This window comes from Opisthocomus hoazin, chromosome 11 (genome assembly GCF_030867145.1).
Source record: "Opisthocomus hoazin isolate bOpiHoa1 chromosome 11, bOpiHoa1.hap1, whole genome shotgun sequence".
NCBI classification, from domain to species: Eukaryota; Metazoa; Chordata; class Aves; order Opisthocomiformes; family Opisthocomidae; genus Opisthocomus; species Opisthocomus hoazin.
The window spans coordinates 12,174,579-12,298,748 of NC_134424.1; the positions used below are offsets into that span (position 1 = coordinate 12,174,579).

At 47.1% G+C, this 124,170-nt stretch overlaps 2 protein-coding genes across 13 annotated transcripts; one reads left to right on the forward strand and one right to left on the reverse strand.

The window, feature by feature from the left end:
- Positions 1–1,518: 1,518 nt before the first annotated feature.
- Positions 1,519–28,394, forward strand: SLC41A3 (solute carrier family 41 member 3). 7 transcript variants are annotated; one of them, XR_012765219.1, is made up of 12 exons: positions 2,354–2,462; positions 3,525–3,843; positions 14,360–14,467; positions 15,308–15,379; positions 16,186–16,330; positions 18,413–18,559; positions 21,107–21,251; positions 21,971–22,050; positions 23,791–23,925; positions 24,731–24,879; positions 25,441–25,648; positions 27,476–27,554. XR_012765219.1 is itself a non-coding variant. In XM_075432415.1 (11 exons), exons 2-11 carry the CDS (start codon positions 3,553–3,555, stop codon positions 27,659–27,661), a joined length of 1,458 nt encoding a protein of 485 aa, XP_075288530.1. In that variant the 5' UTR covers positions 1,519–1,648; positions 3,525–3,552; the 3' UTR covers positions 27,662–28,394. The 7 variants fall into 7 exon arrangements, 6 of the variants coding, with proteins under 6 accessions (XP_075288530.1, XP_075288532.1, XP_075288529.1 ...); XM_075432415.1 differs by lacking the exons at positions 2,354–2,462; positions 25,441–25,648 and adding an exon at positions 1,519–1,648 and having other exon boundaries at positions 27,476–28,394; XM_075432414.1 differs by lacking the exon at positions 25,441–25,648 and having other exon boundaries at positions 27,476–28,394.
- A 7,437-nt stretch (positions 28,395–35,831) lies between these two features.
- Positions 35,832–96,461, reverse strand: CHST13 (carbohydrate sulfotransferase 13). Of its 6 annotated transcripts, XM_075432822.1 has the most exons (9): positions 96,144–96,461; positions 95,132–95,216; positions 93,586–93,608; positions 86,780–86,871; positions 85,272–85,444; positions 83,530–83,669; positions 70,035–70,167; positions 41,770–41,852; positions 35,833–38,297 (listed from the first exon to the last, which is right to left on the reverse strand). In XM_075432822.1, exons 8-9 carry the CDS (start codon positions 41,833–41,835, stop codon positions 37,452–37,454), a joined length of 912 nt encoding a protein of 303 aa, XP_075288937.1. In that variant the 5' UTR covers positions 41,836–41,852; positions 70,035–70,167; positions 83,530–83,669; positions 85,272–85,444; positions 86,780–86,871; positions 93,586–93,608; positions 95,132–95,216; positions 96,144–96,461; the 3' UTR covers positions 35,833–37,451. The 6 variants fall into 6 exon arrangements, with proteins under 6 accessions (XP_075288934.1, XP_075288931.1, XP_075288936.1 ...); XM_075432823.1 differs by lacking the exons at positions 93,586–93,608; positions 95,132–95,216; positions 96,144–96,461 and adding an exon at positions 89,416–89,473 and having other exon boundaries at positions 86,780–86,903; XM_075432819.1 differs by lacking the exons at positions 70,035–70,167; positions 83,530–83,669; positions 85,272–85,444; ... (2 more) ...; positions 95,132–95,216; positions 96,144–96,461 and adding exons at positions 65,415–65,716; positions 68,008–68,096 and having other exon boundaries at positions 35,832–38,297; positions 41,770–41,849.
- Positions 96,462–124,170: the final 27,709 nt, after the last annotated feature.

Genomic DNA, 124,170 nt, shown 5'->3' on the forward strand with positions numbered 1-124,170 from the left:
TTAAAGGAAAAAGTGTCCTTGACCAACTCTAGGAGGTTCCTACTGTATTTTCTGTTTCTAAACCCCCAGATTTATAAGTATTCATCATGTATCAGTTTTGCACTCCTGTTTCTGTCTGCACACAGACCTCCAAGTAATACTTTCAAGCCACACTAGCTAATGCTGCCTCATGAAGGAGAAATGTTAGAGATTGCATATTTCTTTATGTATCCCTGCAATGCAGCTGCTGGGTGTCCAGAGCTGTGTCCCGTGATGGGACTGCAGCCCCGTGAGCCATGGAGCAGTCCCCAGCAGCCTTCATACAGCCCCGGTGGTGACAGGGGAGCTTGCATGGCCCAGCAGTCAAACGAAGTCTGTCACTGGGGCTAAGTGAAGTCATAAATCAAGCTTTATATTTGAGACACAGCTCCAGTAGTCCCTAGCCACCGAAGAAGTGCCATTTTGTAACAGGAAACCATGGGAAGAAAAAAAATGTCATGTCTCCAGACAGAACACTGGAAAAAGCTGCAAAATTCCCCTCTGCTTGGCTGAAGGAATAGTTGTTGCAAAGAGAGTCCATGAGCAAAGCAACATTGAGGAGAGGAAGGCAATAACAAACTTACTCTTATTTTCTTACTGTTTTTAAAAGCACTGTGGAGAGAAAGAGGAATGAGTGCAATGAGTCCTCAAATGCCCTTGTAACTGCTGGTACTACCTGCACATCTGTGGGAAAACAGAGAAAAGCAGCACACCTGAATTCTGGCTCAGTGCGGGGATAAAACATTTTAGCAGGAAGTTGCTCAGCTTTGTGCCAACCAGCACTTCCCAGACCGCAGGGCGCAGCTGAACTACCCTATCTAAAGAGTCCCAGGAGCTCTGTTTGCAATCAAGGTCCGGCCACCGTTCCCTTACGTCAAAGCCAGGATCTATCTAAACACTGCTGCTGCACTTCCGAGAAAGTGCAGCTTTGTGCCGCTGCTGAAAGTCAGCCTTCTCACATACTGGTGACAGCCCAGGGATTTAAGACTGGTACATGAGGACATGGTAGACAAGCCAGACAGTTATGTCTCCTTCTGCACACAGAATGAGATCTGGCAGGGTGCTGGGAGCTCCTGTTCTAGCTGATGGTTGGACCCAGGTGGGAGATCCTTGTGGAACGGTGACATTCCTGAGCTGGAACTATTACCAAAATGTCCTTGTCAATCAAGTTCCCTAGGAGACTTTCCACTTGCTCTAGATATTTTACTTTGAAGCTCATTGGTAAAGCGATAGCAGAATACATTTAACAGGTCTAAAAATGTCTTGGCAAGGTTGATATTTCTTTTAATCCGTGTCCTTTCCCCTCTTGTTTCTCATAGGAAAACTGTTTTCTGACCACTCTCAGGGAAGCATCAGTTGCAAAGCGAAGACATAAAATTACACCAAGTGAGCTGAAATTTAAGCCTCGCCATTACAGCAGTGACATTCACCAGTTAACGTGCACCCTCAACACGCAGCAGCTGCAGGGTTTCATTACTGTCACTTACAGAAACCTTCGACTGCCTTCGGTGTGCCCTGCTTTGAGCCAAATCTCGCAGGCCCACAGGCGCCATTTTGTCAGTAAGAGCCCTCTAGCATAGCGTGGCATCTGGGAGACTCCAGCAGGATATAAGGTTGCTCTGGTACTGAGGTATGATTTAACATCTGCAATTGTTCTGGGAATCTGAGCTGCATGATTCAGCAGACTTGCATGGCTGTGGTTACTTCAGTGCTTAATAGATTTACGTGCTTAAATGTGATGGGTGCTGTAATCACACTTCTAACATGCTGATTCAATACGGGAGGGGGACAAAAATCAAATCACCGGGAGTTTTGCTGTGGTTGTGGTGGAGGCAGGCTTTTGCACAGGAAGCTTGCAACAAGGGCTTTTGCAAATGTCAAAAGAAGACGAAAAAAAAAAAAGAAGAAAAATAAAAACCACGCAGAGGAAACGTCTTTCCTTGGCTCTTAATTGCAGGCTCCTGTTCGTTCTGCCCGCGCTGGCAGCCGTCAGCCCTTCCCTGCGGGAAAGGGGGAGGCCGGGGCAGGTACTCCGGGCATGCCGGCTGCCCCGAGCGCTTCCTCCCCGGGGGCGCTTTCCCAGCAGGAGCCGTCCTTGCGGGGAGTTCTCCAGCCCCCGACCCCGGGCTGTCCCCGCGGGCGGCTGGAGGACAGCAAGGGACATCACGGCAACAACGGCGCGGCGGGGCCCGCGGCAGCTGCCGGCCTGCAGAGCGCGGCGCCGGGGCCGGGCCGGCGGCTGTCACTCACGGCACCGCGCCGCCTCCGCCGCCGGGGGCCGGGCTCGAACCCGCGGCCCCGCGCAGGGCGGGTTCCAAGCCGCGCCGCCGCGCCCCAGATGTGGCGCGCGCCTCCCGCGTTTGCCTCGCCCCGGCCGTAGCCGCGGCCCCGCGGGCAGAGCCCCGCGGCCCGGCGGGCAGAGCCACGGGCAGGGCAAGGAGCCGGTAAGCGCCGGGGGGGGCCGGGGGCCGGGCTTCCTCCTCCCGCGGAGGGGGACTTCGTTTTGTCCATCCCTTCTCCCTCCCTTCCAGCTGTGACTGCGGCCTCCCAGCAGTTTCCTCTGCTCCCCAGATGTTGGGCAAGAGGAGGATTGATCCTACCTGGGTTAGTGCAGGGGCTTAGGGCGTTAGGGGCCCATCCTGAAAATGAGAGTATCAGAGAACATCTGCCAGCGGTTAACCCGGATGAGTGCTGGCAGGAGGTGATGGTGAAAGATTTGGGGCACTGCCTGGGCCAGCAGTGGAGCAGGCAGGATGAATGACAGTTATGTCACAAAATGAGATGCGATGGCAGGAAAAGGGTGACTATAAACAATTCTGCATGTGGTTTTTTTTCTTCTTAGATGCTGTGGGGTCATGGCAGCTTTTCTGTGGATAGATGAGTCACATAGTGCATGCGTGTCAACTAGGACGCAAAAGGAAGAAAAAGTGTCCAGTTTAGAAAGAAGATCAAAGAAATATCTTCTTGTTGAGGAGTGGTGGGCAGCCAGCTGTACTATGTTGGGTGCTAGATACTATGCGTAGTACATACTTGTGCTACTGTAGGAATGCTAGTCCTTGCTGGACTGCAGGATGCTAGGACGTGAACTGCTCCTATTTCATGGTTAGGGGTCAGGCCCCAAAAAGGGTTGGATTCTGCTGGGCTCCTCAGTTCTCTTGACTCCCAATGTGAACGCTGGTGGGTCCAGAATTCAGGCTGTGTGCAGCACCCACTGCATGCTTCCAGGCTTTCTCAGGGTGAGAGCCAGGATGCACAGCAAGCACTCAGGTGTGAACGTAGGCCTGGGAAGAGAGATGCAGTTACAGAAAGGGAGGTTGATTTGATGCTATACAAAGTTGAAGGTAAACTAAGTACTCATATTCAGGTCAGCAGAGCATCTAGGGTTTTGGGAGTAGGTGGTGGTTTGCCTTCAGGTTAGTGGAGTGGACAAAATATCAAAGGGTTTCCTGTCTCTGACCCATCTGATGCCTACTTTTGTTATCTCATTGCTTCTGACTTTTTTTCAGAAAAACTTTGTAATTCAAGAAAGTCACCATGAAAGGTGAGGAAGTTCGGCAGAGGAAAAAAGACAGCAGGACTAGGAATGGAGAGCGATCCAGACACAAAGCAAAGAGCAAGGGTAAACACAGAGAGAGCCGGCTTGGCAGCCAGGAGGCAGAGGATGTCTCTTTGGCTGCACAGCAGAAGCTTTTGGCTGAGGAGAAAGTGGCCATGGCAAAGTCACAGGAAGAATCAGCCATCGCAATTTGCCTGCAAGTGCTCCTGCCCTACATCCTAGCTGGGCTTGGCATGGTCTTGGCAGGCATGGTTTTGGATTATGTTCAGGTAAGGGAAAGGAACTGATCTGATGTACCTGAAATGGGATAGGTGGGGGACTTTGCTTCGGAGGCAGGGGATTTGCTCTGGGGATAGCAAAGTAAACGAAGATTTGCAGCAGTTCCACATGCCAAAGTCAGCTAGTATGTACTTTTGTGCAGCTCTCGGGAGGTAGCGTGTGTCGTTTTTCTGGCCTTTTTTCTCCTCTGGAGATAAAAGACAATGTGGTACTAAAGAGCACACAAAGGATCAGGGAAGGTGCAGCCCTGTGCAAAGATCTCGCCTTGGTCCTGGAAAGAGGGTGGCTGAACTGCAGCCCCAGGAGCTGTGGTGGCATAGCGCTCTCCTGCAGTAGATACAGCTGTATGACTCCTAGATATAGCTCTGGATAGTCCTGCATGCCCTGCTTCATTGTGCAAGGAGCCAGCCAGCCCAGCACTGTTAACGCTTCATACAACCAGCCCAGCCCAGCCTGCGCAACACATCCTTTTCTAAGGCATTGTAACAGATGACTCAAACCCTTGAGTCTTCTTCCAGTCTGATCTCTGATTCTGTGACAGTCAGGACCAGACCCTTCCTCCTATGGTGCAGCAGTACAGAGCTCTAAAGTAGTGGTGAGCACCTAATTTTAGACTGTTTAAAGCTGCAGTTAATTTGCAGATTATAAATTGCTATGTCTTTGCACTCTAAGTGTCTCTCACTGCTGCGTGCATTTTTGTTAACCCTTGTTATTTGGCTAGCTAGCTGTTGGGTCAGACTGCCCCAACCTATCCGATACAGTGACAGTGAAACTGCTGTGCTTGCATTGACAGCTTTCACCAATCTGGAACTGTGGTCTTTGCTATTAGCCCTGGGCTGATATCCCTAAGCTCGAAGAGCTATAAAGGCTTAAGAGTGACACAGTATCCTTAACTGACCTTAGCATGTACTCAGTACCCAGCAGAAAGTCTAGTCAGATCAGAAAACACCAAGACAAATCCAGAACCCAGTGGCAAACTACTTTTTGTCTCCTTAGATGTCATTTTGAGAGCTTGAGCCTTGAGCAGCCACTTTCATTTTTTTTTTCACACTGTTCAGACCTGCCCATTCCTACGGCTCTCTGATATTAAATGCATGTTACCTCCTATTGTGAGATATTAAAGCATGAAATAGGTTGCAGATGGGTTTGTGATGTTGGAGGAGTGTTTTTCTTTCAATGTTCTTCGCTTAGAGTATTTTTTTCTAGGAAGGACTGGGCCACTATTATGAACAGAATGTAAAGTAAAACTCATACTCCTCTGAAACTGCATAAGTCTGGTTTATGCAAATAAAGAGCCCACAAAAAGCTTTCATGTTAATGCTTAGAGCCTGGGAAATCAACCCATGCAACCTCTCATAGGAAAAGTAGACCTTTTGCAATTAGCACAGCAATTTCTTGTGCGTGATCATGGACTGCTTGAGCACGTCTCATCGTGGACTCGCTGCTGCTAGGAACCACCCTTCCCTTCTAAGCCAGTCCTGGCCTCTGCTGCTGCTGTTGTGTCTGTAGGGCAACAGGAGATGCTGCAAGGCTTTGGGGCCCCAGACACTCTCCATTTGCTTACTCTCAGTCTTTCCACATAAGCTCTCTTCTCCACCCTTTCCAAAAGTGGGGAAGAGAGGAGCAAGGTAAGAAACAAAAATACAGAGCCCGATCTGACAGAAAGGTAGCAGAATCAGGAGTGATAGTAGTCTGACAGCTGGGACATATGGTCTCTGAACAGCATCGTCCTTCCATGAATCTAAGGTGTCAGAATAGCGCTTTGTTACTAACTCCCTGTCCTTTCTTTGCAGGGATGATAAGGTATGTCTGAAACTGTGCTCTGTGGCACTTGTCATCTCTCTGTTCTTTGTTTGCACTGTGGCAGTGGATGGAGGCCCTAGATCAGGGTCAGGGCCCACCGAAGCGGCTGTTTCTGCTTTGGCACCTCCAGGGCAGTGCTACCTGTTGGCTAGTTTGCAAGCATAGAGACGTATTTGTGTGCAGAGAAGGGCAGCAGGATACCTCCCAGGTTTTGCATGATGAATGATGCAGCCATGAGGTCGTGGGGTATTTTTTTTCTGTACTAGTTACAATCTTTTTACCACTGTTCAGCAATGCTCTCTTTTTTCTCAAACCTGATGCGTCTCTTTGTGGACAAATATGGTATATCTCTTTGTCAGGAAAATGTGATGTATCTCTTTGCCTAAAAATATGGTTTGGATCTTTATCAGAGGTTCCTTAAATGCGTAATAAAATGACCCAGTGTACACACACAGGTCACCTGAACCAATTACTTTCTCTGCATACTGAATCATCAGTTGAAGACTTTTTATGGTTCTTGCTTAGAAACAGAGAGAGTTGAAGCACGATGAACTCGTAAACCCTGCCAGGCTGACGCTTTTGAGTACAGGATGTGTTGCTGCTGTGTTTTTTTAATGGCATTTTGAGTCATTCAGGCTCATTAATATTTTCTTTACATTAATGTTTCTGCCTGTCAGCAATCCTGTTGGCAGATACAGTTGACATATGGGACTAGATACGCACATTATCAGACCTTTGAAAACCTGTGGTAGTTGTCCAGAAGTTGTCTTCTATTTCCTTGAATCTTCTGAGAGTTTTTAACCAGAACTGGGCCTTCATGCTGTCACTTCTCAGTTCCTGGCTGTAAAGGGGTTGGGTCATGTGTGGTTATTAGAGGGTTTTTGTTAACCTCCCTCTTCCAGCTATTGTGGGCTTTTTTTCCAGCAAGATTAGCTGAAATGTACTCCCTTATTAGCTTTCAGCTAACCGGACCATTGTTAGGTGGAAGAGACACACACACACACCAAGCCAGGTGCGAGTGGAGAAGGCTTCAGGGGCTGTATGAAAATATCAGCCTAGAAAGCAGAACAAGACAGAGTCTCCCATCTGTAACTAGGGGTTGTTTTCCACCCTGCCATGCTTGCAGCGAGATCTGCTGTGACAACTCAGCCCATTAGGCTTTGTGCTTTGCTTTGTGTGATTTCAGACCAAAAGAAACACACCGTCCAAATGGCTGTAGAGCTTCCTCGGTTCTCTGTTCATGTTGTTCTGTCCAGCCCTGCCAATGCATTTAGCTCCAAGCTGGCAACCCTGTCACAAGGACAGAGTCCACAAGCCGTTAATCTTTATGTCTTTCTGCAGAGAGTGTCAGGGAATGGGTTGATTAGTACAAAAAATGTTAGTAAGGTAATGTAATTTAAACATTGAATTTGAACTGGACTGAGAAACCTGAATCTTTCATGTCTACCAATAAATACTTGCTTTCACTTGTTTGCCTTCACTGGGTCATGGCTGGATTTGAACCTGTGGTTAAATAGTGAAAAAGCTCAGCTGCCAATATGCTAAACCAATCCTATGCCCTTCCACACTAAATCATGCTTTTAAAGGTTTTCAATCCCCTGGTCCAATTAGTTTGCCCAAATTCTGCCTCAACAGAATACACTGACTCCCTTCATCACATGCATGACTTTGAGCTGAAGAATACACATCAGTCTTCACTGAGCAGGAAGCAAATTCTTTGGTGGTATGGGGCTATGATGCAGCTCTGGTTCTTGAGCTTGTGTCGGCTGTTTGACCATGGAGACTCTGGGATGAGACCCCCACTCTCACAGACAGTATCTGCCTGGGAGTATGCAAAAGCAGAGTGTTTCGCCGCAGGACTAGAAGGGAGAACAACTCACAGCATGCCATGGAAACATTCACCCTTTCTCCGCCTTGCCTGCAGTGTAGTGAGATTACGGAACTACCTTAAATAAGCTCTGGCTATGACTCTTATCTTGGCCTTTGCAAACTAGCAGAAAGTTGAAGTGATGACAGCAGATAAGGGTGTTCGCTTTTGAAGCTTATTGGCTGCTTCTCTGGATTTTTTTTTTTTTCCCCTGAAAGCCAGTCATTCAGAGGTATAGCTGGCATAGACCAATCGTTACATCCCGCGGAGACCGTGGAGGGGACAAGAGGCGCTGGGGTCTAGAAGGGCAGATCTTCTCTCACCAGCTGGCTTAGCTGTGTCACTTGCCTGGGGATGAGACCTGCATAATATCATTACCTGTGAGAAACGTGGACTCATATTTTCCTTGACCTTTTTTCACCTTGAAAGAGAGCAAAACGGATCCTGGTTGTGAAACTCCCCACCTCCTCGGCCTTGGGACAGTGAGGAAAGTTCATCATTGCTTATGGTGGGAGTGGGGAAACGGGGGCCGGTTCACAGCAGGCTTACATATTAAACCATCGTATCAAAGGCGAGCCGCGGCCTGACAAGAAATGTAACCTGAGGAGAAAGGACACTAGTGCGTTTGGGCATGCTGAGGGACTCTTGCATGACCTGTCACTCTTTCAGTGCTGTAGCCTGAGCAGGTCTTACTGGTTTTTACTGAGGTGGTAGGAGCTGAATGGGGTGTGGGCTCATTTCTATTCGTCCACAGACACCTCCGCAGTTTTCTTTTCTCTTTTTTAATCTCCCCCCCCCCCCCCCCCCGGATATAACTCAGAGAAATACTGTCCGTCAAGCTTGCTGCCATCTGGGCTTAACCCAGCTGAATCAATTTTGGAGGATACCCTTGCTGCAACCCTCTGGACGTGCTCCTAGGAGGAGAAGAAGCTAAAGCATTTTGGCATCATTGCTGTAGTTTGAGGAAAAACATTTCATTCGACTTTGGAGAGAGCTACGAGGAGGATCTGTGTGATGTCCTAATCTCCCCTCATTTGTCCTGCTGAGTATGGGGTAATGGTGTTTGACCATGGTGGTCACCCAGTTACAATTAGAACTGTGCTTCCATGGCAAGAAGCTGAGAGGTTTCACCTGCAAGTTGACCAGGTCAGCCAGTGGATTTCTTCCAGAGACTTCATTTTCCATTGCCTCCCAGATTTTTGTGCCGTTCCTTCTGGCTGGCTTGGGCATGGTAGCTGCTGGTCTCTTGATGGATGTTGTTCAAGTAGGTACATGTGGTAAGGCACTTTTGCAGTGAGGGGGTGGGCTACTTCACGTGCCTTGAGTGTTTGTGCATTTTTGTTTTTAACGTGTGTGGTCCTAGCAGCCAGTCAGCGGGTTGGCTGTAGGCTTTTCCTGTGCTAGAGAGACACTATCCATCTTCTTTAGACTGGTACACGGGCTCCTTGTAAAGTGGGATAGTGGCTTTCAGACATGCTGCCTGATGCTGCCCTTGGTGAGTTAGACTGGGTGCTCCCTTTACTGTATCTAGCTAAATACTTCAGTGATGACTGCTGTGAAGCAACTGGGATCAGACTGCGGCATATTCCCCTATTGCACTATATTATTTCTTTCCTTCAAAAATTGCTTATAAGGAGATGTAGGTCAGCATTGTTAACTATCTGTCTGACTTTAGAGGCAAGTTTATGCTTTCAGTTCTTTGCAAATAACCTAATGTAATCTTTGGTCTAGAAGGCATTTAGATACTGTGATGAAAGGCATGCCAGCATAAAAAGATTAGCATTGCCTACAGACTGAGTGCTGCTTGGCCAGATTCTGAAGTGGGTGTAAATTTGCAATAACTTCCATTGACTTCCAAGGAGTGCTGCTGGATTTACACCATTGTGCCCACAACCAGAATTTATCCCATCTGTCTCTCCTTTGTACCAGTGGCACAAATAGAAATGCAAAATTTGATCTAGTTTGGGCATCTCATGCCAGTGGATTTACAAATGAAAAGGCTGGCAGAGTTTCCCAAGGATATATCCTGCACTCTGAGCTCACTGGAGTACACTGGATTCTCTGGCATTAGTACCACAGCAGGAGCTAAATATGGATACTTAAGTGTTTGGAAAGACAATACCTTGCTGGTTTTTTTCTTGCACTGGAAGAAACAAAGGTGACAGAGAAGTTGAATTAAAGGGAATATGAGGAGTATCAGAGAAGGGTTAACTGGAGTGGCACATGCTGTTCCTATGCTGTGTTTGTGCTGTGCTTAGGTGCAGACCTGTCTTGCAGCATTACAGCAGTTCTCAAACTACCCAAGATGTTATGTTAATAGTTAGCAGTTATCTTTGGCCAGATATCTTGGAAGAAGGATAAAGACATAGTACATACTCGCTCTGTACCCTTGGCAGGTAAATAGGTCTTTGTCTATAAGAAATTGAACACACTTGCCAAAAACTGGGCTCTGTTCAAAATGTAACTGTGTCCAAACTGACGGAAAACATGGGCCACGTATACCTACATTGCATGTGTCCTTTAAATACCAGAGTGCAATCTACTTTGTGTATTTGTTCACTAGACTCTTAGAAATGGGGTTATACATGAAGCACAATAATAGGAAGTGTATTGAAATAGAAGCCATCAGTCAGTGGGTTCAGCTCCCAGAGGAGGGAGCTAGTGCATTGAGAGTCACAGCTGGCACAGGAGAGATGTTAGTGAGGTAAACTGCCACGAGATCGACAACTCTGTATTTAAAAACAAAACCAGTAGCTGGGAAAATCCAATGATCTTAGACTTTCAAGGTCTGGATTATTCTTCTGTGCCTTTTTGTCTTTGAGCTACTTATTTTCAGCTTTTCTTCCTACAAGCGCAAGAGCTAGAAACTCGCTGTCCTGTCCAACTAAAACCTGAGACTGAGTCTGTTTGCTTGAGGCCAGGTACCATAAGAGCCATATTGGTAATCATGAGGGCTCACACTGCTAAAACTACAGGTTTGTCTAGTCCAGCAGTCTGTGATTTGGACTTTTTTTCAGGGGATGGTCTGGCTGAGGAATGCTTTGCACTATTTGCATCTACTGCAAAACATTCTTAGGAAGCTCCATGTCTGCCTTTGACAGGGAGATATATAGGCAAGCTCAAGGATGGTGCCTAGAGCACATGCGTGAGTTTAATGGTGCTGCCCTTGTTTTGTCACATATAAAATATCTTTAAATAATCTGGTTCTGTGCTGGGAGTCCAGCTGGCTCTACTATTTGCAGGCCTGATGTTGTTGTAAAGAGGAGAACAAAGTGGAAATTGCTTGTCTGTGTCCTATCAAACTTTTTTTTTTAGCAGTTTCTGATCTGTCCTGGGATGAAACCAAGAACTGTTCATGTTACTGTTAAAAGAAAAAAAAAAAAACACCAACACAAAAAAAACCCCACAGCAATAGAGGTTTGTGTAGCCCGGTTGACTCCAAGGCTCAAACTTGGGTCTCTCATACTGTGGTAAAGGATGGTGAAAGAAATAGTTGTTTGCCATTTTCTCTTCTTGATTGTGCAGGTGATGCAGTCTGTGCAGGGCTGATAGCATGACAAGGGTCTTTTCTTGCTGGACATTTCTGCCTCTGCTGCATTGATCCTTGGCCAGCTGGTCAGTCCAGATTCTGGGCTGGCTGGCGTTGCTGGAGACCTTGCAGTGCCCTGCCAGTGTTCGGCCCACGCTTTTACAGTAAGGTAAAGAATCAGGTTGAAGCTGGATGATCAGATTTCAAACCAGAGAATTCAGGAGGAAAGCTTCCCTTTCATTGTCCCCTTCCACACCACTGCAGTGGGACACAGTCCAAATAAAAGTCATAGACATAAGATATCCCTGTCCTTTGTTGATAAAAGCCCATGAGATGATTAGCATTGAAAAGGATTTTGAAATGATTTATGTTTTGTAGTCCGGGATCTTTTGATCTTTCCGTTGACTTGTTCAGGGCAATGGAAAACCCCTGAGGTGTCTTAGCTGCTGCCGTGGGAGGACAGATGCCGTGGAGAGGTAACAGGACATGGTTGGGACTGTGAGGACAGTGTAAGGAGGGACAGCAGGGCCAGACTGCAGCTGGGGAGACCGTCTCAGTACATCATAGCCTCTCTTCCTCTGTGGGACCCCACGAGCAGATCCAGCTGGCATGGGGACCAGCTGCAGCGGATTGTGGGATGACCAAGTTCATTTAGAGCTGAGCTTTAGGGCTGTAACTCCATTATGGGGACATGAAGTGGGAAAGAGTCTCTTTCTGGCTCAGTGTCCCTGTGTGGGTTTGCGATGCTGTAGGGAATCTTTCTGCTCCTTCTAGGCTGGTTTTCATCTCAAAGGACAGAGATGCTTCCTAGACTTAATCCAGCTCTCTTCATTCAGGCAGCTCCTTGCCTTCACAGCTCTAACCTGCCACGTTCACCTGCTCCTCCAGCTGACAGTCCTGCAAGGTGGGACCATCTGTTTATTCTGTATTTCTGCAGTCTGTAACACAATGGAGTCTTGGCTACTGTGGTATAAATCAGTATGAATCTGTCCTCAGGCTCTTGATGAGTCACTAATGAGACTTGAATGGAGGCAATTAAATAAAGTGTTTTTATTAGTACAGTAGTGTGATTATTAATTGTTCAGAGCCTTTCAGTGTGATCATATGTAGGGCAGAGTCCCAAAAAATCATACCTCACATCCTGAACTTTTGTTATGATGGCTTGAGATCCACAGAATTCATCATGAATACAAAGACTGAAGCTTATGTTGATGTAACAAAGCCATATTTCCCAAAGGTGACCTGCACAGAAAATACGAACAGTTGAGTTTTTCTGTGGCCTTTTATTTATGTTTTTTTAATGTATAAAATATGCAAGGTGTTGAATATAAATGTCTGCACGCCTGTGTATTTTGAACGATTGGGTTTTTTTACATTGTGACTATGAAGTCTGTTTTTTCTCTTTCTTTTGAAGGTGTCAAAGATGTGTTTGGATCTTTATTCTTAATTAAAGAGAAAGGAGAGAGGGGGATTGGAATCTTTAAGAGGTGTCCGCCCCTAGCTTTTCTCAGGTATTGAAGTTCCATGTTAACAAATTCAAACAAAATTGCAGCGTGTTATATAAGGCGACTATTCTCATGCTGTCTGTTTTTCACTCAACAGCAACTTACCCTTAACAATTTGAAACATGCATGTTTCCAGGTCAGCACTGCCAGAAAATGCGCCTTTTTATATTGATAATCATGTTTTGTCTGTTATGTGCACCTCTGAGGGGCGTCTTGCACCACGTGCTCAGGGCTGGCTCAGTCCCAGTTTCATTCATCCTGACTCAGAAGGAAGCTGTAAGGTCTTCCCAGTAGACAACCACACCACTGGCTTCCCACACTTTCCCATGGCACAACCAGAGCAAAACACCGAGCCACTACACCCTGTATATGTTTCCCAACAGGCTGACAGCTGAATGTGTCGACATTTACCGAGTCTGTCCAGCCTCCTGGATTTTCAGGTTTAGAGAGTTCCAGTGGATGGGGAGAAGGTGGGCAGGGATCTGTTGTTCGTTTTATCCTCTAGTGCCAGAATTTGGGATTGTCATACGATACTAGCCAGTGACAAGCTAGAATTAATGAACAAGTTGATTCTTCACATGACATGTAGCTAAACTATGGAAATTTTTGCCACAGGATGGCACATGGGTTGGAGGGGGGAGATTGTATGAGTACTTGAAAGAGAAATTCTTTGAACACTGGTAAGTGTGCAGAAACACCCCCCTCCCAGCTCAGTCTCCTGTGGCAGATAATTGTAGGCTTGAAAATACACAGGAGAATTATTTCATCTACTTGTCATATTTGTAGATTTTTGTTTTATACATCTGAATTTGACTGCTGGTGGGGATAAAGATAGGTTAGATGGACCTTTGGTTTGACTTGTTGCAGCTGCTCTTTTTTTCTTGTAATCAGCTCTTGGATGTTAATCTGGTTGGTTTGACTTCATGGTGAGTTGCTGCGTTCTGTGATTTCATCCTGATGTGAGCCTCTCTGGCTACAGTGGGACTTTGCCAACAGGGGGTGAATGTATTATGGTCCAAGGCACTGTACGGTAGATAAATTAGAGAAGACACGTTAATCAACAGAGTTTCTTAAGGTTTCAAATCATTTCTAGTACTGCAGCTGATTCAAAATCTTTATACAGTTCAGCTTCAGAGGAGCAATGATAATCAAGATACTGGCCCAGCAGTCCAGACTTACGGGATATCTTAATTCAAAATCCTTTTTCCAGCTGTGCTGGGAGCATGCGTGGTAATAGGAAGATGTAGGAGCTGCCTTTGGAAAAAAGATACAAAAATCTCCTTCCCTCCCACCACTAGTCTTATCTGTTTAGTTAGAAGTTTGGTAAAAAATGACAGATGCAACGTTTTGTTGTTAGATTGTTTCCAGATCTTTGTGTTTGTTCTTATGAGTCTGGATAGCAATAGGCATTCCTGTATCTAGTGTCAGTACAAAGGATGGAGAGTATGCTGTATTTCATTTGGCTTGTGGACTCTAATTATTTTTGATGTTTTTCTTGGCTAATGCTAATGGCACGTTTTAATTTGTGTCTTTCCAAAATCTGCTGCTGCCCTCAGGAAGAAGGTTCCTTCCCTGTTAGGATAATGCTTTGTTGTGCAGGACATCAGAAAGAATATCACAAGCTAAAAGTTCCTTCCTTCACTCCCAAAATGCAATCAGCCCAGGGCAGTGTCTGCCCCCAAGTGCACAGCAGACACCTGTAAGGCAGGTGGCGAGATGGGAACCCCTCCCCTTTGAAGCAACAGCACTGGGCTGGTCAGCATGACAACATGAGGTTGTTGCCTTTGTTTTCTTCCTTCCAGCACTGGGATGTGTTTCGGACAATTACGGAAGTTTTCATCTTGGTTCCTGCCTTGGTTGGCCTGAAGGGTAATCTGGAGATGACACTGGCATCCAGGCTGTCTACTGCTGTGAGTGTTAACAAGGTGGGGGGGGAGAGGGGAGGGGGAGAGGGAGAGGGAGGGGATTAGCAGGAGATTCTGCTTTTATATAACCACACTGTCTGTATGAGACATGCCCTTTTCTGCTAAATAGAAACTAGTGGTGTGTGAGTGTTAAAATAATGTGTTTGCCCTCATTTTGTAACTAGAACAGATAATTTCCATCTGCGCTTTGAAGGTGAATTAGTCCCTGGGTGGCCAGTTGCTGATATTTGGGGCCCTGTGACACATGAAGGAGACAAAGCCAGGTCTCCACAGCTGTCAGCTTCAGTACTGGGTTGCTTTTCTGTGGGTACTGATCCGTGAGAGACCCAGGGCTTCCCAGCAATCCTGCCTTGGGCGGAGCAGACCGAGGCTTCTTGGGACCTGCAGTAGCTTTTGCTACTCTGGATATGGTCTCTCCTATCTCCCTAAGCAGTTTTGTGTACTTTGGGCTGTTTGCATTGCATGTCTCGGGAGAAACTGGAGTTTCACAGAGCAACTTAAGGGGAATGAAAGAAGAAAAATGGTTTAAGTTATTCAGCATTTTTTCTGTGTGGTATGTGGTGGATGTGCCCACTCCATCTTTAGCTGGGTGTCCTGCAATGCCTCGGCACCTCCATGTGAGCCTCTGATGCCCATGGGACACTGGACTGGAGCAAGAGGGGGATGTGTCAAGAAGGAAGTGCAGGGAAGGCTGAGAGATGCCAACCTGCAGTCGCCTCTGTCTGGCTTTAGCAGCCCCTTTCCCACAGGGACCAGGTGAAACTGCCTTCAGCAGCCACCTGTGCCACAGGAACAGGTGTTCAGGGTTTCTCTCTTGGCTTCTAGGCTAACACTGGACAGATGAATGATGCCCAGAAGCAATGGAAAATGGCGACCTGCAATTTAGCCCTTATCCAGGTGAGTCACTTCAGCTGGGAGAGGAAAAAGACCATTTTCTCTTTCTATGCTGCAGCCCAACAGCATCTGTTCCCAGCAATGCTGAATCTCGAGCCATTGATTTGGGGCAGGTATTCTCAACGAGTGAAGCAGAGCCCAGGACCTGACCTTCAATAAAGCTCTGTGTGGCCCCAGAGCTTGTAGTTTAGCTGCAAAACACATCTAGACATTTATTGCCTTTGTGGACAAAGCAAAATAATGAAAAACCTCCTTTTGCAGGGTGAGCTGCAGCACAATCCCTGTTTCACAACAGCCCCTAGATAAACCCTGTCGTTTACTAGCAGTGTCTGAGAATCAGCCTTGGGCAGGAGGGGAGAAATGGGAGAAATGTGCTTCTTGTAGCCCCTTCTGCTTGTTAAAATCCAGCAACCAGAGGTTGCACATGGCAAGGCCTCAGGGCTTGCAACATATGTCTCTGCTTTCCCTTATCTCCTTCCACAGCTTTCAGCTTGCTCGGAGTGCTTTGTTGATGGGGAGCCCATTTTTGTGTTGACCAGGGCTATTCCTTTGCTGATGGACTCAGTGTCCTTTGCTGAAATTTTATCTGCCCTTTACATGCCTCCAGAGTTTTTCTCCAGACTTTGTCAGGACTTTTTTTTTTTTAATCTAGTGGAGCCTTACAGGGATGCTACTTAAATACATAAGCAATCAGCATCTCTGCAAGGCTTTGCCCTTCTGGCTGTGTGGCAATGCTGCGGTCGCATGGAGCCAGGGCTGCCTGGGCGCAGATGCGGATGATTGCTCACCAGCTGTCTTTTGGCCCGCAGGTCCAGGCCACTGTGGTGGGACTTCTGGCTGCTGTTGCTGCTGTGATCCTGGGAGCCATCTCCAAGGGCTCTGTGGAGCTCAGCCAGGCTGCCGTGCTGTGTGCCAGCAGCGTGACCACGGCCTTCATAGCTGCACTTTCTCTTGGTGAGTCGTTTTGGTTCCTCAGATCAAACATGCAGAACTCAGGTGTGGAAAAAATTATCCCCTCTGCCAGGGAGGCCTAACAGACATCCCTGGCACAGTGAGGAGGGGTGCAGGGAGCATTAGTCCTATGTCTGCTACCTTCACCCACTCTGCATCCTGCCTTTGCTTTTTTTCCTCCCACGATCTGTTGTTCGCTGGGCTCTCAGCATCCACACAGCAATCAAAATGTCCCACTTCACCTGGCACGTGAAAAATGCTACATGGCTATGCGTGGGTATGCACACATGCGTGCACAGTCTCTCCATGTGTCTTGGGTGACACGTTAGCCATTTACACCGGCCCTTCCCTAGGGGAGAATGAACTAACACTATGCACAAATCAGGGTATTGAGAGTCTGTTAGTGGACATGGGTCACCAATACCCTGGGGAGGACTGTGCCCAGCCCTGGGGCTTGCTGCTGGGAGCTCTGACCCTCGCAGTCTGCTTCCCTGGCAATTCCCCTTGCAAGGGAAGCGTGGTGGGGTGGACGGGCAGAGCTGCTCCGTGTCGCCTGGAGATGCTCAGTTTGCAGGTCTGCCATGCGAGGGCAGCACGACACCCTGAATGGAGGGAGCTGGCAGAGCTGGACACAGCAAGTTTTCTAAATGAAAGGGACAAGTTAGAGCAAGTGCATATCCTGAAGCTGGAGTCAAAGGGTGACTGTAAGTGCCTTTGAAGAAAAACATGGGATGAGGCAGTTGTTAAAAGAGAAAAACAGCAGCCCAGCTTTCATTAGACTCTTCTCTTCGATCTCCCTGCTCGTTGTGATACAGAGAGGCTTTGCTGCCATACCATCGCAGGCTTTCAGCTAGCATTAGTTTCTTCCCTGGACATGGTCACAGGCAGTCTGTGTGTGGGTGTGCATGACGGGAAGCTGCTGTTTTTATGACCAGGGAGGGAAGCAGCATGAACTGTGCTGTGGGGAGGGGAGCATGGGTGTCTGTGAGGGCTTTTGTGGAGAATGCCATGTTGTGTGAGGATGTGTTTCTGTATCAGGGAAGGTGCGCATGTGGCATTTCTGCTGTGCAAGATGAAACTCCTGTGCACGCTCAGCTTTGGTGGGCCTGTGTGAACAGGCACAGAGAGATTGCGAGCTGGAGGGAACCACCATTTCTAGGCTTCCCTTGGTGCATCCTGTCAGCCATGGAAGGACTTTGAAGAGATGTCTTGTGTCTTGTCTCAAGGCTACCCTTGCTAGTCACACGGCAGTGGAGGCTGGCCAGGCAGGGTTTATCCCAGGTGGCTCCTCCACAGGCCTGTGAGGGATCTGCTGGCTGAGAGATTCGTATGTGTTCTTCAGGGTTTGGGGTTTGTGCTCATTAACGTACCTGGGCAAGAAAAACTTCCCTCTTCAACAATACTGAAAAGGAGCTGAATTTTCCAGGTGCAGCTAGAGGACAGAGGAAGAGAGGTGATGTGGGCCACCTCCATAACCCCTTGACGCTGGAACTACTCACAGCACCAGCATCCACCCAGTGCAAATCAAAGCAGCCCCAAAAACTCTGGGACATGAGGGCTCAGACTGATGGCCAGGCCAAAAGGCTCATTCAGGCTGCTGTAAGGAAGCTCGTTGCTCCTTGATGGTTCAAGCTAAGAGAAATTTTGGTCTAATATGGAAAATATATTTGTGCTGTGGAATCCAGAGCAGGGGATGGCACCAGGAGGTTGCCGCATGCCTGCTGTGTGCTTATCTATGTCTGCTTCGTGCCTGGTCCTGCTTCAAGGCAGCAAAGATTAGGCTGCTCAGGAGGGGAGCTTCTACATTTGGGCTGCCTGCTGGTATCTCCTTTGATCCCTGGAATTTGCTTGTGTGCCTGTGGGGCTTTGGTGCGGTTCATAAGGGCAGAGTCATGCCCTCTAGGTTGGTGAAAGCAAGAGGACAAATTCCTGGAGATGTCCAATCACCAGCTTTGTGATACTGCTACAGGCAATGTGCTTCTTGCTTTTCCTGGACCCCGCTCTCCCTCTGGGAAACAGAACAGCAGCTCTGGGGTGAAACGCAGCAGGATGCATTCTCTGATGCCTGCTCTGTGTATTCTCTAGGTCTGGTGATGATTGGCGTGATCATCGGAGCAAGGAAATTTGGGATCAATCCAGACAATGTCGCCACACCCATAGCAGCAAGCCTTGGAGACTTGATAACCCTTTCCCTGCTGGCAGGAATCAGCAGTACGCTCTTCAAATACATAGGTACAGTGTTTAGCAGGGATGTGCAACTCAGCAAGGAAGGGATGAATCCTTGTGAAATTATTGCAAGGTACTTACCCATTGCTGGGATGTTTCAGAATGGAGGCTGTTATGCCACTGGGGTAGAAAAATGACCAAAGAGGCTTTTTACAGGCTCTCTTTTAGTAGCAAACTGGAAGGCAGAGCCTAAGGAACACAACTGGGATTTGTCAAAGAAATGACCAACGTGTGTTGCATAGCTTTGGAACAGAAGGTTGATGACATATGTGACACTGACTCTGTTCCTGCATCTGTCGCTAGCCAAGCATAACTACTTTCTGTGCATGGGTAATAGCAGGTCCTTCCTCACAAAGCTATTTCAGGGTTTTGGCATTTGTAAAATATTCTTGTATCTTCTCACGTGGAGAGTCACAGATAAACAAGATGATATCAAATTGGAGGGAGGGAGGCAGTGCTGCATTGTCTTATGCTCACAGGACTCTAAATACGAGTTGTGGCTGTGGGGCTGGCTGGCAAAGACTTGGGCACCTGTTGACACTGAGAAGTTCATAATGTGTTTCAACTTGGTGATATAGGCCTAACTGTTGCTTGTAAAGTGCTAGGCTATCTACTGTGAGCCTAAACTAGAATACAAACAGGAAAATAAAAAGATCCAGCAAACTCAATGCTATTTGAAACCTAAAATGTTGCTTCAGACTGTGAGCAGAAGCAGCAAGGCGGCTGTTCTCAGTTTGCATAACTTGTTCCATATGTCGGCAGGTGAGGGAGCAAAGGAGCACAGGTTGCAGGGAGAAGCCCATGAATCGCTTCTGTCCAGCCCTCCTTGAGCTTCAGAGGTGCATTTTTTCAATAAGCTTTTTCTGTGACGCCATCACACCTGGCTCTGTAAGGCTAGTTTGTCTTTCAATCGCTACGCCTCTGATAATATCTCCCAGGGAGCACACGGCACAACAACATGATAACCCCTGCGGTTGTGACCAGAGAGCATATGTGGTGATTTCAGGGTTTAAACAGCCTCTTGAAGTGGAAAATACTCAGCACACAGACACCTAGTTATTTGTAACACGAAGTGAAGCAGGCAGGAGGAAGGCACTGTTGATGGTGGTTGAATAAATCCATTTCCCTCTCCAGTGTGTGGTCAGGGACAGGTCATGCTGTGAGAACTTCTGGGCCCTACCAAAATGTATCCTTCATAAATACCAGTGAGCCTGTAAAGTTTGGAGTACAATGTGCCATCTGATGCAGCACTGTCTGCTTCTGTGGGATACCCTTTTGCCAGTGAAGGTTTTCAGTTTTTAAAAACCTAACCCTGGCCTTTCCCAGTCCTGCATAATGGAGATACAAACTGTGTGGAGGCTGAAGTCTGTTCATCCTACCAGAAGTCTTTCTGTGGGATTTGATAAGGTTTCATACACTGCAGTGTTCTGTGTGTGCATTATTTAAGAAGGAATTAATTGCCCAAAACAACAAGGAAGATCCAGTACAGCAGCAAAGTCTGTCATACAACCCATCTGTCCTAAATGGTTCTAGGTAGTAAAGTGCACTGACAAAGCAGCAGCTGTTTACACCCCAGAAGTGGTTGCATTTTAGTGCCGACTAAAGACACGCATGGAGTGCACCTCTTTGTGTAAGAGCCGTTGATTCATGGAAGATATCATCACGTCAGTGCTGTCTCATCCCGGCAGCCCAAGGCCCTGGCAATGTCATTTTGAGAAATGCACACTTTGAGGCTGCTTTGTCTCCCAGATTACCTGCAAAATCTGTGTTACAGCCCGCTGGCTTTGGCCCCAACACAGAGACCAGATGGAGGGCTTTGTTGAAGAAGTATTTTTGTATCAAAAGGATTGGCATCATCCCCATCGCTTGAAGGTGTTTCTCATGCTTCAGAGTCATGTTTATTTTATTCTCATGCTGTACATCTACTTATTTTTTAATTCCTTCTAAAGTTCACTTCAAGGTTATGCCCCTACCAGATGGAAAAAGCACCTAATGGAAACACATGTAAGCTTGCATGAAAGCAACCCTGGATCCTCACTGGTTTATACATGCAAGAGAGCATTTGTTCCTATAGAGCAGACTCGCTGCTCAGCAATTCTGCTAGTTTGTCACTAAAAGTACCTATTACTGCTTGTTTTAGGTGAAGGCGTGAGGTGTCTGTCATAAGTGTGATACAGCTAGCACACAGGAGTTTCCCTCTTGCCCTGCTGTTTGGTTTATATCCTGAAGACAGAAATTTTGTAACTTTTTGTCTTGCGTAGCTGGAGATGGAATTGGAGACTTGTTCATCTTCAAATATAATGTGCTTTGAATCCTGCTGATTTTCAAATAACATCCTCTAGCAGTGAGTTTCGGGGGTTAATTATGGATTTCTGTAGTAGAATAAGGTGGTTGTGTGGGGACTATCTTGGTTCATGTGACTTTTTTTTTATCTGCTAACGTAAATCCTTCTAAGCAAGAGCCCTGCTACCTTTCTTCCAGAATTTGTGCAAAATGATTTTGGTAACCTGTGAAGTCAGGGGCATTTAATTCAAGATTTCTTTTCCTTGCCAGATATGAAATACCTTTCTCCTCTGATCTGTGCTGTCTTCATTGTCATGATCCCTCTCTGGGTTGCTATCGCCAAGCAAAGTCCTTCCCTTGCTGAAGTGCTGAAGTCTGGATGGCAGCCAGTCATTGTTGCAATGAGCATCAGCAGGTAAACTGAGGAACTGCTCCTGAGCCCACACGCATATGCACGCTGCAGAGAGACTCCATGCTCATTTAGAAAGCCATCAAAAGTGAAACTGGATGGGGCAGCAAAAGGGTATTTTTCCAGTGCTTCTCAGCTCCTAGTGGCCCTTCAACAGGCTGTGAGATAGCAGATAAAGAGCCCCCAGATGACTGGAAAAAGAAAGCCATCATTTGAAGTCTCACTCGCACATCCATGCACCATAGGGGTGCACACCAGGAAACCAAAAAGGGAGATGACGACCATCACAAATAGTCAGCCTTCAACCTCATTTTTATCTAGCTGTAAAGACAGAAGATTTGTGAATGGAGAGCCAGGTAGTTCATTCCACTGTGCCACATCTTTCAGACCCAGATGAGATCTGGGACAGAATTTTAAAAACAACCTGTGAAGACCAGTACAGAAGTGTAGCAAAACTTTTGGGAATGATGTAAAGCTTCCCTGGCTACTATCAGTTTTGCTCAAGGGTGGGCAAGGAGGTCTTCCTGATCTCATTATGCCATTAACAAAAACCGTAAGGTTATTTGTTGGTGAAAACTGAGCTGTAAAAGGAGTAAATGGGGAATGATCCAGCCCTGGCAATGGGGAAGAAGCTGTAACTCATCTCAGTGTGCTATTTTCACAGTGTAGGAATTGCCCTGCGAAGAGAGATTGTTCCACCCTCATTGCCTGTCCTTTTTTAACAGCATTGGTGGGCTCATCTTGGACAAAACTGTAACTGACCCAAACTTTGAAGGCATGGCAGTTTTCACACCTGTGATTAATGGTAGGTTGGGCAGGGGGGGTTGTATGCATGTATTTATTTATACCTCCCCCTGCTCCCCAAGCGTTACAGCATCCACTGTTACCCCTACACAGAGGTCCATATTCAAGTCCCTGCTCCCATCATGAGTGGAAGTGAAGCTGCTGGATCCCCAAGGTTAACAGCATCTGATAGTTGTCTCAGAGAGCTACGTTGACACCTTTACTTTCGTAACATCAAACCTACTAAAGGATGTCACAATAAATCCATTTTTCCTGTCTCTCTCCACTCAGCAATAAGAGCTGTGCAATCATCCCCTATACAGATTGTTGATAAAGATTAATATGTTGGGATAATATATGTGAATATATGTATATATAAAGGTTATATATATAGATTATATATAGGGATTTTTAACATATGTATATCAACATCTTTTGTGTGTATATTTACATTTGTTTGAAGCCTCACAGTATTTTCCTACACACACATACCAGTACAAACTGCTGGGGATCCAGGTGTCACTGAGGATCCACTGGGTTATTTTTCTGCAATTGTGATGTTCTTGCAGGCCAGGCCCGTTCCAGGGGAAAGCCACGTTTCTAGGGCAGGCTTGGCCTCATCCCACCCTCAAAGTGTGGTGTCCTCTTGCAGCGTCAGAGGGTGTCACCCAGCTGTCATCTTACTGGATCTGCATAGAAAGCCACCTTGCTGGCAAACTCTTTCCAGCATGGTTCGCCAAAAAGCCTGATTAGGAAAGTACGTCAAGAGTAATTTAGCTGAACAATGATTGACCCAGACATCGCTCTGTGGGGGCGGGTGACCTGTTTGGCAGAGCTGGTGGCAGTTATGCAGTGCTCCATGTCTTCGCACGAGTAGCTCTTCACTTTACATGTGCAGGGGACCTCTGCAAAGCATGGCAGTGCATGAATCAGAAAGCCCCCATCTTGAGCTATGTTGAGCTAGTCTTAGTATTTTCACTTTGATTCCGTTCTGGCAAATCTCACATTTAATGATGGAGCATTTCCTTCTTCAAGGAAGGGAAAACATGAGAAGCCTGTAGGATCTGGCTCACCGTTATCCTTTCTGTGGCATTCCTACCCTAAAAATAATCAGGGTGGTGGAGAATTGCTTCATAGATCATCGTACCTCTGTTTTCTGCTGGAAAACATAGCTGCTTTTTCATGTTTGCTAGAAGTAATCAGTCTGGAAGAAATTAATTGCCTTTTAATTACCTAACACATTTAGGCTCTGATTCATTCTCATATGATTCCTTCTCTTTTAATAAGTGTGCTAGATGCCTTCAAAATATAATCGCTCTCTGTGATGTTTGTTGTCTTTTAAACAATAATGGCTCTCTGGGTGAGTAAATCCAAGAAGTGGCCATGAGCAGCATCTGCCTTTGCCTGCGCTGCTTTCCCCAGGTGTTGCTCACAGACTGTGTCAAACCAGGTGCAATTACATCATCTTCAGAGGCCATGTGGCATTTACAGCTGGTGCCGGGAAGCAAAGGAAAATGTTTCCAATAAAGCAGTCAGAAGGAGATGGTCACTGGAGCCTTCCTGATTTTTAAGAGCTGTTCCTGCCAAGTGAATAGCGCAGCACCACCACGACATGTGAGATCAGGTTTTCTCTTTCTCTCACTGCTGCTTTCAGTGAGCTTGTAAGTGAATGCAGATTGACTCATCTTGGGCTAGGTTTTAGACTGATGTTTCCTGCTGCAGTAAAGATAGTTTACAAATTTACTGTGTTTTGTCCTCATAGGTGTTGGAGGGAACCTGGTCGCCATCCAGGCCAGCCGTATTTCCACATTCCTGCATTTCTGGAGCATGCCTGGTGTTTTGCCATACAAGATGAGGCAGAATTGGCCCAATCCCTGCACCACATTCTTCTCATCAGGTAGACCTTGAACCTTAGGTGTCTATGTCTCAAGGCGTGTCATCACAGATAGCTCCTTTGTCAAGCCGGGTTGGTGAAGGACTAGGAGGGTTTCAAAGGCAGAGCTCCCTTTCCTGCTTACAGGGAAGATACTCAGATTGGAGAGGAAGCATCTTTGCAGGGGGCAGCTTGAAAAAAAAAATGTGGTATACTTGCTCACTGGCATGCAAAGAAACTGGCCTTCAGGGAGCACTAAAGAAAGTAATTGAAAAAGAATCTCAGATTTTATGAAATACAATGCAATTTTAACCATGGCCAGCCTAGAGCCATCACCTGTGGACAGAGGGGTGAATAGAGCATAACTTTGCTGAAAATCAGTAACTCCTCCATCTTCAGAAATGGATAAACCTAAGCATCAGCAAAACTGGCTTTGGGTCTGTTGTCTTTTTAGATTGCAGGTTCCTCTTGATTTTCTCTGCTAGGTTGGGAGTTGCTGCTATTGCAGTTTGGGAAAGTGGGTTGCAGCAAGGCAGACCAGAAGCAGAGGGAGGCAGAGAGCAGCCAAGACAAGTACTCGGAAGAAGTGGAGTGGATCAGCATGGAGCACATCTTTGGCACATAGTTGCAGTGCTAGACAAAGCTGCTGGGCTGATAACTGCAGATGCTCCTGATCGCTGTGTGATCTAGAAGAGGTGTTGGCAACGTGGTTGGTGGGAGGAGACAGCCCCAAGTCTATGTACCAGCATTAAAATACACAACTACGCCCTCTCCTCCCCCCACTATCTGCAGCCACTGTCATCACTGTTTCTGTCTCTGACTTCCACAGAGGTGAATTCCAAGTCAGCCCGAGTCCTGTTCTTCCTGGTTATCCCAGGGCACCTTGTGTTCCTCTACACCATCCATCTGCTGCAGGGAGGCCACACGTCTCTGTCCTTCACCTTTGTGATGTTCTATCTGACTGCTGCTTTGCTACAGGTAAACCTCAACCTCAGCCAAAGGGAACCTCTCATACTGTGAAAACAAAACAGTGTCCAGGCTAAACAGGAGTCATGGTAAAACTTCCACTAGCAGCCCACATTTCCAGTCATTTCAGGTGTGCTTCCTACCAAGCATCATGTGTCTTCTGTGGATACAGTAATACTTCACCCAGACTGCCAGGGTTTGGTTTCCCCCATGAGCATGACTGCCTTTAAGAGTGAGTGAGGGGTCAGACAGGAGATGAAGAACAAGTTATCACCATCCACCGAGCTGCAGTAAGTGTGCAGGCACACACTTAGCAAGGGCGTACACCTCTTGCTGTAGGTGATAACTTGTTTTATCATGTTCACTCCTTGAGTCTCTGAGCCCCAAATATTTCTAGCCTGCCACTGGTTATCTCCATAAGGGTCAAGTGAGAGGCTGTGAACCCCACCCAGCAGGTTTCCCCACTCATTTTGGAAACCAGTTTCAGGTATCACAGAATCACAGAATGACAGAATGGTAGGGGTTGGAAGGGACCTCTGTGGGTCATCTAGTCCAACCCTCCTGCCGAAGCAGGGTCGCCTACAGCAGGCTGCACAGGACCTTGTCCAGGCGAGTCTTGAATATCTCCAGAGAAGAAGACTCCACAACCTCCATGGGCAGCCTGTTCCAGTGCTCCGATCATGGTGAAGACCTAGGGATGCCTCTCGGCAGTGCCATACATGTCAAAAGTGAAGGGAAAATCCAGGCCTGAGAAGTTCATCTTCAAAAGTAAAAGTTCTGAGTAGGTAATGGGTAGTTCACCCAATGTGTTCTGCCTGTTCCCTTTCGCTGTTTTGCCTGCCCTGTAAACTTTGTTCTCTCTCTCAGAAATGCATGTGGCCATTGCTTAAACTCACAGAGGCTCTGGCTTCGCTTGCCCTTTTAAATCAGTGATTCATTAATTTGCAGGGTTGAGGTAGCTGCCTTCTCACTTTCCCTTACAAGCAGCCTTGTGTCTGTGGGTGAATTCCTTGCGTGTGTAAACAATCAGTTTTTCTCGACCTTTGCACAACCCTAAGCCCAGCAGCACAGCCATAGTTGTAAAGGAAAATATTTATTCTTCTCTTTATGCATCGAGGTAACTCCTCAACCAGAGCCAAGCATGAAAATAAGCAGAATAAATGACAGCGTAAAGAGCAGAATCCTGGCAACGCCACTGACCCTGAAAGATTCCCATGGAGGCCAGCAGAGGAGAATATGCTTAGCCTGGTTCTTTCTTCCCCTCTGTTATACTTTACAAAGAAAGACAGAAAGAAAGAGAGGGGGAAGTTTGGGTCAGCTGGAGGAAGCCCAATAAGAAGGATCAGAGGCCTAGAAAACATGACCTTAGAGGAGCGATTGAATGGATTGGGGTTAGCTAGCCCAAAGAAGAAAGGCTTGAGAAAAATCTGGTTAACAGCCTTTAAACTACCAAGTCTCTGTAGGGAGGGACAGAATACCATTTTCTCTGTGGTCACTAGGGATGAAACATGAAATCATGGGTTTCAAATGGGAAAAAGGCAGATTTATGTTAGACCTTGGGAAAAACAAGAACAGGAAAAAAAAGCGCCATGGGACTGATTGCTTAGAGTGTGGCATCTCCAGCTTTGAGAGTTGTTTAGCACAGGTTAAATGAACGACCGTCAGGAAGGGTGTGGGCATATTTGATCCTGTATTGAGGCAGAGGAATGGTCTATATAAAACACTTGAGTTTCCATCCAACTTTAGTTTCTGTGATTCCGTTATTTAATTTGCTTCCCCCATCTCTCCTTCTCCCTCTCCCCCCAACCCAGCTTGCTGTTTTCACCTTTAGAAATGCTGCCTCTGTCTTTGGTACCTGTTGTGCTGCGGTCTCCCATGGAGGAACCATAGATGTGGGGTGCAAACTCTCTCTGCCTTCTTAAATCAATTAACTAGACAGTCTTTAATCTTTAACCGAAGTATTTTTTCCCTCCATGTGTTTATCAGAATTGGGAATGAAATAGGAATTAAAAGAAATCACAACAAAGATTTTAAAACTGTTGAGCTGGAAAAAAAGAAGTGGTTTTCTTTTTTTTAACACATCAGTGCTGCTTGGGATAACTTTGATGTAAAAACTGCCTCAAACTCCAGTTGTCCACTGAGACTTTTAGGAGAAACAAAGTAGACGCAATCTGAATTTCTAATAGAAAAAAGAAGGATGAAGAGAAAAAATCTGGCTACAAACTTATTCTTTGGGACTGCCTGCATATTTGCAGCAGCCCTGTTTCTCCTGGAATGAATGGGAGCACTCCCATTCATGGTGTGGGAAGTGGGAACGCTTTTGGTGTGGCCAGACTCCTGTTTTGGGCCACACGATGCTGGTGAGCAGTTCAGGGGTGGTCCTCACCCTTGTGGCCAGCAGCACCGTGCCATGGCACCATGGGCGATGCCCACCTACACCTGTCCTAGTGCAACTCTGTCCCGCAGAGAAACAGCGGTTCTCTGGGGAATGTGTCATCTCAGCGACGCCCGTGAGCTCTGGTACCTTGGCTGTGGCCACATCATTTTGGCTGTGAGCTGAGGGAAGCTGTGCATTACCTGCCTCACAGCAGGGCCTGTCTCTCCTCAGGTGGGAATCCTGCTCTACGTGGCTGACCTAATCGTGCGCCTGATGTGGAGGAAGGCGCTGGATCCCGATAATTTCTCCATCCCCTACCTCACTGCCCTGGGGGATCTTCTGGGCACTGGATTCCTGGCTGTCTGCTTCCGGCTGGTTTGGCTTGTCCATGGCGCAGACATGAATCTGGGGAACTGAGAGACCATGCGCTGCTCCGCATCACTCGTGCGACACGGTGCTTTCCTCTGGGACAACGAGTGCTTGGCGATGAGTGCTGGGTGCCCTGGCTGGATTGGGCCTCCCCTGCCACCCCGTCTCTCCTCCCCATCGTGCCTTACAGCTGGGCTCGCCCGCCCCGAGGAATCAGCACCCACAGACTTGCGCCCTCGCAAGGGAGCAAGCTGGTTTTAAGCGGCGCCCGTGGCTCACACCTGTGTCTGGCAAACAAGGCGTGAAGGAGCATTTGGGCCATTTGTCATGAATGAGAATTTTGATCCGTTGCAGTCCCTAGCACCGGCACAGCCCTCGAGGCTGCTCCAAAGCCTGCCGAGGTCACTGCATCCGATCCTGCAAGTGGATGTTGCAGCCTCTCTGTCGGACTCTCACTTTCCATAAAGGGAAATTCTTTATTTGCCTCTCTTTCCTCTCCCGTCCTATCCCTTGAGGAGGAGAGCAACCAGGTATTTAAGCTTGTCTCATCTCCATTGCTCAGACACTCAGGATCTGACGCAGTGAGCTCCTTGCTGGCTGGTGCCTAGCCAGAGGTTATCTAGGGATACCACCTACCTGCCCTGGCAGCGTCACTGTTGTCTGACCGACAAGCTGGATTGATTGCATTTTGGGGGTAGGAAGGTTTGTTTTTACGGTTTATGAAATGTCCAGTAGTTAAAATGTTTATAGAGATACACAAATAAAGTGATTAAAAAAGGTAGTGCTGTGGATTTGGGGATTGTTTTTTCTTGCTATGGCTCTGCCTATTTCTAGTTCAGACTTGTCAGGTAGAACTTCTTGCTTACTTCTTTCTCATCCATTCAGGGTTGGACAACACAACTGTAATAGGACTTCACGAAAATTGGCGTTTCCTAACCAAGTGCAGCCTTTTGCAGCCCACATGCTTCAGGTTAGAAGTAAAGCCCATTCCCTCTCCCACAGTTGCCATCCACTCCTTAACAATTACTCTGCAATGAGTCTGGAATCTGCGTGTGTGCAAATGGTCCATGTTGGGCTGGGTGAGGATTTGGCATGAGGATTTGGCAAATGACTCCTTAGGTCCTTACTCCAGGGTGCTCCCAGGAACATGACAGGGAGGCTTGTGGGGCTGAAAGCAGCCAGTTTTCACTGAAATTAAAGCAGCAGTAGGGTCCTCCAGATAATAAGATGCCCAAGAGTCAGGAGTTGAGGACATGGATCAAACCTTTGAAAAATGCCGTTAGGCCTCAACTTTAATAATAACCTGCCTTTGTATGGGTTGGAGGAGGGAAAGGGGGAGGTCAAGTATGCTGGCAGACAGATGCATTGTTCAAGGACCTGCCAGCTCTTAAACGCTTGCATTTGGGCTGCGTTGGGTGCCGACTGGCGCTGGGTGTTTCTTTGCTCCCAGTTCTGCTCTGATCTCCCAGAGCTGCTGCAAAGCTGAGGCCCCTGCACAGGATCAACACGTGGCTGAAGGTCTCTAACAGCTAAAGCTGTTCAGCTCTGGGCTGCCAGGCGTGGGGAAAAGCACTCCCTGAAAAAAAATAAGCTATTGCCTCCCCCCTCTCCAAGCCTCCTCCTCTTATTTTTATTATGAAGGATAAATTATCCCACGCTGGCTGAGCTGGAGAATATGTGCACACCAGCTTCATGGTGGGGGAGGTTTCAGCATTCGAGGCACACAGTCCCCCCGTCTTGGGCCTCACTGCTTTATCTCTCGCTGCAGCCTGTGCGCTGTCAGCTCTGCTCGGCTGCGTTGGCCCCGAGCACCCATGTGTGATAATTGCAGCACCGGTAGCTGAGGGGGCTTGCGGGAAAGGCAAAGCAAACATCTGATTGCCGGTCCCAGTTTGAGGGGACTGCATTAGGAGATACGTACATATATATTTTAATAACTTGAGCTTAGCATTTTATTTTTTAAACCTTTATTAGCTCCAGTTTGGCACTGGCTTGAGCAGTCCCGGCAAATAACTCCTCCTGCCTTAACACCGCGTTTTCTCCTCTTCGCTGCATGTCCCCACTGCCTTGGAGAGGTCCTTTTGGGACCTTCATGCTTTTGCTGCTGGCGTGAATCAGGTAAGGCTGATCCTAAGGCAAGGCTAGTCCCAAGGCTAAGCTTTTGAGGACACCCCAGCCCTCTGCAGGGACCCAGACATGTAAAACTGTTTCTTTTAATAGCATGGATTTGCCCCTGCTCCATCCAATCCCCCAAAAGCCCCAGACTGGAGCTTACGGCTGGTGCAGACTACAAGGGACACCGGTCACCCTCCTCCAGCATCAGTTCCCAGTGCCCAACACATGGCTGCTCCTCTGCCATGTGATTGCAACAAAGCCCTGGCACTGGTGCATCCCTTCATTGGGGGATTTCTGGGCTTGGCTTGTTCTGGTTGTTACTGTTGACAGAGGACATGGATGGGAACACGTAATGGATGCCATCTGTGTCCTACTTGTGGGACCCAGCTGGGCCGGGGTCACCTATGCTGCACCTTGCCCATGCTGGGCTTGGGGGTTCCACGCTTGGAGGAGATGTTGGGGCTAAGAGCTGATGGGGGAGGGTACAAAGGGCACAGCAAGACGTGCTGTTCTCCAGGGCATCCCTTGGTGGGCAGCCAAGCATCAGCCTCGTGCTCGTGCACTTAGTGCAGGGAATGCACTTAAGGCTGAAAATTGCTTCCAGCCTCAAGAGAAATGATATAACCAAAGGAAATGGTTTCAATAAAAGGGGATTTATTTTTTTTCCTTTTTTTTAAGGGCAGTGAAAGGCTAGTTATTTGGCTGTTCAGCCTGTTTACTCTTTCTCTTTCCTCCTTTTCTTTCTTTCCCTGTGCAAATGAGAAAGGGCCTTTGCTAACAGAGGTTATTTGTAACCCCGGAGCACTGCTTGGGCCAGCGTTCCTGTGACTCCATCTGAACCTGCCCCTCCAAGAAAGCCCCCCCAGCCCTTCCAGTGAGCGGGCAGCGCTGCTCCCTCCCCGTGGCATTGAGCAAAGCCCCTGTCCCAGCACGGTGAGAAGCCACGGAGTTGTCCAGGCACCATTCTCCTTCCTTCCCCTTAAAAGCAGAGATTTGGTGTTTAAATGCCTGCAGGATCCTCAGCTTTTAAGAGCTTTCAGTATGTCACAGCAGGCCCTACCTGGTTTTCTGCTCCCTGTGGTGTTACACTGGAGTGATTTTTCGAGGGAGGAGATTTGAGGGTGGGGGGGTTGCTTTCCTTCCTTTTCCTTCACAAAATTCACATGGTTTCAGAGCAAACCTGTGCGGTTAGCAGAGCCGAGACAGGGTGTGGACACAGAGATTTCTGTCTTTAACCCAGCAGGAAACTCCCTGCCAGCGGTGGGCCTGGCTTCTCTGGCTGTGTCTGTTCCATTACTGTGCCCAGGTTTTCACGGGGTTGTAGGCACCCTGCCACAGTCACCAGCACCTCTGTTTGAGCCCACAGTGACTTTTATTTGTATTTATTCCTCACAGCTCCTAAATAAGCAACTTAAAAAGGAGGAGGTGGGAGAAGAGAGCTCCTTTCTTGCTGCTCTTTAGTCCTTGGCTTGCAGCCCATTTGGGCTCAGCTCTTGACCTGGACTGAGCAACCCACCAAATGCTATGAAACCCCAGTCGAAGGCTCACCTTGTTTTAATCTCTAGGGGGAAATAAAGCAAATGTGGAGCATCGGCAGGAGAATCAGGCTGGCTGTTTTCGAATAAAGCAGAAATAAGTACTTCCCCCCCCCTGCTTTAGGCTGGATCCTCCAAGCCCTGTGCAGCCATCAGCCAGCTGATCCCGGTTGTAACAGGAGACAGTGAAAAAATGTAGAATTTATTTTTTTAATCTCCCCTGTTTTTCCTTCACGCTGTATTAGCAGCGAGGTTTAGACTCCGTCCTGAGATGAGCCACTAGCTGTCCCTGAACAAACTAAATCTTGGGTTCATGTCAGTGCTGTGGGATGAGGGGTGAGGAAAGGGTGGGAGTTTGGGAGGGGGTGGGTGCCTGCCCTGCACCACTGCAAGGCCGGGGTGCTGGGTGCTGGGGTGGCTGCTGGGACCTCGGGGAGATCCCAGGTGCACTGGGGAGGAATGTCGGTCAGGGGCTCCCTCATTCCTGATTGAAGAAGGGTTTTTCTCTGCAAGCAAAGAAGGGGCTGTCACCAGCCATAGAGAGAGGTGGGAGCAGGCGGTAGTTTTCAGGGACAGTCAAAGCATTTATTTTCCTCCTCCCAAAGCTTCCACTCATTGCCTCCATACTAACACAGTATTTTTCCAGAAACTCTACTTCGTGTGGGATGCAACATCTTTACCAGGGACAAGTGAAGTGCCAGCCAGCAAACACAAGCAAGTCTGAAAAGCCTTCTTCAAGCGTGACACTGCTTCCAAGACATACTTGAAAACACTTACATATCTTTTTTTCTCCCTCCAGTGGAAGTCTATTTAATCCACCAGCTGGTAAACAACCCAATCTGCGGTGCACAGCAAGCTCTGGAAGGAAACCTCCCTATCGCTGAAGCTCAGTTTTGTTCCACTGGAAGCAGAAACTCAACAGCTTCATATGGGCCACCAGGGATGGGGCCGGCGGCTCCACCGCATGAAATACCCACAGCACAGGCAAAGTGCCCGCCGTGCTCCGAAGGCTGGAGCGAGCAGAGCTGTCAGCGGCACTAGGAGGAAGGGTCAGCTCGCCATTAGCTGCTGAGCCACATGGGACTGTGGCAATGCTCAACATTGCAGGAAGGGGTATGTGTGAGTTTATATAATAAATATGACGTTGTACATGCACGGGTATGTAGACATACATAAACCAAAGGCTACTAAGTATTACAGTCACATACAGATATAATCACTCAACATAGAATATGTAAGTATAATCATAAATACTGTTTAGTTATTCTTGTAATACATACTTTATACACATATGCATATTACATATAATGCATGTATTATCACCTATAAATAATTCAATTGTTTGCAAGAATTCTATTATACCTTATAACATAATCATTATTTGCATTGTATATGCGTGCACACCTGAACATATCATAGTGAGGCTGTTCTTACTTGGGTTTTGCATCCCTGGTGCTCTGACAGCTCCCCAGCAGCTCCCAAGCCTCGGGCCGAACCCAAGGACCAGCCTGGCTCACTGGGAGCCGCTAGTCCCCAGGCTCTGCAGCCTGAGGCCAGGGTGGGACCCCCCATGGAAACAGCAGCCTTTAAGGAGGACGGGGTGTGTTGCTGCCGTGGTCGTTGCTGCAGCGAGGCCAGGGCTGGCACTGGCCCCCAAACATGTCAATGGTGCACTCACCCCATCTTGGCTGTGCGATTCAGAAGTCTGAATGCTACTTCATGTGGCAATAGCCATGCTTTGTTTCTTTCATTATTTATTTTTAATAGGCACTTGATGGGGGGGGGTGAGGAAGGGAGGGTTTAAATAGAGTTCACAAGGTTATTCCTTCCCTGAGGCTGAGCCGTGTGCAATCGTCATGCGTAACTTGAATTTTTCCATTTGTCTTTGGGCTCCTGTTGCCAGGCTGGAGTGACTTTGGCAGCGCTGGCCATGGCAGCTCTCCCTCAGCCACCCTGGTCCTCCTGCCCCAAGCCATCGCTGCCACAGTGGCACTGAGGACTCCAGCTTGGTCAGAAACTGGCGCTGCCCCAGTCAGTGGGGTGCAGCACCCGGCCCCACGAAACCACAGCAGATGAGCTCCTTGGTTATGGGATAGGCGGCTAAAGTGCCTCTGCTCCTTTTGGGAGGGTCAGTGCACTTAATGGTGCAGGAGGGACACCCCAGTGCTGTCACCTGGCTGCTTTGGCAGCCACCAGCACCCTTGGCTTTGCTGTGGGACATCCCTCCTCCCGGTCCCCCAGCCCAGCTGCTCCCAGCACACCCCAGGTACAGGAGCTCAGAGTGGGCCCGTGGAGGGTAACGGCCACACTTACCCCTGGGCACCAGCCCTGCAGGGCAGGTGTATTTCCCTGCAGAAATACCAGGTGGGGGGGGGGGGTTGGCAGTGTAAGGCTGGTATGTAAGGGCACCAAAAGAAGTCCTTGCACAGGTAGAAATGCCCTTGCTGTCTTTGGGATTCTCCCTTTGCTCTTTCTCCAGGTGACTGGAGAAGGAGATATTCTCATATCTCCTTCTCTGGAGATATTCAAGACCCGCCTGGACAAGGTCCTGTGCAGCCTGCTGTAGGTGACCCTGCTTCGGCAGGGGGGTTGGACTAGATGACCCACAGAGGTCCCTTCCAACCCCTACTATTCTGTGATTCTGTGATTCTGTGATTCTGTGATTCTGTGACAGCAGCTGAGCTCATTCCTCGTGGGATGGTTGGTCCTGTCCTTCACCTCGGTGGTTATGGGGCTGCCGGAGAAGAGTGTTCACCTCCGCTCATCATCACACCTTGGCCAAGCACAGCACAGTATGTGGTAAGTAGCCCCACAGCCCAGCCACACCAGAGCCCCACCGCCACTCACATAGACACATCACACAGGGCTGCATTTCTGTCCCGTTGGAGATCCTGACAGTGCATTGGGGCCCTCCATCACCAGACCACTGTCCTCCTCCTGGAAACACTCCCCGCTCGCAGCGGCAGGGCCGGGGGGATGACACCCTGCTTGGTCCTCCTGGGGGGCAGCACCCGACAATCTCCTCTCCTTGCATTTCAAGCCCTTGTTGCACATCAGGCAGCACCACATTCCCGGTCCCAAGCAGAGGAGAGAACCAAATCCAGTTACGCCTTAGAGGTGGCCTAGACTACCTCGGTATTTTCTCCTCTAGCAAGAGAAAGGGATGCAGTGAAACAGCTAAAAAAGTCACAGACAACTAGGAGCCCCTCAGAGAAATGGCTCCCAGCACCCGAAGTCGTACAGGAAATTAAAACGCTTGTAGTTGGGATCGCAGTCACACGGTGTCCTCCTAACCCCGTTCTGCTCCCGTCCTGCAGCGCTCGTCGGGCCGCCCGGCCCCGCACCCCTCGGGGCCCGCACCCCCCCCCCCCCCCGGCCCCGCACCCCCCCCCCCCGGGCCCCGGCCCGGTGGCTGCGGCTCGGCGTTGGCACGGGCAAAGCGTTTCCAGGCCCGCAAAGCTCCAGCCCGGGCTGAAGGCGGTTGCTTCAGAAATACAAAGTGGCCATTTTCTGTTTTCCATGGGCAGGTTTTGCTTTGGAAAGCGGTATTTAGGCAGGGGGAAAGCCAAGGATATGACCTAAATGGGTTGGATTGTGGCTGTTGGTTGTTTTTTTTTAAGGAAAAGCCCAAAGGTGGGTTATTTGCAGAGGTCCTACGTGAGCCGAAGGACGCCCAGTTAAGAACCAGATCTCAGCAGGGTATTGCCCTTGGCAGACCATGGCTGAGGCTGGAGGGCTGCGTTCACTCCATACTCGAGTGGCTTTGCTGCTGTTTGGGGCACTGGATCAGGTCCGATGGGGATGCTGGGTGACAGGCTGCCCATCAAATAGCCGTGACAAACGGGACTGTCTCCAAATGGCCACCACTGCAGGGAGGTTTAAAAAACAGCTGGCTAAAAGACAAGGCCCAGAGCATGCTGTTCCCTCACTTTCACTCCAAAGAGAGCCCAAAGCGGTTCCCAACCCGCCAGATGTTGCTTAAACACCCCCAGACAGCACAACAGGGAGAGAGGCTGTGTATCTGTCCTTGCCACTCACCATGCCATCAGCTTTTAAGAGTTACCTGCAGGGAACAGTGTTTAGGAAAAGAAAAAGAAAAGAAACCATCCAAAAATCCATTCCTTTGTGACTCCGAATCTGACCCCAAAGTATGATTCATGACCAAAAGCGATGAAAAGAGCTTGTGGTGACTTGAACAATGATTTTTCCAAGCAGAGGCAGTGCTAAGCAGGGAACGCGAGACTCCTGAGAAAGCAGGAGGAATGCCCTCCAAGCCTGAATGCTGTGGATGAAATTTGTTGCATCATATAATCTGGTTTTGTGCTTTGGGTTTCAGCTAGCTGGGGAGATACTCAGGTAGCATGAGAAAGGCCATTTCTGCGAGATCTCCAGCCCAGATTGGGAGAATCAGTCAGACTGCCAGGATCACCAGCAATTTTATTTACTTTCCTTTTTCATTGCTTTGCTAAACCCCATCTCCAAATAGAGCAACCAGGGAGGGAGTGTCAGCATATAGGTGCTGATCAGAGGCAGAGAGGGAAAAAGGTTAAGATCTAAGAGCTCAAAGTTGTTAGATGAAAACATTATTTTTTAAAAGAGCCCGAGAGCACTGGGCTTTTATAAAACCTCCCATTGTATTGCACTAATAAGTCAAGTGTTCACAGCCGAGCCAGCAGACACACTCTACAGCAAATTCTATTACCGGCATGTTTATTTACAAAGGCAGCCGTCAGCCCAAAGCCGAACAGAAAAGAGGAAAGACTGAAATATGTTTTTAAAGAAATACAGCTCCTTTGACTGGTTTTAATTTAAAATCCTAGGATTAGGTTTGTCATTTTCTTTTGTGTTTTGCCCCCTGTCCCCCCATTTCTTCTTCAAGGAAAGAATTGTCCACAGTCAGCCAGCCAAAAGGGAATTTTCCTCTAGATGTCTCTGTCCCCATTTTTATTCTCAGATTTTTTCTCATACACACACACATGCATGCACGTATACACACGTGTGTACACACACACTCTCTTCTTCTCTGGCCTTCACAGTCCAGCATCACCTTTTCCTTACCATAGTGAGTCCAGCATCACCTTTTCCTTACCATAGTGATCTCCACATCCCAGCACAGTGCTCCTCAGAGCTCCTGAGAACCCCAACCCGCCCCAGCACCTTTCTCTGTACCCCGGTGCAGTGTGGCCACCCCATGTGGGAGGCACCGGCTGTGCAGGGAGCAGCACATGGTGGCAGGGGATGAGAAGCCCAGCAGCGCCAGAGGCAGGACACTGTGGAGGACATGATTCCATCTCAGCAGACACCTGCACCCGTGCTGCACATGCGGCTTTGCAAAACAGTTATTACCTGCTCTTAAAAAAACAGGAGGTGTGAGGCCTGGATTTACTAGATTTGACCGGAAATCCAAGACACGCACACAGGCACTGACTGCTCTGCCATTGTGGTTCAGGAGAAAGCACGGTGTCTCTGTCGGCCCGTACCTTCTGCAAACCAGCTTCTCTCTCTCTTTGGAGCATGCATCCCAACCAAGAGCACGTGGAAGGAGAGGAACAAAAAATCCTTCCAGGCTTTGTCAGAGAGAAATGTGGGGTCACAATAACACACCACTGCCTTCCCCAGCAATGGGGGACGGCATGGGAAGCTGGAGGAGAAGGGAGGAGAACAAGGCGAAAAAGAAAAGGTGGGAGTAATTTTAATCGAAAGGAAAAACTTACATTAAATTATTGCTTTATTTCTGGTTCTATACAAGTCTCTGACATGCTCCACCCTACCCCTCGAGACGCCACGTCTGCCCCCAAACAGCGCAGTAAGGAGGAGAAAGACCTGAAGGGATCCTGCCCGAAAAAGGAGCCTTTCCAAGACTTGGATCTACAGAGGAGTCTCTTAGTTAAAAGAAAGTACCCAGCAAAGGCAAACCCTCCTGCCCAGCAGTGTCTGGTCCCACCACTATCCCCTGCAGATGCTGAAGAGTGGAAGAGAAAGGGAAGGAAAAACTCCAGCCCCAGTGTTTTGAGAGGTATCCTCCCTCCAGACCATGCATGAATGAGGCATGAGGATGTGGAGCAGACCAGAACGGAGAGGGCACGGGGGAGAACGCAACGAAGAGATGAGCACAGGGTGGGGGGAGAGGAATTGTAGCAAGATGAGAGTTACCCAGCTCTCCTTTGCCTCTCCCCCCAGCCCCTGCCTCATCGGATGCGGAGGTACGAGGGGATGGAGTAATTGAAGAGCAAGTAGTCCATTTTGTATAAATTAAAGAGTCTCCTTTGGTAGAAGGGGCTAATGTCCTGGAAGAACTGGGCCGTCATGTCGTCCGTTGTCCTGGTGGTCTTGGATGAAGATGGGAACTTCACGCTTGTGTCAGCCCCAACCAGCTGGAGAATGTAGTTGGCATCTTCAGCCAAGGTCTCATACTTGCCCACCACGTCGTAGTGGACGATGCAGGGGTGGCAGAGCGAGTGCACCCGCTCCCAGTGCTCATTGAAGGGCTCCTCCCGCTGCGTCCGTGGATCCAGCAGGTAGTAGACAAACTCCTCGAAGCGCACGTCATCCCCACGCTCCAGGGCCTTGTCACTGGGCTCTTGCCGGTGCCGCCGGATGATCTTGGTCCCGTAGCGCTTGTGGAAGGCTGTGTTGTAGCTGCGGGTGAACTTGTTGCGGTATGCTGAGACCAGGCGCTCGAAGGGCTCCCGCACGAAGATGAACTTGAGGTAGCTGCGCAGGCGGTGGTTGATCTCAGGGATGCTGTACTCGGAGAGGGTGCGCAGGTTGGACGAGACGTGGGCCTCATTGGCGGGGATTTCCAGTGGGTCCCGGTACTTGCCTTGCCCCGTCAGGACCATCATCACCCGCTTCCAGTTAGTGCAGGCCACTTTGGGTACGTAGCAGTAAAGCAGCCCATGCGTGTCATCCACCACCAAGTGCCGCAAGTCATCCGGCCGCAGGAGACGCCGCTTGCGGGTGTAACGGTTGCAGATGTTGCTCAACAGCTCCCGTCTCTGCTGGTGAACCGCCTGCAGTGATGACTGCTCAAACTGGGGAGGGAAAAAAAAAAGAGATGATCACCAGCTTGCCCATGTTGATCATGGCCTACACACAACACTTGTTGTACAACTGTCTCCATTCCCTCCCCTTTCCTGGATTTAGCAGTTGTCCATGTGGGATTTCTGGGTACAGCATTGACTTTGAACACAACTTGATTTGGTGCATTTAATTCTTGGACCTGCTGGGGGCAAAACACAGAACAAAAGATGATGATGAGCCAGATGAGATGTCAAGTGAAAGGGGGTAAGGGGAGAACAGGCTGTGTAGAGAGGGTCAATAACCAAATATTTATTATGGCACCCACACGCACCCTGGGCTAAAGCTCTCCCTTATGCCAGCCCGGGGGGGCATGCATGGCCCAACCCCTCCAGGGGCAAACAGCACAGCCCCTTTGCTGGCACAGGGCCCCGCACACCTCCCAGCTGCGATGGGCATCGCCGCGCCGGCGCCTGCACCCACGGCCTTGCTGCCAGCACTGCAGCCGAGAGGCAGGAACGTGGCACACGAGTGCAGGCATGCACGGTGAAAGGGTGCGCTGCCAAGGAAAGGCAAAGGAGACGGGTGGAGGATAATGGCCTTTAATGCTGATGGTCAAACCCGGGGAGCAGATAGGGAGCTGGAGGTGAGCTGGAGGTGGCAGGGCATGACGGAGAGGAGTGAGGTGGTGGTGGGGCCCTTCCCCAGGGCTTTGGGTTTCTTCTGAGGGACTTCTTCCACACAGGCCAGTGCAATGCCTCAGCTCTGGTCACAGTCTCCTTTGTCCACAGGGACGTGCTTTTTCTTTATCCCTACTGATCCTCGCATCAATGCCTGGCAGCCGCTGCATTGGCTTCCCAGGAGCCCCGAGTCCCCAACCCCTGCCCCAGCTGAAACTTCCCTCCAGATCTGGTGACATGACCTTTCCTGTCATGGTTTTCATCAGAAATCCCAAAATGTCATTAAAACATCTGCGGAAGGAAACTATTTCCAGGAACTCAGAAGGGGAAGGTCCCCTCCTCCTCCTGCCCACTCCCTCCCCGTTTTGCTCACAAGGGTTGGGAGGTTTTGCATTCAGCCCTGAGGTCATTGTTGGGAACCTCCAACAGCCTCATCCAGGACATGACCGCTAACGGCTTCAACCACCCGTTTGCTAACCCAGGGCAGCTCTGACCCTGCGGAGCTGTTGCTCTGATGCAATGCAATGACCTCCCATGTTGCAAGAAGATGGTGGGTTCCACTTTGGGGTTGTGAAGACAGTCCCACCGGCGTCACAGGGCGCCACGGCAAATATCTCTGCAGCCTGCAGAGATGTGGCAACCTCAAGATGCAGGGCAAGCGCAGGCCACCTCCTTGCTCCCTACGTCCTTGCTGCTGACAGCTGCCATCGCTCATGCATGCCAAAGGGCACACTTTGCCAAGCTTCAGGTGCACCCTCGGCTCTCCCTGGGGACCCAGAAGGGGTTCTGGCAGGCACTAGAGCCTGGGAGAGGCAGCCTTGTGGAGATGGGGCTTTGCAAAGCTCCTGCCAGGAACTGGGATCCTGAGACAAACTGCCCATCCCGTGGATGCTCTAGCAGACCCATCACCTTTAGAGGGGCACTAACACCTGGGCAAAACGCTCTTCCTGCAAGGGATGAACTACACTCAAACCCTTTTGGATCTCATTTCCACAAAAGAAACAACCTTGTCCAGGCCACTTTAGTGACCACTTTCTCCAGGAACCTGCATGGGCAGTAACCTGAGACAGGGGCAGGAGAAAGCACCCCATCCCTGCTCCTTCCAACAGGGAGATGATAAGGGAAAATGCTCAGATGGAGGAAATGCAGGTGAACAGACTCTAACTGCCACCAAGACTTTGACATTGTCGGCTACTTGGATATGAAAAAGATATAGCACCTAGGGAGGTGATAATCATAGCTGAAGAGGCATTCTCATGGTATACCTCCTTGCAACACAGCCAAACCTTTCAGTATAAATTTCTTTCGTTTGGAGGCTCTCCATCACCTTCTAAAACTGGAAAACCTTTTTGCAAGTGCTTAAAAAAAAAGAAGAGGTCTTTTAATAACGTGATTTTTTTTTCAGGTTTTTCCCTGCACTTGCATAATTCAAAACTATTGGACCAGAGAGACAGACAGACAGACAGGCAATGTCTGCAGGCATGGCAACAAATAAATGTGACTGCTTTTCAACAGCCGCCCACTGGAATAAGTGCATGTCTTGCAGTTACTTGAGAGCAAAATTATTTTCCTTCTCTTTAAAAGCCAGAGAAATTAAGTATCACTTCTAAGGCAGTAGCACCAGGACATTCCAGCAGCATTAGGGTTTGCTGGCATCCTGGCCAAGGAAGTCCACATTTGCCATTTTTCCCAGAGCAAATGTAATTTGGCTGCTTATGGATATAAAAGGATCAACCTAGACAGCAACACAAAGCGTTGCGTATGGAAAGGAGATCTGGCTCTGGCTGCAGCGGGCACTGCCGATAGGCAGTGGGGAGGCAGCGGGGATGGCAGCCAGCTGCAGGGACCACCAGCATTGCCATAGCCCTCTGCTTGTTGGGGGATGCAGAAGACGACTGCCCCGTGGACGTGGGGAGATACAGGTGGTGGGGCATGCGGCCATGGCCCAGCCCGTTGCACCGGTTAGAGCGTAGTTTCCTGCAAGGAAGTTGTGGGCCAGGATCCCTCTGCAAAGACAAGTCTGGCTGCATGGGGGTAAAACTCCCCTCCCAGGGAGGAAACGCAATAGAAGAAAGCAAGCACACCTTAGCAGCTTCACCCACGAACCCCCAAGCTCCCATTCAGCTGCTAAGGGCAAGCAGGACACCTTCCGTGATGCCAGGTCACTGATGCCGGTTGGGCTGCACGCATCGGGGCTGCTGAGGGCGAGTGCTCCCTATGTCATGTAGCGACCATGGCTTGTCCTGCTGCAGAACCTGCATGGCAGGGTCCCACTAAGCCCATGGAGAGGGGAGCACGTCCCTGCCCAGGCTGTGCCTGGCTGCCCCCTTCTCTGCACATGTGGCTGGCATGGCTCAGGGTGATGGAGAGGACTGAGAAGCCCTGGGATTATATACCCCTCATGGCTGCATCCAGCTTTATATATGTGTGTGGATACATATATAGCACCCAACACAGAAGCATCTATCAGTTATTAGCTCAGAAGGTGAAGCAATGATGCTCTTGCCCTGCTATGATTGCCCAGAGTTGGTTTCGAAATCCTCATATGGCGAAATCTCCTGTGTTTGCCCAGCCCACCGGTAACGGAACCATTTGCCCAAGTTCCAGCAAGGGCTATAAGCAGTTTTTTATCAACAATTACTTCCCAAAGTGGTGTGCTCTTTTCTTTTGGACACGGCCAGAAGTTCAGGCTTGAGGACCTTGGGGGTGGCTGGAGACTGTGCAGTGCCCCACACACCGGAGGGGTGGAAGAAGGTGTCAACCCTCATGGCCCTCCCCCCCCAGCTCCCTCTCTCTGTCACCTTACCTGGTCGCTCTCGTACAGGGCCTGGAGTGGGCTGCGACCGGCCTTCCCCTGCCAGGTAGATCTCATAACCCTGTCTTCTGCTGCTGGAAAAGGAGTGAGAAAAATCAGTGGTGTTGGGAAGGGCTGCTTCCCTCACCCCCTCTGGAGATGCCCAAGTTGGGATTAGGCAATGTCCCCCAAGAAAAGGCAAATCTCTTTTGGCCCTGGGAGAAGATCTCCCTTACTTTTTAACAAAACCTGCAGTTAAGGTTCAAAAGACCTAACTTTTAAACAAATAAAAGACCATAAATAATGACAACAGCTTGTTACAATTTCAAAAGCAGCTGGGAACAGTTTGATCCATGTCCATTTGGGAAATGCCACTGCGTGCAGGCTTCATTGGCGAGGGAATGACCGAGGAGGTGACAGGACCCTGACCAGCATTGCCGCGGCCCCGTGAGGGTGAGACAACATCGGTGCTTGGCAGACATAAGGGACAGAGCCAACACTGGCGGCTCTGTGCTGAGCCCCACGGGCTCGGAGTCTGCATTTCCAGGCTCACAGACACAGTCCTTAATAGACCAATTGGTCAGATGCTTCGTCTGACTGTTAGGTTGTCTTAAGTTCTTATTTGCTATTTTTTTTTTCTTCCCTTCTAAACCAGCAACATGTCCATGAGTGTTTGAAGCTGAAGACAGCCACCCAAGCAGTCCTCACCTCTCCCCTGCCATATGGATTGGATGGTTTGATTTTGAGGGTCTATTTGCAGCAGCACCAAACCCGAGGCTGGGTCTGGCCAGCAACGAATGCGGTGCCGGACACCCAGTTGGTGACAGACGCTGAAGTTCTCATGTTCATAAATTATGTAGGGATGCAACCACTTTCCAGGCTATGAAGCATCTGCTTTAGCTGCCGTCCCTCAGCCCTGGGGACCTGTTTCCAGCACAGCGTGGGCAGAACCACACAGACATCCCAAACCTAATGCATGGAGCCAGCCATGACAGCGACGCAGGCTCTCCCTTGCAGTAAGATCGCCGAGCAGCTGTCCCACCTCTCACCCACCCTCTGCTTCTTCTATCTGACCCTCTCTGTGGGCAGAGGATGCTACGACAGTTCTCCTATGAGAAGCAGCTTTCTAACCATCAGGTTGTGCAGCCCTGGGGTTGGCTTCCACAGAAGAAATTACACTGTGAATTTTAAAATGGAAGAGGAGTTTTTTTCTGAAGGGGAAGTTCTTCCAGTCCTCCAAGTTCGTGCTCCTACATGGATCTTCTAAACTCTCAGAGGGATGTATGTGGTGGAGGGAAAAGCATCTCACACAAACCATTCTTGGCAACGTGAAGGTTTCTAACACAAAGGCTTTTTGCATGACAGTTTGGGGCTCTGGATCTTTTCGTTCACTGACTGCCCCCAAACAAAAACAAATTTGTTGTACAAGACGCAGAAGGCATCTTTTTAACCAAAATAACCAGAAGGAAAAATCCAAATCCCATCTTCTTTTCCACATGTTTCTATTTTGCTGAAATGAAAACTGCTCCAAAGCACTTAGCAGGGTTTAAGCTAAACATTAATCACTCCTGGAGCTGCAATTAGGGGGAAATGACTGCCTGACCTCACAAGATATCATCAGCAGTGCCTGTACGCTTGCGTGTTCGTGGGAAATGACACTTCCTGCAGCACTGGATTGATCGAGCTGTGACTCAACGAGACGTTAGGGTTTCTTCCTCAACCCCCTGCACCAGTTACCCCACAGGAGGGGGAAACGGCATCTGTGCTAACGAGAGATAAGCGGAAGATCCAACACACACAGCGCTGGGCTGAGATGCTCGTCCCACAGGAGCCCCATTTTACTTTTCCAGGCTCAGCCCTCTGCAAATGACCGGGCATGAGACCAACCTTGAAAAACTTGACTCACTGCAGCTCAAACCTGCAAGCAGGGAGCATTAAACTCGAGTCCCTTTCCTGGTTGGGGCTGATAAAATCCTGTTCGATTTAAGAACATGACCCCGCTGTGGGCCGTCTGTGAGCACCCTGCACCGCAGCACTCATCCTATATTTAGTAAAAGCAATGTGGAGGCGTTTGTTTTCGAGATTAACACGTGCATCAACCAGAACCTTTCTTACACAGGACATAAGCAAACCCCAGGTGGCTGAGGCTGACCTGAAGCTGCTAGAAATGCAAATTGCTTGTGCTGCTGCTGTGCAGGGGCGTGTGGAAATGCTGTCCCAGGGACAGGCTTTGGTGCCCAGTGCAGGGTCAGGTCATGGCCCTGGAGGAGCGGGCTGGCTCGGCAGAAGGCTCTTTAGGATGAACAAAAGGCAGATCTGCAGTAAAGCGAGGAGTGAGCAGAGGTTGGGCAGGTCAGATCCCTGCTCTGCCCGCTCTGGGCTGCGCCCTTCCGTGCTGCTGCAGCAGAGGAACGAGCCTGGCCAGGGACTGCTGCACCTCGCATGATTCTTGCCAACAGCCCCAGAAGAAACGTTGCAAAATGGATTTCCTCCAGCTTTTCCCCAGCGCAAGATCTGGCAGAGAACAAGCCGGATAGCAGCAAACCCCTTAGGATCCCTGCTATGCTCATGCTGTACAGGGTTCCAGAAAAAAAGGGAAAGAGAAAATTAAAAAAAAGGAAAAAAAGCTGCCAGGCTGCTGCCGTGTGGCTGGAGGAGCCTGGGAGTGATGAGCTGGCAGGGGAAAGATGCCACCGCTCCACATGCACTGTGTCTTGACAGCTTCTGCTCTCCAAAGCGATGACACCATCCCCTGCCCGGGGCGCCCGCCAAGCCCTTCGGAGCAAATGTCTGGCCCGACAGCAGGTTTGTACAAAGCTCCAACTGCAGGAAGCCTCTCCCCTCAGAAACCATCTGCTCGTGCTACATGCAGCATCCCAAGGAGAAAAGCAAACGGGCTCCTGTCCGGGCCATGGGGATGACTGTTGAAGACAGTGTTAAACCCTGGAGCAGAGGTGGAAGATGCAGCAGCTGCAACCGTGTGCGGCTCGGCACAGGACCACACCGGCACCAGTGTGTGCGGGGCCAGCAGCCGAACCTTGTCCCCCGTGGGACCAAACCACCTGTCCTTTGCAGGGCTGGGGTCAGAGTGGCTGCAAATGCCTGTGGCCGGCAGTGTGGGCTTCAATGGAGGCCAGTCCTGGCCGCCTGTGCCCAAAGCATCCCCAAAACATCTGGGATCGCCCGGCACAGAAACATTGGCCGTCACAGTGGTAGGCAGGCCAGGGCTGCTACAACCTGCCTGAGCCAGTGGGAGGCTGTAGATGGTGATTTAACAGAGTCCAGCCTGCCTCAGACCAGGCTTTGCCACCTAGCACAGCTCTACCCCATGACCCCAACCTGTGGCCATCCCCCGTTCACCATCCATCAGCCCCAGCACCTGCAATGTCTCTGTTGATGCTCTCCTCTCCCAGTCCACCCCCGTCGTCAGACCCTGGGTATTCACCATGCAGCTCTGTGAACACAGCCCAGCCATCATTCCAACACAAAACTCCTCTTCCCTGGTTGCTCCGTCCCAACCACCGCACCACGCCATCCCACACCATGCTCCCATCCTGGAGGTCTCTCCCCATCCTGGTCCCTGATTGCTGTCCCCATCCCATCCTCGCCTTCACCACCTACCCCAAGCAGGCAATGGCTCACCTCAGGAAGGCTGAGCTCAAGGGGCTCCACAGCTGGCTGAACTGCACAGCTGGAGAGGAAACCAAACATGGAGGGGGAGCCGGGGAAAAGCTCGATTCTTGATCTGTGCCTGTTTCTTCCATCAGATCTGGGATGCTGCCTGGACTGTGAGGAGGAGGAGGGAGGAAGGGGACAGAAAGGCAATGGCCTTTACACATCCCTCTTCTTCCAGTTGTTCATGCTGAGAGCAAGTCAGTCACCCCATCCCCTGTACCATTGGCTTACCCATCCCTAGGACGCTCCTGGAACTCCAAGAAGTTTGGGAAGGCCAAGGAAATATATGACAGTGTTGAGGAGGCAGTATCATCAGAGTAAATTAATGGTTCGTACTGCATTTTGGCACCATGGCCCTGAGTACAGCAGGATCTTCCATCATGGGGGAGCTGCCAAGATCTTCACATCCTGGCTTTCCTCCTGACTTTATAGCTTGTTGCTGAGGTTCCCAGATTCCACCACATGCAGTGGTAATCCTCAGAAATTCAGCATCGCCACAATTGCACCCAAAAGCAGTGAAGTCACTTAGCCAAGGTATAGTGTTTCTAAAGGGGAGAAAACATCAACCCTCGGCAACTGCTGGATCGCTATTTGGATAACAAGTATCAAGACAGTGTATGCCCATGATCCAAATCCAAAATGTTTTTCACTGAGACGGGCAGAAGGAAATATCACATTTGTCCTTTGCTTCTTCAAAGGCTGAGGCAAGGGAATAGGAGTGGCACAGAGCAAAGGACCGAAAATCCCATGCTAAGGCAGTAACATTGACCATAAATCACTGAATGAGATGAGCCTGAAAGGGAGCCCAGGCACATTTTGGAGTCTCCTGTGCTACAAGTGCTTTCAGTCTTTCCTTCAGAGCTTAAAAAAGCAACACTGTCCCTCCCTCCTTTCCCCCTACAGCCCAGAATTTAATGCTGTCCCACCAAAACCGAAGCTATTCTCTTGCAGCGGTGTGACATCAATACTGCAGCAGGATCTGGGGTTTCAATGAATTGCCAGTTCTCTTTGGAAAAGGGAATAGATTTTTAAAGCTGTGGATATTTATGTGCACTAGTTGATTGTGAAGACAGCCAGACATGTGTGACATGAGGGAAAGACTGGATCATGCCCATTCCAGACTCCTGGAAGCACCAGTGAAAGAATTTGCTGGTTTTGCTGCAGAGACTCTTCATTATGGAGGGAGGTTCTCTGCAACCACAACAGCAAACCCAGTGCCTGAATTGAAGAGTTTGGCTAGAAGACAGGATTCAGGCAGCAACAAGCCTGCTAGGCTGACATCAGCATTACTAAGGCTTTAGAAAACTGTCTGAAGGAAAGAAAACAATTAAAAGATGTGGGTGCAACTGGACAGGGGAATAAAATAGACAAGGCATTCACTACTGATGCAACTTGGTCTGTCAGTACATTAAGTCATTTCTGTAGATCAAACATATGTGGTAGTTCTTCACCCAGATATATGTAACGCATGAGATGTATGACATACCACAGGAAATACATACTTCAAACAGAGAAGATGAAGTTTAAAAGGTAAACTGTAAGGGACACAAGCAACGGGATAGCAGGCGGCTTTTAAATTGGAAATACTGGGCAGAAGGCAGATTTCTAGCAAAATATCTCTAAGATTGGCATTGGAATCAATACTTCAGGAATAAAATGACATAAAAATAGAAAGATACTGATGACGGACAAAGCGCTGAGAAAGGCTGCTACGGCAGAGAGAGACTGAAACACCAAACAGGGAAACTAAAGCTTCGCCATGGACCAGGGGAGTGGAAATGCAACAGAATTTAATTTTGCAATATTGGAATTCAGCAGTTTCTGCTACTTTGCTGCTGGAAGTGGCAAGAGGTGCCAGATGCGTTAGTTCTGGGCTATCACCTGCCAGTGTGACAGTCATAAAAAAAGAAAATGAAATCCTGAAACATATCAGGTTAGATATTTCCCATAGCAGCAAAAAAAACCCCCAGCCTCAGAATACTGTTGTCCATAGCATTGGCAACCCTCACCTGCAGCACTGACAGTTCTGCTCTCCTGCCACCGAGGCACATCCAGGGCTGCGAGGTGACCAGGCAATCCCAGGACTTGCTGCCGCATGGGAGGCTGCAAGGGCTGGATGTGTGTACAAGCTGAGCCGGGATGTGATTGTGCCCTGGGAATGGGCCAGCAGAGAGGGTCAGGGGGTGTTTCACACGCAGGACATCTTCATGACAACTTGCTCTGGTGCCAAACAGGAAGAGATTTGGAAAGCCTGGATCAGTGGGAGTCTGGCTGAGATGCAGCAGGAGGAATCCCAGCTCCTTTGGGCTGGAGGATGGAGCTTTCAGGCAATTTCCAGGCTAGACCCTGAGACCACAAGGAGCCAAAAGCTCCAATACGAAACCCTGGAGAGGGTTAAAACCTGGAGGTTCATAGAATGGTAAGGGTTGGAAGGTTCAGTGGTCTCCAGCCAAGGGAAGGGAAGAGAGAGTATGCATGCTCGCACGTGAGTATGCACCCCAGAGGCCCCAAGGAACTAATCCTGACCCCAGCACTGTCTCCTCACTGCTGTCTTGCAGCCTCAGCTTCGCTTCCTGTTGTGTCTGAGCAAAAACCTAAAAAAAGAGAAAAAATACTCGTGGTGCCTGGCCACGCGAAATGATCAGTCTGAGTGTTAATTACAGCCTGTGACTCCCAGTGGGTGAGTGGGATAGGTGCTTGTTTGCACTGTAAGAAGAGCCAGCTCTCGGGGCAGCCCCTCCTGGAGCCGTCTGAGGGATGCTCTGTGTCAGACCAAAAAAAAGCTCTGAACTTGAGGGAATGGGGGTGTGAATCCATATTTGTGATGGATTCTGGGTCTGAACATAGGGAATGTTATTGGTGACATGAATTGACTGCCTGGCACCCATGGCACATGCACAGCCTATAAACTGTATTTATAGGACAAAGAAGAGTTTATGGTGGGAAGCAAAGAAGAACAATGTTACCACTTCATACTGAAAGGGGAAACAACATCCAGAGCTCGGTAGTATAAACGGATCAGCCCTTGCTCAAAGTCAGTCACTGGAAGAGCCAGAAATTAGGACCTGGATCTTTTTCTGGGCACAGCAATGAGCTTTTCCAAACTTTGCTGGTTTTGACTCTTCTCTGGAACCTCTCATGGGCGATAAACGACTGTTTCAGTCGTGCTGGTGACGGCTCACTCATCCCTGACTGTAGAAATGCTTTGTGAAGACAGGCTCCTTGCTATTAAAATAACTGCACCCAAGAGACAAGGAGAAGGATCCTAACATCTAATTTAAGCAAGGATATTGAGACTGCCTTATTCAAAGCCAAAAGCTAGCTGCAGCCACTGGCTGCTGAATATTTCCAATTTTCAACATCCAAGAAGGAAAAAAAAAAAAAAAAAAGAGAGCAATAAAGAAAATGGAGCTTGGCAGCAGCAATGATAGATCCAGACAGTTCCTGCAGTCCAAGCTCAACTTTCGCTCCTGGTTTGATAGCAAAGCCTGGGCCACACTGCCCAGCTGGCAGCTGGACACTTCGACTGTGTGAGGATGGCCCAGGGCATGGAAGCCAAGAAATCACACACAGAAGCAGAAGTTGAACCCTTGGGCAATGCCTGCGGTGTGCGTGAAGAGCTGCCCTGCCTGGAAGGATCAGAGCTATTGGGTTGAGCAGGGCTGGTCTCAAGGAATCTTCAGAGCTAAGGGAAGAGGAATTAAACTTCCTCTTGGAATGAAAACCAAACCCCATTTCTATTTTTATTCTTACAGGAAGGTCTTGATTTGGGAATGCAAATTTTTTGGCTGCAGCAAAGAGGCAAATCCAATCTATTTAGATTCCTGTGACTGCTCATTTTTACTCCATCTAAGAAGTTGGGCATATAGAAAACAGAGGCTGAATTAAAATGATAGAGAAGAAAGGAGAAGAAATCTAACAGAGCCACATGCTTGATTTGCTTAAATGCATCCTTCAGCTTTGTGAATTCAGACACAACCACCTCCGCTGGGGAACTGCAAGTGCAACATGCAGCCCGAGGTGTAACTGGCTGAGCTTCATTCAGGTGTTTGCTCCCAGAACCAGCCCAGAGACTCAATGAATTGCCCCAAAAAACTCCAGTCTGCTTGAGCATCCTCTCTGCCACGGCTGAAGATCCCCAGATGCCACGGTGATGTGGGGGGGGAGGGAGGGACACGGCTGCTGTGTGAGGCCACATGATGAGGGGGTGACCACAACGCAAGGGCGCAGCAGGACCTGTCCTCTTGCACGGCCCCGCAGTGCCTGCTTGAGTCGCGACCTGGCTGAGGCTGGGCAGGAGAGTGGCAGTGCGAGCGCGGGAGCTGTACCCCCCGGCCACGGAGAGCCAAGAGCATCTGTCACAGCTGAGAACATTGAGCCCTGAATCTGCAGGACATGACAGGCACTCAGTCTGCCCCCAAAAGTGAAATAATAACAACTGCGTACGGAGACCTCAAGCAAGTGCTTGTTCTGCAGCATGACCCCAACCACTGCCTTACTGGGCATGCAGCAGGTTGGGGAGAGAACCAGGGAGTGTCCGGGGCATTTCAGACTTGCCTGGCAGCCTCCAGACTTCTGCCAAGGGCCTGCAGAGCCACCGAGGCTCAGCTGATTTGGAAGGACATCTCTTACCAGGTAGTAGGACAACTTTTTTCCTATATCTCCAGAGCTGAGGTTTGTCCCCTAGACAGCTGATGAGTACCTCCACACCTTATTCACGTTCTGGTGGTAGGAGATTGTGCCCCTTGGGCATGCTGAGAGGTAGCGGGCAGCCTCCATGCCTCATTCTGGCAGGTACACGTGGTGGCACAGCACATATGGGACTAAGCATTTCAGGGAGATGGAGCATTTCAAGGTGAAAAGCAATATTCAGATGGACACAAGCAATGGCAGAAAGTAAGCAGCCCTATGGAGAACAACCAGAAGAGATGTTTCCTGATCTTTCTCCAGGCCTCTCCCATGCACAGCACTGCTCCCCAAGCCGTCACATTACAGAAAAAGGGAAGGCTCAGACACTGACCTGTGACAGCCCCAGCTGAGCCACCTCACACAGCTTCCACATGGCAGACAACAGATCCCTTTGGAGAGAACGCTGTATTTGACCTCTTTTGTTTATCCCAGGGCTGTGCCAGCAAGTGGTGAGCAGGAGGAGTGACGGAGGGGAGCTGGCATCAACTCGCAAAACTCTGTAGCTTTAATATTTACCATACAAACATGTATTTCTTGTTCCAGACCCACATCCTCCATAGCTCGGGAAATGCCCCTGTGGCCCTTCCCATCTTTGCTTCTCTGTTTTTCTTCCCAGTTATAGTTTGTTCTGTCTGTTCTGCCTTGTGGCAACGTCCCCTTGCAGGGGCTCAGAACAGACACAGGGGGCCATTCGTTCCCATCAGCAGGTGAGCAGCGAGTGACTGCTGTGCCGGAGGTTACGTGAACACGGGCAACAGGTTGTCACCCAGCGCAGCCCCGGGCAGTAGGGTCACAGGCACACCCACCGCCGTCCGCTGCCGATATTCCCCCTGCTGACGAACAAGCCGTTAATATATAACCCAGCCTAGCCCTGACAGCCTGCCTTCTGCTCTGCAGGCCAAGCCTCAGTAAAGGCGGGCTGGCTCTGCATTTCTCTCTGCTGAGGTAGAGGTGGCGTAGAGTCTGTCAGAGATGTCTGTCTCGGCTCACTTGTTAGGGAAAGGAAATGATCCTCCGTTCCCCATCAGACCTGCTCCTGCCAGCTCCTCTCCCATTGCCTGCAGCAGAGCAACAACCTGGAGCATCCTGGGAGCAGCAAGACCTTTCCATCCTTGCTCCAGAGCATTTTCAGACATTATAGCAGAGCCATGGGACAGGATACTGCTGAGCTGACTAGCTAGGGACAGCTGAAAGAACTGCACAGGGTGCCCACGCAGCCTCACCAAGACCCAACTAACGCCCCAGTCCCATACACCTCTCCCTGCAGGGATGGGCAACGGGAGCATTAGGAACAGGATCTCCAAAGCAAGCCCAAGGTCTATAGCTGGTTGTACCTCTGCAAGACCTTCCCAGATAACCCAGCCAGGCTAGTGTAGCATATCAGAAGGGCAGGATTAGAGCCACCATTGTGATCCCTCTTCCTTGAGCACGTCAGCAGGTAGGCACATCCCTGTCCCCTGCAAAACCAGCACATGATTTAATGGCATCTCTCCATGTCACCAGCTGAGCCACAACCCTCAGGCATTGGCATGGGACCTGGAAGCTCAGTTGTCCCTCTGGAAAACACGTACCTGCTCACTTTGGGACTGAGCAACAGATCATTGGTAGTTTTGGCTCCAGTGGTACAACACACCCTTGTTTAGAGATCCTGCTGACTCAGCCCAGTACAGGATCACCCCTGGAGAGACCCCCAGTACCAGCAGCTCAGCCTGCCGGGACTGCTCCCCACCGGAATGGAGAATGCTCCAGTCAATGGTTCATATGGTCCTGACTTAAAGCTGTTTCATTCAGCAGAAATTAAACTAACGAAGTGACTTGAACTTGGCTGGATCAGACAGAACCGAGTCCCAGCAGCACAGGGATGCTTGAAAGCTTAGCTCAGGCCTTTTTTTCCACCGATACACATTTTCTAAAATCCCCCTAGCCCTTTTGAAACAGCCAAACCAAACAATTATCCCCCCCCCAGCCCGCCTCACCTCCCAGCACTTAGAAACTGCAGAGGGCCAACCAGAGATGCATTGCAAGGAGGTTACCCACAAAGCTAAGGGAAAAACCACAAATAAAAGCAGCTTGGAGGCAAACGTGAGCAGGGCAAGACAGGGCGTGCACATGAGGATGTTTACACAGAGAACAGCCCACATACAACAGACACACCGAGCTGCAGCAGTGAAATACAGGTCTCCTCTCCCATCAGCTTGGACAGATGAACCTGCACCCATTCGCATACAGAAGGTGGTTTTGTAGCACCACAGGCACCAGGGTCACCTAGAAGTGCTGTGGTAGCTGCTGTGATAAAGTACCATTTCAGGGCATGATGAGAGAGGGGTGCAGAGGAGGGATGAAGACTGTGCAATGGTCCACCCTGTTCCTCTTCTCCAGTACCTGGCTAAAACATGTCCCATACCTATGGAGCCAATGGTCAGGTCCTACCAGCCAGTCTTACACAGACCCTCCTCGCCTGGAAATCTCCCATTTCTTCCCAAATGACTATTTTGGCTTTCTGGGAAGCTACTTACAGCCAACTCCAAACAGCCATAGATGGCTCTTGAAGGATGATGGGGCACCCCATCCCCAGCACCTCCTTCCCAGAAGAGGGACCACAGGCAGTGACCTCTGAGGTGACACTCTCCATTCTGAGGAGGCCCAGCTGTACAAACCTCCTAGACAAGAAGGAAAAGAGCATTTCCCAACCTCCTTCCACCAAATGCACATGCTCCACAGCTACTATCCCCCAGGACAAACCCTTCTACAGCATTTCCATCCTTAAACCACACAGTTACTACACACACAGAGATCTGAAGGTATTGAGGATCCCCGGACCGCACTGTTACAAGGTGTGCATGGGCTCTCCCCAATGCCCAAGATGACTTCCTCTAGGTAGGAGATGAAAAGAGGTGTCACCCCCTAAAAAAAATGCCCTGGTTTCCAGCAATCACCACCTTGCAGCTTCTCCAGAGCCCCAGGGCTGTGTGGCACAACTGGATGGCAACGGCAGCCAGGTTCCCTGGCACTAACGACAGTCTCCCTCTAGCCAAGAAACACACTTCAAGAGGGGACAATGAGTCACTGTTTTACATGGGATAATTTGATGGACCGCACCGCCTTGAACAGGAAAAGTCATCCACTCTTCTGGGGATGAGTCCTGCTGGCTGGAAGGCAGTGGTCTGTGGGCAAGAGAGCGACAAGTGGCTGCGATGCCTTCAGGAAATGTCAATTCAGGGTGTGGACGAAGGTCGTAAGCTGTTCTCTATGGAAAGTGATGGATGGGAAGAGCCATGCAGAGGGATGAGTACACGTCCTGCTCTCCTTCCAGCCAGACAGGGAACGTCCGAGCCTGCCAGAAGCAGCAGTGGTTGTGGTGATCGTCTGGGGGTGGAAACGCATGGCCTCAGGGAACTGAAGCGGGACCAAAAATCCAAGCACACCTACCTCCACCTGCGCATGAGATCCCTGATGTTTGTACACAGGCTGGGACCCTGTGCCTGGGGCTCATGGGACCAGAGTGCCTCTGCCATGTAGCATTGGAGGACGGAGCAGCAGCAGAACTGCAACACCTCTCTGATATCAGGGCCCTTGGACCATCCAGAAAGTGCAAATTACTGCCAGCACAAGGACCTCATGCACAGACTGTGCGTCTGAGGGCAGAGAGGCATAAGGACACCCCAGGAGCCCTAAGTGTATTAAATGTACTCACGTGGTTTCCAGCCTGCCAGGGAAAGGCAGATGCACGCTCCCTGCTTCCTTGGTGCGGGGTTGCAATGGCCCTTGTCCACGAGTGTCACCTACCCATAGACATTTCCATGCTGGATGCAACAGAACTGCAGACAGCAGACACGGGGTGCTCATTTGGCCTCCAGCGCAAAGTGCCACCAGCACTAAGTGCCACCAGACTTCAGGTTTCTCTGTCCGCATCCTGTTCAAGACAGACACTTTGACTTTCATAGGAAAATGCCTCAGCCCAGCCTTCCAAATGCTGTGGCAACCTTTGTAGGGCAGGCAATGCCACCGTGCCAAGGAACGACAGCAGACTCCTCCTGAAGGGCTGGCGAGACAGAGGCAGCAGCCTTGCAGCTGACCTGACCCCCTTCCCATCCTCCTGCTGACCATCCCCCTTGTCACCAACTTTTCAGTACCTTCCCTTCTAGTGCAAACATGTCCTGACCAAGATCCTGACCAAGAATCACACCTGAGCAGTGCTTTCTGATAGGTGACACACAGGGCTGGCACAGAAATGTGACAAAAAGACCTGTTTCATATCACCAACCCTGTCCTCCACCAAAATGATCCAGAAAGTACCTCTCCAATGGGCAGCTTCTGCACGCTGACTCCTTAGGATCTGCTGCCCCTTTGGCACAGCCCATGGCTGGACACACGATGATGGGTGAGATCCATCACTGCTGCACCACGGCCTGCGTGCCCCATTCAATGCCGCGTGGGGCGCGGGATGCAAGGGCGGCAGCGGTCCAGCTCTCTGAGCTATTTAGATTTTTCTCCAAACCACTACAGAAGAGGGGTCTCTACTGAAAGCGCTCAGAAGAAACACCGCAAGCACTGCTGCCAGTGTAATCTCTGCTGTCCATTTCTATTAATCCTCTCACAGATTTAGCAGGGACTGGAAGGCATGGCGCTGACTTTTCGCCATCCGAGGCATGCAAGGCTCCCCGCCGCTGCAAAGCCAGCGTGACCCTGGGTGCAGCCCCCGGCAGCACCCGTCAGAGGGGCACTGCCCAGCCGGCTGCTGCAGCACTTGCGTGTCAAAACAATGGACACGTGTGTGCGCTTGGCTTCTCGTGCCTGGACGACAAACCCAGCCCACAGAGCTTTGTATTTGCAGTGCAAACTCAGCACTCTGCAGTTAACTCTGGAGCTGAGAGACGATTTAGCATTAAAGTGTTTGCAGCCAACTCCGTCTCCCATATGCTGTACACAACTGCTCAGACAGCAGCCACAGAGGCAGCTAGGAGATCTGGGGGGGGGGGTCTCGTCAGATGCATGCATTTTTTTAAGCTGCTACAAAAACAACATTAAACTCCTGATATAAGATTGGGTCTGAACATGCAGTACTACCTCAGATTTCTACTACATATCACATACACTGGGCAGGAGAATAATTATCTTCCTATCCTTATTTTTTTCCCTTCCCCCCCCAACAGGAGACTTCCCAGCCTTTAACAACTGCCTGGAAGAGGCTCCTGAAACGTGAAATCCCTGCACTGTCCAGGCTTCAGCCAGATGATTCCTGTTTAGGGAGTGCTGGCCATACCCAAGCCAGCGCAGAGACCAGCAGTCACTGGTTCCAGAAGCGACTGTGATTCAGAGATCTGGCTGCTGGAGATGCTTTAAAACCACTCGAGCATTACTCTTGATGCTCAAGATCCTGGGAGGTTTACTGAGGAAGAAGTTGTTGCCATTGCCATTAGGAAGAAGATACTAAAATTACATATGGAAGCTCCTTGTTTTCTATAAAGCCTCATGAAAGCCCTTTCCTCTCTTGACTCCTGCTTTTTCACACAGCTTACTTTGCCTTTATGTTTCTGAAGGTGATTTTTCTTCATTTCTCACCAATGGCACCTTTTGGACCATCACAGTGTCACCAGCCATACCCAGGCACAGGGGTTGGCACAGATGGCCCTTGACTGTGTGGCTCTCTCCTCCCCAGAGACGGGGATGGCTTGGGCTCCATTTTGCAAGGAAGGCTTTGTTATTTCAGTTTGGTCAACTTGAGTCAAGGATCAGCCAGGGAAACTCTAATCAAGTGATGGAAAAGGGTGACAGCTATAGGATTAGCTCACAATAAATCATGCAGAGAGGGAAAGAAAGAATCCAGCTGATCCAGGGAACCTGCCAAATGCCACAGCATCATCTCTGGGGATCAGAGCAGGACCAGAGCCAACGGCAGCCGGTCTGGACACTCTGTCCCATTCAGTGGTTCTACCTAAACCCACATGTCTCCTCGGGGGCAGGAGGCTCTGGTCACCTGCTACCAGCCTGAGGCAGATGCCAGGAAGGTTTAATAGAAGGATCACAGGCATTTTAGGTGGGGGGATGTATTTCACTGGGGTGACGTACTTAGCTTTCTGCTGTCACAAGGAATGCGAATTCCTTTATAGGAAACAGAAAATTAACAATATCCAGCAGGAATATGGCCTCTGTGAGCAAATAAAGTATCTGTGCATGAGCACCACGCAACCTTCTGTCTTCAAATGGTTAATTCCTCCTACAAGCCAAGCAAGAAGCTTTCCAAGAGCAATTTCTCTTTCCCATTATGCCTGTCGCTCTCCTGGCCCTGGCTGGCTGCTTGCATATATAATACAAGCCTGAACTGCCAGCATTTCCATTCCTTGTCAATAAACCCCTCCTTTCCAGTCTGCTGCTCGACAGGAATTGCAGCAGCAGGGCTTGCGCTGGCAGTGCTGAGCCAGAGGTCCCTGCTGGGATGCACAGGGGCTGATTTCTGACTGGCAAGGCTGCACTAGAGACTCACTTCTCCCCTGCCCACCCGCACACCGCAGCAGTGTCCGTACCCTGACAGGTTCCCGTCGCCCGGGCAGGCTCAGGCAAGCTGCGGAAAGCTCTTGGGCTCGGCCAGCTGCACGGATCTACCAAGCCAAGAGCCCATCTGCACCAGCCTGCTGCCTTCTGCTCTACTACTGAGGCCACGGCAGGCCAGGGTGCCAGGGGATCAGGCTGGACTTGCTCAAAACCTACCTGCAGTCAGGTCTGGTTCAGGCAGATTCTGTTTATGCCCTCTGCACGTAGGCTACCTACACACATACAAGAAAAAATGAAGTCTCTCTAATGCCGTATGGCTAAACGACTTGCCTGCTGAATGTTTTTCAAGCCATCTTGTCAGCTCCGTGCATCTGGAATTGATGAAAGCCTCAACAAGCAGATCTTGGAAAAAAATGCACACTCAGCAAACCCTTCCCAACACACCACCTTGCACACAACCATTTCCTCCCCGTCTTTGTTTCACGGCTCTTGTCCCTCTGCTCTTGGTGGGTCTGTGTCCTGCCTTTCTACACCACAGCAGGTCATTAACCAGTGAGACTCACTGCCACAAGCTACAGAGCAAGAGGCTTTACAATGCACTGAAGAGATGCATGAGCTTGCAGAGAAGGACAGCAGCTAATTACAGCCTGCTGGAGGCTAGGGAGAACCATCTCCAGCACATAAGTTCTCATCACATACCTCCTTCTGCTGCATTTAGTAGTGGACATTGCCTGAGGCCACCAACGAGCGCTGTCTACCCAGCCAGCATGTTTAACAGAGGATACATACATCTCCAGTGTCATTGCAGCACCAAGACGCAACAGATCCAGCACCCCTGGTAGCAACTTGTCTGAGTGGTTGCTGGATTTATCTCCCTGTTGCTGGTCAAGCCCTGAGAATGGCTGTTAGCAGCAGGTGCTCCAAAGACATCTCTTTCTTTTTTACAGGGCATGAGCAAGGTCTAACGGACACCTGAGGAGGAAGGGAACCGGGAGTCTTGTATCTATGTCCCCCCAGCAGCGGCCGTTCATGGGCAGCTGAAGCAAAACTCCACCAGCACCAAGGCAGCCTTGTTTCAGAGTGCCTGTGTCTGCTGATCCTATTAAGCGAAAGGGAAATCAATCTCTCTGATGCTGCCAGGAGTAAACTTGGAAAAGACCCAGCTGTGAATATGCTACCCTGTACCCTTGCCAAAAGGAGCGGCCCGGGCCTGCAGATGTGTGCAGGACTGAACTCGCTGCCTTCCCATGCTGTGGAGAAACACAGCGTGCAGAGACACTCCCCGTGGCCACAGGAGCAGGCAGAGCCGCAGGGCATCACTGTAAGAATGGGGATGGGGAATTGCTGAGGAGCTTCTGACCTCCAATTAGTTTGTGCTAATTTCCTACGTCCCTGCCTCAAAGAAAGCCCTGTGGAGCAGGCGAGACAGCCCCAGAGACACCCGCACTCGGCAGCTCCAAACATCACCTTTGAACCTCATGTCAACATTACCCATCTCCCTGCAAGGTCAGTACTCCACAGCACAGTGAAGCAACATCTGGCCAGAAAGCAGGCTTGGATCAGGTTTCACATTAGCAGTGAGGTTGCAAATCCACAGCAAGAGCAGTGGGCCTGAGAGACCCCTCCAGGGGATGGATCAAAGCCGCTGCTCCCTCCCCAGCAGGGCTGGGAGAGCAGCCGGGAGATGGAGGGCTATTAAACTAGTGGCATTTATGAAGAGAAGAATAAGCTGTGAGCACTGTTGTGACAAGAATCCAGGATTCATGGCCTCAGCATCTGTCCGTACTACAGAGGTGACATGGGATGGGAAGGGACCCATGGGTCACACCATGCCCTGTGCACCACCATGCAGGTCCAAAACATTCACCAACTCATCCCCTCCATGCACACACATCATAAGTAGTGCTGCCAGCGCCTACTAAGGCTAGGGACTTGCTGATCTGCCACTTGAGCCACTGCAGAGACAGTGACACCTTCAGAAGAGACTTTCTGGGTAGAAAGCAGCTTCCTGCTCGATAATGTTCTGGGGGAATCTATGAAAATTAAGTCCCGTTATGAAAAAGCTGGGTCTCACCAGCATCAAGTGCTTCTTCAGGACAGCAGGTCTCAGCACCTGTGCTCAGTCAGGGTTTGTTTACATGGCCACGTAACAGGCTCATCCGAGCACGACACCAGACTGGGATCCAGGGCAGTGTGGTCTGCAGCATCTCCCAGCTGCAGAAACAGCTTCGCAGTGCGACACACCACCAGGAGGGCTCGGTGACGGCGATCAGGCAGAGCAGCACTGCTGGGAACCCTGAATGCACTTGTCTTTCATCGCTCCAATGCATCAGGGACAATCACTGATGAGGTGGAGAGAAACCAAGACGTGCTAACAGAGAGGGAGGCAAACAGGCTTGAAGGAGCCAGGCTGGGCTGTCCACCGGGCTGGGAACAGCTGGTGCTCGGAGAGTCCAGCTGCAGGAGAAGAAAGGTCTTGCTGCTGCGCAGGGAAGGACCAGAGACTGCATGGGACAGCCTATGTAAGTGGGACAGCAAAAGTAGGCAAACATTGAATCCACCTGCACTCACACCCTCAAAACCACTTCCTCAACCATTTTTAATACCAAATGGTGATTTTCATCTCAGCACAGAGCTGCCAAAGGATGTGGGTAGTGCGGCCAGGCTTTCCTTCACAGGTAGATGGTGAAGAGCCACCTCAGCTGTGGACATAGCTGCTGAACCCAAGGGTGACAGAGCTGCTGCAGTACTAACCAGCGGGGAGAAAAACTGCTTTCTCCTCCCAGGAAAGACCAACTCCCAACTCCTCCCAGCCAAATTCCCATCAGTCTGCCTGCCCATAAATTTACAACTGTTTTATCTAATCAAAGCTCATCCAAATACTAAGCGTTCATGGGCACTACGGGGAGAACAGGAGCAGCCAGACCAGCCAGCCTGTTACCCTGCCAGGCTGCAGGAACTCCCCTCTGCCTGGCTCAAGGCTGGACACCTCCATGCCCTAAACCTAGCCCTGCTCTGTGCCATCCCAGTAAGCTAAAGGGAATGGATTTGCATAAGTTGAACAGATTTTGAATTCCTTCTCCAAGCAAGGAATATTTGGTCTATCTAGAAACAAAATTCAGGTTTCTGCAGATCTTTGCCTCTGAGCCTTCAAAAGGTGGGAGCTAGAAAGGGTTACAAGGCAGGGATCTCCCCAAAGCATATTCAGCCCAGCTACCCCAGTAAGGGCTGCTGCAAAGGGCCTGGGAAAAATGAAACCTTCTCAATAGCATTCAAGAACTGTTGGGGAAGAGCTTAGCTTCCCTCACACTAACCTGTCTGCCAGCAACTTAAAGCTGTCCCCACATCCACAGGTCCTGCTAGGCTGGGTGGGTCAGCAGGACAGCCCCAGACAGATCTCCGATGGCATGGCTGGGGTCCAGATCCCACACGGTCCTCTTGCACAGTCGTTCACAAACTTTTCATACCAAAAGGCCATTTTTTAGGCAGCTGCCCAGGGCAAGTCACAGTAATGCCTGGGGCTGACACTGAGATGTATTTGCCAGCTGCAGGGGAGCGTGTGTGCACGGGGCAGTGTGGTGTTCACTTTTTGCAATCACAGTCCCATCTGCAGGGCTCAGACTGTAGGTCCAACAACATCCCCTGAAAGCACGCTTCAGGGCAATACCATATTCTGTCAGATTCAGCACAGCAAGAGGGTAACAGAAATCTGGGGCCTCTTAAATGGTTGAGTGGTGGTCAAGGACATTAACTGCTGCAGGTCCACCTGGCTATGAGGTCTCCTTGGCTTGCACAGCTCCATGCAGAGGGGGACAGGCACTGGTGGCTGCTGAAACCAGCCATGCTGCCTCCTGCAGAGTCTGCAGACGTCCCAGTGCCTGGCTGGTGCTGCTGCAGCCCCCGCTTGCTGACCAGCCAGCACACTGCGTCTCCTGACAGTACGAGGCTTGCAGTGCAGTTGGCACCAGGGAACGCTGGGCATCACTTCTGCATGGGACCTGAGTCGCACTGAGCCACTTCTCACACCGTGTCCTTTGGCTCCCCTTCCCTTCCCTGTTCTCATGCACACTGTGCACTCTCCTTCAGAGCATCAGGTTCTCCTTCCAACACAATAAATGAAACATTGGCTTTGCTCCCCGGCTCATTAAAACTACAAGAGAAAGAAAATCAAACCACGGGTCCTGGTGTTACCTCCTACACCGGGGGATCTCCTGTGCAGGACATGCAGAAAGAGGAGTTTAGCTGAGCAGTGGCCACCCAGCTCCTGGGGATACAGAGCAACTCTTTCTTCCCACCTTTACCCATGTAGGGCTTTGACTTGGACTGAGATTTTAGCTTCCCAGCAGAAGCCACAGGCAATTGAGAAATGGAGAACCCAGTGAGTCCAGGCTGCAGAGGAGACATTTGGGGGTTAAACCCTATTTATCAGAGCTCTACAACTAATTTTACTGGATAATTTACTGGAATTACATGGGGTGCAAAACTGCAACAGAGCAAAAACTGGGCTGGTCAGAATAAACCTCGACAGCCAGCAATGAAGCAAGGATGCTAGCACCCGGAGAAGAGCCTCAGGGAAGGGGGACATCCGCACAGGGCAGCAGTGTGTGTAGGACTTAGCAGTACCTCCCACCATCCAGCCCTGCTGGAAGGGTTTTACTGCCAAGGAGGCAGCTGGGTTTGAGGAAGGTAAAAATTAAAAGATCAATGTGAAATGGTGGAGAAATCACAGAGGGCTTGTAGCTGAATATAGGCCTGTCCCAAAGCTGCAGATCCAGACAGGAGGCAGAGCCAGGGTGTCCTGGTTTACAGCAGTGCAAGCTCCGCAGATTCAGGCACATGTATGGTAGAGAGCAGACTGGTCTGAACTGGACAGCAGAGGCTGGGAATATGCAGTTCAGCTCTCCATTGACACCAGGCTTTCCCTCCACTCATGGATGATTTTACTGGGTGGAAGAAAAATACCTTGAGCTCTTAGGGTAGCTCCTTGTCCCCAGCACCAGTGCAAGCCGTGCAGCCAAGACAGGACCTATGCATGGCGATGTTCACCCCAGGGCTTCCAGGCCAGCAGAGCTACTCGGCGAGATGTTCCCTCCCTTTCTGACCGCTGACAGCCTTTAATTGCCTTTTAACAAGGGAAGTTTTGGGCAATTGCCCAGCTGCATCCCAGACCCTCAGTGTGAAGCATCCCCCCCTTGGCCCCACAGAGGTATCTGTGCTCTGGATACTCAGCTCTGAGGGGGAGTAACAGGAGTTCAGCACCTAATGCCTTTGTAGTTTCTTGGCTCCTGATAGCGGGTCCTGGGAAAGACAGCTGTGTTTGCACTGGGATTAAGATGGAGGGTTTGTCATGGTTCCCATTCAGATGCTTGCGGGAAGCAAGGACCAAGAAAGAAAATCCAGCACGTAATAAATCCCAGCACCCCCAGGAGTGCCCTGGCCACTGCATGAGCACTTCTCTCCCAGCCTCAGACCTGACTGATGATCACCAGAAAGTCCTTCCTACACCAACACAAACAAAGGCCCTACTGCTCCCAGAAGATGTTTTTGTGGAGTCCTTTTTGCAGGATCAAAAGGAGTGCCGGGGTGTGGGGAGTGGGGACAAGGCAGCAAGCGCAGGTGCAATGTTCTGCCAGAGAGAAACAGCCGGGCTGGGATGCCAGAGGGATGCAGGGCCAGCGAAGGCTGGACCCACCTGGCAGAGCCACTGAGTCGCAAATCTCTCCTGCAGGCACAGAGTTAACTCCTGGCATGCTAAGCTCCCTCCTTCCCCTTCCCAAACCTCTCGCACGTATTAGAGATTCTCAGAAAACTGTAGAGAGCCAAGAAGGACTAGAGAAAGCATTCCTCATGAAAAGCCTGGCCCTTGGGAGCAGATGGGCTTCATTACTGCCCTGCTCTCAGCACTGGACCAGGCAGATTTTTCCACCAGGACAGGTCACAGCTACAGCATTTCACGTCTTCTTCAAACATGGCAGATCTGAGGGCTTTCCGGCCCATGTTGCCCAGCACCTTGACTGACAAACGTCGCTGTACTTTGAGCACCGCATTTGTGCGCTGGCTCCTTGAAGGGCAGCGGCTGCATCCTGAGCTTCACAGCACCGAGACAGGGAATCTGAGCCAGGCAAAACTGCCCCACGTCAAAAGCAAACAAAACAGAAAAACCAAGACCACCTCAGAGGGCGTCTTAGATTTCACACCCTTACCCCCGCTCACATCGTTAGTCAGGGCGAAGGCAGCGTAGCCCTCGTTATCTGGAAGGCTGAGGACATGTGTCAGCCAGCTGCAAACATGACCCAGACTCAGAAAGCCTTCGCTGGCCGAACCACGCTCATGTCCCAGGGCAGCGCCTGAATTTCAGCCTGAAAATACCTTTAAACAATGGGGAGGAACTGAAGTCTAAAATAGGCTCTTTCCTGTTCTGAAAAAAACATCCCTGGTTTGTAAGGGATATCATAATATCTAAGTGTGTAAGTATCTCTGTTCAGGCGAGGTATAGGTGCATTTGTAGTTTGGGGACTAGGGCTCTGGGGGACCTCCGTCAAATCACTTACAAACTCTATAATCTGTATAATAATGGCCCCTCCTGAAGGGACAAATCCTTAGGCAAAAGGATGGAGCTGACCGAGAGTTCACAAGAGCAACCACAGACTTTGTATGCATAGCTCAGAAAATTTGAAAGGCCATATTTGCAATGATCAGAAGCAAGAGCTTCTCCAGGACTTGCTGGTGTTGAGAGATGCGGGGCTGAGCAGCAGAAACCATCCCGAAGTTGGCAGAGTGTGGTGGCAATGTGCATCTTCCGTATCCACCTTGGCACATCAGAGGGCTGCTAACCACACAGAACGATGAGATCCTGCCTGTGATACGTGCTTCATGTGGTGGTGTGGCTTCTGGCATTGCTGCTCATCCTCCTGTAACACCCTAATCCTCCTCTCCCAGGCTGGTGAAGTGGTACCTCCACTTCAGGAGTGGCTGGAAGGGGCTCTGCTCTTTCAGTGCCTGGAGGAGATCCAACAGGTTGATGGAGGAGCAGATCATGATGGAGAGAGGGATGTTGCTGCTTCCCCACTTGCAGACCTTTCTGGAGCAGCATCACAGTCCTGGCGCTACTATGATCCTGGTTCTGGTATCTCTCGTTGTGACAAGAGTCAGACTGAAGGCTGAGTACATCTAACACACAAAGCCCCGTGGAAGTCCAACAACTCATGCCGATAGCAGGTGGTGAAAGAACATGGGGAGTGTAGAAACCAGCATTATGCAGGTGCTGCTAAAAAGACATAAGAAGCAACAGCTGGATGCTGCAGTCGGGCAGAACCAGAGCAGAAATAAAGCAGCATTTTGAGCTTGAGGGTTTTTCCTTCTTTCTTCTTGGAGAAGGTGATTCAGTGCTGGAACAAACTAGAAATAACAGGATGTGGAGCACCCCCCGTGCCGCTGGCTGCCTCTGTGCAAGGTCTGGTTTTGTCCCCCCCGTCACCTCCAGCATGCACAAGTCACTGGACTGGACACAGGAAGGATGGGGCTAGAACAGAATGGCCCGGCTCTTAAGCAAGGGTCTCTTGGGATCAGGCTGAAGAACCTCACTCTCCCTCCTTGCCTCAGGCTCCCAAAGGTGCCTCTTCCTGCAAAAACTTCTGAGATTGCATGGGGATTTTTTCTCAAATACCACTGGTCAGAGATAGAAGCCTTGAGAGGGGGAGGTTACATAAAATACTTCGTATAGCACCTAATCGCCTCTTATTAGGAAATATGTCCTTTCGGGATGGAGGAGCTGCTTATTAACTGCTTAGGAGACTGCAAGTTCACGCACACAACCCTCCGGCCCCTCACTAGCAGCCTGAACACTGCCAGCTCTCTGGATGTCAGTACATCTTGCCTACTCACAGTTCCCCCAAAAGACCTACCGCTGGGGTGGCCCCACAGCACTTTAAATTAAGGTCTGCAGAAACCGCAGACACAGAGGAACACAGAGCCTTACCACCTGCCACTCACCTCCTTCTGCCTCCTTCAGATGGTCTTCCTTCTCTCAGCCCCACATCTATACTAGCATAGTCATCCCCAGCTCCCCCACTGTTGCTAAAATCAGCACAGTTCCCCTGAGAACGGCGGTGACCAAAGCTTTGGCGTGGACAAGAATCAGCGTCCTCCAGCATTTACGGCTGTGCCAGTCTAGACATGCTACGACCGGAGACAGATGAAACAACGGTCCGAGAGCCCCACTGCTTATTCCCACCTTCTCTATGCAGCAAATGTACAGTGTGCAGAAGTCAGCGGAGCCACCACTAACGATGCACCATCCCTGGAGGAGGCAGCAGAGGAAGACCAACTCAGAAGACAGATGACAATCATGCTGAGGCCAGGCCAGGTCTTCTGGTTGGCTGCGGGGGTTGACACCAGTACAAACAAGTCCCCCTGATGGACCACGTCACTGCCAGCACCGAGCTGAGATCATGGAGGTTTGCCCAGGAGCTGAGCGTACCTGCGCACATCACAAGACCAGATGCAGGAGAGCCTGGGGATGCTGAGGATGACTGCTCCAGCCAAAGCCCGTAACCACCCACTGTGGCAGTCCTTGTAAACTCCACCTGCCAGCGTGCTCGGCACCACTTTAACACCTTGCTGCGATGCAGATATTCTGCCCCTGGCCATGTGTCTGTGAGCCTGGAGCGAGACAGCTGAAGGCCAACAGGACAGAGAGGTAGGTCATCACCAAGTTGAAGTGAGCAGGGGCCAGTCCATGGGTGCAGCTGCACCTCGCAGCCAGGGGAGAACAGGGACTGCAGCCTCCCATGACCACTCACCGGTACAGCCAGCGGCAAGGGAAGCCGACAGAAAACAGCCGGGGACATGAAGATACTGCATGCTCAAGCGCACAAACCCACACGCAGGTGTTCTCTCCGGCGAGCGCTGAGACTTCTCTCGCCTCTCCCGAGCGCCAGTGGGGTTGGCAAACACACCCGCGCCCATTTCTGCCTCCAGAACCTACAACGGCGGACGCTGCCACTGACTCCAGTACAAACAACTTCAGCCCAGCACCAAAATAACCAACTCAGTGGCATTTAGGAGCAGAGTTATTTCAGCACACGCTGGTGTGTGGGTGTTCCTAGGGCAGAACAAGAAAGCCTTAGTTCAGCACAGCCATCGAGTTCCGTGCAAACCGCTCCAGCGCACAACCGCCCGGATGGAGTTAGAAGTGGGAAATGCAGACGGAGGGTGTAATTCCTGCTCCCCGAGATGAGTGAGCCCTTAGCACTCTCAAACTTAGATGTTTCTGGTTGTATCGTCTTTCTTCGTTTGTTGTACTCCATGTCCTGGACACGGGACAGTTTGATGTCCATGTGCTGTTAGCAAGGATTAATTCAGCACATCACCCTAATGAACTGTGGGTGGCCCAGGAAAGGCGACCTGCTGAATCCCGCTGAAGATGGAGAAAAGGATCTGACTGCTCCCGGGGGAAACTCACCACACTGCTGCTTTTTCTAGCATTTTTCTTCATTATTGTACAGAAACCAAATGACACCAGATAACTAGCACTCCAAATAACCTCAAGGCAACCATCACTTTAAAGATGACATTTTTGTCTGCGAATTGTTTACCTATTATTGTAACTTGTGACTTCTAAAATTCAAGTAATTGGCCTTAGTTTGCTTTCCTTCGAGATAAAAAAAAAAAAGCAGGCAATTTTTAGCTTGCTTATTTTCTGCTTTTGGTAATGACCTTTCCTCTGCTACTGTGAATTTTTCAAAGAACTAAAGAGGAAAGGAAAAACTGTAAACTGAAAAATAATAAGGGAAAGAAATGGCACAAAAACGAAGGCGCTGGACCCAGGGAGAAAAACAGGTAGCTAGAAAATTACCAGATTTTAGAGAACATGAATATCACTTTAATTTACCTCTGTTGTGAACCTTAAGGGGCAAATCTGCCGAGGGCGTTTACCACCTCGCCTTCCACTGAGTGACAAACCCTGCTGGCTTCCCCAGGTCAGGATCCTACCCTAGACCTATCACCATCGACAGGACCTTTAAAAAATCACATTTGCCCCGTACCAAGGCAACAGATCTGCAGCTTATTAAGCGTGTTGCATTCCCCCAAGCCTTAGCTGGCCAGCGCCTCTCAAGGGACCGTTCCAGACCGAAATCCCCCAAACCCCTCATGAGATGCCATCACCATTACCATCATCTGGTTTGCTCTGACCTGACAGGAACCCTGCGTGAAACTGTGTTGAGATCATGCACGGGATCAAAGTCAAGTAAGCACAGAACGTTCTGCTGACTCAGACACGCAGAAATCTCCTTTTGAAAACCAGAGTCCTGAAAAGAGCCACATTTTCCAGTCAAATACTAGAAAGCGAATCCAGTCTAACACTTCCCTCTCTGCTAGGAGCCCTGGAGGTTAGAGCCAATGCAGTGCTGCACTTTTTACTGAACAGTCCTAACACTAAAATAAGATGCATATATCATTTACTTTTTAAAAAGTTACTAAGGAATACACTACTGATTGTGGTCTTCCGGGATTACTGAATTCATTTGACCGACTTCACATGCTCTTCTACAAATAACAAACGCTTGCCGAAACCTAACTCCTTTTCAATCTTATTCAGCCAACAAGTTAAGCCTTTTTTTATTTTTAGGAAGAAACACATTAAAGTGATGGAGCAGCCCCTGTAAAAGGCAAACCGCATTTCATTTAGTCCACACTGATAAAATTCCACCAACGTCTCAGTCAAATCAGCCTTCTGAATTTTAAGATGTAACTTTAAAGGCCCCATTGATGGATTGCTGCTGTAATCAGAAAACATTAGTACATTGTTAAAACTACATGAATTACCCAATAACGTCTCAGAGGAAAGAGGAGCTGATTTCCCCAAAAGAGCAAAAAGCAGACGGGGAAACAACTAACCCCTCCAGCACAAAACTGTTTATATTTTAGTTCCGAATTCCCCAGCGTGGCAGATGTTTCTAAGCGCACACGCTAAAGAAGTCCCTTGAGCAATTCCACCAGATCCCCCGGGAATTTCAGTGCCCGCGGGTGTGGAGCAGGCGCTTGCGGGACCCCCAGCCCAGCCCCGCCGTGATGCCGTGCCCCGCTCCCGCCGGACGCGGGGGCACCGAGCGGGACACGGCCCCCCCCAGCGCGGCTCCCTTTCAAAGCGAAAACACCGATTGCGGCGGCAAGCCGGGCACAGGCTGCGGGCAAACACCGCGGCGAAGTTCGGCGGTCCCAGCCCAGCAACACGCAACCCCCGGGCGAGCTCGCCGGCGGACCCCAACTTCAACCCCAACCCGACCGCCTCCCGCCCGCCCCGAAGTCACTCCGGGAGCCGGCACGGGGCTGACGGAGGTGCCCGGCGCCCCGCACCCTGCCCCCGCCACCCGCCCCGTCCCGCGGACCCACCTGGGCTGAGGCTGCTCTGCAAGTAGAGGACGGCCAGGAGGAGCGAGCCGAGGCCGGCGGCCAGCGCCAGCCGTGGCGCCCGGCCCCGCCGCATCCTCCGCCGCGCCTCGGCGGCGGCCGCTCACGCAGCGCCCCGCGGCCCCGCGCCCCGCCCCGCCCCGCTCCGCCGCCGGGGCCGGGGCCGCCTGGCCTCGCCTCGCCCCGCCGGCAGGAAGTGACACCGGCGCGGCCCGGCCGCGGGAAGGGGAACTCGCCCCCCCCCCCAGTGCCCCGCAGCGCCGGGGCTGCCGCTCGGCCCATCCAGCCCCGCCGAGCGGCGGGGGGGGGGGGGGGGGGGGGTTGGGGCCGGGGGGTTTCCTCGCCCGCTTCTCCCCGGCGGACCCCCGGGGCGGTTCTGGAGCTCCTCGCAGGGGAAGGGGGGGTTGCTGATGCGCTGGCAGGGCGCGGGGGGGGTCCTCACGGCTGCTCAGCACTTCGTAAGCATCACAAAGTTTCGTGGCCTTAAAATACACCTCTCGTTCTGGCTAAGCCGCTGGCCCTGCAGACCTTGGCTGAAAGCAATAACTTCTCTGACTAATTTTTAACTCGAGCAATAAAGTTATATAGAAGGAGGACATAGTTTAGCAAGAGCGCAGAGCTCTCTTGCCACGTCCTCTATCCTCCCGGCTTGGTAATTGCAGCCGAAACAAGCTCTGAGCTTCTCTTGCCCCAGTTTTCAAATAGCGGTAATGCTGTTGACCCACCTCTGTAAAACACTCAAGATCTACTCAAAGGCCACTTGACAAATTAAAAAGTCAAGCTGAGAGCTGGATTCCCACTGGCAACAGTCAATCACTGCTTCTCTCTTCATCCCCAAAACACTTGGCTTTAAGAAAAGGAGGACAGCGAAAGGAGGAGCCACTGAGAACGACAAAGCAAGGCCGGGTGTGTGCACATGCTGGGCTTCATTCTGCCCTTGTTTAGAGGACCGCAAACCAGGAGAAGGAATTCATTGCAATGAAGGAAGCTGGAATGAAAGAAGAACCTGAGCAGTGCCTTGCAGGCCAAGCTGAGCTATCGCTGTGGAATTACACAGCGCTTTAAAGTCTCTGTTGGATGGTCTAGAGAGGGGCAATAGAAATGAGACCACGGCTGAGACCCTAATATACTTGCACCTCCTTGCAAAGACACACCAGTGTCTGCAGCAGCCAGTTGTAAAGATGACCTCAGCTCCTGAGCCCTGTGCCTGTCCAATGTGTGCACGGAGGGACTGTAAGCCCTGCCACCGCGGAGCAAAGCAGACGGTGCCCGGGAGAGTTGGTGGCTGCTGGCTGGGCATGGCTCTGCAGATGCAGGCTGCGCTTTGTTGCAAGTGGTGCAGCAATTTTGGCCCCGTTGGCGAGTGTGCAAAGAGCTGGGATCTGCCTTACGTGCCAAGAGGGGCTGAGAGACCCCAGGGACAAAGGGACCAGCAGAGTCCAGGTGGGGAGGAGGGCCTGGTGCATGTGAGTACATTTTGATACCTGCTGACAGGCATTGCCCTTGTAATGGACATGCACAAGGTGAGACCTCCCTTTATTTTTATTTGTGAAGAGGTTTCCAACAACAGCAGGGGGAAGTAAAGACATAGGGGGTTTGTCAGCATTAGAGGAGACCAGAGTGGTTCTCTGGGTGTCCACCACAGCAAAAGTGACATCTGGCACTGCAGTCCTTGAACCTCTCAAGGGAAAAGGGTGAGGTTCAGAGACTGAAGGCATATCCAGCCTGTGTAGTGGGAGCCCCATCCCAGCAGCTTTTCAGGAGCTGGAAGGTGCACTCAGACAGTAGGTGAGCTTTTCACTATTTGCATCGCCCGGTACTGAAACACCAGAAAATCTGGACCAAGGGTCTCAGAAGCGCTAAGGAAAATAATCGCCCCTTTAGTCCAACTTCCCTGAGTTCAGCAGAAGAAATAAAAACAGTGCCAAGTGACCAAACTTCATCCATAGTTGGGCATTCCTTTACAAGAAAATACAGTAAAACATCCTGGTTGAAACTCAGACACTGACCTGTTGAGTCCTGCTGACTGCTGTCTGTATTTCATACCCGGAGGGCAGGGGCAGGGCCATCTCTGATCACATCAGATATGCAAGGCTGGTCTTCTGACAATCTGAGGCAATTGTGCTGTTCAGATCTGCAGGGCTAGACGAGGTAAGGGGAAGCATGCCATGAAGGTTTTGTAGGAATCCTACTTGGACTCAGCTGCAAATGTGATTGGTTCCAATGCTAAAACACCCTTTTTAGAAGGACAAACACATTTTCAAGGGGGAAGAGGCACATAATGGCAAGAGCTGTTGAGTGGCAATGACACCAGCTGCTGGAATGTCAGGGCTTTGCTTTTGCCTGTTGCTGCATGTCTGAGAAACCTCCTCGGTCCCACATGCTGATGTCTCACACTACCCCCCTTCCCCTGCACCCCCACCATACAGAACAGAAAGAACAACCCCAGCCCGTAAGGCAGACAGCAGTGATGGGTGCTTACCTGAGAGGAGAGGTCACCCCAGAAGCACTGAATGGCAGAGGATTAAGCCCAAGCTCTCAGGCTCCCAAATTATTATCCCAAGCTTATTTCTAAGGGAATTATCAGATTCAGTCTGCATTGGAGAAGCCTCCTCTCCCCCTCCCCAGGCCCCACTGGTGACTGGAGAATAACTGAGGCAATAAAGCACGCATGAAAATACAACTACTCAGCAGCACATATGAAATAAGTGTGGCAGTTTTCCGTGGGTGAGCTCTGAGCCTGACTCTCTTCATCTACCGCTTTGCCAGGTTAATTGGAAGAACTGAGAAACGGGTATTTGCTAGAGACTGGGAATGGCTCCTTCCCTGCCAGGCTGTGAAACCCCTGTGGGAGGGCCACCCTGCTCCCTGTCTGCACAGTGCCTCGCACCGTGGGGTTCAGGCAATGGCTGGAGCTATTTATGACTGTAAAGGCAATATTGATAACCAAGAATAATGGTCAAAAGGTACTAATAACATGGTGTGGAGGAAAATGGTTTGTTACTGCCGAGGCCTGGCATCTGACTTGTAGGTGAAGAGGGATTGCTTTTTGCCTGCACAGAGTTGCTGTGCCTTTGGTGCAGTGCATGCTTGATTCCCTCCCTGCTCATTAGCAGTGCTCGTTACTGTCTTCTCAGAGGTTTCTCACAAATGCCTTGCTGTTTCCCAGGACCTTGGTGCCACTGAGTGAGATTAACCCCAAACCTTGGTCTGATGACCATGTTGAATGGAAATTAAACATCAGCTAGATTCAGCTGGAAACTGAGGAATCTGTTGAACTGCTTTCCAAGTCCTGGTTTTCCAGCTAGAGTGAAAAGGAGCCTTTCTAGGGGCAATTTTGCTTTTGCGCCCAGTTATTTCATTCTGGAGCCTGAATGCCACGGAAATAGGTTACCCTGGCCTCATGCTGGTGAGCCCTCCATCTGCCGGTGGCCAGGCACCAGTGCACGCTGTGTTTGCTGCTGGAGACCCCAGATTCTCCCAAGCTAGCAAAGGCTTGGGCAGATATGTAGGGAATTACGTTGATGCAATACAGGCTTTCTTCAGAAACCAACATCTGGGGAGCCACTTAGAGAAATGGCTGTGGGTAATCTCGCTGTTTTCTAAGCCCTGCATTAGACCTCACCCTGTCTGCAGGATGTCTGCAAGACCCAGTGTGTCCTGACACTCAATGCTTTGTTTTAATTTTTATGGCATCGCTGTAATGTGTCAGCCGAGAGGGACCTTGCAAAGCTGCAACTCGTCCCCTACTTGAGCAGATGTGGGTGCAGCTTGTTCTGAAACTTTCCCAGAGGTGGACATCCTGTGATCTTGCCAAGCAATCCCTTCCAGCTCTACAAACCTTTCCAAGGTTTTCCTACCACCTGATCTGAACCATATCCTTGTCATAACTGGGAACCAATACATTTTACCCTGAAAGACAAGCAGGGCACGTGGTTCTGTCACATTTTTGTATTAACCAGGAAAAGAGAATTCAGCTAATATCACCAAGCTGGAATACTTGCTTTCTCAAGCAGTGCATAGATTTTCCACCATCTCCTGGAGACCTTTTCACCTGCAGAATGCACGTTTTTAAATATTATTTCATCAAAACACTAGACTTTATGCCCAATTTGAACAGATTTACAACAGCCTTAGTTCAAAGCAGCAGAGAATCACGCTGAGGTGGACTTTTCACCATTAACTGCTGGAGCAAAAGTTTGCAGGCTCAGTATATAAGAGAAACAGGTTGGATAAAAGGTAACATTTACATTAAATACCTCTGGAGAGGTAACTGGAGAGTTAAAAGCACGTATAGTAAAACAAGACCCTCGGCGGAGCTTTTAAATCTACAGCCAGATTTTTCCACCAGTTCACACAAAGTAGGGCTGCTGCCTTGAGAAATCTCCTTGGTCTCAGGGGGCCAGGGCAAGGAGTAAGCAGCCGATCCCAAAGACACTCCACACCCTGGGGAATCCTGCTGATTTGGTGGGTATGACAGCGTACGCTGCCTAAAGTTAAGCAGGTTCATATGCCTTTGTCAGAAAAAAAAGTACTCAGGGTTAGGATAGCACAAATAGCATCCAGTCCTGAGTAGTTAATATGGTAACCTGGCTAATTCCATAGCTTGCTGACCTTTCTGTTCCCCAACAAAATGCTAATCACTTCCCAGAGATCCTTTTGCAATTATCTCCTGATCTCCTGGGAAATCTTCCTAGGGACCAAGAAATAAAAAAACAGGCTCTCGCTTCTCATTGTGAAATGCTGGCCTCTGTCAAAATAGATTTCCAGAAATCATTCATTTAACTTTCTTGCTGCCACAATTAAAAAAAAAAAAAAGAAAAAAAAAAAGCAGCCGCTGTTTTCTTTTTAAAGCACCAGTGGTGATGGGAGCAAACCAAATTACAGGCTCTGAGGTCTACTCTCTGCCTTCAATGTTTGCATCTACTGGAAATGCCGTTTGTATGATGGAAACTCCCATCAACCATTTTATTCTCTGGTGGCAACTAGGGACCGTGTTTGCCTTTTGTACCGGGCATTTATATTTCATTAGTTTATAGGCTGTTACCAGCTGGGAGCTTGTTCTCTGCTGCTGTCTGATTTAGAGGCTCACGTGAGGAAGGGATGTGATTTATAGATACACACTGGAAAGCCAATTGCCCTTGATCTTAGCACAGCGTTGGGAACGGCAGTTACTTCCGACAGCAAGAGCAGCGAGCCTGTCAAGCCTCCCACTAGGAGTGCGAGACTCCTGTGCTCGGTGTTTGCTTCGTGCTCTGCTGTTTCTTGTACCTTCACAGCAGAAAGCCGCAGCCTCTCTCCTTGCTGCCCAAAGCACCAGCCGCAACCGGTCAACAATATCTGCCACCCCTGTAACAGCTACGTGCAGGTTATACAGAGAGAAGGGGATGCTGTAACGTTGCTGCGTGGCTGAGGTGGGAGCCAGCTAATGACCTTGCTGCTCAAGGGAACCCTGTCAAGCCCTGGAGCAAGCTACCACTACGGTCCTGCCCATCACACGTCAGTGCACAGCGGACAACTCAATATATAGCTTCCTGTGCATCGCAAGGAAACACAACTCAAGGAAGGAGATGGAGAGAAGCAGTTTTTCTATTGTCACAGAGATCTCCTGCGAGCAAGGCTTTGCACAGAGCAGGGACTTGTATACTCAGTGCTCTTTTTTACAGTCTGATTATGGTGGCTGGCAAAGAGGAGTCTGAGTATTATTTCAAGCACAAATAGGTCTTTCAAGAAAAACACATATTTCAAGTTTCCTTCTGGAAGTGGGAATTTCTCTCTCTCATTCCGTAAGATGTTGCTTCCTCCAAGGAAGAACTATATCTGCAACATCATGGGGGCTTTGAAGGGAAGGGTAAAAACTCCTGAGGTGGGACCCATAGAGTTTTACGTGGCTCACAAATACCTGAGTCAGAGCAGGTATACTGCCAGACTTTTCATAGGACTCAAAACTGCCTTCTCTTGAGCCTTCTTAGGATTAGTGGCCCCCGAATATTCACTGTTCAGTAAAAATATCCTCTGTCTCATTCATGTGATGCAAATCTCAACAAATAATACCAAATGCTACTGTGGGGCAAAAGAAATACAAATACTCCTGTAATTATATACCCAAATACCTCAGGGAAGGATGGGCTCTTAAGGGCCCAAGTCTGTAATTTTCTGAACAGACGGAAAAGCCTGACTGCAGCCTTTGCCTTGCTGCATCACCTCACGGTGCGGCACAGCAGTATTTAAGTCCCTGGGGGATCACGAGCACTGCCCCACTGCCTGAGTTTGGGATTAAAAACAAGTCATGGTCAGTCTTCCCCAAAGAAAACCAGCCCTTCTTGTGATGGCCAGATCCACGCCAGGACTGGGACATCTTCTCTGGGGATGTGGTTCTTCCGCTGGTGGAAATGGCGGCACTCAGACTGGTGAATAGAGATGCCACGTGCACACCAACATGTTTTGACTGGGTAGTCTGGTTGCACTAGTGCTGGACACCATCCATGTAAACAACAGCCAGGCAGCCTGCCTCTGGGAGCTGCTGTTAGCTTCTAGAAAAGCAGAGTATCTCTTCGTTTCGACTATTGTAGCATCGTGAACAAGATACCCACGGTACTCAAGTCAAGTAACAGGCAGTGGAGGAGCTGCCAGCTTCTGTTACACTGATGAACATCTAAAACCAGTAAAGGCCACAGGAGCACACCACCAAGCTCCCTTTCACTGCACTCATCAGTGTAACATCGTGATGCCTTCCAGCTGTGCACAAGGAGAAGTGACACTTCTATCCAAAATTTGTTTCAAAACCCCTTCATGAAACAAACACTCACTGTACACACTCTACTCTGTGGGGTGGAGAGAAGAGTGGTTTTCGTGCACAAGGATGCAGAGAGACCGATTTTGCAGGCACACTATCAGCAGTACAGTTTGCATTTGGAGCGGAGAATGAGAGAGGCTTGTGACAGCCTTCCTCTCCTATGGGGAGCTCCAGCCTTGGTCCCCAGGAACGCCTTTGCCCAGACAGAAATCCCCTGGGTGAGGCAGGCAAAGGGTAAGGAAGAGAAGAGGTTTATCTGGTGTAGTGGCTAACTCTCGAACACTTTGCAAAGCATCAAGACCCAGTGAGTTGAGTTTTACTACCTGCTCCCCTGAAGCTCTTCTAGAATGGGAGATACTAGCCTGCATCTTGGTTTCCTACCATCTACAGCTGTGGGGGGGACACAATGAAGAGTCTGCATTTCTGGATAACACCAAACCTCACAGTTATTTTTCGGTATTTGGGAGGCCAGTGCTTGTAGTCCTTGATCAGTTAAACCTCTGTCTGCATTCAAGGTCCTATTGGACTTCTGCAGCAGTGGCAGGTGAGATGGGCACAAGACCTGCACCATATGGTGACCTTGCTACTGTAGTTCCAGCATGTCAGAACAAGAACTCCTCTCGTTGGAGCCCGGGCACAGTTTGCATTCAGAAGATTCCCAAAATGGGGAAATGGGCTTGGAGATGCCATCAGAAGATCTCTCCATGTTTCGGGGCAGTTTGAGCACTGCGCTCTTTTAACCATATGGCTGAAGCTGGTGATAACTAAGAGGGAGGAAGTGTTTACCCACACAGGCACGGCGCCTTTGCTGGTATATTTGCAAGCCCAGAATTATTAGTTCGAAGCCTGTAATGAAAAGGCCAGATCTTTGGCTGCTGTAAGAATTTGCTCAGAGACTGTATTCATTTTTATCCCAGCCGAGGGACCACGTCCAGGAAGTCTATGCATACATTTGATAGAAAGAGATTTTTTAAGAGCATGCTTTTATACCTTCACAAAAGGTATAAAATAGATTATTCTAAGCTGGGCTTTATTTGCTTGATAGCCTGTCACTTAATAACCCAGACCAACCTGGTATCTTAGGAGCAGAGCAGGTAGCAAAGACTGCTCAGAAATTTCTGTGAGAAGTCCTGTTTCCTGGACTTCAATCTGTTTACACTGACTTGTTCATGACCAGAACCCCAGGTCCAATTGATCTGGTCTTGTTATTTTCTATATCCAACCAGCCAGCAGCCAAGATATAGCACAAGAGAGAGGCCCTAGTTGAAGTACCTCGTCTGGAAAGTCCCCTTTCTTAGCACAGCAGCAATGAGCTGTTTCATTCTCCCGCTCCCTATGTCTCAGCAAAGGCAAATTTGTCCCTGAGAGTGGAGTGAGGGGGTGTAGCATGGCAAGAAGTGCTCATGGCCAAAAGAAGCAGCTCCTCAGCCGAGCAGGGCATTGCGTGCCAGAGAGCGCTCGCTCCCTGCAACATTCAATTTGCTGCTATTATGCACACATCCATCTGCAGTGGCTCCAAATACAAAGGGAAGGAAAAAAAAAAAACCCAGCCTGTAAATAACAACATAAATTGCCACCAGTGATCGGAGCAGTGCTATAAAAGTTTCCTCAACCATAGGATGAGCATGCTGTGAAAGTTCCCTTTCTCCTTAAAACCTTATGTTACAGGCAGGGACAGAGGTCCCATAGGTTCTTCTTGCTGTTGCACTGGGGAAGCTTGGGCAGGTCTGTTCCTTCTCCCCTCGGCACCCCATATCCTGACAGCACAACAGCCCATTCAGAAATGCTGACATTGCTGAGCCTCCCTACAACAACGCAGCCTGGCCCTGGAGGAAGAGGAGAATGAAAGAAGACAATGAATAGAGCGGTGTTTCCAACGAAACCTATGTGACTTAGGTACTGCCCTCACTGACCACATTTAGATGAATCTTTAGGTTCATAATTCCCTTTTGTACTGCTGAAACATTCCCTCATGACTAAAACAGAGCTTCTTGTTTACTGAAGGGCTAGGATTGAAATAATCATCATCATCTTCTAAATACCATTTGTGAGGCTCTACCCTGCACATACTGCCACAAAGTCAAATCCAGCTTTGTTACTGCAATTTTGAGCATAGAGAACTAATTGCATATGCCTAGACATGACAGGGCTGGTCAAATCCAATCTAAACAGCTTCTATTTCATGAAAACCCCGTCTGAAAAAGTATATAAATATTCTTTGTCCAGCAATCGTCCACGAGACTCTGTGTTTTCGCTGTTCTGGGAAGACTGAGATACTATTTTTATTTAGACTAAAAATAATAAAGGCTTTTCTCCAATCCTCTGGGTGCCCTAATTGAATTATGTCTGCATTAGTAAACCCCAGCACTGCTAAAATCAGACAGCCACCTACCCAGAATGTCTAGGAGGCATATCTAGGAGGCATGGTGTCTGGCTGCTCCAGAAACTCTATCCAGAGGTGTCTTTTGCAAGCAGTTTAGTCCTGGAAAGTTACCAAATCAGCTTAGTGTGGAGTGTAGAAAGCACATTCCAAGTCTCTGAGCCACCACAGAGAAAACCCTGCCGGCTGGCTCCTCTCTTTTTATAAAGAAATCTTTCAAACAAGGACTTTGGTCCAGTGTTTGCACAGTCCATTGTAGACAGGAGGGGACAGGGCATTGGATTTGCAACAGGGGCGCTTATTACTACTGCAATTAATTCAGGAGAAAAACCCATGTAGCCCTGCAGACTGCAGCCCAGACAACTTAGATCAAAGGTTTACAAGTAGTGCCTTAGCCTCTTCTTGCAGATATTGACCACGGAGTGATGATTCATGAGTTTCTGTATCATGTGCTCCCAGAAACATAACTATTTGAGTCCCAGTCTTAGTTTCTGAATGCTTTTAGAATCAGAGAATTATTTAGGTTGGTCAAGACCTTTAAGATGATTGAATCAGTTGCAGTCCAGTGACAATATTCCTGTCCACCCTACCACAGGGAACCCTGGAGGAGGTACCAGGATCACCTACAAGGTGACCTCCTGTTTAAGCGCAGAGAGTCTGGCTGGCTGGGTCACTGATGCTCTGCACTGCTCAGGGCATGGCCAGACTTCTCTCAGAGCTCTTGGCTTGTAATATTAGCACTGCTGAAAATGTTAAAGCAGAGTCTGACTGCTACCAAATCTATATATTGATGGCAGCTAGCTCCTGCACTTTTTAAGCAGTTGCTGTATTTCCAGCTGGTTGCAATGAGAGAGGCTCTGCCCTCTTCGGTGTGGCTAAAATAATCCACCGAAAGACCCAGGAGCCTGACCTTCTCTGAAGCTTGCTTTCAGTGAGCGGGGGAGAGAAGCAGCTAATTCTTTGCTACAGATGTTCTCAGCAATACTGTGATTTCAGCAAAGCCAGGGAGAATTCAGATCTCTCTCAGCTGAGAAAGAAAGCACAGTCATATGCCTTCCCCAAACCTTCTTTCCAACTAATAGTGCAGCCAGTGTCATTGAAAAAAAAATAGAAAAAAAAAATGGAGCAGATAGTAGGGTTTGGTGGTTTGGGTTTTTTTGGCTGTTATTTCTGCGGTTAAAGCTACAGCTAAAAGCAGCAGTAGCAGGTTACAGCAGAAACTGAATACGCTGTGCAGAGGTTCAATTCAGTGAACTGGTCAGACTTAAAAAGAAATTGGTTTTTCAACTTCAGAAATGAATTTAAACAAAACACCATTATCTCTTTCAATGGGGGCATGTTCAGAAAACACCAGCCGCACACAGTACAAGACAGCTCAGTTGTGTGTTGCAGTGTTCAAAACCTGAAGCAATGCGCACTGCCCTGAAGGTTGCTCTGTTTTCCTTCCATGTGGCATCCCAGAGCCAAAGGAGTGGAGGAGCTTGAACAAAGCGCTTCAGTCCGCCTCTCTGTGGCTTATGCCCTGGAATGCCCCTGCCTGGCAATGCGGTGCTGCCACCCTCCAGTCCTTCAGAGGGTTCTCCCAAACATGAGATGGGGGATTAAAGCCACCCCCGGCCTCCTGGTTTTATCAAAGCAAGACTAGGAATACCTAATAACTAATGAGGAAATTATAAAGCACTGCTCGAATTGCAGGGGTGGCAGATAAGGACATGCTCTGAATGAAACACAAATGAGTACAGTACTGCAGCATGGCCCTCATCCAAGCTGGCATGGTGTGAGGAGGTTGAGGCCCCCCGTTCAGAGCTCCCCTTTGTACCATGAAGCTGGTGAGATCCAGTGGCTGCTGCTGTGCATCAGCCCTGTGCTGAAGGGGAATCACGTCCCCCCGGGCTGAAAGCACCGAGCTCGTGTTGCCTTTTAATGATGTCCACAGACCATGTGGAAAAGCTTCCTGCTGCCCAGCAAAGCAGCTGTAACTGAGCAGTAAGATAATCAATGAGAGGCAACCATGATTATACATTATCTAGAAATACGGCTGGCCCAGAATATAAACTCTGGCTCCATGCAAGGAAAAGATTAGGCATTGGGGAAAAAATGTAATAAAGCTGTGTTATTCTGACAGTTAATTCTCATCCACACCGCAGTGCAGTATATATGGCTTTACTGTCCTCTCCTATTCTACTCTCTTAGCTATGTTTCCTCTGGTAGTTGGTTTGTAGTCAACCAAACTATTCCTGCAGAGCCCAACAGAGATTCATGGTGCTAAACCAGCCAACCATGCAGTCAAGGCGCATGCTGGCTTTCCAGGACCTCCTCTCAAGATTTCGAAAGCTTGACAAAGTGGGCATGACTCCACGGATCTCGTGAGCCACTGTTTGACTACACAGGAATTTACAGTTACGCAGTTGCTACAGCTTTTGCTGAAGAAGGAATATACATTACTAGTTAGCATTTTCCAGTGAAATCTTAACTGGACTGTGCAGTGGCAAAGAAAAGAAAACCATTCTCAGCTGAAGTCTCTGAAATGTATTCTGCAGTCAGTCAGGACAAGTGCACCATAAAAAGCAACCTAACCCTAAATTGCACACTTTGTGAACAAGGCTAGGAATGGCAATGAATGACACAAAGCAAAATCTCCCCATTTCAAACACACTCTCTCAAACACCTGTCCTGAGTTCAAAGATACCAGATCTGCAGCTGCATGTTGGCATTTGTGAATGTGACAGTGGAAAGCAAAAAAGTGCTATGAGAAGATTATCAAGGAAAAGTTATCAATCAATAGCAACAAGAAACCACTTCATGTGCTTGCTTAATGTGTTAAATAATGGCTGAATAAAGTCAGAATATGTGACAGCTGAGTGAAATACTAGACTGCAGAGGAACACATGGCAGTGCTAAAAGTATCAGCTTTTCCCGCACAGAGAATTGGTGGTATTTCTATATGGACACAGCCAATAAAACTTTCCATCCACTCCAGCTTTTGAAACAATTAATCTCATGGAAACCAGTGGGGAAATCCTGCTGGGAACCAAATGCTTTAAAAATAGTACTTTGGTGAAAGTTCTAACGGCAGTGAAAGAAAATGCATTTGAATTTCTGGGCTGCACTCAGAGAAAGCCCCCTTCAGCTCCAGTGACAGATGTGAATACCTCTGTTCTCCTGTATCAAGCCTTTCTTGCCAACTATCAATCATATTAAGTGCAAAATGGGGGGGGGGGGGAATCCTTCCTTACCTAGCTTCAGAGATCTGTTTTCCTCCTTGTCCAAAAAGCCCTGCCACCTGCCTGCCCTCAAGAATATTGGCTGCAAAGTCAATCATCAGTCTGAAGAAACCCACTTAGCACAAGCATGTCCCAGCAGATCAGTGTCCAAACCCTCTCCAGATGCAGAAGGTGCCTTTTCTGACAGTGCAGGAGTTGGTACCAAATCAGCATCTGAATCACCCCAGTTCCCAGGAGCCCTACACGCACCTGGGCAGGGGCAGGTGCCAGAACAGTACTCTGAGACAAGAATGAACATGGCAGCCAGGGAATATATTCAGAAGATGGGAAAGGCAATGTCATCTCCCAATTTTGGTGGCTAACGCCAGAGGCATTGTGACAACTGGTAAACGTTCCAAATGCGATTGTCCAAACTCACAAAATCAACTAAAATCATCCCATTTGCCAGCTTCAGGGAGGGCAAAAAGGTACATCTGGCTGCATGGGATGCTCTTGTATCACTGTTCCCTGGTTCAGGAGCCAAGGACAGATTTGCAAGGATTCAGCCCTGCTGTACAGCGGGGAAGGGGAAATGAGACCCCACATAGATTTGGTGGAGAGAGAGAGAGGGGGCAGCAGTGAGCTACTCGGCTGGGATGGTGGGAGAGAGAACAGGAGCAGGGAAAGCAAGTTATCCAGGGGACAGACTGTAACAGGAGGCAACGAAATGGGCAGTGGTTTTACCATTTGTTTCATACTGGCTCTTAGGACAGCCCTGCCTGACACCAGAAAGCACATCCAAGACATGACAAGTTTCAAATCCAGTGCATGTGGATGGCAGAATTTCTTTTAGAAAGAGGAGAAAAACCTCTACCATAACCCAGTAAGTACTAAGAACAACATTTAATAACACATCTGCTTAGTCCTGCTCATAGGACAGAGCAAACATTTTTGCTGAAATTCAAAGCAAATTAATCAGCATGAAGCAGGCACTCTCTGGTTGGGAAGTTTCAACCCAAATGGTTGCAATCTGGCGAAACTGTAAGCAGTTGAAATGAGCTATTGTTGCTGGAAGTGCTAGTCTATTTTAACCATAGGTGGTGTACCTGCATCACTTACCGTATGCACAAAATCTAGTATTGCGAAGACAAAGACAGAAATGAAGGCTGGTAACTGTTAATCACTAACACCTAAAGCATTGTAAGGAAGTCAGTGAAAGCAGTTTTTCCTTGGAGTCGAGAGGTGGTAATTTCCCCCTCTCTTGCAGAGGAACCATTGGTCGCTGAATTTAAATTTTCACAGATCAAAAAAGAGCCCTCCAGGTGGTATCTAATCCATGCAGTTAACTGAGCCCATGAATTTTGAGACCCCCTCGGGCAGATGGCATCTCATTTTGCAAGCCTTTTTGAAAAGCCTAATAAAGATGAAATGAGCAACATTTTTCGTACCCATTTCAACACAGAGGCCAAGGAGTCAAAACATCAGGGGACACCGCTGGGTTGGTAGGCAGGTACTGTGGCTTCTCTGCATTGGAAACCTGAGGATGAAGGTGTGGGTATATTCTGTGTAAAGATGTAGGCAGATGTATGTCGGGGACTGAATTTAGAGAAGGAGATGATGGAAAGCAGTGGTGCGCAGAAGGAGCACACAGCGTGTGCACCAGCCTACAAGTTGGATTGACAGTTGTGTAAAAAGACATTAGTATAATGACAGCATCCTGGGTTTTGAATTTGTTATTCAGCCAGATTCTAGGGGAATATTGTAGCTATTACCTAAGCAAGACAAGTGAATTGTCAAAGTAACTTCAAACATGGAGAACCCTGAAGACTCACAGGGATGGACATTTGAAGGACAATACCCTTAGGGATCAGAATTAGATTCAAGCACATCATAAAGATGTACAAAAGAGAGTCCCCCCCCAAGCATCTCATCAAAGTAAGAGCAGTGCCCCGAAGCCACACTCACTGACAAGCTCTGTCTGCAGTTTACCATATTGCACAAGTCCTGTGGAAAACCAGACGGGAAGCAGCTGTGAATGCAGAGCTCTTCTCACACGTTCGGCAGCGCTTCCCAACACCAGCACAGGCAGGAGGAAAGCCCACTGGCCCAGGGGTGTGAGCAGCTCCCACACACACTTCTGCTTTGGAAAGGGGGTACTCGATGCTTCATGGCAAGCTCCAAAAGCTTTTCAGTGATGCCGCTATAAAAATACTTGACACAGCAGAAGCCATGTTACCAGACAAGTTAATGACTTAGGGAACACAATGCATTTACAGCTCTTTATGTCAAAAAGTACGCAGCCAAACATACAAGGAATCTTGAAAGCTCTGTAGGAGCCCCATAAATGCTGCTGTGTGTTGGTGAGGTGAGAACATGAAGCTCTGTGCCCTACCAGTAGCCACAGGTTCCTCTCCATTTAACTCACTTTAACCAATTACAGATTCCCTACCATTTTAAATCCTCTGTTGCACATTTGGCTCTTGTAACACAGACTTTAAACCACCGTATCCTCTTCCAAATGTGAAAGCCACAACTCCACAACTGAACTTGGACAAAGTAGAAAGTAAACAGTGACATTACTAGAAAGGCACACGACAGACTTTTCTCCTGGAGGCATGTTCTCACTAATCCTTGCATCAAGGTGAAGCAACTTGCTTGTGATGGAAGAATGAGTAGGTGGCAGAGTGAAACAGAGAATCAAGGTAAATAGATTCCTAGCAGTTTACTCCAAAAAGTTAATCTGTATTCCCTTCCTAATCCCTGTCTAGAGAACCTTCTCTGTGGGACATCCAGGTTTATTACCAAACCAGTCTCCCTCTCCCACCTCTGAGGATGAGCAGATATCACCTTTCTGAGGGCACTGGCAGGTGGTCCTTGCCTGTCCTGCACCCTGTTAGGGCAGCAGCAGTCACACTTTGCAGGAGGACAGATGGCACCAAACACATGCTCCAAAAAGCACCCCATATTGTGACAGAGGATCCCTCCAAAAACGAAACCCATGGGGAAACTCCTGTGCTGCAAGCTTGCACTTTGCCATCAAAAGCAGCCTGCTCTTGCCTTGTACTGAACACCCATCCCCTGTGAGTATCATGGACTTGGAAGGGTTTTCTGGCTGGTTTACTGACCTGCGGAATTGCCTTGAAAGGATGAGGTGTCATCCTGCAGCACAGTGCGTGGATAGGAAGGGCTGTGGGACTGCCCGGAGCAGCCAGGCAAGCTGCAGTCGCTGTTTCCAAGATTTCTATTCAGAAGACAGCAGGTTTTGCTATGAAGAAAAAGGAGAGAGACAGAGTTGCAGAGAAGTCAGGCGTCTGGCTGAACATACACAGGCATGTGAGGGTAACACTGATCTCCACGTCTCTGAGGTGAAGGGAAAACATTCAACCTTCTACCGAATTCTCTTCATTTGCAGATTTATTTTATTTATTGAGGGTCCCTCACAGTTCAGTAGTGTACAGAAGAGTTAATCTAATTTGCTATGAAGTGCCACACTATGGTATGAAGTGTTTCATACACATGCAGGATTAAAAGGTTTCACTAAATTGAAAAGCTGAGTTACATTTGATTACTTTCAAAGGAGCCAGAAAACAGAATAACGGGAGGAAAATAATTTCCCATAGGTGAAAGGAGATGGAAATTAATGATCTCTCATGGTTACCTTACAGCCTTTTATGATTTCTGGGTGTTAATGTTAAATCAGCTACATTCCTGCCAGCTTACCTCCTATGAGATACCTTTAACTACAAATCCAATTTTTTTTGTTCCATTTAAGTTTTTTTACTTACACATCTTACAGTGCAAGTTCACTTTAAGTTCATTTCCAGAGTAAAGGGTAAACCTGCCACTTCGCTACAACTTGCGCCAGGAAATATTGTATTATCAGCGCAGCAAACCATGAACAAAAGTACCTAGCCCAGGTTTTTCATTTTAGCAGGTTCCCTCTTGTGTGCGTGTACAACTCAATCCAAACAAGCCCTCACAGCGGTTTTGTTCTCTATTGTAGCACACAGGCCAGCCTGCTCGGATATGTGCTTGGACATTAGAAATGAAACGTTGCATAGAAACTGGCTGAATTTCAGGAAAATGAGGCACTCTTCATGGGGAGCACAGCTTCACCATGAGAGCAGGAGCATTTGGCAGAGATGCACTGAGCTTTCTCCCCATGCTGGGAATGCTCTAACCCCAAAACCCACACTTTCCCAAGGATGCCCACTGCAGCAGGAGAACAGGCCCAATGCAGATCAAGCTCAAGCTATTCTATCAGGGTAATTACGTCCAAACCCGCTGAGGACATTGCTGACTGACATGGGGAATAATGCCATTTCTACTACAAAGACAAGCTCTATCTGCAGAGAGGTTATGCTGCTCTTTAAAGAGCAGCCAAGAGCAGAGTGTCCTCTCCGATCCCTGCAGCCGCCCACAAACAGCAGAAGCCTCTCCCGCTGAGCCCCCAGCAGCTGTACCGATGCCACACTAAGCTGCCAAGCCTGCTGTGATCCACAAAGCCCCACGTACTCCCGAAAACGTCCCCTGCGTGTGCCTGTAATTTTGCCTGAATTCACCCTTGAACGTTGTGGGCTCCCCCCCGCCATCCCTCCAAAATGCAGTGCAGACAAACGCCCTCTTCATTTCATTTAAGGGAAGGAATTTATATAAAAGCCTTAATACAGAAATGCACACTTCTCTCTTTGTGCATGGGGAGCATCAACTGGAAAGAAACCAAGCAATTGCAGAGCCCTGGAAGAAAAAAAAGCAGCAAACTAGTTACTCTGAAGAATTACAACGCGAGGCTGAAAAAGTTTAAAAAAACCCCTAAAACTAAACTAAACTCCAAAGAGGTGAAAGGCAGCTACAGCAAAGCACCCACCCCTTGGGAGCAGGAGCACTCATCCCCCCGCCGTGCCGCTCTGCCGGGAGCCTCTCCCGGCCGCCCCCTCGTCAGCGCCGCTGCTATAACGAATTCCCCGAAATGTCTTGCGTAACGCAAGCCGGCCCGTCTATCGCACCAGGCTGAGCAGAACTGCATCCGAAGATGTGTAGCTGAAATTAGTCAGAAGTAAAGTGTCAGCGGGAGAACGTTTCTCTGGAGGTCGTTAATCTGCTGATTACAAAGCCTGCTGACTGCCAGCCACGTCGAGCGGACTGGCCTGCCTCTTGCCGAGTGCTTTCTGTTGGCTTTTGACCTGATTGAACATTTACACAACCTAAATATTTCTAGTATTTATTTCGCAATGCTCTTTTGAACCTTAGAAGTGTGCACTGCCCTTGTCTTGGTCGTCTCCTCCTTGCTGCCGCTGCAGAGCAAGGGATGGCTTCCTGGCTGAGACCAATCTGCTGCACGGGTCCTCGTTCCAGCTTGAGCAATCCTTACGAACAGGCCCTGCTTTTCTCAAGTACATCCATCACTCAAGCTGACCTGACACTTTCTGCTGACATTTTGCTTTTTGGCTGTTTCCCCCTCCCTCTGTGGACTTGTTACAAGGAGTTCACCGGCACACCTGGCTATCGCACAGCCTTCGGGCTGCGCCTGGCCATGTAAGATCACAAGACCTGTTAGTTATAACCCCTATAAGTGGGGGAGAGGCACGGCTTTGAAGTAAAGAAGGTTGTTGGGGTTTTTTTTCTTGAGAACATCAAATCTTCTGGATCAGACAGGCCTTGCCCAGGGCATTGTTCCTAGAAAAAGGATTGTTTTAGCTCTAACCTCAGACAGCACCCTGAGCAGTAACGGGCCGCGGGTGCAGATGGATATAAATTCCTCCAGCTGAGGTTTTCGCTGGCCAGATGCAAGCCGGCTCTGGGCCAGAAGCCATCAGGCTGTGCGAGCATGGCTCTGCGGGTCGCAGCCCTCCGTGCACAGACACCGGGATGGGAGCGGTGTCCCCCCGCCACCCAGGGCTCTCTCGGTGTGGGAAGGGGCCAACATCTGGACAGGGCATGGTCTGCTCGGCGCAACCTGCATGCTAAGGCAGCTTGGTCCTGGCTGGCCCGATGTGACACGGGCAAGAGGGTCACGCCTGCCTGTGGACTCCCCACTATGCTTTTTTTTTTTTTTTTTTGATCTTTTAATGTAAATGCAGATCTCTTGCCATTTTACTCAAACACTTGACTACCAAGTGAGTTGTGATTTCCAGTGAATTAACTTGCAACATCATCCATTTAAGGGAAATGGTGAGAAATAAATCAGCAAAATTTGCAGGGACACTTGCAGCACATGGTCCCAGCTACAGAGGAGGCGGCTCGCTCCTTTGTCACTGTGCCTTGATGCCAGGGATCTAACAAGGCAGATGAGAAACTCCAAAAGCTGTGTGAAGCAGGGTTTCATTAAAATAAAATATACCAAGCATATTGCATGTATTGATTTGTAATTCTTACCAGTGGTTGTTTTCATAAAGTAATCGCAGATGCTTGCCCTCGTTGCTTGCAAAGCGAGCAGTCAAATCTTGGTCTCTCTTGCTTAACAGCTTCTGCATCAAAGACCTCATGAGAGCTTTGGACACTTTAAAAGGATCAGCAATTATCTGTGGTGCTGGCTTTGCATTTACTTTCCTTGCATATTCATGCCAGCAATATTTTAGCATGCATTTAAGAGGAGGAAGCAAAGACTGACATTGGGAGACACAGCTGAAGTGAAGCAGATGTCTTTTAAATTCAGAACACATACAGCACAGAAACACAGAGTGATCGAACACAAACTAGAAGTGAAACCAGAAAAAAACAGATTTTATGCTTAGAACACTGCAAAAAGAACAAAGAGCCTAAGTGGTGCAAAACAAACTTCTTTTAAACAAACTCTTCACTTTGAACACCCCAGTGCATTGCCAAGTAGCACAGGTAAGGAATTTCAATAAATTCAGTTTTATGTTGACCATGTCCTTTTAATTATTACGTTTTGGCATCACACACAGGACACCTCCAGGCCAAAGCACAAGTGATGCTGAAAGTACAACTGTTCCTTCCCTTTGGGAATGAAAGTTTTCTGATTGTTATATAAACATAATTGAATCTATTTTTTAGGGATGCATCCCATTAGCAATTAAGCTATTAACAGTGAGTCAGAGAACATTTTGCTGATGTTTTAAAACATGTAACTTAAGGTCACAACCTACTAAACTTCACCAAGCAAGCAGACCTGATGTGAAACAGCCTTATTCACTCCGCTGGGATCGTGCTAATGAGCAAGGGTTTGCAGCACGTGATCTTAGACTGTGAACTATATAGAGCCGCTTCATTTTAATTGCAAGGCACTGGGCACATCCAGGCAAGAGCAAAATAAGGATAAAAGAGCAGCTCTAGAGAAACAGCAGATAATTATAAAATGGAAAAGAACCAAGGGTGGAGGGTTTCTCATTTTCCTGGTTAATCTGGGAAACTTATTCAACTGAGGCAGCAACCAGTGGTCATTAGAAAAGTACTGTGACACGCAGGCAGCAAAAAAACTCAAAGCCAGGCTTTTGCAATAATCACAGGCCTGAAGAAGACATTCAGCTTCTCTTGGAACAGCTCAATTCTAAAAGCAGACCTGAAAAGTAACCCACACACCAGAGACTATCTTTGCTACAGAAGCCCTTCTGGATAAACCGATGAGGTGAGGTTCTTGGCAGTGGAGCCACTTCTGGCTCTGATTTGGCTTTCACATAGCGCAGACCAGGCCACAGAAAGAGGCAAGCAGGGTGGTGAAACTCATCTGCTTCATTTTGCTGCAACTCAGTGTTTTATGAAATTTTGATCCATTCGGGTTAGACAGCTGTGTCCTCTCCCACACTTTTATTTTACTTGGGTTTCAGAGAAAGCTAAATAAATAGAAATAAAACTCAGATTAAAACACAGCTTCTGTTTTGTGCACATGCCCATTGGGCACACAAAATGGTGGGGGTTTAACTGGTTTTGATAGCATACCAAAATACCAGCTTGCATTTTTCTCCAAAAGTTTGTGAAATCCCTGGCTGCTTGCGTGGCTGTGGCCTGGCTGCTGGCTGTGTGGCAGAACCACACAGGTTTTACACTGGTTTGCTTTTTGCCTGGGTGTGTTTCTATTAAAGCCATTTCCCTGCCAAAACCACAAAGGATGAGGCAAAGAGGAAAAAACTCCAAGGCTGTCAGTGCAACTGTTCTTGAATAAGGTGACATAAGCCTTGCCTACTGAAGATTAAGCTTAATCTCTGAAAAGGGACAGCAGAAAGGCTGGTAGACTTCAAAACGAGCTACAACAGCTGTGTTTTGGTTGGCCAACAACTGCTCTCTGCTTTGGCTGCGGCTGGCGCTCACGTGAACAAGGCAGATAATTAAAATACAGCATTCAGAAATCCCATCCTTGGAGCTCTTGACAGAGCAGCCTTCTCCTTTGTATTTCACTGCTTTGACTGAATGTAATAACAACGCAAAGCAGAGTGATAATGTGATGTGCCCGTGACAACAGCGTCAACGATAATTGTACAGTGCTGTCCTCAGTTAAAAGCGAAAGAAACCATTTACCGGCTTAAAGCGTGTCTTTTTGTTTCAAAAATACCTTTTGGTGAGCGAAATGCATGCCCTTCTGTCTGTCTGGTTTAACCACTGGGTTTCATTGGCCTTCTTTTAGAGCATAATAGATAAATCAGCAAGACATGGCAGAAGTCAGGATAAATCAAGCTAAAAAGCTTTTCATAACTTACTAGTCACCACAGAAGGACAGAAACTGCCATTTTTCCACAGTAATAAGCTATGCTACCAACCTGAAGAGTAGCTTAAAATAATTAACAGCACCAAAAAAGAAAGGGTGTGTGTACGAGTGTGTCTGCGGAGCTGCTCCACCCAGTACAGTGGGGAAAAAAATTAACTGGGTGGACCTGCATTCCCGTGGCAGCTCGGAATGACTGCGCTTTATATTTCTGTGCCTGGAGATACGCATTTCATGCACATGATCACAAGCGATGAGGGAAAAGAAGAGCTTGAAAAGCAAAGCAAGACAAAACAAAGCATTCAAGAGAAAAATGGAAATAATTTGTACGGCAAGATAAAGAGCAACTCACTGGGTGTTTTCAGGAGTGCTGGTTTTCATCTTTGCGGTAATTATGTCATTTATTAGGTGATGTTTCCTGTACAATATTTAGAGTTATAGTGGGAGGATGTCATAACATTCATGTTTATTAGATAACTTTTGGGACCTTGCTGTGGGAGACTATAAGAGAAAAGAATGAGAGAGATAAATTGTCTAAGAAAGATCAAGTGCTCTATTTGAATATGAAGGGCACAACGCACTTAACAGAGACAAGGGAAATAACCATGCAGTGCCCTTTTTCCTGCAGACGTAGGATGTCTGGTATTCAGATCTAACCTGGTAACTAGGACACCTCTCATACTGACAAGAACGAGCGAAAAATGGATGCAAGCCTGCCGGTTCCTGCTGGGAAGGGACGAGCTCAAAGGAGAGAGGCAGGTGCAGAAAGACTGGGAGATGTGGAACAGAAGACTGGAAGGAGCCCTGAGGACACAGAAAGACTTGTGCCACATGTCAAAAAAGCACACAGTGCTGTTAAGCTGTACGTCTTACAGAGGAATTGCTCAAAATGTCTTTCCTTCCATTGGAAGGCTTCAGGATGATTCTACTCTGGGGCCTGGACATCTGAGGCTGATCAATAGCCCTGCTCTTGGTGGGACCCTGGGAATCACAGAGCTCTGTGCCACCACTTCAGTACAAGGACTTGAAGTTAAGGTCAGATAAAGTGGGCTAAGCTCTGACGTAGCCTAAGGCAACGTGTTGTACCTTATTAGGGCTTTGTTAGACCAGACCTGGTGACGCAGGTCTGGTCACCATCATCCCTTTGTTGATAAGTTTGTTTCCTCAGGAAAGTCCAAGAAGGAAAGTCAGCACCACTCACTTCACCTTCATGACCAAGATACTGGATTATTATTTTCAAAAGAAAAAAAGAGAAAATTGAAGTGCATTTTAGTTATACAGAGAGAAATACTCAAAGTATTCAGCTTTGATTTCTGGAGTCAGATCAACTTGATTTCCTCTCTTTCAATAGGATGTCCCTTTGATATTTGATATCTTTTCTGTATTTTGAAATACCAATTTTGTTGTTGTTGTTAGTGAAAAAGTTGTTAAGAATCTTCCCAGAGTGCACTCACGAATAAATGTTAAATTCAGTCATGTCCTAAAATCCGTTGTCTTGGCTGCACAATGTTACTTGAGGCAACGCTGCTGCAAGTTTGTTGTGGGGCCTGCTCCAGGTCGCGTCTCAGCCTGCACCTCTGCACAGAGCTGGAGGCATCGCTGTTGTCAGCTTTGCCAACCGATCTCAAACAAGCAACATCACTGATCACTTGGCAGAAGCAGGATCTCCTTGGTGGGCCTGGAGGAGGAGGAGGGAGAATTAAATCTAAATGCCCACCAGTGCATAGAGAATGGAGGTACCTGTTTGACAGTGGGCTCAACTGATCCTACGGGCTTGGGTGTTTTCACCTCTTGCTCCACTGTGCTCTGCGTCTCTTGTCAATGTTGCATGCACAAATCTGCTACCGCCTGATTCAAGCAGAGCGAACCTGGTGAGAAGAGCACAGGCTTCCTGCAGCTCTGACCCCTGGAAGCTGAGTCTGTAAGTCAGAGACTGGGAGCAGGAGGCACGATCCATCAGAGCACTTGGGATGCTTGGGAGGATAAATGCTGCACACAACTATATCTTTAATCTGCAATTGCTTTTCATAGCCATGGCCGGTTTATGGATCTGGGAAGCTTTTTCCTTATTTAAGAAGTAAGCTTTATGGTTCAGCAATAAAATGGCAAGGTGTGTCTTCACTCTAAGGTTTTTATTTACAGCAGTGATGGAGCAGAGAAAGAAAAACTTGGTTTTTAGCTCTTCAGAGTTTGGAGGATCTGTAGTTAGAACTATCACCTTTTGACTTGTAGAAAGAGCACATTTGATCTGGGAGTTGCTCAGAGAAGAAAAATCAATATGGACTGCTGTAATTTGTTATTTACACAAAGTCGTTCTAGTCCTGACTGCTAAAGGCTTTACACCTTTTAGTAACAGGCATTTTTCAAATAGATTGCACTGAAGACTCTAAATCCCACAGAGTTCTTCTCTCCCTCTTGGCTGGTGGTTAAAGTTTTAGGTTCAAGTAGGAGGTGAAGCAGCCAAGTGAATGAGGCAGAACTCTGCAAGGAAGATGTCGAATGTTGGCACTGGTGACTAACTCCTAGAGGGGAAAAGGTTTGTGCTCCACATGGGAGGTCTGAACAGCTATCAAGCTCTCCTATCAAAGTGGGTTTTTCCATGGTAGCATCATGTCCTGTCCCAAAGAGCCACACTGGGCAAAGCAAAAGACAATAGCATCAAGCTCTACTCTGCAGCAAGATTTTAAAGCTGAAGGCAACCAGCAAAACCATCCAGCTTTGTTCATCTGGAGAGAATGATTTGCTCTTTGCTTTTTGAAAGATGGGTTTGTTCTGCACTACTGCTAAGCTTGAGGTTTTTTGTTGTTTTTTTTGTTGTCTTTTTTTTAACTTTGTCATCTGAGGATATCCATATCTAGAGTAAAACTAGCAAATTCATTTTATAAGATGAATGCAAATGAAAGCAGTCATCTAAGCTGCTTGTCTTAATGGAGAATTTCACTGTTTCCTTTTCTTCCATCTCCATCTGCTGTCTGCTTATAGCTACTCAAGTTTACCATTTTCAGTGTCCCCGATTAATGCTTTCTGCCATAGTAATGCCTTCTGTCTTATTGCCACATTTTCTTCCACAGCTGATCTGCAGAGCAAGGGTGGCATCCCAGTAGTGCAGTCGTACTGGCTCACGGCCTTTCACTGCAGCACAGAATCTCTGAAACCGCAAGCGTCACTTGGTCTGAGATGTTTCGGTTTTGAGATGGAGAATTGCACATGCAGATCTGGAGTATCTTGGAGCAAGACTTTCATAATAAAAATGAGACTAGTGGTGACAGTTTCCATTATGGTAAAGCAGATGAGTTCCTATAACTCCTTTTGTGAAACTTAAACTCTTCTGCTTGGCCTCGAAAAATAATTCCTATGTTTGCAATGTAGATCTGATATTTTGCTATTCAATTAAATTTCTCTGCCTTCTTAGATAGACTGCAATTGTTACTCAGTCTCCTAAATGTGGCACTATGAGGGAGGAGGGACTTGTTCACTGCTCTTCTTCCTGAGGCTGTATTTAGGATCTGCAAAAATCAACATACAGGAGTGTCTCATGGTGCAGCTCCGTGGTATTTGCTGTGCCACGTCCCTTCATTAAAATCAGCCCATTAACCTCCATCAGTTCACTGTTGCTTCCATGACCTTGAGAGGTCAGAGTCCTCTAACATCATTCCTGTTTGTCCTCAACTGGTTTCTCACATGCTCCTAAAGATGACCCCAAACAGCAGAACATGGGAACATATACACACCCATCACTCAAAAAGAGTACACAAGGTTTCATTTTAGGTCAACCAGCCTTGACAGCATCTTCCTAAGAAGAGACCTTGCCTTGGTGGATGAGTAGGAGTCTCTGACCACAAAGGTCTTTCTGATTCACTTCGTTCACTACCTGCTCCAGGGTACGTTTCCCTAAGGAGATTTCCTACAGTCAGGAGGTGATTCCATGTGTAGCAGCCTATGTAGCACCATCTGACCTTACCACGCACATTATTTAAGCAGTGTTAAGCAATTACATGTGTCAGGCATGCCAAAGCTTGAAGTAGTGCAGAGTTACAGGGGTGACATCTCAAACAGGAGGTACAGCAGGGACAAGAGATTAGTTACAAAATCAAGATGGAAAGGAGGAATTTGGAAACTTTACCCCTTCCCATAACTACTGATTCAGTGAAGCATTTTTTTTCTGCACTGCAGTCATAGCCAGCAGCATATACAGAATAAGGATTGAAATATTTTGAAGTGCTGTCACAGTGTGAATGATTTTCTTTAGAGCATAAAATCAGACTGCAAAGTTATTTTCTGTCTGCAGCGACACAAGAAGAATATGAATGTGATCATATCTGGCCCTGGGCATACAGGAGAGCAGAACTGGCCTTAACCAGATACTCTTTTTTATTTGGATTCCTTCTCAGAAATATAAAATCCAAAAGAAATTCTGAATCTGGCTAGATGTCTCTTAAGAGGAACAGGATTTCTGCATAGCTGAAACAGCATGACTTTGATTATTTGAAAACGCATGATTTAATCATTTCATTATGCATACCTTTTCTCTGCAGGCACCACAGCCTAAAACAGACAGAGACAAGCATTAGATAAAACAACATGCTTTCTAGCTAAAGAGACTGGAATCAAAGAGCTTAATCTCACAAGACACCGATATCCTCGGTGCCTTTAGACTCGGCTGCAAACAGCAGGTGCGCGGCATAGCGCCGAACCGAGCCTTAGCGGAGTCCTCTGCTCAGAAGTGACATACTGCGGGATGACTTTGCTTTCTTCCTTCCACAGTGCACATCTGCCCCTGTGCCATCTCTCTCCTCCTCTTCCTCACACCCATCGCATGCAGAGTGCTGTCAGTGTCCTGACCTCCGCTGTCAGTTCAGGTTGCGCTGACCACCCCCCACCTTCCTGCCACGCACCCATCCAACATCTGTCCAGGCTGTGAAATCATCACGAAAGAGACCTGGATCTCAGATCTATGAAGTACCTAACCAGCTTTTTGCACCAGATCCTCAATAAATACCCTCAGTACAGCATGCTTGTCATGAGTCACAGCGCGCTACTCAGTAACAATGCACAGCACAGCACTTTGGTTAGCAGCAGGGAGCCCACCATGTGTGCTTAGCATGCAGATACTCTATTTTTCTTGCACAGAATACCTGTCATGCTCCTCTCTGCAATGCCAGATCCTTATCCTCTACTAGAAGGTGGAAACAACCAGGGCCAATGCTCTGCCCTAGCTCATGAGCAAAGTCTGCACTGTACTTCTCCCTTGGTACGGCGAACAGGGGTTTGGCTTTGCTGTCTTTGCAGCGAGATGTGTGCTGCACAGCAGCCCAGCACAGACATGCTTGCAATGCTGTGTTATTTGATAGAGAGGGAGCAGTGTCCGGAAGAGCCTGCTTTGACTGCAGAACAGAGCCTGGGTTCACATCCCAGCTCTCAATTCTCCACATGTTTTGGCAGACAGTTAAACCAAATGGTCTCCCTTTCTAATGAAAATAAAGGAACATGCACCAAAATCCCCTGGGGAGAAGCCCCCATATGTTAGCTCATCAACTAGGCTAGTTTTACAGTGCTGGAAACGAAGCACATTGCAGTGAGCTGTTGGGGTGGACTGACAGCCACGCACCAGTCACACTCGTGGTCCAAGCTGGATGGGAGGAAAGTCCTCTGCATTAGTGAGACGCTGAATGCCAAGCTCAGGACTCATCTCTCAGCCTGGGCTGAGTACTAAGCTCAGGAGGCCATTAGGCTCCAGACTGGAGCCAGCCCTGGTCCAGCTGGCACCAGTGCCAGCAGAGGCTGTGTCAGCAACAAGTCCATACATCTTTATCAGTGCAGCTGGGGTTTCCACGACAGGACCAGCACAACGTTGGTTGGCAAAAGGCTGCTAGATAACTCCCCCCTCCTGCTGTGGGAGGAGGTGGGTGAGGAGTGACTGCCAAGCCCAGCTTGTCCATTCACCCTGAATCCTAGCATCATGCTCAGGCTAGCACCCATCACTTGTAAGCTGTTCTCTGCTCCTCAAGGAATCAGATGTTTCAAGAGTTTGGCACAAACCTGGTAAGACCGAGGCTGGCCAGACCTACCTGAAATCTTCTCTGCAGATGACAGCTGGGGTAATCTCACTGAACCGTCCATCCTAATGTGCTTCAATCAACCTGCAGAAACCCCCTATAAGAAAGAGCAGAGACTGCAAACTCACATCTTCACTGTGACTCTCTGCAGGCAATAGAACCAGAGCAACGGGAATAATGAAGCAGCCCTCTCTCCATTAGAAAGGAGGCTAAGAACATTGGCCCATTTCCTACAGACCTAAACCGCATTCACCCAGTGACCTGAGGAGGCAAAGCTCAGTCCCAAGCCCTAAAACGTGGTCTTATTGCCAATTAAATACTGTTCAAAGGGCAGCAGAGCACCAGAGAGCACTTTGAGCTCAGAGATGCCAGCCAGATGAGTAATATCTACTCAAGTGTTTGCGCAGGTATCACTAACAGTCCATGCACATCAGACAGACAGGTTTCTTCCTGGGTTTGCCAACAGAAGCAGCGGTTGCTCACAAATCACAGAGAACAGAAATAATCCCTACCTTTTTAAACATCAAAAGCTGTAAAGCTTCACAGCTGCACGGTTCCGAAATTGAATTGAATGACTCGACTTGCCAAAATCAGAGATCAGAGTTCTAGGTCTTTCATGCCACAGCTGAAAGCATCAATAGCACTCAAAGAAGAGCACAGAGCTGCCTTTCAAATACCGATTGTGACTTCAGAAGCATTATTGGGTTTTACTTTTCAAACACAGTAGCCTCAATTCAAAATGGATGTGGGAGTGAAGAAAACTCATTTTCAGCACAAGCATTTTACTGTTTAAAGGACTGATGTTTCTTTCTGAAGCTATATCTAAAACTAATTAAGGATTCTAGTTTTCAATTAGTTTCTGAATTTAAAACAAAAGCGTTTTTCGTCTTCAAGTAGAAGGGCAGCAGTGTAAGTATTTTCTCTGCAAGCAATGCAATAATTCAAAAGCAATATATGTGTAAGCACAGGTTTGATCACACAGGGATCTGGGGAAAAAGGCTGTTGGGATGAAGCATTCAATTACCAGAAACTGCTTTCCCCGCTGATCCAAAAGAATCCCAGGTTTGTTGACTTCTGCTCATGCTGTAGGACCTTATCATTCAATCAGAATGTCTCTTTGCTTCGATAAAAATCTCTTTGCTTCATGTATTGTCCCAGTACCTGAAATATCTGAGCAGCTCAATGTAAATCACGCATTTATGCTCCAAATGCCCCTTTGAGTTCTGGCACTGTTACTGCCTACCTTTTACATCAGGGAAAACCAAGAGGGAATCTAAATAGTCAACAACAGCTCTTTTTGCTCATTGGTCATTGCATTATTCACTCAGGTTATTATAGACAAAAAAAATGTTATTAACAAATGAATAACTGCTTCCAGCATTAAAATTAGAGGTATTTTTCTTGCAAACACAAGGAAGGGGATCAGTCAGCTTTTTACTCACCACAATATCTCCGTTGACAGGCCAAGTTGGAGAGCTCAGTAACACTCAGAGAGGGATGTCCGATCTCTCATCATCCGGGGAAACAACCTGTGGGGACTCTGACAGCACAGACTAGATCTACACATATGTGTGTCCCTATATATATATTAAAAAAACATTCCTATATTTTTATGTTTTTTATATATTAAATCCCCATACATACATAAACACATATTTAGGTAGATACATAGGTAGAAAGATGTAAAATATACAATACCTGTAAAATTAACTATTTTCAAAGGATAACATTCTGGTCCTGAAAGCCCTGGAAACCTATTCTTAGTGACAAATCCATTCTCTTCCTTTCTGTTTATCACACACCTCAGCTGAAAAACCCAAAACCATTTTGTGTCATGGCAGAGAAAAAGGGAAAACTGAAAACAAACCAAGGCCAAGACGAAGAAAATATTTAAATTTTTCTCTGCTAATATTACCAGCACTCTCTCAGTGAACACTGGTGTGTCTGTATCCCATGTAAAGCTCACCGAAAAAGCAGTGCTGAGCAAAATCTCAGGGCCCGCTTAAAATGCTGAGTGGGGAATTCACAGAAGGGGATGATCTGGTTGTGTTGGCACCAAACCAGAAACATCCCAAACCCCTGAGCTGTGAGCTTCTTGAACCAAAGTCTTGTATCAATTTACCTGATGTCTGGTCCTTGTATTCATAATGCCCCAGGTAAGAACCAGCGTCCGAGCTTCCCTCTGCCTTTGCAATGGTTGAAAAGCACAATCCAAATTTTTCATCTTGAGACACATAGACAGTGAATAATTAAAAAATAAACAAAACAAAAAAACCCCCACCAAACTTGCTGCCTATTTTACATTCTCAAGCTTCTTTGAATCTGTACGAATGCTAGGAAACAGGCAGACAACAGATGCATCAGGAAATTAGTTCATCTCTTCCAAGAACACACATTAAAATGAAGAATGAGATGAAGATCAGGGAGCCTGATGCCCTTCAGGGATGAATGCTGGAAGCTCCGTCTCTAGGTGATAAAGGGGGAGGTGGTTAATCCAGGGCAGATGGAAGTAGATAGGATTTCCGTACTTGTACAATTCTGTACAACATTAGTCCAGACAGGAGTCTATTAACAGTGTCTGATAGAAGCAATTGTATTATTTATTAAACTGACAAGATCAATTGGCTGCTTTGTACCCGTATAAAGAGAACCATTGTACTTTCATGTCCTTTTAAACATAGAGAATAAAGCGCTCCCTGGGGTGCTTTCATGGGCTGCCTTCGATTAAGAGTTCTGAGAACATTTGATATTGTCAGAGACCAGCTCAACAGATCCCCAACTGGATTTGCAGTCCTTACAGAGAAAGAAGATGGTAGCTATTATAATTAAAAGTGAGCTCAGAAGGAAGGACCTTACCTGACTTAGAGGAGTGCTTTTACTTACTCTTCCCAGAGACTAGGGTCTCAAACTTGAGGGAGACTGACCTGCTTTTATGGCACCAGCAGCAACGTCGGGATTAGCATCATGGCACTGACAACTGAAAACGGGATGTTAATTCTCTTCTTCACCTGAAAAATGGGGGGAGGGAGAGGAAGATGTCAGTTTCTAGACATGCATAAATTTTCGTAGGGTCTAATTCTGACAGGCAAAAGTGTTGTGTAAATTACCAGCAGGTTTTAAAATGAGTTGTGCAATACATCTACATAGTCTTGGGTGTTGGGGGTGAGGGCAGATGGGGAGGCTTTTCGTGATACCTCTGACTGATAAAGCCCTTGGCTATTGTAGCAATCTCGTTATTAACTTTCACCCCAGTAGCTGAGAACAGCTCAGGTGCAGCATGTAACATACACTGGACAGAAGTATTTGGGAGCTGGTGCCATCGCGTATTTGGTGAAAGGCCTTGACGCTGCAGTTACTTTCTCTGAAGATGAGCCCAAGTCCATTGCTATTTAGGACACGATGCTAACCCTGTGTGTTAACACAGACCTTTACCTGCAGAGTATTTTGGGGAGTACATCTAAAAGATGCAATTTTATAAACTACAAAATAAGCAACTTCAATTCATTTGCAGTAGATAAATACACTAACCTAGTGGCATACCTAATAAATTAATAGCCACACAGTCTCAGAGCAGATATTTCTGGGCAGTTATGGAATTTTCCAAACATCTGAATGCCCCTTTTACTATGTGTTCCTAAACAGAGATGTGCGCTGACTGCGCCAGAGCCAGGCACCAGCTTAAGGGAGGAACAACTTCTTTGCGGGTACTAAAGCAGCATTGTTCTGAGTTCCATTATGCCATGATTACGTGTTTATCAACCTAGAACTAAAACCTCCTGTAAGCTGCCAAGCACCACTGTGCCTCCTGCACGCAGTGAAGCTCCGACAGAGTCTCTCACAGCTTGCCCAGAGGCTGGAGGTGACTCTGCTCGCAACAGCAGCAGAATAAGCCCACAGTGACTCTGCTAGAAGATTTTCATGGTTTTGATCTTAATTTACTTGACTGTAAGTTTCACCTTATATTCAAACCCAGCTTTTCTACTGAATTTCGCCCAATCTTTGCTGTTAGCAAGTAAATATATAGTATATAGCATATAGTAAATATATACATATTTCAAGCTGAAATCCGCACAGCCTGGTGTCCCCAGTTAACCGCTGCTCCAGCTCCAGAAGCGGTGGGGGCTACACCCGCGCGACGCTCGCTTCCGCTCGGTTCCCCGCTCCTGCGTTTTCCCGCCGCTTCTGGCAGCCCCCCGCCCGCGGTGCGGGGCCCCCCGCCCTGCTGGCTTCGGGCCGGAGCCCTCGGTTCGGCCGTAAAGACCCCGCGGGCTACGCAGCGCTTTGCGGGTCCCGCATCGCGCCCGCACCCGGCGAGGCCCGGGCGACCCCTGCCGGCGGCTGCGCGGCACTGCGGGGGGGACCGCGAGCGCCGGAGGACCCGCACCCGTCGCAGCCGCGGCCCCGCGAAACACCGCTCTGCCTCGTGTGGGGAGGGGGTCACGGCAGCCCCCCCCCCCCCCCGCACCCACCGCGGTGATCCGCACCTTTGCCCGCACCGAATCGAACAAACCCGACTGATTTGCGTTTTGTACGAGCTGGTGTCCAAGTGCCGTAACAGGGCGCTGCGGGCGGGCGGCGTCACGAGTGTCAGTGGAGAGGAAGGTCAGATTCTCCTGCTGTGCGGTACCTGGTCCGCTCGGGATCCAGCTGCCTTGGGAAAGAGCTCTGTCACCGTGTCACTGCTGTCGGATAATTCACTGTGGGCAAGGGGACAGCAGGGAAACCGTCAGACAGCGGAAGGAGACGGCAAGGAATCACCCCTAGAAATGAAAGGAGGGAAGAGCAAGGTACGTGTTGGTGGCAGGGAAAAAGGGCGAGGAACCCATGCGCAGGCAAACCTTCAGACTTTTGCCATCACTGGTCGGTGCCCGTGCTCCCAGGTCTACAGCCTTCCTAGGTTTGAGGGCAGTCCGTGTAGACAGGCACTGCAGTGCAGTTAGTTTAAAAAGTTGTCTCGTTCACCTTTAAAATATCTATCAAGAGACAATTCATTAATTTTCTTACAAATTGCACTGAGAAAATGAATTCTTAGCTCTACTAATTTATGTGTAAATTCGACAGAAATAGCTGACCTTGCCTGTGGGAATAGCCAGCTGCGCTCATGAGACAGTCTTGATGTCTTTAACCAGCCTGTGATCCTAGCCTGCACGCACAGAAAAATAAACATATTTCAAGGAAACAATGGTGTGAGAGTACAGTGTAATTTATCCTGCTATGGGTCATTAGAGTCTCAGCACAGCGACAAATGTGTCATTCCTTGTAAGTTATACAGAGCAGATAACAATTGTGGAAAATACCTATCCACCGATGGAATAGTCCGTCCGGATCACAGGAATTTTCCGCTTATCGTGAGCGTTTTTCAGGAGTCCCCTCTTTTCTGTACTCCGTCAGGATGGACATTTTCAGGAAATCTGTAGGACTTCCTTCTGAGATATCAAAAAGATTCATATACAAACACAATTCTTTTTAAGAGATATAACATCAAAACTTTCAAAGTCCTTTCCCATGTGGCTTCATTCCAAGAGTCACATCCTAGTAAAACAGCAGCTTGAGATGAATTTCTCTATTTTATCATCAATCATAAGCTTTCTTTAGCAATCTCCTTCCTTCCTTGTCCAACTGTAGTCAAAGTGCATCAGGGGCTTTTTTGCCTCTTACACCAGAGCAATGGTGGCAAACAGAGAACATTCCCATGGAAAAACACCTACATTTACAACAGTAAGTACCCACATCACTGAGGAAACTCTTGCTTGTTTTGACATTTGTGTCTTTCGGGGACCAGTACTTCCTGGTTTACTAAACTTCTAAGCTATAATTACAAGACCAGTTTAAGCACATATTGTATAATGAACTGACATTGTGAGCATAGCAACATCCTGATCTAATAGCTAGAAATATTTCTCTATGGTATATTTTCATAGAACTCTATCTAAATTACTTGTTATAAATGAGACCAGACAAAATCTAAGAGCTCTTTACATCTCACGTGTCCTCAAAAATCAAAATCTACGTGGAGTTTTTATGTCTGCTTGTTGCAAAGCCAAACGTACTAACACCAGAAAATATATCAAACCCAAGTATTTTCTTGCAATCTTAATTTGTCTTCCAGGACTCTGTGATTCTTGTATGATCTTATTTTCCCCCCACAGGATCATTTCTTGCTCATGGCACTAAATGTGCCTAACAATATTTGGAGGTCTGTTATCGCTCCAGTTCTCAGCAGGCTGTCAACGCGCTTGACTATTTCAAAATTACCTCTGAATACAGAGAGCTTAACTTCCTTATCCCCCTTTCTGCCGTGCTTAGCAGTACTCTGTCTCGGCTACCATCTTTCGGACTCTTGTAGAAACTAAAAGCACTACCCACTGGGGATGTCTTGCCAACAACAGTTGGTACAGTGATGGAGAATACTTCCCCGCCTTACGAAGAGCTTTCTACCCTAGAACCCTTTTTTGTTTTTTTTCAGAGCTTCAGAAGAGGCTCCATAAGAACTTATCACGCAAGGGGCCCCTTGTGCTTAATTGTGTATATACTGATGTATGTGTTCCAAAGAACCGAGCAAGCCTGAGTTCAGCTCTTGAGCAGAGCGGGTATTCATGTTTATATTCATATTTAGAAAGCATTTTGAACACAGCTCTCATTCTCCTCCTCTGTCATTGAGTAGCCCCAGTGAGTTCAGGTCTTATGGGAACATGGCATAGAGAATCTGGGCAACGTTCATGCTGGGTCTGCAATCAAGTACTTTAATATCAACAGCAAACTGTTTTCCCTTCCTCAAAAATCTCACAAACATTAACTGGGACATACGGTATGTTCTGCAAGTTTACACGGGAGAGATGAGAGATGGACAAGCAGAGGACTTAATCTTGACAAGGCCAAATCAGCCGCAGGCCCATGAAGTGATTATAAGCCCCCAAAGCTAAACCATTATAGTCACAATGCATTTTGCTTCTAAATTTATAGACCAAAGTAAATGTATTATCACTAATAATAAGGACAGGGATATCATCCTTAAATACCTTATTTTATTTTTCAGTGAAGCCTGTGCATTGTCCAAATAATCGGGCTGAGTAAAGGGCTAGAAAAACTCCTTTTTGGCTCTTTCTCTACTTACAACTTCCTGTTCTTTGCTTGGGATATTCTGAAAGTCTCTCTATCAGAGGATTCTTTTTCAGTGTCAGGAACCTGAAAAAAAAAAAAAAAAGATAAGACACATAAGACAGGCCATTAGCAGAAGCAGAAACATGCCTTACCCTTGCTTCCTAAACCAACAGCCTGTGGCATGCCAAAGCCAGAAAGCGCTGATTACAAACAAAAAGGACCATCTCCGATTCCCATAGTGAGTCCGGGTTTCAGTAACCTCTGATAGCGTGACACTTCCTACCTAAAGAGCCTTTGTGTAAGGAAAGCAGCATAAGCAAACTAAACAAATACACAAAAAGGCCTTGGAGGCAACGATAGCGTAATCCCACTCACTCCTAGCTCAGCTGAAGTGATACCTATAAAACTCACGGCAGCGATTTATTCTGCTCTCATTTCAGTATTGGCCAGAACCGTGCCCTCCTGCTACAGATCCACCTCCCTTTGCTCACAGAGTAACCCAGACAAATACAGAAACGCTCACACTAACGAGATGTACCTTGCATTTAGGTTCATATGTTAAACGTGATGTATATCTAAGCTACCTTTTGCAAATGCACAAGCTGAGATTGTTCTGCCAGTAGATGTCAGCAGGAGCAGGGAAAAGCATGGTGAAGCTCTGGCAGATCCCAGGTGTCCCACCCGTGTGTCAGCAGGCACCCCGCTCAGAGCAGAGGCCTGAGAAGGAACCCGAGTCGGAGGCTGCCAAAGCAAACATGAGTCATCAGCATCTTTGCTTTCTGACCTAGTGGGTGCAGGACTGGAGGAAGACACGCATGACACATTGCTGCACTTTGTACAGCGATGCAAAATGGTTTCATACAAACCTGTTGCTCAGGCTGCGTCTCCAAACATACGCTGACGAAGGGAGAAATGCAGGGAGATTCCAAACTTAGGAGTTTCCAGATCCCTGTCACCTGTGAGCTTTGGCCGCAGTGATTATTCAAATTGTCTGTTACAATCATTCCTCACGATAAAGAAAAGGTAATCCCCGAGCTGAATTCACTCTTTGCTGTTGTGAGCCAGCGTTCTGAACATGATGATGAGGGTTTCCAACGGGGCACTAATCAGGCTGTACAGTGGCAATACAGGATTTCAGGATGTTTAAAAAAAAAAAATTAACATTCCTATAGGACGGGTGTTTATTAAAAAAACCCAAATGCCTTTGAAACCCACTCCCACCTGCACAGAGAAGCATGAGATTCCAGCTCACACATCCTCACCTGTACGGTGCTCATACAAAAAATAGTTCACGGCAGTGAGTGTCTCACTGGAAAAAATATTTTTCTATCAGTGAGTGAAATTCAAATATGATGTTTAGGTGAGACATAAGTGGTACACAAGAGAGATCAGCAGCTGTACTAAACAGACTAAGGAATATGTTGTTATGCATTTTTATCCCAGAACAGGCAAAAAAATATTTCACACTAAAAATGCAAAAGAAAAACTCAAGGCTTACAAACCATCTACTTTCTAGGAGACATGCGTATTTCATCTTGTGTACCGCTTTCATCCGCAACATCCTTCTGAAAAAGAATTCCGAGTCTTTCATTTTGCTATATCTTAGTTATTAGTATCTGGTACTATAAAAATATATGCAAGAATTTTCTCCCATACTGCTTAGAAAAAAGATTAGAGGTTGAATAAAGGATCTGTGATGAGTAAGTGAAACCTCATAACTGTAATCCATCAAAAGGCATTTTCTTCTATGAAAATTTCTCTTTATTGTCTTCATCAAAATTTAAGTTTCAGTGAAAAACTTCAAATACAGATTCTTCTTAAAAAACAAGAATAAGTACAGAAACAAGCAGAGAACTTGCACAACGAAAGCATCACTTACTTTTCCAATTTAGTTTTTGAGTGTTTAATGAGGGGGAGCAGAGTACCAGGGAGCTAGCTGGAAGGAGAATGAGGAAGAAAGAAGTCAGTGCTACTGTGTCTAGTATTGGTGAGGAAATTCTCTTCAGAAACCCAACCTGCATCACATGAGAAAATTTCTATTCAAACGCCAGCTAAGCACAGTCTCATTGAAAGATGCATTTTCTGTGTGTAATACGAAAGGTTCACTTCTCTTGAATGGGCAGCAATCTCTGCTTTGGAAGCAACTCTCTTTACTAAAGCAGGATGTGAAATCTTCGTCTTTGGCCAGAAGAGCTGTTCTTGCAAAATTTGTGCCCTGGCTCTGTATTTCACACAAGGTTCCTTTCTCCTTTCTTTCTCTCCACTGCCTACTCCCCAACTCCAGGCATCTGCAGCAAAGGATTGTTCTTAAGTATATTTAGCACATGGTGGCAGGCTTAGCTGCTGGGATCAATTCTTCTTTACTCTGAACTGATTTTTATGTTCCTGATTGTGGCAGCTCATTCAGAATTCAATTCTTTGTATTTCACGGCAGTAGAAGTTCAACTAAATTTTTTACAGGTTCATAAAGCAGTTAGGCAAGCTCAAGACAGAAAAACCCATCCAAGGTCCTAATTAAAGCTCAAGTAGCAGCAATACTACAGTGCACTGGATGCTATGAAGATGTATTGGAAGACTATCATGGTACGTTTTCCTTGTCCTTTTAATTTGCTCTGTGTTGGACTTTATAAGAGGCTATATGGACCTCTAGCCTGCCTTGTTATGGCTGTTCAGATGTTACCTTCTCTTCCTGAGAAATCACCCAGGTAGGAGTCCATGTCAGTGACCCCAGCAACATCAGCTTTTTCTACCTTTTAGTATTTTAAGATGGGTTTTCAAAGATGGATAAATGTGGTAAATATATAAGTGGGAGTAATATTTTATGGACATAGTAAAGGGGGACACTATTAAGGTTAAGGCCTCCCTCGCTATGTGTGAATATGCTTGCAGAGCTCCAGAACAAGATTGCAGGCTAAGAATCCCACCCCATTCCTGCTTTACCCTTTGCTGCTTTATTTTTCCTCCAAATGATACTGCTATTTTCTTTTTTAAGCAGCTCATTCAGTGAAAAAAAGTGAAAGAAGTGTGACTTATACTGAGTTTTCCACACTAAATAGCCCAGTGTTGTTCTGTATGGACAGCAACCACTTCAGAGAATAGTAGAAAATAATAACAAGCTATTTTCGAAATAAAAGAGAAACCCAAGAAAACATTCAAATAGATATTAGAATTAGAAGTATTTTTTCCCAACTCAGTTTTGGATCTAACTAACGAGCCTTACTTCTTTGTCTTTTACATAGAATATACTCTGTGTATTTATTTATTTGGGCATTTATTCCAATTCACAGGTGCACTATGACTTGTGATAAGGTCAGCATTAAGCAATTCAAAAAGCTAGATCTGAATCCTGTTGAAATTCAGATTTTCCTAATTTCCTACAATGGATACATTTTGCTCAAATGCTGCTCACTGACAGCGTGGTGCAGCGTGTTTTGCAGGTGAAGGAAACAGACAAAAAACAGCTGAAGAAAAGGGAAGATCCACTAGCTTATAATGGGAAGACCTTTTACACATTCACGTTTTCTCACTGTTGCCAATATCTGAGAAACATCAGTACATGCTAGTGAGAAACTTCAAGCTTTAATTGCACAGCAAGATACAAAGATCATTTTTAAAAGCCTCTAAGATACCTTCAAAAGCAGGCAGGAAACAACCGCAGGAGTGTTATCAAGAAGGCTCTCAGCCAGCAAATTCTCCTAAATAGCCCAGAGCTTTATTGAATAGCTTGCACTGGAAGATCAAGGAATCAAGAGGATCTTATGAAACAATCTCAATGCTGATTTAGTAATTCCCTGTGAACACAACTCATCCCAGACTAGATGAGGCTCAGGAGACCTAAGACCCGTCAGCTCCCCAAAGCAGGTCATGAATGGAGCTTTAAGTGATGCAGACACTGCATGTGCATTCCTTTTTGGGGAATAATTTTTTGCCACATCGCCACCAGAAGAATCCATCATCTGCTAATTTCATTCCATTTGCAAGGCAGTGAACATCTTCAGCAAGCAACAACTAAATTGACCTTAGAGAAGCAAAGCCAGTCTGGGTTGAAGATGAGGTAGCATTTTACCATGGGGACTGCAACACTGTGGCTGTACATCCTCAGCCAGCTGAGCCTACTGACAACCACTAACACGCGGCACCTTCAGCCAGCACAAAGCTGGCAGCCTCCCTAAAACTCACATCTTGCAGGCTGAGCTCCGACTCTTTGAAAATGCTAAACTTCAGCTGAACTCTCACCATTTCCGTCATAAGGTGTGGACTTCATGGCACTCTGAGTCCAGCTCACAGACCTACTGCATTCACGCAAAATCAGGTCCGAAGCCAGAAGTACCTAAATGGACTGTTCTACCAGCTCACCCACTGACCTTGTCCCAGAAGTGCCCCAGTCTCCCTGTTTGCTTCCAGGGATTTTTCAACCTCTGCTGTTTCTTTTGGTCTGCTCGTCTCTGGCTTTCTATCTATTGCCAAGTGTTTTCATCTATATGTTTAAAGCACAAAGCTGAATATACAGACATAATCACACTGGAACTTCTCCTTGTGCATGAGCGCAGCCTGTTTCTCATGAGGACCAGCAGACTGCGGTTCATTTCAGCGACATGGGCAGACAAATCTGCTGAGCGTGACCAGAGAAACTGGAAGGCTGCATTTTAAACAGTCTGGAGCACTTGCCGGAGGCACTGTGTGTTCTCTGGTGCCTACGTTGTGCTAGTGGTGTATCTCCAGCTGCAACACAATCTCATATACGCAAGCAAGGGGTAGGAAGAACGAACGTGCCAGCATGTTCAGAGATCTAATTGCTTTAAGTGGTTGGCAAAGCTGACAAAAGCTAATTCAAGACTTACTCCCAGCCTCCTGACAGAGACATTTTTAGAACTGCACTTGACAACTAGGGACAAAAAAAAGCGTTAGGAGCCAAAAATCACCTGCCCTTTGTGTCAGCTGAACACCTTCTGGCGAGGCTATGAAGTAATAGGCTTGAAGACCAGAGGACTACTTGACACCTACATGGCATACCCATGTAGGCACAGCCAGGCATATATTGCCTAACACAGTACCCAAAAGTATTAAGTATATAGCAATTTAAACTGGAAAAGGGAACTTCACTCAATTCTGTGAATGGACTTCTGATATATTCTTATCAAATACAAAATGTATTTTTTAAAAAGTAGACCTTAACCCCTCTAAGCGAAGATCCATGCCTTCTTGTCTACCCAACTGCCTGGCAGTGAAGCTGCCAACACACCACTGCCAGGCCAGGGGGAAGGGACATGCATTGACTACACGGAACAGCCAGGACCTGGTTTTGAGAGTGTTCCCAAATACCCCAAAATCTTTGACATAGCACTATTTTTCTAAAAACCCTCAACATACTCAAGATTGGATCGAGATTAAACAAATCAACATGTTGGAACGCATTTTGGAGGTAGGAGAGGAAGGGAAATATGCAGTGTTTAAGGAGTTGCCTTCCATCCCCTTTCCAGATAAAGTTGGAATGCTGACTAGCCCAGCCCACATAATTGTGTCTAAACCACGACACACACGCTCCCTTCACATATTTCTCGAGAAAATAAAAAACAAACAGAAAGCCAAACCTCCGAAGACAGTAAATGGAACTCACGTTTTTACTAAACGGTAAGCGCCAGATCATTATTATGAATTTAACTCAACTATTCATAAGAACAGAGTAAGCCAGTTTCAAATGGAAAAGAACCAACAAAAAGACCTCAGTAAAGACCAAATATTTGCTGATGAACCTTGCACGTAACAGCTCTGACCACAGAAAATTAAATTTAATCAGTTATATTGATTAAACCACAGGTGGGTGGAATTTAAGTGGGTTGTAGCAACTACGGTGCAGAAATCAGATTAAGCCTGGGAGAAACTGCAGTGTGTGATTATCATGTGATAATTACTCAACATTTTGACAGAGCCCAAGGCTCAGCTCAGCCCAGCCCTTGACAATGAGAAGGCAGCATAAACATGCAAGTACGAAACTGTATCACTTCTGTTAATCGTCCAGCATTTCCTTTGCGGGAAGCCCAAGAGCTTCTGATGAAACCCCAGGGCTGCTAATTCATGAGAACCTCTGGGGACCAGAAACAAGGTCCAGACCCCTGGAGGAGGCACCATCAAGTCAGCTGAAGTGAAAAATCTGTGTTGATAACCTTTCGGAATTGGGTCACCACCAATTGTTCACGTATGTGGAGTTCTTAGAGAAACCTGTCTGGTCCTGGCATCCATTTGATCTGCTCTTCATGCTGTTACCACAGCAACCGATAATTAATTGAAAATCTCATAGCAAGTTGGATCTACAGACGGCCCCACCACATCACAAGGTAGCAAAAGTGGACGCTTGAGGCAGGTCTGGGAGGCATGTAGCTGCGTATTTACTGAAAGGGGTTTCAGGCTTGTTTTCCATTTGTTCTTTTTCTTTTGACAGAATCAGCATCAGCACACCAATTTTTCTTCACCAAAAAGTACTTGGTAGGTCAGTCAGAGCAATGATGTCTTTCTGTTTGGCCTGCTGTGCAGTCTAAATAACTCAACAAAATTTGATTTCTGCATTAAGTTTCCATATCACACACAAATTGAACAATTTTTTTAAACACTATTGCTGAGAGATCTAATAGTAGCCATGTGCCTTTTCTGAAATAAAAGGACGCTTTACAGAAGTATAAAAACCTAATTAGATCTTCCCAATGGCATTTAGATCTGTCCTTCTGAATTTGACCCAAATTTCTTTAATATTTTAGGGAATACACACCTAATATTCCAGATCTTTGCCGGATAATTTCATGTTTGGCAATACAGATTCTAAGACTCATTTCATCTGGAGGGAGGGAGGGAAAGTCTGTGTTTGTAGCTGAGGGTATTACATGAGCTGATGTAACCTGTGGTATTCTCCCAGCTGACTAGCTGAACTAGCTCCGAAATATGCTTTATTTCTGTTTCTGGCATAACAGAATCATATGAACTAAATTTGAGCTCTCCGTCTTTGTCCTGAGGAGCAGGATGAATGAGGGATAGTTTAGCCCTGGTACGTGAGCCAGATGTAGGCTCCGAAAGCAACACCTCCACAGATGAAGCGTGCGGCATTGCCCGTAAGGCAGAAGAGGGAAGGGTGAACTCCTGACCAAGGACAGGTGAAGTGGTGCTGGGGTTGGCACTAGCATACACAATCCACATCTTTAGTCTTTTACATCAATACTAAATGTTGCCAGTGGAAGGCAAGTGGAGGAAGGTAACACAACTATGTCTTTGAATACTTATTACTCAGCTCTAGAAGTGAGACTACTACATGCTTGAAGTGTTCTGTGTCACAGGTATTATTTCTTTCAAAGACCAAGGAAAGGGAGAGAAAGACAGAGAGAGAAAAAAAGAGACTGAAGGACACTATTGAGAGAACAGAGAAATATCTAAGATAACTAATCCTGAAATGGAGAAGCACATTTCAGTAAAGCTTCACAACTACACAATTCACTCACTAATTTCACAGAATCACAGAATGTTCGGGGTTGGAAGATACCTCTGTGGGTCATCTAGTCCAACCCTCCTGCCGAAGCAGGGTCGCCTACAGCAGGCTGCACAGGACCGCGTCCAGGCAGATCTTGAATATCTCCAGAGAAGGAGACTCCACAACCTCCCTGGGCAGCCTGTTCCAGGGCTCCATCACCCTCAAAGTAAAGAAGTTCTTCCTCATGTTCAGACAAAACTTCCTATGCTTCAGTTTGTGCCCATTGCCCCTTGTCCTGTCACTGGGCACCACTGAAAAGAGCTTGGCCCCATCCTCCTGACACCCACCCTTCAGATATTTGTAAACATAGATTAGGTCCCCTCTCAGCCTTCTCTTCTTCAGGCTGAACAAGCCCAGCTCCCTCAGCCTTTCCTCGTAGGAGAGATGCTCCAGTCCACTCATCATCCTCGTAGCCCTAATTTCTTGCAATCAAAAGAACTGAAAGAAATTTTCACTTACAAAACCCCTCCCATATATTATTTTGCCACAGCAACATTTTTTTAAAAGCATATTAATTACTCATTAATCAAATTTCTTCCAATTGGCTATTTAAAATTAGACAACGAAAGTCACATTGGGTATATTTCTGTTTAGGGAAAAGTCAGAGGGATTTTTTTTTTTAATGTTTCCATTTGTAGATGTTGGGCTGGCAATCTTCTTCTCACCCGGTTTTATTCTGCCACATCATTCGTTAATCAAATTTGAAAAGAGGAAGAAAGAGCAACCACCGTGGCTTACTCAACCAGGAGCAGAACAGCAACTCATTAAAATTTCTGGCACAATCATGTTCCTGTGAGCATATTTGCATGTTTATTAGCTAAAATTTGCCTTCTGCAATTGCTCTTGTGAAAAAAACAAAAAAATCATTAGTACAAAATACAACAGAAACATTTTTAAAGGCAAAAAATGCTAAAGCAAACTGGAAACCTTTACTGCAATAAATGTTTGAAAATCGGTTTGTCCTAATTCGCAGGTTCTAATGTGGATCTTCTCTGTCAAATGAAAGTACTCCAAGTAGGAGAAGCAACCCAGTAGGAAAATATGATACACAAATTTCATGATTTTGGATGAAACAACCCTATAAATAGAACTAAACTTTTTGCTGACCTGAGTCAGGTAAAAGCCACTGAAATAACTAGGGAAGAAACTATGTGATTAAGGAAGAAAACTCCAAACTTTAATTTGACTCTTTCCTTTCAGTGATTCATGTAATAATATTTATAGAGTAACATTGAAAACCTGTTTTGGAAAAGCAACATGCCATGTCGTACCACAACTCTCTCCTCCTCAGCAGTAAATCACTACCCACCACTTTCTATTTGGGAGGGCAGAGGACAATTATTCACTTGTCTGTTAACAATACTGTGTTTGTTCTCATCCTCCTCCAGTGACTTCATGGAGCTTGCTTTAACTAGGAGAGCAAAGATGTTTACAGCTCCTGTCTCCAGGCCAAGCAATTGTTTTAAAAACTCCCGAGTCATTTAACTGCTGGTGTTGATAGGAAGGTGGACATTCCTGCTCTGACAAGGGCTTTGTTTTAAGGTGTCTCAGTCCCTCTTACTTCCTATCTTCCAGGCCTAAAAAGACTGCTAATGGCTATGCACACAAGACTCCTCATTTCAATCTCGTATTTGCATTTTGCAGGAAGACACTCAGGAAGTTTTGAGATTGCCCCAGGTTAGAGAGAGACCTAAATCCGTCACATTACAATCAATTTTAATAGAGGCATGATCACAGTTGCAATTTCTCCCTGCATATTCCCATAGCACCTTCTGCTCTCTCAGGGTCAGCTATTAAGGCAAATAATATGCATAAAAAACCCCAGTCCTGCCAGCAACATAGGGTGTGTTTGTATTCCAAACAAATTACTGTGACAGTCTTGGTGGATGCCATGGTCTTACTACGACTATTGATTTGGTGGAGCAACAATAAGGCACGCAAACTTCTGGTCTGTATTAATTTGTACTATAACTCTTGGCACAGTATCAGCTGACATCAGTCTACATCATGTTTTAAATCTATTACCTGAAGTAGTAATTGTTTGTTATCAGTAAGGGAAATTTAATAAATGAGACATACTTGATAAATCAACACACGGACAAATCCAGACATCAACATACAAACTAATTTACATGAAATTACTAAAAGGAAAATCCTGGAATTAAAATATTTCAATACACCAAATTAACATTAACAGTTCTTGCAACTTGGTATGTTAGATATGTCTCCGTCCATTTTTTGATCTTTAGGCCTCTGTTTCTGGCGAGACAACCAGGCATTACAAGGAGGCTAGGCTGTAAAGCCCAGACAATTTTCTTTTTGTCAGTATTGTCTTAATAGAGTCAGTGAGAGAGAAAGATGAATTATGTTGTTATATCAGCTGAACAGCTTATGTAATGTACTTCTGTTCCTACATACTTGAAATTTAATGTCTTAACAATGGACTTTACTCTTCCACTCACCTGTAAATGAGCACTGCTGGTGCAGCAATGAGCACAGCTTTGTTTTCTCACCAGCTAAATCTGTTTCCTCTTCTGTGGAATCACTGATGTTTTACATCATTGTGAATTAGGTCAGAAACAAACCCAGCGACTGCTCATTCCAGCTAGTGAAACATATGAAGAGCGGTTGCAATGACAGATCTGTAAAAATGCTTCTCATCTTCAGTCAATTAAATTTAGACCACGCAGAACTACAAGAAGTGCACAGTGGAAAATTTTGGCAGACTGACTGGCAAGCCATAGCAGCATCTAACGAACCTGAAGTCTTTTAAATTCATCTTTTCTGTGAACTTCAGTCAAACTCTAAAAAAAACCCCAGCCAAATACAATAAAAATTCAAACAGTGAAGGCCATTACAACAGACACTTCCCGTTACCTCATGGTGACTTGCAGAAAAATCTTATCAACGAAAGATGCTTATCCCCTGTGTTGTAATCATAACTCACCTCACTGGAAAACAAACAGCACAGTAATGTCTGCATTCACTAAACTTGTGTACCAAAGGCAGATACAAGAGGAGACCAAACATGTTTTTATAAGTTACAAAAGAGGACAATTACTCCCACTGGAGGGGTTAGGAGCTGTTGGAATGTGCTGTCGGACATAGGAGTGTCTTTTGAGAACTGTTGAATATATCTTTGAATGAAAACCATAAATTAAGTGTAATTATTGTTTCTGGCAGCTTGCCTGAGAAAAATAAAGCATTTATCCTCTCATTGAGGCTCACACGCTCAGCACGGTCTCAGGACTGCTGGTTGGTCCCTCTGGCATATCCACTCTGCTGTTAGTACACACTTCCTTTTGGATTTCTCTCCATCACAATTTTTCAAAAAGTACCTAATTTTCCTTCAAACTGTTGTGGCTAAAATGTATGTCTGTTCTTCGGCTGTTTTCATTTTTGACTTCCCCAGCAAACCGCATGCTACAGTTGCAGTTCTTTGCAAAGAACATAACGAACCCGCCCTCGCTCCCTGCCCAACGACCAGCCCAACAGCAATCACACCCAAATTTTGATCCCCTCCTGCCATCTTTGGCATCAAATCCAGACCTTTATGTCTCTGCCCTGCCTGTATACTAGCTATCTTTTATTATATTTATCCACATGCTCTGCCTCAGAATTTGTCTATTCACATCTTTACACTTGCCAGCCCATCTCGCGTGCCTCTCGTTTTGTCATCATTAGGTGCATCCCCCACCCCTCGCCTTTTATTCAATCAGCCCTACAAGACAGATACTTTCCTCTAAAAAACCACAAATGACTCCTCTGAAAGATCTGGCTCACTGGTGATGTACTCGGCATACATTTACCTGTTTATACAGCAGGTTCCAGAGGGCAGGCGCTTTTCTCCTGCACCTTGCTCAGATCTTGCCATTGAAAATGCTGCCACTGTCAGCCACGTTACAATGCCATCGGCAGAAAGACTTTGCTGCGATTAGGAGGGAAGCTTGCCAGCAGAGGATGGGGTTTACACTCTTCTTGACAAGAAAAACAATGCTGAAACAATCAGTTAAGGCTCTGTTTACAGACCCCAAAGGGGTATCTAGAAACCCCCGTTCAAACACAGATTGTCTATACAAGTGATGTGTCGTGTAACGGGTGGTTTAGTCTGGCAAACAGCACAAGCCAAGGCAGTGTGCTTGTACTGGCTGCAAAATTTTGCTCCATGCGAAACAAAGTGCATGACCTAAATTTAGAGGCAGGTTGGTTTTTGAGAGACCTTTTTTTGATTTCTTGAAAATATTTTCAAACCTTTCATCTGAAACAGGGCATACATTATCATTTTCTGCTTAGAAAAGTACATAAAAAAATAATTACTAAGGATGATACTAAAAGCTGACAAGAAAATCTTTACTAGCCTACTTTCCTGAAGTGTTTTTGCTATGAGATCAGCCTGTCAGATAGTACAAAATCTAAGATAATATGTTTTTAATCCAGTAAATACATTTTTTCAGGAGCAGATTGTCAGAAAACAGCCATCCTCTGACGGCCTCCCTCTGTGGCAGGATGGACACACTCCTACCCAGCCATGACCAGCAACCGGCTCGTCCTGGCAGACACGCCGCAGGGGAGAAGCCAGGAGGAGAGAGGATGATGGAGCTGTGCAAAGCAAAGCAATTCCTGTGATGTCCGTGGTCAGTGGAACAACTTTCCGGACTGTAGTATTTGAAACAAATAAAAAGGAGAACAAAAAAAATCTGTGACCAGAAGAGGACAGAAACTTTTCTTTTCAGAGCAATAATTGCTCTTTCTTGGAAGGCAAGCCAGCTACCCTTCAGACAGAAATAGGATAAGACTACTCTGATTAGAGAAATTAAAATAAAATAAATTCTTAGGTTTGACTGTATTAGATGACAGAAACAGCAAAAAACTATGCTAATTTTTTGCATTGTTTCTGACAAATTCAGAGGCTTTAATCAGCATTTGCCCCTCAGGGTTTCTACCAGAGGTTTCACGCAGTATTTCTGGTGATGTGGGATGCATGAGGTGATCTGGAAAATTGCACCAGGCACACGCCCCTCAGCAGGCATCAGCAAACACACCTTAAATCTGGAATTTGAGAAACCAAGGATAAAAAGACTGTTTTTCAGATCACCAGCAGATTCTGTTGATAACAGAACAACTTACGCTGTGTATTCCTTTAGGTTTAGATAGCATAATATAGCATATGATGGAAGCTCTAGTTACCATCTCTCCTTTGTATAAGCCTGCTTACATTCATTGCACGGTAAGTTTCCAAGTGTATCCTATATGCAGGACAACAGGTAGATAGGAGAACTCAGCAGGACTAATGATGCAGAAGAATATTTGAGACTATTATCTGGCCTCCTTGTGAGTGTTTCAAGACAAGGTAGCTTATTAAGAGACCAAAACCTTCACCTTTAAGATAGGGTAGTCTGACTTAAGACAACCAAATTAAAACATTTTAAGAAGTTTACCTCCAATATAAAGTTTCAGAGAGGGTTCTGCACAGGGTTTGCATAAGTTTCTCTCTAACAGACAAGCTGGTGATAAAGTGTGTACACCTTATTATTCCAGGAAAGTATCAGATCAATACATTTTTATATAGGCATATTTCTGATGAAAAAACTTACAATGTATTCAGTTTCATTTACCTTCAGGAACACCACTTGAATAGGTTAACTTGCAGTTAATATGTTAGTTGCTTCCTCAGTACAAGCTGAAGCTATCTTTATTTACATGAAGACTGGTTATGTGCTTAATAAAAAATCCCTGCTAATATTTTTAACTGTCATTCTGGTGTTTTAAAGAAAGTCTCACCATCTCATTGATTGCTTTCAGATCAAGTTTTATGAGCAAGCACATAAGGAAAATAGCCACTATCTCCACATGGACTGAAACTCATCAACACTGCAGAAGATTTTGTAAAATAAGTATTGACGATAATACAGAGATTATTCAAATCATACATTGACCAGCATTGGACCTAATTCAGCAAAAAGGATGAAATATCAGAGCAGTTCTTAAAACTGGAAACCGTGCTCCAAGGAGACTCCTTTGTAGCTTATTTCATATAAGCTGTATCTAGATGGATGGAAAAAGATGCATTAGCGTACAAGGAATTACCACTGCCAATATTGCTAGGGAAATAATGAAAAGATGATTGGCATAATTCATTCAGAAATCTTATTACACAGTCCTGATCCATGTATTAGATTGATTGGCATTCCAGAGCTGAGAAGTACTAAGGTCAGACTTACTCTGGAGCACTGTATTTCTTTTCACATTTTATTGTAAACAGAAAGTGAAATTATCATCCCATGGGAAATTCCAATATTTTGACATTTATTTTCAGTGCAAATAAAAAACATACTGAGTTGGAATCACTGAAACTCTTACGTGCAATAGTATAGGAATATCAAAATAATGTAAATAGCATAGAAGCTGAAATGAAAGGAATAAAATGCCAATATAAAATATTTCAACATTGCCAGAAAGAAATAAGGTAAAAATATTCATTTTGATATTTTCACATCAAATTTAATCTAAATCAATGTATTCACTTACAATGATTCATTTTTGATGAAATTACATTGTGTGAATAGAAAATTGTAATTTTTTTCAGCTGGCTCTTATTATTAAAGATTGATCAGATTGTAAAAGTGTTGGGAAAAAACCATTAAGAACTCAGCTTTTGCAAACTTAATATATTGAGAGTAATTTTGATTAAAGTTTCACAATCCACAAGAAGAAAAAGCAAATAGTCACAGTAATTGTCAATCACATTCAAAGGACTTACAGGTGGCTCTAAAGTGACTTCATAAAAGACAACTGACTGAATTGCTAGCATGAATACGACCATCTGAACACAAGATCTGCCTCCCTTCCCTGCAGTCCTGGGGTTATACACCCTCGGTAGCAGCTAATGCTTTGGTTGCTCCTCCATTGTAATCCTGCATATGATGATTTAGCGCCTCTCTTTTGTACCAGCTTGCCAGCATCCAACTGGCTGTCCTGTCAAGGAGCAGAGACGTTTGTGTGTCCAACTTTCCGTTTTCTACCATTTCAGATTTAGCTTCCTTGCCTTGTTGCTGTGGCCTTACATATCAGCTTGCTTCTCCCCTTCTGTTCTCATTGCGATCCCTCCACTCACTTCTGTCATCACCACTCACTTCCTTCTCTAGCATTTCTGCTTTCTTACAAAACAGTCTACAGAATTTCTGTTGTAACAGACCTGAAAAGTTCTTCCCTCTCCCCGGGAATAATCTTCTAACTCATTGACCTGTCTCTCATCCTACGTTAAGCTTCAACACTTCAAGGCTCTTTGGGGAAAAAAACTCCACATTTATATAAATGGTATGACTTCAGTAGCATTCAGAAAACAAAGAATAAATGAGCAGAAACTTTTTTCCAAAGGAAAGGCAATGTAATTGTATGCCAAGCTAATTAAGGGAACTCATGAAGATAAGGGATGCCTTCTGTTCAGATGTTGCTATGTTTTTGCTACAGTCTGTACTGTTTCTGTACATACACTGTACATCCACTCACCAGCTGCAAATGGAGATCAAACCTCAAGTGTTTCAATGTCCTTAGCTGATTTATTATAATGGTTCTACCACTAATCCAGCAAAACAATGGTAAAATTATTTTGAAACAACAGATTATCCTGGAATTGCTAATAAAACAATAAAGAGGACAAATGAAAGAAATTAGTGTAATGTACTTGCTTGTTAACAAACTTTTGATGCTGTTGTGCATGAAGAAAATTGGCTTGGAAACGCAGTTGGGCCTATTCATACATATTGAACCTTTCCCCGTCTCATGCATCACTAAACTTCTTGCAGATGCTCAAGTGACTTACTTACACAAACTACTAGGCAGAGCAAAATATCAATGACAAAGTGGCCTGCATTTCCAATTATGCAAGCACTGAGAAGCACTTAATCTGGCCGTTGGATGCAGTAACTCTGTGAATGATTTGGTATACGTTCCATACTAGAATTACTAAATTTAAACGGTCACAGGCTTATACAAAAATATTTCTTACCATACAGTCAGTATTTCTCTGGTCAAATATGGCAGTTTCAAAAGTTCTCTCTCAAGGAAGTTTCTCCTCTCCTTAAATCCACCTAATTACTCCTAAGTGGCCCTGCCTTGTTCCACCCTAAATAAATCCTGTTGGTATTTGTATACCATAATTGTGGATATTTATCAGTGGCAGTTCTCTAGGCAGTCTTGTGACTTGGATCGAAGAATGTAGCTGGTATTCAGCATTCGCATTGCTTTGTACATTTCCAAAGTGCTAAACAACCATTCATTACCTGAATTTTGCAGCTGCCCAGAAAACTTCAGCTTTTCAAGCCCTTGGGAGAATGGGAACATTATTAAAGTAGTATTCTCAGAATCCTGGATGTACATTTACTCCTGCTGGAATTCAAGCGTTCCCGCATATTTTCGGACAGCAAAGAGCCCCAGAAGGATGGTGGTGCAATTCCTTCACCTTTATACGGGGTATGTTGCAGCGTTGCATGTCTCCAGCTCTTTTGTGGACACATTGAAGGAGCCAGAGAGCTATGGTCAGTGTGGTATTGAATCCAAGTGAAAAAGGTGGGCTTAGAGGGTAGAGGTATCACCTTAGGCTCCAGCCTGCCTTCATGTGACTACACAGACACAATTAGAATGAGCTCAAATCTGCCTAGAAAAGATTAAGTAGGAACATCCATTGCTTACTTCATCCAAACAAGCAGTCATGAACCCAGAAACCCTTGCAGCACGGCTGCTGACCATCTGGTAAACTGGAAATGGACAACAAGATGTTCAGAAGAACCCTTTAGGTAATCAGTCAGTTTTAGAGGACGAGGTTGCCTAAAAGCTGAAGACTTTCCACTTTGCAGAATCCATGCAATGTAAGTGTATTTGTTGTTGTTTTTGAGTGAAATTGTTGAATGCCTTTTCAGGGAAACGTGATTCTTGTGTTTTAGTCCTTAGAGAATACCATAGTCTCTGTACATTTCCAGAGATAGAAGATAAATCACAAATGGAGGGAGTTCAGTGATCTATCATTATGTTCGGTGGGTGTTTTTCCCTGCAAAAATCACCACCCAGCCTACTGGGTGCTGTGTCGGGGTAGGAATGGACTCAGCAGACGAAGTGTAAGGCCTGGCACACTCAATGCTCAAAAAACCCATACCAAACAGGTAAATAAAACCAATGCAACACACAAGAAAGCACAGGAGAACTGTAGAGGGCTGGGTAAATGCCTGAAACACTTTTTGGCTTAATGTGCTTTTCTGGTTTCACACTGCTGTGTTCTCATGGCTTGAGTGAAGCATTGTTATGTATTATTACCATTAATAACAATAATAACAACATTGCCATGATCAGCACACAAGGGAGAGGAAAAAAACACCCTAAAAGACAATCTCTCACGAGAACAAATGAATCTAATAAGTGGGTCATGACTAAACTTATCCTTAATTACAGACGATTTTTAGCCATCAAAGCATAGGTATTTTTCTCCTATACAAGCAGCATGGGCAATGCAACTCTTTCATTTGTGCGTTTAAAGGATAAAGGGAGGATTTTCAACCTTTCAAATTCTAATGACTCTAAAGATACTTGTCTGTCCCTTTAAAAAGCAAAGCTGATTAGGCCAGTGCCTGGAAACAGTGAAAAGCCCAAATTCCCAACTTTGGGATCAGGGAAAATCAGATTCAAGCACCCTGTCTGAATCAGAAAAAGCAAATATGTGAACCTGAACTTCACAAATCCTAGATGAAATCTTGACCACTGAGCCAGTTTCTTTCTCAGGACAAAATCCTAAACAAATCATCCTGGTCTTTAGGATCTTTTCTGACAAAAATTTCAACATAGCTGGTATGCTCCTAGGAAACACTTAGGTTTTGACAAGACCACATTGCTTACTGACTGCTAATTTAGTTGAAAAATATTCATCTTGCTCTAGTTAAAATCTCCTTAGTTCTCCCTCAGTGTTTTAATTTTATGTCCTGCCACAAACTTCAATATAACTTTTGGGCATCCACTTCATTTCCTGCATACCCATGCTCTCATTACGATGCTGTACTTTTCCCTCTCCATAACCTTTTCAGAGGAATGGAGTGTCTGTAATTGTGACTATAACTCATATCTCGATCTTTGCATCTCAGATTGCTACTGCAATAAAGGTCAGGAGTACTCAGTACAAGCAAGCAAGCATTTCCTGATGCCTGGTGAGATCACCTCTGTTCAGTCGGAGTTCTTGGTCTGAATATTATAAAAAGTTTTTTCATATGTAACGATCCCACAGATTGCACAATGTGCCTCCTAGTACCTTTAGGATCCCAACAGGGTCACACCCATTCATCCAGAGGCACATATAAGTCAGCAGAGTAATAATCTTCCCGGCATTTATCTCATCGTGAAGATGTAGTAAACTTACATGAACTTCAGCCGTGCACATAGCCAAGCGTGTGAGAACAACACGCGCTGCGTGAATGTCTGTCCACCCACTGAATCATAACAAACTGTTGGTTTTCAATAGCTACACAGTGCTGCAAAATTACTGCATTATTCAAAGCTATGGTGCAACTTCCCTTATGGATTCTGGATTTAATAATGGCTCCAGCAGAGGGAAGGGTCAGATAACAATTACTCAGGGCTCCACAGAGACCCCACAAAGCAACCTTAGATAATGCAATGAGTCATCCCATGCACTTGCTCCTTAATCTCTGCCCGGGGCCATCACTAGTCTCCCACTAGCCCTGGCAACTAAATAGGGTTTGTTACACCTCTGGGTGTATGAGTGTACAGGTATATAAGTACATGCGTACAAGGAGGAAGAATTATTCTGTTTTTTTCCTATTGCTACATAGGTAGTTGTCTCACCATTTTCTGGGAGAAAATATTTAAATCAATGGTGTGCCTGAAGATGACATGCAGAGGCTTGTTCAGTACATTTTAAAATAAACCACTATTAAAAAGAAATGACAAATGATGAAATAGACCTTCCCTGTACTTGCAATCCACTTCTACACACTCATTTTAGTGAAAAAGATGATTTAATAACCTTTTCTTACAAACAGCATTACAGCTCTTACAGAATCCAGTTTCTACTTTGTAATTTCTCATGTCCCATCAATACAAATCTTATGCAGTTTTCAGATGCAGAGCTAAACTCCCTTGCCCTCTAATACACCTTTACATACCCTCTGAGACTTCTGCTGCTGCAGACTTATTACTGAGGGCAGAATATGAATTGCAGTGAGAACTGCCATGATAAGAGTACAGCATGAAATTTGTCTAGCAGGATTTTCACTTGATGCCAGATGCGCTGTAAGTTATATTGGCCAGATTTAACAATCCATGACTGAGTCTGTGTGGCTGACTTTTTATTAATAAATCTAGCAGACATAGTAGTTACTGAAAACTAAACATAGATCTCACTAATTGTGCAGAGCCACACTTTAATAATACTTTGTTCTTTATTTACTGATGGAGACAGAACAGCAAAACAACCTCTAAAATGCTGTTGTAAAACAGCTTTCACTTACTTTCTGCTGCTTTACTCCTAAGGCAAAGCTATCAGTATTCACCTCAGATTTCTTCTATTTGAGCAGCTGCACAATTTCTTTCCTCTTTAACTTCCCCTAAATTCACATTACTTTGATTTCTTGACCACAGAAGAATGGTAGGTTACTAAAACTCACTAAGGACACACAGGCCATCAAAAGTCCGTATGACTTACTCTCTCCTGCCTGTCTTTCACTAAAACACTAGTCAAGAACTCCATATTCAGCAAGGACTTGGGACAGCCACCTAAGCAGGCTTCAATACTGTATTTGATCTGAAACAAAACACTTGCATTTTGGGATTTTTTTTCAGATTTTAAAATAGAAATGAGAAGACTAACAATACAAAGCTAGACAAGAGAAGAAGAATTGAGTCAGGCTTCTTGATTCCTAATATCTAGCTTAAAAACCATCTTATTCTCCCATTCTGGTCTGATAATTATGGAAGTATCGTACAACAAAGTAAGAACCTGAAATAATTCTACCTTGATAGTCTTAGAGAATTCCACAGCCTGTATCACTGCAAAGTGTAGTGATGAGGGGTTTTTTTGCAAGTTCCTGATTCCAGTCTCTGCTCTGAATCAGTGGCAGAGGGATTTGACTGATTCTACCAGCCAAAGATCTGTATCAGAACCATGAGAACAGAACTATCAGAACCAGAGAGAACAGACCAACCTGCCCTGGTTTGCTTTGGCAGCTTAGTTTCTGGGAAGGAGATTGAGGTTTCTTTACCTCTAACGGTTAATTAAAAGAAGTTTGCACACTTGTGGAATGCCTTTGCTTCTTTGGGAATGAAAGATGCCGTTGGACCTGTGGCACTCCTGAATGTTCCTTGCCAAGGGATCAGAATAACAGCTTTCTGAAATGAAAACTGGGCTTTGAAAAGCAGCCCAGCACTCAGTGCTCCAGCTCTTGATCTGTAGGTTCAATAGGTTCTATAGATAAAACGCAGGAGAGGCACCATGCATAGATGCAGGGACAAGCAACAGAGCAGGTCACGTTACCATCCTGTCTTCCTGCGCACTTCACAATGTTTGCACGCTAGCGGTCCGAGGCACCCAGAGACAAACGTCAGTGGACCGCTAATCCAGACTGATCCTTGGTGCTATGGATGAACGACATCTATTAACTGTTGTACTGATGCTTTAACTGAAATTTTGCAACTCATTGAGTGCGCCAGTAGAAGTTATGCTTCCCTGGCCAGAACTAGTGCAGTAAAGTAGTAAGCTTTTCTGTTGAAAAGGGAGATGAGAACTTATTATGACAGGAAGAGAGAGCAGAAAGAGTAGTCTGTACTGTGAGTGCTGTAACAATTTGGTTTACCTTTCATATCTTAAATGAGGTCCTTTTTTGTATTTTTCCTCTCTGAGATACAAATGAGGTAATAAAATTGTTGCTCTGTATCTCTTGGTGATTCCCTAGAAACATGTTAGAATAGTCTTTGCTAATCAGCTCCACTGGAAAGCAAATGAAAGTATTTAAGAGTCACAATTATATTATACAGGAACCACAGTTTAGCAAGACTGGAATTATTTTATTAGACAGTAAAACATAGTCTATCTGGAAAAGCTACCTGTTTTAAAATTCTGTCATTATCTGAAATGATATTTTCTTTGTTATTTAGGAGAGACAATATTTTAAAGGGTCTAAAGCAAAATAAGTGTTGCTTTTTCTTTTTTTTAGTGAAACCCAAGCTATCTGCTTTTCTTCCTTATGACTTCATTGCAGAAGAAATTATAAATTTAGCCTTGAAATAAAACGAAAATAAAACCAGTAAGTGTTTGCACCAGATAAGACTACTGGATGCCTGTGACTATAGCTCATGCAAGTACAGCTCTCTGATCAGCAGTATTGCCACAGGTATATTTTGTTTTTCTTCTTTTAATGCATCTTCACATAACCTTAACCAAACTCTCTTTACAATACAGAGGAACTCTGAACTTTTAGTGACACTTCTAAATCCCACAGCAATCTATGTAAATAAATAATTGCACACTCAATCCTCTTTGCATACACAAATCAGCTACCAGGGTACATACACCTGACAGATGGGGTGCTTCAGGAGAACAACCACGTATGCTTCCACAGAAAATACAACTCTGTTTGTAATAGGAGCTTTCTAAGTGTTGGATTTAAACTTGAAGCCTATTCAGAACACAACTAAAATGCCATTAAAATGGAAATGAATTTTCCCACTCCTTTTATCAAAACTTTCTTCTTTTCAGTTTCCCTCATCTTCAGTGAAATTACAATTTAGTATTTGTAGCTTCTTATTTAGTCCAGCAGAACAAGCAGTATTAGCAAGGTGAAAGCTTATATTAATGCATAAAAGCCTGGGTATTTTTAATAGTGTTAGGAAGGGAAACGTAAGACTACAACAGCACAGCTTCCTTTACAGTCAAGTCACAGCTTTTACAGAATAACTACTTCTATGATGTGAGGTTCATAAAAAAGGGACGCTAAAGTATTCCGTTAATTTGAGGCTCTCAATACTTCATTTGCCATAAACAGGTTCAGGTAACGAGAGCTAACAGAGAAAAAGCAAGCAGCATAGAACCAGCAACTCTTACTTTCCTATTTAAGTGCTCATTCACCCTCTCATTTTTATATCTGTACTTATCCTGTCCCAGGTAAGATGAAGTGGTTCTTGCATGTCTGGTCTATGCTTTGCAGGTTATCACAAATAGCCTGGAAATTCCAATCCTTTCTCCTGTTCTGCCACATGCTGCTTATATGTCTTCAGACTTTTCACATCTTTCTCCTTCGAAAGGTTTTTGAACCTCTTTCTCACCATACATGCGTAAATAAAATCAATAACAGAAGCAGGGACTTTTCAAGACTAACCACAGATTAAGCAAGATCATTTTCAGGATAGTTGCACCTACCTTAAATGAAGGAGATGCACTAAA

Coding starts and splice junctions, on each gene's coding strand:
- CHST13 (XM_075432816.1), bottom strand. CDS start 65,580: ATGGGCGCGGGTGTGTTTGCCAACCCCACTGGCGCTCGGGAGAGGCGA. Junction 41,853..65,414: donor CCTTGCCGCTGGCTGTACCG/GTGAGTGGTCAT, acceptor CTCCTTTTCCAG/CAGCAGAAGACAGGGTTATG. Junction 38,298..41,769: donor CCCTGTACGAGAGCGACCAG/GTAAGGTGACAG, acceptor TTCCCTCCCCAG/TTTGAGCAGTCATCACTGCA.
- SLC41A3 (XM_075432415.1), top strand. CDS start 3,553: ATGAAAGGTGAGGAAGTTCGGCAGAGGAAAAAAGACAGCAGGACTAGG. Junction 3,844..14,359: donor TGGTTTTGGATTATGTTCAG/GTAAGGGAAAGG, acceptor TCTTCCTTCCAG/CACTGGGATGTGTTTCGGAC. Junction 15,380..16,185: donor GCAATTTAGCCCTTATCCAG/GTGAGTCACTTC, acceptor TTTGGCCCGCAG/GTCCAGGCCACTGTGGTGGG.